We start from the raw sequence: 105,000 nt of genomic DNA on the forward strand, positions 1-105,000 counted from the left end.
GGCCCTGGCCTGGCCTGGCCTGGCCTGGCCTGGCCTGGCCTGGCCTGGCCTGGCCTGGCCTGGCCTGGCCTGGCCTGGCCTGGCCTGGCCTGGCCTGGCCTGGCCTGGCCTGGCCTGGCCTGGCCTGGCCTGGCCTGGCCTGGCCTGGCCTGGCCTGGCCTGGCCTGGCCTGGCCTGGCCTGGCCTGGCCTGGCCTGGCCTGGCCTGGCCTGGCCTGGCCTGGCCTGGCCTGCCTGGCCTGGCCTGGCCTGGCCTGGCCTGGCCTGGCCTGGCCTGGCCTGGCCTGGCCTGGCCTGGCCTGGCCTGGCCTGGCCTGGCCTGGCCTGGCCTGGCCTGGCCTGGCCTGGCCTGGCCTGGCCTGGCCTGGCCTGGCCTGGCCTGGCCTGGCCTGGCCTGGCCTGGCCTGGCCTGGCCTGGCCTGGCCTGGCCTGGCCTGGCCTGGCCTGGCCTGGCCTGGCCTGGCCTGGCCTGGCCTGGCCTGGCCTGGCCTGGCCTGGCCTGGCCTGGCCTGGCCTGGCCTGGCCTGGCCTGGCCTGGCCTGGCCTGGCCTGGCCTGGCCTGGCCTGGCCTGGCCTGGCCTGGCCTGGCCTGGCCTGGCCTGGCCTGGCCTGGCCTGGCCTGGCCTGGCCTGGCCTGGCCTGGCCTGGCCTGGCCTGGCCTGGCCTGGCCTGGCCTGGCCTGGCCTGGCCTGGCCTGGCCTGGCCTGGCCTGGCCTGGCCTGGCCTGGCCTGGCCTGGCCTGGCCTGGCCTGGCCTGGCCTGGCCTGGCCTGGCCTGGCCTGGCCTGGCCTGGCCTGGCCTGGCCTGGCCTGGCCTGGCCTGGCCTGGCCTGGCCTGGCCTGGCCTGGCCTGGCCTGGCCTGGCCTGGCCTGGCCTGGCCTGGCCTGGCCTGGCCTGGCCTGGCCTGGCCTGGCCTGGCCTGGCCTGGCCTGGCCTGGCCTGGCCTGGCCTGGCCTGGCCTGGCCTGGCCTGGCCTGGCCTGGCCTGGCCTGGCCTGGCCTGGCCTGGCCTGGCCTGGCCTGGCCTGGCCTGGCCTGGCCTGGCCTGGCCTGGCCTGGCCTGGCCTGGCCTGGCCTGGCCTGGCCTGGCCTGGCCTGGCCTGGCCTGGCCCTGGCCTGGCCTGGCCTGGCCTGGCCTGGCCTGGCCTGGCCTGGCCTGGCCTGGCCTGGCCTGGCCTGGCCTGGCCTGGCCTGGCCTGGCCTGGCCTGGCCTGGCCTGGCCTGGCCTGGCCTGGCCTGGCCTGGCCTGGCCTGGCCTGGCCTGGCCTGGCCTGGCCTGGCCTGGCCTGGCCTGGCCTGGCCTGGCCTGGCCTGGCCTGGCCTGGCCTGGCCTGGCCTGGCCTGGCCTGGCCTGGCCTGGCCTGGCCTGGCCTGGCCTGGCCTGGCCTGGCCTGGCCTGGCCTGGCCTGGCCTGGCCTGGCCTGGCCTGGCCTGGCCTGGCCTGGCCTGGCCTGGCCTGGCCTGGCCTGGCCTGGCCTGGCCTGGCCTGGCCTGGCCTGGCCTGGCCTGGCCTGGCCTGGCCTGGCCTGGCCTGGCCTGGCCTGGCCTGGCCTGGCCTGGCCCTGGCCTGGCCTGGCCTGGCCTGGCCTGGCCTGGCCTGGCCTGGCCTGGCCTGGCCTGGCCTGGCCTGGCCTGGCCTGGCCTGGCCTGGCCTGGCCTGGCCTGGCCTGGCCTGGCCTGGCCTGGCCTGGCCTGGCCTGGCCTGGCCTGGCCTGGCCTGGCCTGGCCTGGCCTGGCCTGGCCTGGCCTGGCCTGGCCTGGCCTGGCCTGGCCTGGCCTGGCCTGGCCTGGCCTGGCCTGGCCTGGCCTGGCCTGGCCTGGCCTGGCCTGGCCTGGCCTGGCCTGGCCTGGCCTGGCCTGGCCTGGCCTGGCCTGGCCTGGCCTGGCCTGGCCTGGCCTGGCCTGGCCTGGCCTGGCCTGGCCTGGCCTGGCCTGGCCTGGCCTGGCCTGGCCTGGCCTGGCCTGGCCTGGCCTGGCCTGGCCTGGCCTGGCCTGGCCTGGCCTGGCCTGGCCTGGCCTGGCCTGGCCTGGCCTGGCCTGGCCTGGCCTGGCCTGGCCTGGCCTGGCCTGGCCTGGCCTGGCCTGGCCTGGCCTGGCCTGGCCTGGCCTGGCCTGGCCTGGCCTGGCCTGGCCTGGCCTGGCCTGGCCTGGCCTGGCCTGGCCTGGCCTGGCCTGGCCTGGCCTGGCCTGGCCTGGCCTGGCCTGGCCTGGCCTGGCCTGGCCTGGCCTGGCCTGGCCTGGCCTGGCCTGGCCTGGCCTGGCCTGGCCTGGCCTGGCCTGGCCTGGCCTGGCCTGGCCTGGCCTGGCCTGGCCTGGCCTGGCCTGGCCTGGCCTGGCCTGGCCTGGCCTGGCCTGGCCTGGCCTGGCCTGGCCTGGCCTGGCCTGGCCTGGCCTGGCCTGGCCTGGCCTGGCCTGGCCTGGCCTGGCCTGGCCTGGCCTGGCCTGGCCTAACCTAACCTAACCAACACTATTGAGAAAAAGTCGGTACAAAGCTGGAAAGCATTCCTGTCACGCCAAGGACGAGACGATGTATGGAGTACAGTATACAGGACACTCAGAGATGCACCTACTCAGAAACCAACTATGACCATAAAATATGACGGGATGTATACAAATAGTGCGGAACAGACGGCCTCATACTTTTTAAATCACTTTTACCCCGATGACGATAGAAATGACACTCAGATTCAGGCAGAAGAGCGTATTGAATCAGAAAGAATTCCTAACACACAAAACGATTCAAAGTTTACCATTGGTGAGATATTTGAAGCTATAAATAACATGAACCCAAACAAAGCCCCGGGTCATGATCATCTTACAGCTGATATAGTAAAGAAAGTTATAGAATATTTTCCCGAAATCATGTTGAAACTTATGAACAAGTGCCTAGAAGCGGGTGTATTTCCTGACTTATGGAAAGAGGCAAAAGTCAAACTGATTCCCAAAGCAGGCAAATCTGATGGAGATATTAAATCGTATAGACCCATAGGATTATTACCAATTATGGGCAAAGTATTAGAAACATTGATCATTAAGCGTATTAACTACAAATTTCGAAAAACTAATCAACTATCGTTAAATCAATTTGGCTTCACACCACAGACATCATCAGTTGATGCGGTATTACAAGCTGTAAACAGTGTGAAAAAATATAAAAAATCAAGAAATCACGTACTAATAGTCTCATTGGATATCAAAGCGGCCTTTGATAATGCACACTGGCCACTGATTCTAAATGGTTTAAAAAAGAGAGGAATCAGCGCGAATTCATTCAAATTAATACAATCATACTTCAATGGAAGGAAAGTCGAATTAACTTACGGGAACGTCACGGTGACGAAAAAACTAACCAAATGTTGCGTACAAGGTTCGGTGTGTGGGCCATCGTTTTGGAACGTTATAATGGATGATTTGTTAAAAATACAATTGCCGCCTGGATGTGAACTTCAAGCCTTCGCTGATGATGTACTATTAATAACTCACAACAAAAACACAAATGAATTAAAAGTAAACACAGAGACTGCTTTAAAGCGCATTGAAGAATGAGGAAGAAATGCTAAACTTGTATTTGGACCAGAAAAGACACAGTTAATGGCAATGACACGAAAAGCTGAAAAACTAACGATATGCATGTGTGGTAATCAATTGAATCGTAGTGATGAAATAAAATACTTAGGTATTATAATCGATAAGATGCTAAGATTCACTAAACACGTAATGTACATCACTGAGAGAGCAATGAAAATATACAGAATGTTGAGTAGAGCGGCCCGACCCACGTGGGGATTATCATCGGAAATTGTGGAAATAATCTATAAAAGAGCAATTGAACCAATAATTTGCTACGGGAGTATCGTATGGGAATCAGCGTTAAACTATAAATATATTAGGAAAAAACTACTACGTTTCCAAAGAGCTTTTGCATTGAAAGCAGCAAAATGTTTTCGAACAGTTTCACTCACTTCGGCCTTAGCGCTGGCGAACTTCGAACCTATTGATTTGAAACTGGAAGAGATCAATGAAATAGAGAAAGCGAAGCGAACTCAAAAATTTATAGTAAATGGAGAGGAAAAAGTAACTCAAAGCAGGATTGCTTTCATAAATCTTCCTGATCCTGAAAAAAGATTAGGAATCAAGTACAGTAAAATTGAAAATAATTATAGTGAAAATGACGGGTATATACAAATATTCACGGATGGAAGTAAATCCCGAAGAGGTGTAGGAGGAGCCGTATATGTAAATGAATACGGACATGATGTTAAGATAAAGTTGGCCGACTTCTGTTCAGTATTTCAAGCTGAACTGATTGCAATGAGGGAATCAATAAGAATCGTAAATGAAATGGATTCAACGAGATTCAAAGTAATGTCTGATTCGCAATCAGTGTTTAATGCACTCTCACAGAGAAACAATACAAATGCATTGGTCCAGGAAATCAAAGATTTGGTAAAAATTGCAGAAGTCGCCGGGAAGATTATAATATTCATATGGATAAAGGGCCACTCAGGTATAAGAGGCAATGAAATAGCCGATAGTCTTGCGAAAGAGGCAGCTGTGCTTCCAAACGAGGAGGTCAGTTATGATCAAGTCCCACTTGGATTCATAAAGAATCAATTGAAAAATGTAACCATAAGGAAGTGGAACGAAAGATATACAGAGGCTATCACGGGAAGTACTACAAAGTTATTTTTACCAACAATACATCATTGTATTGAACTACATAAAAGAGTCACGATGAGTTACGAACTGTCACAGGCGTTATCAGGTCATGCCTTCACAATGAAATATCTAAAACGGTTTAAATTTAAAGATTCAGATAGATGCCCATGTGATGGTCAAGCAGTTCAAACAATTAAACATTTGATTGAGGAGTGCATTCTGGTAAAGGAAATATTAGGCGAATCAATGGGAAGCGGAAATGAGATGAAAATTGATTTTCTCAGAAATAATATAGGAGACAAAGACATCTGTAATAGAATTGCAAAAATTTATGAAACTATAATTAAAAATTTGAAAAACTTAAATGAATTAGATTAAGATTGTATAAACAATCTTGAATTATCATATAACCACTAATGTAATTCACTGGACCCCACTTACCATTGTGGGGCAATATTTTATTCGACATATAAAATCAATAAGCCATAAGAAAATAAAGTCACGTATAAAGCTTAAGAAAACATAAGTCAATAAATTAATAATCGCTTGTATGAAAATAATCAAAATCACTTGTAGTGGTGAAAACTACATGATTATTGTTTTACTATTCTAAATATTATTATTAATTAATTAATTTCTTTATTTATGATATGCATTATTATTTCAATTGTATATTACATGAATATCATAAAATATTTGGATAACAAATGGAGAAAAACTCGAATGATAAGGACTGAGAAAGGAAATCACGACGACTCACCACTGCACTGTGACGTAAACAGACAACATATCATACACGCATCGAAACGAATCCTGTATTATCTTTATTCTGTCAGTATTATTGTTTATATAGCGTTAATTCGCAAATCATTTATAATTTTCATATTATTTAAGAATTATTACCATTATTAACATTTTTACTATTGGGGTTAACTTATTAACTAATACATATTAGTTTATTGAAAAATTATAAAAGTCCTTGTAATTAAATGTTGTTGTAATTAAGAGTCGTTGAGATTCCGAAGTTCAGACATAGTGTTATTATCAGAAATAGTATATCATTAAATGATTATAATAACGTCAAATCACTGTGATTCCTTAGAAAAAAGATCTGAAACAGAATCACAATGACTCTCTAAAGGATTTTATATATAAAAAATTTAAATTATTTTTGTTATTATAAAATTATATAAACAATTCATATGACATGTAAAATCATAGTGAAGTATATCACGATGATTATTTAATAAGTATTGTTTTAAATAGTATATAACTAAATGTCAAATCACTGTGATTCCTTAAAAAGAAATTAAAAAAAAAAAAAAAAAAATATAGTTAATAACTCCATTAAAACAGGATAAATTATAAGGAAATCATAAAATCAAAATGACCCCACAAAATGGGAATCATGTTGATTTAGAATCACAGTGATTATTATCTATTTGATCAAAGTAATTAAATCACTTTGACTGTACGAAACAAATAACTTGTAAAAAATTTGTTGTATTTTATTACTAGTTTATTGTATATAATTGATGTATATTATGTGAAATCACTGTGATTCCCTAAGAAGAAATTAAGAGAACATAGTTAATAACTCAATTATATGAGGATAAATTACAAAGAAATTATAAAATACTAACGATTCCATAAAATAGGGAAATAATTGATTGCGAATCACAGTGATTAATATCTATTTGTTCAAAGTAATTGAATCACATTGACTGTACGAGACAAAAAACTTGTAAAAATTTATTATATTCTATTATTATTATTTATATAATTACATTGTAATATGTGTCGAAAATAAGAATAAACGTTTTAATGCAAAGGAAAAAAAAAAAAACCTAACCTAACCTAACCTAACCTAACCTAACCTAACCTAACCTAACCTAACCTAACCTAACCTAACCTAACCTAACCTAACCTAACCTAACCTAACCTAGCCTAACCTAACCTAACCTAACCTAACCTAACCTAACCTAACCTAACCTAACCTAACCTAACCTAACCTAAATTCAGATCTGACACCGCAGTCACATCTGACACCCAATTCACATCTGACACCCAATTCAGATCTGACACCCAATTCAGATCTGACACCGCAGTCACATCTGACACCCAATTCAGATCTGACACCGAATTCAGATCTGACACCGCAGTCACATCTGACACCCAATTCACATCTGACACCCAATTCACATCTGACACCCAATTCAGATCTGACACCCAATTCAGATCTGACACCGCAGTCACATCTGACACCCAATTCAGATCTGACACCGCAGTCACATCTGACACCCAATTCAGATCTGACACCAAATTCAGATCTGACACCCAATTCAGATCTGACACCGCAGTCACATCTGACACCCAATTCAGATCTGACACCCAATTCAGATCTGACACCGCAGTCACATCTGACACCCAATTCACATCTGACACCCAATTCAGATCTGACACCGCAGTCACATCTGACACCCAATTCAGATCTGACACCGCAGTCACATCTGACACCCAATTCACATCTGACACCCAATTCAGATCTGACACCCAATTCACATCTGACACCGAATTCAGATCTGACACCCAATTCAGATCTGACACCGCAGTCACATCTGACACCCAATTCAGATCTGACATCCAATTCAGATCTGACACCGCAGTCACATCTGACACCCAATTCACATCTGACACCGCAGTCACATCTGACACCCAATTCAGATCTGACACCCAATTCAGATCTGACACCGCAGTCACATCTGACACCCAATTCACATCTGACACCCAATTTACATCTGACACCCAATTCAAATCTGACACCCAATTCAGATCTGACACCGAATTCAGATCTGACACCGCAGTCACATCTGACACCCAATTCACATCTGACACCCAATTCAGATCTGACACCCAATTCAGATCTGACACCCAATTCAGATCTGACACCGCAGTCACATCTGACACCCAATTCAGATCTGACACCGCAGTCACATCTGACACCGCAGTCACATCTGACACCCAATTCAGATCTGACACCGCAGTCACATCTGACACCCAATTCACATCTGACACCCAATTCAAATCTGACACCCAATTCAGATCTGACACCCAATTCAGATCTGACACCGCAGTCACATCTGACACCCAATTCACATCTGACACCCAATTCAGATCTGACACCCAATTCAGATCTGACACCGCAGTCACATCTGACACCCAATTCAGATCTGACACCGCAGTCACATCTGACACCCAATTCAGATCTGACACCCAATTCAGATCTGACACCCAATTCAGATCTGACACTCAATTCAGATCTGACATCTAATTCATATCTGACTCCGCAGTCACATCTGACACCCAATTCAGATCTGACACCCAATTCATATCTGACACCCAATTCAGATCTGATATTTATTCAGATCTGACATTTATTCAGATCTGACATTTATTACTATTGCATTACATGTTCTTTCAGTTGTATTTCATCCAATGCTTCATACATTTCATCGTCGTTGTGATCTTCAAATGGATCCAAATTCTTACGAACCGATCCAGTGAACAGAACTGTTTCTTGAGGTATAATTGATATCTTTCTCCTCAAGTCATGAAAACCAATAGTTATTATATCGATATCATCGATGAGTATCTGACCGGTCGGTTCATTCATAAAAAACATTTCCTATGACTTTCCGGCTCCAGTTCGGCCAACGACTCGTATTTTTTTCGTCGCCTTTAAAACAAACGTTAATATTCTTGAGAACCGGTTTCGGCGATTCGTTATATAGAAACTCATATCTTTGAAAACAATTTGTCCACTCTGTGACCAATCGGTCGATGGTTTCTTATCGCCCGACCATTTAAGTTCGGCTTCGGGTTTGATATTCGAATACTCTAACATACGTTCAACTCATGTCATATATGATTCGAGATCTTTCCTTTTGATAATTCTTATGATATTTCCGGTCATATCATAACTCGTATGAAATCTAAAGCACTGGTCGTTCATAATGTTTGACTCCCGACCGATACCACAGTCAATGAGTGTTACATTGGGATAGTATTTGATGGATGAATGTATGCCTTCAATAGGCAAACAGTTTAGACATACTATCAATACTATGAATCAATTAAAATATTTATGATATTTATAATTAATTATAATATAGACATTTCGTTATTGCATAGATTATGCAAACTTACACATTAATACTTGAATTATATACATAAGATTTTTCATTAAATATTTTATTAATTAACAATCAATTATATTTTATTTAATAATAGTTTTTTTGTAAAATTATATAAAATTGTATTAAAACATTATTATTTATAAAATATTATACTATTTATAAAAAAAACATAAAATATCAAATTACATTTCTTAGTTAACTAATTAAAAATATTAATAATTTCTAATCAATAATTTGTACAAAAAAATATATTTTTTATTTTAGTATTTAATACTGTTTTATAAAATTTGATAATAAATTGTATTGTTTTTTTGTAATTTAATATATTATAACAATCATAAGATTTAATAGAAATTTAATATATTAATATATATTTTGTATAAATACTAACTAAAAGATATATATTTAAACAAATGATATAAATGTTTCCGAAAAATTAATATACTGTTCATTATATTGCAGACTATATTAAGTTATTAATACTTTTAAAAAAAATCACAAAATACATGAAATGTTAACTTTATGTTTGTATATTTATTTACTTAACTTTAAGTCAAATAAAATTATTTGAAAACATTTTTATTATTTAAATAAAATATATTTATAATTATTTTTTGTAGTAATAATAGTATTGTTGTCATCAGTATTGGTGTCGTTCAGTGTTTGCATTCACTCACAGATCAAACACTATCCGAACGTAACGCTCGACACGTGTGGTATCGGACGGCAGTCACTGTTGACTACAAAAAACTGTTTCAAGTGGTCATCAAATGTGACTACAAGTGTACAAAACGGACGGTTAGCTCAACCGGGAGAGTGGCCATGGATTGTATATATTGTGGGAAAGAAATATTATTTAGGATTTATACCAATTATTAAGTAATTTTGATTTATTGAAAAAATTATAAATTTATTATTTAAAAATATTTTGCAAACAATATTTAATATAATAATAATAAATTGATTTAAAATATTGAAATATTTAGATCCCGATGCTCTGGTGTTATACTAAACAACAATTGGATATTAACTGTTGCACATTGTGTTCAGTAAGTATTGTATATCACTTTACATACCATTTGTTATGAGAATAAGTATTAAATAAAAAAAAATTTAAATAAAAATCCATTACAAAGCATACATCAAGTGCTATAATAAAATTTGATCAAGCTCAAATAAATTGCCAATATTTATTTATTATTATTATTTAATAATATTATAAATTTTATTAAATGTACGGATTGTATAATTTTTTGATGAGTGCTAATAGAAAATACATAATATATTTTCAAATAGAATTTATTTATAAATAATATATGATTTCCAATACAGTATTAATCAATCAAATATAATAAATTTATGTTTGATTTATTATTTTTAATTTTCTAAATAATTTTATAATACTATTAAAACTTTTCGTTTAGTCGAATAAAACATAGATTGTAATACAATTTGACTAAATATTTTAATTTTGTAATACAATCATTGTATTATACAATTAAAATAGTTAGTCAGATAACTCTAAGATTAAACTCTAATTATTCGTAAATAATACTATATATAATATTTATAAAGTTATTTACTTGAATTAAATTAGTCATAATCATAGAGATGTTAATTTAATTAATTGTTTTTTATCAAAAAATATAACTACAATTAAAAACTCCAGTTTTGAATACATTACAACTGTGCACACGATTTACGATTTGAGACATTTAGAGTCATTTAGGACATCATATGGTGTATACAAACGGATTGTTCACTACAATTATAATACATTTGATGAAATTGACGCCAGATATGACATTACATTACTTAAATTAGATTCACATTTACCGATACAAACCAACAAAAGTTGTCGATATATAGCGCAGACAAATGGCATTTGTTTGCCCGACACAGACATTGTTAATACAGATGAAGAGTTGGCATTAACTGCTGGTTTTGGTTATATTGATTACGGTATTGCCAATTATGGACCACTGATAATGGGTTGGATAATAATTGACAAACCTTTTAATAATAGTTTGGATCTATGGTCTGATAGAATCATTGCTCACAGATATCCTATCAATTCAGGTGCTGCTACGTGTGCGGCAAATATTATAAATATAAATATTATATATACTCTATTCATCTAATTGTTAACATACTATAACATACTATAAACATTATATGTAAATTATAATAATAACTAAAATACTGTAATTACTATAAATTATTATTATTATTATTATTATTATCGGCAATATATTGTATTATAGGGTGATTCTGGTGGACCACTCGTTCAGTATGTCGGGAGTCGTGCCGTACTTATTGGTTTAGTCAGAGGTCTGACAGCGTTTGAAAATATGATTGAAACTGATTGTATAGATTATAACACAATCAATAAAATGGATTTTATCAGAATATCACGATTTGTTAATTGGATTATCGATACTATTAAATATAATTAAATATTATTATATTATTAAATAATAATAATGTAGAGATAGTTCTTAATCTTTAGAGTTTATAAGTTAAGTACAATATATAATATTAATTATTAAATATGTATTATTTTTTAAAATAGCAAATTATATATATATTGATATTTTATATTAAATATATCCCAACTATAATATATATGCTGACATGAAATTATTAAATTAAACTGAAATCAAATTTAAATACTAAAAATCAAATTATAATTATATACTTTTATAACTAATAATTTTCACCAATTTATTGATTTAATATATTTTTGTTTTGTTTTCAACACTTGTTTGTAATAAATCGGTTCTTTGTTCTCAAGTCTTGCAATATATTCATCAGATTCTTGTTGTAGTTGTTATGTGTATTAAAGTTCTTATAACTGTTTAAATAAATTTAATTTTAAGTAATAATAATAACAATAAATATGTTTATTTTAAACAATATCTTTATTCAATATTAAATAAATTTGCTAAAAATTTTTTCAACTACAAGTTAAAACAATTGATAAAATTGATTAATAAAATAAATTTTATTATTATTATACAGTATTAATAAAATTAATAAATCATATGAATTAATGAATGATTGTATAGTTTATTGTTAATGATTGTATGATTAGATAGACAATTGAATTCAACTCAATTACTATCAAATATATCATTTGGTATTATATTGTACTTAACATTTGATTAGTTAATAGTCTTTTTTTTAAATACATAACATTTAGACGGATGTGTTGATCCCTTAACACGTGTGTTAGTTGCCATCAATAGATATGAACCACAAAAATGACATATTTAATGCCAAAAACAATTATATTAATAAAACTTAATATAATTGATAGCTTAATAATAATACTGTAATTTTCAACAATCTATTAGAAATTATATATATATATATATATAGAAATTTATATATTATATTATATATATATATATATATAATATAATATATAAACTATGGTTTTCAGTAATTTATTGTTCAATTGAATGAAACCATTAATTAATTAATTCCGAAACATTTGGTTTTTTATCCCACATTCAGAATATGTATTAATGGAGGCTTAATATATCACATACCGTTACTACAATAATTGATAAATATTTAAATAATAATAATAATAATATTTCAAAAATAACTGTTAGTTAGTTTGTTTTTTTGTTAATAATAATACCCCTCTATTTGACAAATTTAATATCGTATGCATTGATTTGCATTTCGGGTATATCTATAGTACTTAAATCAGTCACCGGTTTAAGTGTTTTGAATGCCGTAAGTGAACACTCATTAATCGATTGTATTCTTAGATTTGCAAAACTTTTTGGCCGATTCTTAGAGTTTAAACATAACATTGATTTCGGTGTTATCTGTTGTCGGATACGACAAGTGTTGCCTCTGTTGTGAAGTAGTAGTAGACTTGATTGTGACGGCAATTCAAAGTTATCGGCTTCGGGAAGGGTTCGCAAATTGACTAGAAATAGATTGCAATCAAACGATTCGCTTAGAAACTTCATCGTTGAATGTGTCGGCCGATTGTGCTGTCCATCTGAAGCCAAGACAATCGGTTCGTACAGAAGTGTCGATAATAAAGAGTACATTAGTTGCGATAAATTGGGAACAATTGGCTGGTTATCGGAACCGTAATCAGTGTCTGTGCGCTCGATTGCGATCCAAAATCGCGAAATCGTTAGCTTATTGTCAGCAACACCTTCGCCAACGCCTCTGTTGTCATCAAATCGTAATTTTCTTTCTAACATCACTTCAATTGTTCCATTCAAAGGACTGGACACTCCGTGAGAATGTGAGGCCAAGAGTGTTAGTCGGGAGTTATTGTCCTCAATATACATGCTTGAGGTCATGGGATAGTAATTGCCATCAATGCCCAAACTGTCCACATATTTCCTTTCAATCATTTGAAAGCCATTTGAATCGACATAAAACCGTTTGCGACCATCTCTTGAATCAATTGTGTTGATATCAGTTTCGACTCTCATAATCAGTTCCCAATCCATTAGATCTTCACGTTTTGATAGATCAAACTTACAGTACATTTGTACAGCACTTGCAATTGAACTATAAGTGTTATACACTTTAAAGTTTACTTCAATAAAATTAGGATAAATGACAGTCAATTCAGAGCTAACATCTCCTCTAATGAGTCGCATAATAGGAAACCGTTCAGTGATATTGTGAATGGGATCAAACTGTGATGGTTTGAACAGATAGGCGCCGCTGTTATATTCAGCCGATTTGTAGGCTCTCAATGATAAATGTACTTTTTGGACAAAATTGCTCTTTTTATCGATAATATGGGTTATAAAACCGGTTCGCCTATCGAACCGTACCTTAATATACGGTGTTTCCAATTCAAACTCCTTGTTGTCCATAGGAGTGTCAAATTTAAATACTTTCGGATGAATTACGTTACCATCAGATTTATGAAGATCTTCGTCTTCGTCGGCATCGCTCAAAAACAATGAGACTTTTGGCAGATGATGTGATCGATGTCTTCGTTCAAATGTCTGTATGACAAATGTGGTCAACGATAGTGGCGAAAGTGAAACTATAAATTGCAATTCATATCCATTGGTCGCTATTCCGGCGGTTGAATTGAAAATCGGATTTATTTGCGATTGTATTTCATTGCCGTTTTGGCCATCAATTACTCTGACAGATGGTGTCCGTACATAAACTCGGATCACTTCAATTCGCGTCTGAAGATGCGAATTAAAGACCACTAGTTTCCTGCCGTCGACCGGCGGCACAAATAACACCGACTTTTGGGACAACTGATCCCAAGAGGTTCGCTCAATATCTGGAAACAGGTAAGCCGTCATAGGGTGGGCGGCATTCATATCTGTTGGTAATACAGTATTGTCTTTGGCTAAAATGAATTGTACTGAATGTGAGATAACACCCAACACTAAACTGATAGCAATATTCAATTTCTTTCCGTAATCTTCCATAACGTGCTCTTTAGAGGTACCGGTGATTGCGTCGTGATGTTGGAAAAGAGCTAAGTTTTGTCGGACTGTCGATAAGTATTCGTAATCTTTGTCCAAACGGTCTAACATTTGCTGATTACTACCACTTTGACGGATCTGGTTTCGAGTCAACGAATATAATATTTCGGCACTTCTTAATAGATGTTGTAATTGACGGGACAATGACTTCCAATAGGGACGAGTAGTGTAATAACCGGACCAATAGTGAGGTTTACCGTCAACGTAGACGTCGGCGTATGGCATAAAATCTCCATAAAGTGTCGGAAATTTGTTTTCATTCATTTTTTCCATTCTTTGATGAACTTCTTGGAAATAGTCGTTAAGTGTTCCGAACTTAATCTCAGTTTTATTATAAAGTAATGGATTAGATCTAATATATTGCATTAGTTTATTATAATTATCGTATTGTTGATCCCATTCAGTGTCGTAGTTGAACCGAAAGTCGTCACCCAACGGCACCAGTGCTATGTTGTGCGGGAAAAGTGAGGCCAATCGGCCGTATTGACTGACCATTAGATTTGCTCGTTCTTCAACATTGTCTTCAGTAATCTTTACGGATGTCGACTCAGAGGATTCGCCAGCAATTCGTCGAAAATCAAATTGAAGACAAATATCGGTATTGGGTCCACACGTGAACTTAATTGAGTACAAATCAAAGGCAGACATTTGACAGAACAGATCCCATGAACTGCTTGTATCGAAAACCTGTTTCCATATGAACTCCAACTGTTGTTTGGCCGCAAAATGAGTTTTCCATCCGAAGTGTGTCCTCTCAATTAACGTATTATTAATGCCCGACTTTTTTAATATATACGGAAAAGTCATTCCGTGACCAAACGGATCGATAGACCACCCATTAATGGGTGATTCAGTCAAACCAATGCTTGTCCTCAGGAATTGATGTCCTTCTATTAGCTGATCAATCATATCCCAGTAATGTGCCGGTCCTTCATCGGTCATAACCCATCCGCCGGTCACAATCTCAAGCTGACCGCTTTTAATCAGATATTTAACTGACTCTCGCATTTGGGGCCGATTTTTAAGACTAACAAAAATATATGATATATAAAAAACATTAGATTAAATAAATAACATAATAAAATACAACTACCTTTCCCACCAACGGGACATAAATGACATCTCAGCCCATATGAAAGTCATATTGTGATATCGGGTTAACTTATCGACCATATTATTGAGTATAAGTGCTGTATAGTCATAGTAATATTGTTCAAATGTTTTCAGCCAACCCGGGTCATTGTGAGAGTGCGGCAATATTATCACCTGAAATATAAAATATCATTTCAAATTATAATAATTAATTAATACTATGTATAATATTACTAACAATTATTGTAAGTACTAACCACTAAAATTAATAATCATACAACTAATCAAAACTGTACTTTAACTATAATAATTATTAATTATTTTAATATAAATTAATACAATGTAAATGATTTATGTTTATTTGTATTTTAAAAGAAAAGAGTTATGCTTTTAGAGAGATTTAAAAAAATAATAATACATAATATTAATAATTAAATTGTTATTTTTTATATATTATGCAAATATTTAAGCAGTTATATCCTTAGGGCAATCTTTCAGAAATCTAAACAAAAAAGTTTTAAAAGTAAACTAAACAAACAAACAATATTTCAATTTCCGCAAACTATGCTCTTTTGCCTAATTATATATGAAAAAATACAGTATAAAACATTATTATTATTATAGCAATTGTTATATAATAGTCAGCGTGAGTCCGCACCACACAATCGCTCAATGGTTTTCACACCCAATAAGTTTGTATTAATAATAATATTGTATATGACCTCTAAAACAGATAAGTTTTATTTGTATTTGGATTCAAAAAAACTACCTGTAATTGTCAGTTCCGTCCCATTTATATGACACCAACAACTTTAGGTCACATCATTAGGAGTCAAGCATTTAATTGATAACAATATTTAATATATTATTTTCTATAAAAATATTTTATTTGTTATAATAAACAATATACTGTATAATTGTCTGCAAATGTTAATTGCGATCAAATTTATTTTTTTGTTTATAATTATATATATTTATTGTATGGTATTGTAAAATATAAATAGTATAGTTAAAAAACACAAAATATTGTTAGTATTTACTTGTAATATACCTGTATATATTTATTTATCGTATTATTAAAAACAAATTTCTAAAAAAATTCATAACAATCATTTAGTATTAAACTTATTAAACTATAATATTTTATATTTTCAATTTCGATTGACTTCAAACAATAATTTTAATTATTAAAAGTAATAATTTTCAACTTAAATGAAAGTTAAAATTAATATAATATAAATAAATTTAGTATAATTAGAATAATAAATAATAAAATATAGTAGAAATATAAATCTAATTTCCTCTTAAGTGATGTTATTAATAAAACATAATAGTGTTTAATAAATTAAAAATTATTTATTACTAATTAATTGATCAAATAATAATTATTATAATTATCAATTAACTAAATATTCAGCTAATAAAACTAATGTATTAAGTATTTTAAGGTATTATATAAATGGGTAAAAAGTTGATCAAACAAATCGTATTAACTACAAATAATAATATATATCTCTATTGATGCATTTATTTATTTAATTATAATTATTATAAATTGTTTATTTTCACTGCAAATGTTATTATAATTTGTTAGTCATTAAAGTAACTGTTTTTAATTGTTATAAATAATATTAGAATATTAAATCATATATATATATATATACGGCTCGGTTTGGATAAACAGGTAATAAATAGTTTTACGGTTTTACTTAATTTAAATAAACGGTTCGGGTTATAAAAAAATGCTTAGTTTGTGATATCATAATTATATTATTAAATATATATCAAATACAAAACATAATACTGTAATAAAATACAGTATAAACATTATATTGATAACTTTAACTTTGTTTAGATTATAACTATAAATATTTACATTTACTGTATATTTAAACAAAATTGTTAATGTTAAAGAAATATTAGAAATTATGTTTTAGAAAATATCTAATTTACTGAATATTTATTATTATTAACAAAATAATATTTCAAGTTTTATTTGATAGACTTTAAACTTTTCCATTAAAATAAGTTTTTTAAACAATGGATATAAAAGCTAACCATTATTTGTTTGTTGAAAAAACAAAATATATAATTATATAAAATAACGTTTAAAAATCAATTAAAATTATATTTTATAAAAAAAAACTAAATATAATTTAAATATTTAATTTTACATAATAGCTTTATTGAAAAATATTACAAACTATAAACGAACAATAATTATTAAATATTATAATATTATTCAAATAAAAAAACAATATTTATATTAAATGATTATATATCCATATATAAAATAATTGTAGGAAATTTATACAAATTTGTATATACTTGTATATAATAGTACCCGGTATAATAATACTATTAAATAATAAATAAAATAATAAAAAAACTACAAATGTAATCTTTTAAAATACGATATATGCAAAAAATATATTATATGATATATTATAGAATATATATATTATATATCATAAAAACTTGTTTATAATAAGTTACTATTAGTTAGTATACATTATATTTAATATTATATAATAAATCTTAAACCTTATTAGTAAAAAATCCTTGGAAAATATCTGTTAACTACAACAACAAAAATAACAAATTGTAAATACAATAGAGCCATGAAGTTAATCAATATACATATAAAAAATTTAAAAACCTACAGTATATAAATAATTAAATACTACATTATATAAATTTATTTAAGTTTTTATTTATTAATCACATTTTTTTAAAAATCACTAAATATTTAATGTTTAGGATATATATAAGACTAGCTTAGTCAATAAAAAGATAATTATATTTATAAAATATAAATAACACAATAGAAAATCAAATAAAATAAATGAAAAATTTATTTTTTCAAAACAATAATAAATTTATATTCACTGACCATAACATAACCAAAATTCTCATATTAATGACATATTTATAATAATATTTTTGTATATATAAAAATACAATACAATATTTTAACAAACATTCATATATTATATAAACAATAATAATTTTGACTTTAATAATGTTATTGTTATTCAAAACCAGTTGTTTTCCATAAATATAATTGTTTTGATACTTTATAATAAAAGCCCACAAAAATTATTATTATTATTATTATTATTATTATTATTATTATCATTAGAGTATTATTAAAATAAGTAATCAAAGATTTTTTGGGGTAAAAAACGTGAAATCATAGAAAACACGATTTTTTCATAACATATAAAATAAATAAATCGATTTATATCTCAAAATATATTTATAAATTTGTTTTAAATAGTGTATTTAAAAAAATAAATAACAGGCACACACAAAATAAATTGATTGTAATAATAATAATTTTAAAATATATTTAATACCTCCCCCCCCCCAAAAAAAAGTTATACCTAAAGAAGTTATCAACTTTTGGTTAGTTTGTTGAGGTCATCATCAGAGAGAGAAAAAAACTAATAAATTGTTTTCTTTTAGAAATAAAATCCTCAGAAAATATTTTGAGAAAACAGTAAATCAATTGTTTTGTGTTTTTTTAACAATCAATGTTAGCGGTCATCGTATCAGGAAATCAATCAATTGATTGAATGAACAGTTTTTTATCTCATTTATTATTTAACATCTAAACTATTGGATGATATTAAACAAAAACATTACAGTATATTGTCAATTGACTAAAAAACTACCGTAAAATAGTTAGGTTAAAATGCAATGTTGTAATGGTTTATACAGTAATTTACAGGTAAAGTGTGTTAGGACTGTAGTTATATAAACATCCAGTGCTATTGAATATAACACACTTGACTGCAAAAAACAAGGGTTCGTTTACCTGTATTTTTGCACATTTATATCATTTTATTGTATTATATTATATATCATTAAAAAAAATGTTTAGACATTATTAGTCCAAAAACAAACCAATACTTAAAAACAATGCATTAATGTTTTGTATGATAATAATAATTCATAAACTTTGTGCCAAACCATATATTTAGACAACTAAAAGACATATTTTGAAAAATAAGTAAATAAAAAACTTTAAATTTTTACTTTTTTTGCTCGTATTTAGATTAAATGGGAAAATACTTATCTTAATTCTTATGAGAAATTTATTTTTATTTTTTTGTTTAACTACTTAATATCCCGTATATAATATACTGTATATAATATATATACTATCATATACTGTATATCATTGATAATAATAATGAATTACAATTAGATTATATTTTATAGTCAAAAGCCTGATTACCTAATAATTTAATAGTAATAATAATTTTTTTTTTAACATCTCTCCCATGAAATATGACATCAAATTTTTAAAAAATAAATATTAATTAGGTTTTTAAAAAAAGAATATTCTCATTCAAACATTCAAATAAAACACACATTTTTGTAGTTTATAACAAAAAAAACTAAAATTATCAAATATACAGTATATACAGTATATACATATACACTTTAATTAAATTAAAATTGATTTGATTAAAAATATAATTAAAGCATTTTTATATGTGATAAGTACTGTATTATATATTTTTAAAACAGCATTAAACTGTTTATTAGCAAAAAAAATGTTTGCTGCTTACAGGGGGTAAAAAATAATTAACAATATAGCTAATAAAAAAATTAGTACTGTCAATGCTATCAAATTAATCATCAATGAATAATACTATTTAAAAAATATATAAATCTATATTATATATATAATAATAGTACAGTAATAAAATCAATAATTTTTAACTATAATGTCAAATATGGTTTAAAAAGTTAATTTTCTTTGAAAGATATTATAATAACATTGAAAGACTGAATCAACAAAAAAAAAGGTATCTTAAAGGCCATACCTTTAGTGGCAATTCGTGCCAATTATCTCTTGTTTGTTCATATTTTCGCTCAAAAGTATAGTTCCAATAACTCTTAAACTTGGGATTAAATTCGAGATCTTTGTAACCATCAATAGTGTTGATATCGACCGACAAATTAGATGCAAATGGCAAACATTTGCCATTATGTATATCATTTGATAACAAGTCCTCCTCATGAGTAATGGGTTTGGCAAACGTTACGATATTCTTGTCATAATGTCTTTCATTGTCAAAATTATGATCATTAGTATCGCTATTATGATTGTCATCATCATTGTTGTTGATATCATTGATGACACTATCACTATCTTTACCATTCAAGCGATTATCGTTATTATCATCTAATCGATAATAGTTTGGTACGAAATCATTAATTTTTAGATCATTAGTCGTATATATTATAAGAAATATTAAGACAATAATCGGCACTAAAAAGCAAAGGAAGAGCCGAAGTCTTCCTTTTTTTGCCATTAATCGAGGCATTGATTCCTCAAAAAATATAGTCTTCAGATGTCTTAATCGGAGACAATCATTTGATTCATATTATTATTATTATATTAAATGCTAAATCAATTTAAATGATTAATTTAATTTATCAATTAATAATTAAATATTGATATTAATAATAATAATAATAATGTTTTCAATCAATCAATACAAACCAAATCTATCCCATTATCTTGTTATATGTGTTTATGTGGTATCAGTTCATAGATATTAATATTATATATTAATTTTAAATAACCATTAATTGTCTTCAAATACAAAGTTGTTATCACCATTTGTTATAATTATATTAATTTATATATAATAAATAATAAAAATAAATACTATATATTATAATCACATTAAACAAATGTCAATCAAATGTTAAAATTTAATCAATTATTATAAATATTATTAAGTGTATGTGTAAAATATTTTTGACGTAAAATTTATATATAATTTTTATTTATTTAAATAAATATTAATAAAATATTATTTTACAATAAATATTAAAACTTAAAAGTCAATAAATAAATAAATGCATTGTTTATATAATAAATTAAAAAACATTGAAATGTTTTGCGCGAAACATTTCATTCAAATGGATATTACATTCACTAAAACATATGATATATTATTTGCAATTCAAATGAATTTTTAGAGTAAAAAATTATTTATAAGTATATAAACAATTAAATCATTATATGTATAGTCAAACCAAATGATGATAAAATTAATATTTTTTAAATAAAATGATATTTTTTGATGATTAAGTTAAACAACACATACAATGTTTACTATAATAATTGGTTTACAGCACTGTTGTTGTTGTTGTTGTTGTACTACTAGTCCTCATGAGTTGCCTCTCAATGCAAAAGTGAAACACTGTTTCCAATGGCTTAACGCATAACACATAACACAAGCCCTTAAATGAGATGAAACATAACATACTATACTATACTTAAAGACAGCGCACAACACAACACAACAACTCAATTGAATAGCACTTTTCCAATGCAATGCCAAATCTAATTGAGAAACAATACTAAAAACATTACATTTTGGATACTTTTCAAATGCTAACAACACATACTCTACAATGTTTTATCACTAATCAAACACACATTATGTGTTTTTTAGATAATAATATAACTTAACAACAGGGTCTACGTGTATAGTACTATAGTAACATACAATATGCAATGACTGCCACTTTTATAAATAATTTAAACAACTATTTTTGTATGTAATTTAGTTAAACATATGTACATTATACCTATGTATAGTTATAGTTCAATTTGATTATATTATATATATATATAATTTGCTGTATATATATATATACCTGTATTAAACTATACTATTATTACTCTATATTTTAGTTGACTCTTTTTTAAGGTATCTCTCAATGTTTGCGTTTTATGGTTGAATTGTTTTTAATAGATATTATATTTGAATTATTTTGATTATATGATACTAATAAAATATTACTAACAGTATATAAATTTATATATAAAAAGGTATATCAAATAATAATAACTAATGGATAGTTGATTAAATGAGGTCAAATTGGGAAAACATGATGTTTTTTAAAATTTTAATTACAATTAATCGATTGTTTTGCTTTTCAATAATAATACAGTAATGTTTGTTAAAGTTTCAAAATTTATTTAAAATACTGTATATTAAAAGTTGTAATTTTATTACAACCCGATGTTAAAAATACTTTATTTTTCCACTTATCAAAATTATATAGATTTTAATTTGAATTTTTATTAATACAGATAATTCAAGTTATCATAACTTAATAACTAAGTATATAAAGATAATAATAATAACTTAAAATGATAGCAATATGTTGCACACAATTAGGCAGAATCTACAGTAATTGAGAACAAGAGGTGTATCTAAATATTATTATTATTATTATTACAAAATATAATTGTAATAATCATAATATGGGCTTTACTTGACTTCATTTTATTATTCATTGTATAGTTATTTAGAAATCAACTTTAAATCAGATTTTAATTATTATATTTAAAACTTGTATTTTTTCAGTAATTTGAATGAAATAATTATATATTCAAATAGATATATACATACTGTTTATTAATCTAATGTTTAACAGGCTTATTCAAATTTATTAAATTTTTGAAAATATAATAGATTGAATTATTGTTACAAAAAAATACATTAATAATTTAGCAGAATTTTTTATAAAGTTATAAATTAATTTTGGTAAAATTAATATTGACACACATTTTGTTGATTGCTAATTAAAATTATTTTTTTCAAATGAGCTAGTTCATTAGCATTACGCTAAAAATTATAATTGTTAAAAAATTAATTAATTTAATAAAAAATTATCATTTTCTTAATTAGTAACTAATTATTATTTAGATAATACTGTCTATAATAATAATAATAATAATACTAACAATAATGCTTATCATATCACGGTTGACTAACAATAATTATAATCGTATTTAAGATGTCATAGAAATGATGTGTGATTATATACAATTCACCAAGGTTATTATTTGATAATTTTTGAAAACTATCATAACTAGACAAGTAATTTACTTATTATTTTTATTTTTCTAATATAATAATAATAATTGATTTTTGTTAAATATTTGTTTTATTTTTTTGTGATAAATAACATTAAGTATTATAAAAAACAATGTTTGATTAAAACTAAACTATAAAATATTATTAATTAATTAAAATATATATATGATACATTGTATAAATAATTAAATTTATATTAACTTAAAATATTTTTTAAAATATTATATTTGAGTTTTTATTATATTTAACAAATAATATTTAATAATTTTTATGTAAGTTTGCCTAAAATAAATATTTAAAAACCTCATAGACATTAACAATATTTAATTATACAGTAGTAATAGCAAAATTTAAATTGATTAAAATAACAATTAAAAAATAGAAACTATTAGTTTAATTAAAAATTATATTAAGTTATACTTAATCATAGGAACTTATTTAACATAAAAAAATAATTCAAATAAGTAATGTTTTTAAACTTAAATATTATGTATTCTAGCAAATCTAATATTTTATATACAATATATGATAAATTATTCATTAAATTTATATTTAATACTACCATACAATAAAAATCTTTAACATAAGACTAACAAAATATATGCTACAATTTGCCAACACCTTTGTAATGATATATTAATAATAAACTTAACAAATATTTAAATATAAGCAGTGATATCGCAAACTAATTACAGTTATATCGCACACACATACATGTGTTCACACAATAATTTGATGACAAAATTGCATGATTTTTCGTTGTCTTCATATTATATAATAATAATAATAATTTCACATCCGTTGGCTAACATTTCCTATAAAAAAACCAGTGATAAAACATATGAATTCAATTTAATATTATTTCATAAATCAATATCTAAAATTAATTTCATAGTTCATGAATTGTAATCTACAACTCAAATAATATATTATTATTTTTTATTATTTTGCTATTTTAAATTTCTATATGACAATTGTATACAATATATATATATTGCATATATTGTATATAACAATCAATATAATGTTGTCAAACAAATCTTATTTCATGATAAGTCAATAAAATTGACAAATTTGAAATTACATTTGTAATATTTAATATATAATAATAATAATACAATAATTTCTATCAGTATATTATTTGTGACATATATCATTAAGTTTTTTTATTCAATTGTATAATAAAATCTACCGAAAATATAAAGATATCAATTTTATCAACAAAAAAATAATTGTGTCATCAATTTTTTCACAAATCATTGACCTATTGTGTGTGTGTGTGTGTGTGTGTGTGTGTGTGTGTGTGTGTGTGTCTATGTATGTGTGTGTGTGTGTGTGTGTGTGTCTATGTGTGTGTGTGTGTGTGTGTGTGTGTGTGTGTGTGTCTATGTATGTGTATGTGTGTGTGTGTGTGTGTGTGTGTGTGTGTCTATGTATGTGTGTGTGTGTGTGTGTGTGTGTGTTTGTGTGTGGTAAGCAATCATTGAAAACTATCTCAAGTTTTTTTTTATAATAAAACAATTGTTTTTGTAAATCAATTTATTATTATTGTCGACCAGATGTCGACTGTATCACTCACATACAGACAGTCACACCGAATATAGAGACATCACATCCCTTTCCACCCTTTAGTAACGTTTTGTCCCTCAACACAATCACTACATGTAATCGTTATTTCAATCAAACCATCATATCATCTAATTGTCGGCCTCTTGGCTGACATTATTGGCGCAGTCGGTAGGATAACGCATAACTGTAGTTGATTTCATCGACAAAAACCTTGAATCGTCCAAAATGCCGTACAGATACAGTACGAGGTGCCCAACACGTGCTGAGCGCATACGGGCCTCACTTCGTAGCAAACGTGTCAACCGCAACGTTATCAATACGACAAACACCGAAGACAGCGCGGACGAAGACGTAAGCGGCCACCACAATGAGACCGTCGCCGCACGGGTCTCACGGTTTCGCACAACCGACGGTCCAGTTTTACCGCACAATTTGGTAGCTCGTAATAACGACATGACACTCAAACGCATACCATCCACGGCATCGATTCCTTATGCGGCCAAAGACTCAACAAAGGAGTGGCATCGCATATTCACGTTACTCACCATCGGAGCCATCGAAAAGGAGCGTCTCATCGCTTCGGCTCTTCAATACCACACTGACGGCGACGCCGGTCAACCAACAGACACTATCACCGAAAGCTGGTCATCGGACAGCTCAACGAACAAAGACATCACGATTCGCGTTCAAATCGTATCACAAATCGATTCACACATCGATAAGGATATCGCTATCACTGAAGACTTACAAGCGATTCAGTCGACACCATTAACCGAAACATATCGTCCTATTGTGACACCGACTGTCCTTGACATCCATCGGGCGACAGACACTATCACTATTGGACGAGAAATCATCGACACCACCTCTCAAGACGTAGACAACGATGTAAACGTCGTAACAAATATCGTTTCGCTATCACCACCGATATATACGTTGTATATGAATAACACACGCAGTCGACGACAACATTCGTATTCATATACAAGAAATCGTATAATACAGACGACGCATCAGAAAGCGTCACACCATTCACGTGTGACTCCCGATAGTAGACGTAACGACATGTCGTTCACGTCATCATATCGTGTCACATATCGCCATCAATCACGACAACACCGAAGCCATCGTATTATGAACCGATTCTCAACGCCGCCCATCAATCCATCAGCGGATGGATTCGTTTCACGCGTTCATAGACTGTCCATTTGGCCGTACAAGTTGTCAAACGTTCACCCGATTCGTCCGCGCCGTATAGACGCTGGTCTTCGCGGTCGGGGAATTGTCGACCAGATGTCGACTGTATCACTCACATACAGACAGTCACACCGAATATAGAGACATCACATCCCTTTCCACCCTTTAGTAACGTTTTGTCCCTCAACACAATCACTACATGTAATCGTTATTTCAATCAAACCATCATATCATCTAATTGTCGGCCTCTTGGCTGACATTATATAAAACAATATACACTATATATAAATAATATTTGATTTTTTATATGGCACAATCATAACTACAGTATTTGTGACACAATTATCAGTACAATAACTTAATCGACTAAAATATCAATTTTTCAAAACTTATTTTTGTTTTTGAAAAACAATTCAAGTGTAAAACAAATAAATTATTTGAAATGATAAGTATTTACCAAATGATTTAGGATATAAACACAAATTAATAAACATTTATATCATGATTTGCAATACATCTAAAACTATCATTTTAAAAATATTTAGGTGACTATTGTATTATTGTCATTAGCAATTTATTTATTAAAAAACAGGAGTGTTATGTACTTATTATTTCAACAGTATTATAAAACTCATTTACTATTTATTTTAAATTAAATCATGCATTAAAATTTTTAGTAAAGATTTTATTGGTATACAATAGTATTAATTGATTTAATTAAATTTTATATAATTGCATTGCATGTAATTAATTAATTAAATTAGATAAAAATCATTAAAATATTAAAATTTACAATAATATTCGTATATAACAATTTACAATCAATTAATATAATATTTTCAATAATAATATTAGCATTACATTTCAAAATTCAATTGATAAGTGTAGTACCTGTACATCAACAATGGACTAAAGCATAGGTCACACATGTTATACTATTATTATAATTTAATGATTACAATCACAAAAAGTTTTATTTCAAAACATAATTATAATAAACTATTTTAGATAAAAATACTAGATATGAATAATACGAACAATTTATACAATATTTATCATATGTATCTAATTTTAGTGATTTATATTATACGAATATTTATGAAATATTAATATTAATACTTAAAGATAGACAACTAAATATAACAATTTATTATTTATATAATATACATTATATGAAAATACACTATAGTTTACTATATTATACTGAACATACTATCTATTATTCAATATTACAGTATTATATAATAATATATAATAAATTATAACATGTATATATTAATAATATTAATAATACATGAATTTATTATACTTTAAATGAAAGTACTGTATTATACACCTTATTTTGTTCACTTATTTCCATAAATTATATACTATTTTTGAAAGAGAGAGAGAAAAAAAATCTTTAGATCTATGGATCATATGTTACACTTTAACTGATAATTTATTATTCATATTAACCCACAAATATAAAGAAGTCCATAAATAGAAGTCCAGCACTCAATATGACGGTAAAAAAACTATAGAAAATAATTAGAAAATATTGCATTAAATAAGTACAATAAACATATTATTATAAGCAAAAAGAAAGCTATCTGTAAACTTTTAAAACAAAATATATAAATAAAGTCAATTAATCTCAAAAACTTAATAGAGTTATACAATAATATGTAAACATTTAATGCATTTTAAAACAAAAAATAAAAGTGATTACAATTACAACCGGTACTACAATTTTCCTAAAATTACAATTAAAAATAGACTTATTATAATTTTCACAATTTAAATATTTCAGCAATATTTTTAAATTACTAAAAAATTTAGTAAATTTAATAAACAATGCATAATACAGGTATATTAAAAAAATAATAAATAGAAAAAACTTATTATCACAATAAATAATAGCATTATACACTTTTTATCTTGATTCATTTCAATAGCTTAATGTAAAATATAATATTAAATTAATATAAATTTATTTTAGGTCAATACAAAAAATAGATAACAAGTACAAAATAAGTTACAATTATATTTAAAATTACTAGGAATTTTAAAACATAATTAATAATCTAAATTTAATTAAGTTAATTTAGTTGCATTAAACTAAATACAAAAAAAAATCATATAAATTATCATGTTACCGGTAATTAAATATTTTAATTTTAATAATTTTAAAAGCATTTACATAAATAAATAAAATTATTTTTATATAAACATAAATTAAAATAATGTTTATACGCTGTTTAATTTTAATTACCGGTATATACAGTAGTAATACTGTATTAAATTAAATTAGCATTTTTTCTACAGTACCGTAAATTTATTTTTTTTCGTATTTATACTATTGATGTAAATATAATACAATATAATAAAATATGGTTTGTTTTGGGATAAATGTGTGAAACAAACAAACAAAAAACAGTTATCTTAAAGAGTTATTTTGATTTTGATATTATTTTCGGTAAAATAAATCCTATGCCTTCTTCTAAGTCTTTTTCTATACTCATTCTTCACTTTATCAAACTGTTTCCAATAGACTAACATTTCTTTGGTCAGTCGTCGAGCTCTGGGGTATTGGTGGCGACCTAACTGTTTCTGATGGATAAGCGTTCGCTTTAGTTGTTCCCGTTGACACCAATTGGCAATCGTCTGGCAGTTCATCAACGCTTCCTTTCGCAACATTTGTTTTTGTTTATAAACTTTGGGTATCTCTTTGCGGGCAATCGTAATCCATAAACTTTTTCGGCGGGCATTCATAGTGGACTCGTCACTCATCAGCGAAGTAGTCGTCGATGTTTTTTTCTTTGTCGATCGTTTCGATGGTAATATTGGTGATGTCAATGGACTTAAACAAGTCGGGGTTGTCGGAACTGTAGCGTACTTTGGTATCGAAAAGTTAGTCATCGTCGGGTGTGTCGGTGTTTGCTGTGATAATGTCTGAGATAGTACTGAACCAAAAGACTCTTCAGTGTCAAAGATATCTTCGGGTAATAGATTAGTTACATTTGATGACTGAGTATAGCTAGAAGTGACCGATAGTTCCACAAATGGCGATGTATTTGAACATTTTGTTTCAAGTATTTCTTTTGGCAAATGTGTATCGTATGTGATGTCATCCAATCCAATCTTTTTCACTTTTATCGGTTTGTCCAGCAGTGTCAGCGGATCAGTAATTGTGGATAAACAAGTGTTTGTGTCTTCAGTTTTCACTTCTATTGCCCCATTGGTCGTAACGCTTGAGATGACACCAACTACTGGTGTTGTTGTTTTAGATTTCTTAGACTTAGACACAGAAACTTTGGTCGATTTTGATCGACTGTTTGGAGTCTTATTAGTATTGATTGACACTATAAACTGTTCTTGAATTGGATTCAATAGACTTGTACTGTAGTGTTGATATTGCATGAGTTGTTGTTGCGGATCAGTTTGAAGGCTACACTCTTTGCGAACTTTCTTATCGAGTCTATGAAAGCGAAGCATTTCGCGAATACAATCGTCGTCTTTCAGATCAGATTCAATGTCCAAATTATCAGACGAGTCGTCGTCTGTTTTGTCCAAAAGTATATTTTTAAGCCATTTCTTGTTTTTCTTGACTTTCGACAAATTATAGATTCGTGTCTTCACTGCTTTCGACTGCTGTTTAGAGACCGTTGTGTTTATCTCTTTATCCAAACTTTATAATCAAAATATTTATAAAATAAATAAATATTCAAATTTCGATACAGATATTAAAATATTAGATAAACATAATTGTGACCAAAAATACGTGGGTCTCGTCATTACCTCTTATCGTTGAGTGTCCTCTCGAGCTGTGCTACTAAACCGTCCAAACGAAGTGCCCGTTCGAGTCTCTGCAGACACAATGGTTTGGCCAGCGGTGCATATCGTGGTTCGACTACCATTGCAAAGCCGCCGCCGCCGCTGATGGCCGTATCAATCATTGTCTATATATCGGACTTATTATTATTTAGAGATCACATCAAATCTTATTAATATTTGTTTGTCAATCACATTGCCTTTTAATCAAACAATTACCGGTAATATTGGATTCAATCATATATCACAACTTTGATGAACTACTAATAATAATAAAATAATACAACAATTAATTCAATAGTTGTTTTCATTATTATTAGTTTTAACACATTTATTGTAATCACAAAATTGTTGAAACAAACCTAACAATTGATAATATAGTGTCAAATCAATGGCAAACACAATGTATGGACATTTCAAGTTAAACTCACTTTTTATATAAATATTTAATAAATAAATTATTATTAATATTATTTTTATTTAAAAACTATTAATTAAATAAATTACTGAATCAAAATATTATATGTTTTTATAATTTATAACAAATTTAAATACAAATATTTATTAATGTTATAATAAATTTAAATTTTTAATATTCTGTAAAACACTATTAAACAGCAATAACTTACGTCAAAACAAATGTAAAACAAGTTATACATTAAATACAGTACAATATAATAGACTTATAATTCAATGTGAATATCAATGATATGTTACAAATTTAATTTGTTATTTATTTATTTTTTTAAATAATTATTTATATTTTCTCATTAATTTATTAATTAATTAATTTTTTCATATTTATTTTCCACTAAAAACATATATGATAATTGATAACAACAACAAAAATGTTTAAAACTCTATTAATTAATAGGTTTTATATAAGTCTCAAACATTTTAGTGTATAAATTAAAAAATATATCTAATAATATCATTTATTTAATCACAATTTGATGATAACTTATTATTTATAAAACTTTGATTTTTTTAAAAAATAATTAATTTTTATTATTGTTAATGATTTGAAAAAGCAAATATCAAAACTATTAAGAATACATATGAATAGTAATAATGTAATAATAATAATAATAATGATATAAATAATCTAAATAGCTTTCTATAGTTTTTTTTCACTATAATTGAGTTAATATATGAATTAATATATAAATTAATTGAATATTTACTGTATTTTTAAAAATATTTAAAATAATTAAAAAATATATTTTTGACATTAATTATTGAAGAAAGACAAAACGTATTTAATGTTTGGCCCAATATTTGTGACACACATATAATATTAATAGTGTTGTGGTGTCAACAGTACAGTACAGTACAGTACTATACATAACACTAAAATACATACAACACTATAGTGACTGCAATACACTGTACATTATAAACGCCATATTATTTGTATAGCAATCCAATGGTTTGCTTATTATTATTAAACATTTGACTCACACTTAATATTATTTAAGTATAATATCATATAATAATTATATGATATTATTATTATTATTATTATAATCATATAATTGTAGTTAAAATTTTTGAAACAATTATTGATTTAATTAATTAATTAGTTAAATAAAAATAACTAATATTAGTAAACCCCAACTAAAAAGCCGTCAACAATAACAACACTCAATAGTGTCCACAAAAGAGATGCATCGGTCGGCGCGTAACACATCAACTGGCGGTGGCCACAGTCACGGCCACAGCGGTGGTGGCGGCGGCGGTGGTGGTGGACGTCCACCTAAGGATAGGGCACAGACTCCAGAGGGTGTCTATCATAACGGCCGGCTCATGCATTGTACGACATCGCTGGTCGGCTGTCTCGTCCATATCGAGTGCAAAGACGGCACCAAATATGAGGGCGTTTTGCGTACCTTTTCGCCCGATGTTAGTAACCGTTGTCTTATTTATTATTTGACGATAAAATGTGACCATTTGTGTGACCACTACCTAATTGTTTTTTTAATCACAAAAAAATGCAGTTTGAATTGGTCATCGACTATGTAACCAAAGTTGACGCCAACACTCCAGCAATTATCGGTTCAAATATTGGCACACTGTTGGCCAGTCTGGAGGCCAACTACGAGGTTTCGCCGCGAGTTATCTTCCAGTTTGCAGATGTGGTTAAATTGCATGCAATTAATGTCGACTTGAATTTTGCCACAAATAAAGGTATTATTGATATTTATTTTTTTAATTTTTGGCTGACATTTGTTTTTTAAAATGACGTTTAAATTATTAGGCCATATGTTGACCGACACAGAGATCAGTCGATTCGACGCTAAACAGTTGAATCGCGACCGAGAACTGGTACCCTGGGATGGGGGAGCCGGTGATAGTGGCGATGACCTCGACCTCGAATGCGACCACAATGGCAGCACTCAGAATGGTTGGGATCCGGACGATATGTTTCGTACTAATGAAACCAAATTTCAGGTCAAAAGCAATTTTAATCCAAATCTGGATCAATACACGTATGTATCCATAACTTTTCAATTGATATCATATATATATCGAGGTATTAATGGTATTAATTACCTGTAATTAATAAATTTATTTATTTAATGATTAGCTGTGCACTGCCTACGGGAGAGGGCGAAGAGTTTGCTAAAAAAGAGCGTATGGCTCAGGATGTGGCCAATGATATAGAGTCGGAACCGATACGAACCGATAGATATGCAAAAGAAGACGCCGACGATGAAGACAAATACAGTTCAGTCATCCGGACAACTGATAATAATAATCAGCAAAAAATGAACCGAAATAATAATCAAATGGCAAATCCTCGGCGTCCTAATAGTAGTGGTGTTGGAACCGGTGGTGGAGGTGGTGGTCGCGGTGGTGGTAGTGGTGGTCGTAATAATCGTAGTGTTAACTCAAATGCTTCTATGGGTTCCTCTCCAGCATTCCATTCCCCTAAATCTCCAAACTATCCAAATAGTAAACAATTTTCAAATAATAGTAACAATGCAAACATGACGTCTTCATATAAATCACAAGAGCCTTCATCTGTGTCCACCACCACAGCTCACATCTATTCTAAGAGCGAAGTGGATGATCACTCGTCGTCAACCACTTCCCAAACAAATTCAATTACTCAACGAAACACTACTATTGATGGTCGAAGACCTGCTAATAATAGATATAATAAAAAGGATGACATGAATAGTGGTGACATGAAATTGAATAATGATTTCAAATTAAGTCCAAATAATGCAGAACTTCATAAAGATACTCAATTAAGTAGGAATAATGAGTCTCAATCCAAACATACTAATGCCAGCGTTAATAGTGGTAACAACACCGCTAATACCAGTGCTGCTCAAAGTGTCAAAAATAAATTACCGGTGAATATAGTTAATAGTAGTAGTAGTAGTAGTAATGATGTGACGACAACACATGTAAAAGATAAACCAATTGACACTCAACAGACACATCATAAAGTGAATGAACAAACACCGGTTAAAGAGGATAAACAAGAAAAATCAGATTCAAGTGGTGGTGACTCTGGTGGTGGTGGTACAGAAGTTGCCAAAAAGTCGACACTTAATCCGAATGCTAAGACGTTTACGCCTCGTTCACCGATGTCATCAATTAATCCATCGGCGACTCCACCATCAGTTGCATCGACACCGTCATCGACGGTGTCTATACCGCCGCAGCACCAAACGCTAACAGCACCGGTTCATACAATGCAACAACAACAGACAATACCCGTTAGTGGTGTAGCACATGGAGCCCAGCGCTTCCAAAGTTCTTTAGTGCAACTTCCACCGCAATATAATGTACTACAACCGGGAATTACACTACCGCTTGGACACAACCAATACTTGATGACAAATATACCGCCTTCTATGACACCCACATATAGTCAACAGCCTAACGCCAATCAGTCAAGAAATTATCGGTCGAAAGGTCCCCAACAGTACACGCATGGCGTGCGTCACGATTTTACACAACAATCGGCGCACGTTGCCGCCGCTGTTACTGGTCATCCTGTATTGGCTACCGCTCCCATTTCTGCACCGCAACAGATCCCCGTTACGTACGGTCATCAGCAACAAACAACTATGGTGGCACAGCAAGCGCCACCTCAGCACATGTATCAACACATGTATCAACAATTTCATCCCCGTATGAGTATGAATGTGATGCCTCAACACACGGCTCAGATGACAATGGGTGTGCCGCAAGCCGTCCAATACGATGCCACACAATTGCAACATCTATACGCAGGTAAAGCAAACTTTAAGCCATAATTTATATAATATCTATTTTATTATCGGTAATTAAATAACTATATTATTATTATTAGCCGGTGCTGTCCAATTGCAACACATGGTTCAACAACAACAGCCACATCAACATAAATCGCATCAACATATGGGCAACAGTGGTGGCCATTCAGGACACAGTACCCCACAGTCGGCTACACCGACTACACCGCTTCACGGTAATGCGCCGACGCCATCACCGGTTCATCATCAGCCTAACCAACCACCTACTCCTACACCACAACAAACTGTTATGTATGCAAACGTGGCGCAGGGACACAACCCGAACAATCAAACGATAGCACATCACTCGGGTGCTGGCGCTACCTATCATAATATAGTTTTGTTGCCAACATCACATCATTCAGGTCCTCATGGAGGACCTCATTCTTTAGTTCATAGCTCTTCAGCTAACCATCACAATGCTGCCGGTCCCGGAACCACTATACTACCCGTACAGCTTATTACCAACTCTCAAGCCCAGCAGCAAAACAGTTACAATACCAATACTGGTATGCATATTAATGGTTAAAATCATTGTAATTAATTAATAAATAAATAATAATAATAATAACTATTAATTTCATTTTTTACGATTGAATTTAGGTGTATAAGTAAAATGTTTTTAGTCATCACTAATAAATAATTGAATAAAAAAATTATCGATAATTTTGTTTAGGATTTGGTTAGCATTTTAATTCAATCAAAATTACGCTCTAATTATAATGCTTTTGTAAATTAAATTAAAATGTCTAAATAAATTTAAACATTTTCAATAAAAAAAATTATATTAGCGTAAATGTTTGTTTCTGATTTTGATTATATTTGTATAAATAGATTCACACAAACAGATTACAGTATATAAAATATAAGTTGAAATTTAATTTGAAAAATAAATTTTATCAATTACTGTAAAATTAATTAATTTTTTATAAAGATTTTTGAATTTTCATCGAGTAATCAACTGTTGGGTAGCCCTGAACTAAGCAACTCATTGATATAATATCTATCCATTGATTGGCAAATTTGTGGACATTATCCGGATTGATACCACCGCTGGCCTCAATCAAGCAATCTTTGTGTTGGCTTTTTATATGTTGCGCTGTCTGTAGTAGTAATTGGTCGTCAAAGTTGTCTAACATAATGATATCGGCGCCTAATTGTGCCGCTTCTTCGGCTTCTTCCGGGTTGCGACACTCGACTTCAATTTTCGGTACAAAATCACCGACACTTCTGACTGCACTTATGGCCGCCTTCACTGAACCACTGATGACAATATGATTGTCTTTGAGCATAACCATTGTCGACAAGTCGTATCTGTGCGGCGATACTCCTCCGATCAAAAGTCCATATTTTTCGACTGTACGAAATCCGGGTGTTGTTTTCCGTGTGCCCGCAATCATACCTTTCCAACCGATTGTTTGCAATGATTGTCTCAGTTGTCTAGCCTGAGTGGCCACACCCGAACATCTGGACAATACGTTAAGTACGACACGTTCGGCCAATAGTACAGATCGCGCTTTGCCGTCAACGTAGGCTATCTGAACTGATCCCGATTTTTGACCATTTAACGATATGTTATCGCCCTCTTTAGTTAGCCAATTGACACGACAGTCCAGTTCATTGAATATAGCGTTAGCAAAGGGAACGCCAGCTAAAACACCGTCACTCTTGCATAGTATCACTGCCCGAACCTCTTTGTCATCGCAGACCAGTGCCTGCATATCAAAACTTATCCATAAAATTAAGTGATAAGTTTTTATATGAATTTATCAAATTTATTTGCAAACCTCGACAAGTCCTCATTGATCCAACTTTTAGCCAACTCTTTTAATTGTATTGGATTTAAAATGTTTTGATATGACATTTTTCGATATAATTGTTCAAACAAACAATAATTATTTATTAACTACAACAGTAGTATATGTTTTTAAATACAACTTTTTTAAAAGTATTTATTTTTTAAAAATTAATTAAATGTTATTTCTCACTTAAATAAAATTGAAATATTTAAGTATTAAATGTTATACAAAAGTTTCATCTGAAGTATATTTTTATACAATTAATACTTTTTTTGTATTTTTCTAAACATATATATAATCTAATCTTAATTGAAAAAATATATTTGATACTAATATTTATTTTAAGGATATAATTAAATAAATCCGATTTAATCAATACACTATCTAAATATAAAGTACAGTACAAATGTTCATACAGTGTACAGTATAGTATAGTATACACTGTAGATTACGGTTTATATTAAATAAAAATTATGATTTATTACTAAAAAATAATACAATTATTAATAATTGTAACATAAGTTATAATATTAACAAATTTAATTAATTACATCAGATTAATGACAACTATTGTACTAAAAAAAAATTAACATTTGACTCAATTTATATAATATTAATATTATTGTTAGTAAATACACTGTAAATACTATGACATGCAATACATATGGATATGTTTAGAAAGTTTGTGTAAATGTTTTAGAAATTGATAGTCTAGTCAAACAATTGACAATTTCTATAGACATATAAATATAATAGACATGTCATTCAATGGTTAGTACTAATCATATAATTAATTATACATTTAATTGAATGAATGATAAATTGATTTTTTATAGATATCATCAACTCGTGTACAGATATGCGGACAATAGAGCACGTGTTGTCTCGATTGGATAACACGTGTGGTGACAGCAAACATCAAACAACGGTTCAAAACAACGACAACAACAATCAGCAGACAGTGTTTCAAGTGATTTATGGCAATCACAAGCCGTACAAGAAGTATCAACAGTACTCGGATGACGGCTTTCTGTCTATCAATTTGACCACCAATTGGTGTCAATTGTATGCCATCGATGGCAAATGGTATCCATATATATATATATCTTATATATGATAATCATATGTTTTTAACCATTAATTTCATAATCTTATTAATAATATTATACTCTATTTTTTAAAGTATTTGTGAGACTAAACCATTGAAGACATCTAATACTATTGGCGATCAACTGGTCTATGAAGAGGATAATGAGCTAATTGTTGGCAACAAATGTGTTCAACTAAGCTGTCAGGTGTCACCCAAACAGTTCAAAAGTGGCCAATATTTTGCTACCGATTCAACCGATTAGTTGTCCAATTTATTTATTACTATTTATTTATTGAATAATTTTTTTATTGATTATTACAATTTTTAAAACTTCAAACTATTTGTTTCATATGTTTCAAAATATTTATTAAATACAGTTAAATTACCCGGTAATTGTATATTAAATTTTTTATTTATATAAATAACAATAAAAATAAAAAATGTTTTATTAATTAAAAGTGTATATAAATATTGTATATATACTGTATATAAATGTATAAATAATTAATAAAAAATATCTAATTTACTTAATGATAATTTATTTAATACCATATTGAATATTAATTAACATGAGCATCTCTAATTTTATTATTATTATTATTATTATTATTATTACCGTACTTTAATTTATTTACATATAAATAATGTATGAGTACTATACAGTACTACAGTATATCAGTAATAATATTACATTGAAGTTTACATATACGCTATGATATTGTATTACAATTGATAGCAATACATTGGGTATTTTAAAATTTCAATGTTCAGTATACTGTACTGTACTGTATAATCAATGTATTAATACAATACAGTCACACAAACACACAGTGTATGCATTAGTATAATACAAGTGATAGGACATTACATTTAATTGCTATCACATTACTGTGTATATAATGTCATTACTATTGCTGTCAATCAATTGAGATAGTTTGAAAAATTTTATGACATTGGTCATATTAATATGATTAATATATTATATTAAATTTAGCATAAATTTATTAAACATTAAAACATATTAACATTAAATTGTTTTTTATCACATATATTATTATATCTGAGAGAATCGGTTCTATAAATGGATGAGGAATTATCAGCACTGGTATGTCATTATTTGCTAAACTAATTGACTGACTGACTGTCCTTTTTTTTTTGTTCACTATTTAAATAGGAATTGGAGTTTGAATGGCTTCTCAACAAAGAAGTCAATACTATATTATCTCAATTGCATTCACTGATTGTGGTATTTATAATAATAATAATAATAATAATATAAGACAATAAAATATTTCAACAATCAATTGATACAATAATTGTTAATTATTTTCACCCCAATTATAGGAGTGTTGTCGCCGTTTCGCTGTCCATAATATGCCCGGATTGGACTCATTGGTCAAAACAGAGAAACTACAGCTTAATTGGAGTTCACATTTGGATCAGATCAAGATTTTGGCCACTCTTTCGGCCGATAATATATGCTATGCTGTAAGCAATTTGTTGTTTAATAATTATTATTATTCAAGACTAGTAAATCAATTAGTAGTTTTTTTTAAAGAAATAGTTATTTATTTAGTTATTTATTATTCATAACTAATAATAGGATATAAGTCTTCGTCTTCATAAACACGCCATTCCTAATCAGCGGACAATTGTTCAAAATGATTGTCAATGGAAACTACATCAGGTATTTGATATATATATATATAAATGTCAGAAATTTATGACATCTTTTATTATATATCAATTGATTTACTACTTTGAATGGATCCCAGATTCAAGACGCCTCCAATCATCTCATATCTGCTCTTAATTTATTGACTTCGCCACCACTCAGATACGATTCAAATGATAATAAATATGACTTCCGATCGGCTCAGGAGGTGATCGAGGTTTGTGTGTATGATTTTATGAACTAACTAATAGTTTTTTGATTGTTGAATGATTGATCTGATCCATAGATGATTAACAATGTTATGGGTTGTCTGCAAAGGGGTCGCAACAGTTTGATTGTGCCGAAGAAGCGTACGATTGAAGAGTTGCAGAGCAGCAGAAATATGGTATTTATTTAATTATTGAATTGAATCAGTAATTGATTTATGAATTAATTGAATTGGTTTTTGTTGTCATCTAATCATTCATAAAAAAAGCATTCACTTCAGCCACCCCTACCTAATGACTTGGCCGTCAGTTTCTACATCCAGTCCCACAAATTGGTTTGCGCTGTCTATCATATGCTGCGCGACCACTCCGGACAACTAAAGTTTGATATCTTTCAAGTAATGATGAAATATTTACGGTAATTGATATTATTATTATTATTAATATAATTTGTTGGTTGGTTTAGGCCGAGACATCAGTCGGTTGGTTAAGTGAAGCACTCGTACTCTTTACCGTTTCTCTTCAATTTTGTCAACAACTCAAAGATAAGGTCTCAGTGTTTACCCAATACAATGACATGAAGTGCAACAACAAACCATAAAACTATGGATAACTTCTCTCTTCAAAAATAATGAATCCTATTCTCTACACAACACTCATCTCAAGAAGTGGTTCAACAATTAGTGTTCAAAAAAACAAATTGGCAAACAATTATTAAATGAATTTATTTACTAAATATAACAATAATAGCATAATTAGTCACATTTTTGTTAAAAAAAAGTATTACGTATAAAAAGTACTCAAATTTATTTGTTTTTTAAAAGTTTATGAGTTTTGTATCTCACACTAATCGGGTTTTTAAATTTAATTGAAATGATTTTTTTTTTAAATATGAGAACTAATAATACATATATTTTTATAATTTATTTAAACTTTATAATCTCTAGGCTTAGATTTGTGATAAGAAAAAATATTTTAATTATTTTGTTTGTTTGTTTGTTTATATAACACATTCCGTATACTTCATAGACATTGTCATAATTGTTACAAATATTAAGTTTATTTATATAAAAAGTTATTAAAATCTATTTAATTTTTATTTTGTTTGAGGGATTGTTTTGGGGTTTTATTTGATGGATCAAAAGTTATGAATTTTTTAGCCATAGCTCTCAAAAAATTGTTTTAAACTGACACCTAATTATAAATTTATATATATATATTATCATCTAATTTGAATGAGACTACTGATCCATATTCACATACAATCAATATATCAAAACCCAACAGCAAAATAAAAACAAATAAAACTATTGAGTACTTTAATTAATGAAAAAATTAGTACAATTAGCTCAAATTGCTTATTATATATATTTATAGATAAATAAAATATATAAGTATTGTACAGAGTCTACCAGGTTAAAAATTAATTATTTAAATTTAATTAGCACCATTTTTTGACTAAATAATTATTTATAATTAAAAGTAATTTATACCAGAAAAATAATAGCAAATAATTTATTTAAATGCCTTTTTAAATATTTTAGGAATAAAAAACTTATTAATAAATAAAATTATAAAATATCGTAATATTAATTAATTAATTTTTTTTTGTAAAAAGTGGCCTATAGTTTGAAGCAATAAAAATGTTTGTTTTTTCAAAGATTTAATTGCAGATCAATTAATTGTGTCAAAGTTTTAAACTTATTTTTAATTATTATTTTTAATTAATTAATTAAATAGCTATTGAATACAACAACAAAATGTAGAATATTTAGAGCTGTATATACAGTATATAAGTAATCATATTTTATTCACTGAATTATTTTATAACTTATCTTATTTAACCATGGATAGATAGTAAAGTAACAAAAAAATTTTAATTAAAAAATATATATAATAATTTTATATTTTTACCGTATGACCTTAAAATAATATACAGTATATAAATGGTATAAATACTGTATATTTAAAATTATGTATAATATTCCGATAAACAATATTCCGTTTCGACCTCTAATACATATATATATATCAGTTGAACACATATACAGTACTGTTTAAAAAATACAGTACAGTATTAATGTATAATAATATTAATAAAAATACTGTAAATACCTTATGTATAGTGCATTTGATTGCATAATTGTTTTGCATTACATTAATAATAAACAACTACTACTGTACTAATTTATTACTAAATTATAATGTGCTAAATATTTGTACAATTTTTATACAATATATATAGTTATAGACAGTAAAGTATATTGAGATAAGGATATATACATTTTATTTGAATTGAAACTATTACTAGTCTAAAAAATGTTGCTAGCTGATTATTATATTAATATTTATTTAATTTGTTTGATATCACGTCATTATACATGTTGTCAAATAAGTAATACAAATCATTAATTTATTTTATTATTTTAGTGATTATTATTATTGTTGAATGAAATTAATGATAAAACTTGTTAATATTAATTATATACACATAATAACTATCGATAAAATAAATGTGTTAATGTGTTAAGTGTGTATGTTTTTTCTAATCAATAAATACTTCAATTTTTAATTGTTAATTAAAATAAAAAAAAGTATCAATGTACATTTTTTTGTATTGTACATTGATACATCATTTTTAATTAAATAGTAGTTAATTTTATTTAGTCAAATATACAAATATTTAGATTATTATATGTGTTTTAGTAGTAAATAACACATCAATTGATTGATTAGTTAATCCATAAGAATAAAACATTCAAATGGCTTACAGAATGTGTTTCATTACCACAACAACAACTATCGCCAAGAATCGGATGTCTTGTTGTTGTTTAGTCAATAGATTAGTTACAATCAATAGTTCAGTCAATAATAATAAAAGTAGACGACATGTGTCGACTACCACCACAACCAACAGCACTGGGAGGTCGTCACACCAATCGGCGACCACTGGCCTTAACTTTGACAACACTCGCGAGGCATTCAAAAGCAAGACAACCAGTCAATTGTTACGGGCATTGATTGTATTAAAACTGTGTCAGTACGATGTCCTCGTTAATAATCATACTAAGGTATGGTATATATATATATATTCCTATATGAATAATAGCACCTGTATCAATTATAGAGCACCTGGATCATTTAGTATTTATACATTAATTATATTCTGTATTTTAATCAGTTAAAAAATATGTTAGTTTATTATACAGTATATGTACTGTAGTTTAGTATATATATATGATATTGCTAATTTCATACGATTAAAAAAATTTCATTGTCTGGAAATTTAATCAAGGTCAATTGAATATTAACAGCAAAAAATATGGCAATGTTTTTATTTTTTAAATATTTATATATATATATATATATCAATATATAGGCCAAACACAAATGCCTTCAATATATTTACATTATAATACAATTAAAAAATACATAAACATACTGTATATATATATACAGTATAATCACTATACACTTACAGAATATTCTCTATTAATACTGTTATTATTGTAATATTTTATAAAATATATTTTTTTCAAACTACACATTATTTTTTTTTTAATCAGAATCGGTATAGTTTTAGAATATACAATATTATTAACGATTAATGTCCAATAATTAATTAATTATAATTAATTATTTAGTTTTAAATATCAATAAAAATGTTTAGTAAAAAACTAATTCTACTTTATATACATGTATTATATCATACTATTTATTGAATACTATTTAAAAAAAATAAGTTATATTTGCTGTGATTCTTATGGGTTACATATGATTATTATTCAATTTTTTTACTATTTATACTAATCTAATTAATTAAAAATTAATTATTGATGATTAACCCATAAAGCCGATGCATTTTATACAGTAGTATTCAAGTGTAGAAAATAAAATAAAAAATTTAGTACAATATATTAAATATTAGCTAATAAAAATATTTTAATTACATTATATTATATAATTAATTATATTATTATTATTTGAATTAGATATTTTTTATTAGACAAATAAAATTTATATTATATTTTTTGTTTGTTAAATTATTTTGTAAAAATTATAAATTATGGCACTTATAATACTAATTAATACTTTTTCTAGGTATTAAAATATAAGGCTCTGTATTATTAAAAATATATAACAAATTTTCATTGATTTACAATAAATATTAGAAAAACATATTATAATTTATTTTTTATTAAAAAAAATTGAATTTAATTGAAATTATTACACAATTTATGAATCAATCAAATAGTTTTGATGATAAATTTGTTGTTAAACATTTAGCTAATAAAAATTGGTCGAAAAGTTTTAGGCGATTCGCTATTTAAATGGTTGTTAAAAAATTCATTTTATGGCCACTTTGTCGCCGGCGAAGATGAACAGACAATCCGACCGACTTTGGATCACTTGCGCTCGTTTGGTGTCAAATCAATACTCGATTACAGCGCTGAAGAAGATATTACCGAAGAGGAAGCCATTCACCATGAGATGCCGTAATTGTTTAAAACCATTTTTTATTAATTAATATTTAATTAAACAATTTTTTTCAATTAATTGTATAATTTTATGCAGAGATCAAACAACTAATTCAAACCACCAACAGAGCAAAGACGGTTAGGAAAATATGGTTTATATTTGAAATAAATAATTCAATTGAATTGAATTGAATAACAAATTTTTGTTAATAATAATAATAACAAAAATTTTTTTTTATAATTATTCAGAAAGTTTAAAACAATTTTCGCCGCAAAAAGAGTTTGCCGACCGACGCAAATACCGACCAGTGGCCCGAACCTATTTCTATATGAACGAAGCCAATTGCGAGAAAAATATGACCACTTTTCTCAGATGTATTGATGCAGTGGCCGGCGCCACACACGGCACCGGTTTTGCTGCGATCAAACTGACAGCATTGGGTCGTCCCGTACTGTTGTCGCAACTATCGGAAGTGATTGTCAGAACGCGAAAGTATTTTACAGAGATTACTGGCGTCGAAAAGATGGTCAGAGGACACATATCACCGGAACAGTTCCAACATGATTTGGACCATAGATTCAATATTGATACGGACAATGAAGAGATCAAGAGTTGGCTAAAACAAATGGATTACGACCGACGAGGACTAATGAATCTGTTTTCATGGAACGGACTCATAGATATGCAACACCTGATTAGCGATCTGTTTCGTGTACCGAATCTGACCACTGGTCTCGTAGAGCCAATTATCCGGGCGCTGACAGCCGAGGAGGAAGAAATGTTTAGAAATATGATGCGCAGAATTCATACGATTGCCAGCACTGCCCGCGATCGGGACGTTCGGGTACTGATCGACGCCGAACAGACATACTTTCAGCCGGCCATCAATCGGATTACTATGGAATTAATGAGAAAATATAATAAACAAAAAGCTATTATTTTTAATACCTATCAGTGCTATCTAAAGGTTTGTTGTTAACGATATATCTTGATTAAGATTTTTACCATTAATTTCATCTAATAGAGTGCTCACGAGTGCTGTGTCGTTGATCTAGAGTTGGCTCAGAGACAGAACTTTTATTTTGGGGCCAAACTTGTTAGGGGAGCCTATTTGGAACAGGAGAGACATAGGGCACAGGTTATCGGCTACGATGACCCCATCAACGATACCTATCAACTAACCACTGATATGTATCACAAGAATCTCGAATTTTTTATGAATAAAATTATCGAAACGGGAATCGATAACAAAAAGATTGCTATAATGGTTGCCACACATAATGAAGATACTGTTAGATATACTTTAAAAAAGTATTGATTATTATTATTATTAATACCATATATTTATTTACTGATTATATAATTAATGTTTTTTTTAATTACCGGTAATTATTGTATATACCGTAACATTTTATTTTTAAATTTTTAATTTTATTAGAATGAAAGAGTTGGAAATTGAACCAAATCATAGAGTCATATGTTTTGGACAGTTATATGGGATGTGCGATCAAATAAGCTTTTCATTAGGTATGTCCTATTATTGTTACCCTAATTTAATTCAATTATTTTTTATAAAATACAAAAATTAATTACCGGCAATAAAAATGTATTTTTGTTTTTCTATATTTATAGGACAATCAGGTTATTCAGTGTATAAATATGTTCCGTACGGTCCCGTAGATGAAGTAATACCATACCTGTCCCGTCGGGCCATTGAAAATCACGGAATCATTAAAAATGCTAAAAAAGAGAGACAATTGTTGGCCAGAGAGTTAGTTCGGCGCTTAAAATGTGGTCATTTATTTTACAAACCAATTGGAAATTATACACCCATTTGAGCGCATCATTATTAAACCAAAGATTAACAAAAATAATAATCAATTGATTCATTATTAACAAAAAAAATATTTTAGTCAAATCATTCACAAAAAAAAGTTTTAATGATCATATTTTTTTAGTGATACTAATGATTGTTTTTTTTTAGTAATTTGATTTTATTGTATTAAAATTTTATTCACAAATTTGTTGTTAATTGTTAATATTTAATTAATAAAAATGTTATTATATTTTTTTCAAGTATTATTATTATTATATTGCTAACTATTAATATAAATTTATATATTTTATATATAATTATAACTATTGTCTATCATTATATTGTATTACATTAGAGATAGGAAAAACAAAAATTTATCAATTGTTACTTGATAATTTACTAATTAGTTAACATTATCACATTAGATAAAATTTACAAATATGCAATATTGGATAATAAAATTAATTTTTTTATATCCATATATAATCTATACAAAATATATAGTATTAAAATATACAAAAATTTAATCTAAATTTATAAATAGATTTATTGTATATGTAAAATAATTATTTAACTTACACTGTAAACTATAAATATTTATAATATTGTTTGTATTAAAGTTTATTCTGATTTAAGTTATTTAAACTATAATATAAATACAGTTTGATTAAATTTATTTATTTAAAAATTATGCGAATCAATATTAGAAATATATATATTTTTAAAGTAAAAATATTACTTATCGGTAAATTAAAATTGTTAATGGTATTTGAAATTGAATATTGCATTTTTTAAAAATGTGTTATTTTTACAAAATCCATGTTTATATTACATATAAATAAATATTTAAATGCAAATTATTAAATTATAGACTATTTATAGAATTTATCTAACATAAGCATTTTAAAAATTATTTAATATTTATAAACTTATTTTCAAATTTATATATATACAGTATATGTATATATATTATAGTCTAATAAGGCTACAATAAAAACAATTTTATTAAAATTAATAAATTGTTTAAAATATCAGATTAATAAAAATTCTAGAAATTTATTAATTCTATTTTTTAATTTTAGTATTTCAAATAATTAATTTTTTTATTTATAATTTTAAATTATTATAACTTAATATTATTAAATATTTTAATTATAAACAATCTTACCAAATGTTAATGTTGTCAATACAGATGAAAGATAATAAATAAATAAAAAATTAATAGATGAAATATTTATTATATAATAATTAAATAAAAATTTATAATAGCTGTGGTCTAATATGTTACAATAATCACTTTAACAATATAAAAGTAATAAATAATTAAATCAACAAAACATTTTAAACAAATAAATATTGTATATATAAAGTTTAAGTAACTAATCTGTAACAAAATTAATAATTAGTTATCATTATATATATATAATTGATTTGATTGACAAATTTACAATAATATAAGCAAACAATGTATAAAATATTCCAAAGTTAGTAATATTAAACTGATTTGAATTTTGATTTTTTTTAAAGAAAATAAAATGAAATTGAAATCTAATACAAAAACAATTTGTCACTTAAAACTCTCTCTCTCTCTCTCTTAAAACTTGTTGCCCTTGAGTTCAAGTTTTTATGGATATCTTTACCCTTACTTTACACTTGTATTATGACTTTTATAATAATTTTGTACGCATTTTAACAGTCAATTATATTTGCGACTACTACTGGGCAGTATCATAATCATTAAGCAAGTTTATTATATAAATAACTTATTATAAAGGTATATATTATACATATATATTGATATATATCATGGTGTATGATAATACAGTATTTTACATTATGTAAGCTAACATTTGTTTTTTTTTGTTGAAGTTTTGTTGTCATCATATCCTTTATGAGATAATATCATTATACTGTATTTATATACACTGTATAACTAATTAAATGAAAAACAATAGTTATCATGTATTGAAATCATAATTTCCTCATAAGTCTACCTAGTTTTTTTAGTGGTAAAATAAATGGCAAAATAAACAAATAATACTAAATAAGTAATCGTTATAATAATAATAATAAATATTTTAAAACCACCACCAAATATGATACAACATTATGTGATTGTCAAATTAGTTTTGTGGCTATTAATTAATAATATAAATATTATTTGTCGGCAATCATTGTTTACTGTAAACGCTATCACTATTAAGGATGATATGCGGGATGAGAAACACGGCATACAAATGGGTAAAGTGTTTGAAGGATGCGATGATGGCATTGTATGTATTAATTATATATACTATGATATTATACAATATATAATATATTGTATATTAGTTGTATTGATGTTATTGAAAAAAAAATTAATTATGATTAAGCATATATTTTATATACTATATTAAATAATAAAATAAAAATTTATGAGATAATAAAATATATATATATATATATACATATATATATTTGAATACCAGAATAACTTGTCGGTAGACTGGGACGGATCACCCGTAAACTACACGTGCTTTAGTGGCCACCCATTACCAGTTGATCCAAGTATAAAAAGTGTTGAGCACTGCGACAATATTGCAGCCAATTATTATGTATGTATTAAATATTATGTGTTTAGTTTATAACTACTGTATTAATAATTAACAATAAAAAATTTTATCACCCGTTATGATGATCCTAACCATTAATTTTCATCATAACTATCAGCCTCAACACCATTGTATGGATGAGCCTATAGTCTATAACACAAGTTTGCCTACTTTTGGCGATCACCGACCACTTTGGCCAGTGTTTGGAGAGTACAAGTTTGTGCCCATTCAGAGATGGCTTCACAACATTGAGGTTTTAAATTAGATTTAATTTTATAATATAAAAAAATTAATTATTAAAGATCTAATTAATGATTAATAATTGATTGATTGCATGTATGAATATTTCATATAATACAAATAGTTATAAAATTTTATAAGTTATGAAACTTAATTATGCTAAATTAATTGATATAAAATAAATAGTTGATTATTTTTACCATAAAATTTAGCATGGTGCTGTAATAATGTTATACCATCCCTGTGCCAATAAAATAATGGTTAGCCGACTACGAGCACTGGTAACCGCTTGTATTGGCAAACATATCATTACACCGTACAACCAGTTAGCAGAGGACAGGCCATTGGCACTCATCACTTGGGGCTGTCGGCTAACTATGAATCAAGTGGTCATCGATACAGTTGTCGACTTTATTCAAGTAATTTTCCAATATCTTTATATAAATAAAAATTTAATTTTAAATTTTTTTTATATAAATGTTTTCATAACCAGAAAAACTCAATGAAAGGACCGGAAGGTAATTATACCAAACAGGGTCAATATGGACAACATTTAATCAAACGGTCACAGTTACCACTTACGGGAACCATCACTAACGGTACCACCAAAACAACTATATGCCCTAATTTTCATTAATAATAATAATAAGTTTTTTAAATAACTTATTTAATAATTTGATACTCATTATATTACTGTGTATTATAATTTATATTTTGTTTTGTTGATAATTATGATATACAGTATTAGTAATCATTAGGAGATAATTTTTTGTTATATTATAAAATGTATGATATATTATAAATTTAAATGTTTTTTGTTTGTTAAATTTTAATTTGTTTTTTAAGCTATTTATTATTAATTAATTAATGAAATTGAAAATTATTAAAAAAATTTATTAAATATACAAAGTTTTTTAATGTTTAATAATATTTTATTTATTAAAATGATTATATTAATTATATTTAATAACATTTAGTAAAAATTAGCTAGGTCATTGATACATTTTTTTTAATACAGTCATTGTTAAGGTACAGTATAATAGTTTATGAAATATCAATTACATTAGCGATTATTTTAATAAAATTAAAATTTTGAAAAAATTGTATAAACTTTTTTTTAAAAAAATATATTATTTAAAAACTATAAATTTATAGTAATATTACTAATAATATTTAAAGTAAATTATTATTATTATTATTAAAACAATTGGTAATCATTTATAAAATTAAAATAGTAATCAACTAAAAAATAGGGGCGTATTGTTAATGATAACCCCGCGTCACGTGATATATGAATTAATACATACATTATATTACAGTAAAATCATTGCCATTGAATATAAATATCATACTTCACGATCACATTACAACAGTCAAAGGGATTCAAGTGTTATGCAGACAAGTGAATGCATTCAATAAAAACAATAAACTTAAACATAATGTTTTTAAAAAAAACTATTTATACATATATTTATAAATTAAAAAATACAATAAATTTATTAAAATACTAACTTTAGACTATGTTTATTAATTAACTTGAATTTATCTGATAATTGAATACAATATATATTATAGTAAACCCTATTATATAGACTTATTTGTATAACAATTATCTATTAGATTTGTCTTACACTACAATATAAAGTATGAAATGCATGATTGCATTGAACGCTAGTCAGCTATGTTTGCGCCACAACTGTTTAGACCTCTATAATGGACAGCAATACAGTAGTAATAGTAGAGTAGAGACTATTACAGTAGTATTTACTGTACTATTAATCGTATGATATAATGGAATAGTCGTTACATTTGTGTTGCAATTGAATTGAATAGTGAATAGCATTGCAGTCATTGGCAGACAAAGCGTGCGCTCATTGAAGGCATTATTGAAGACATTCAAAGACTTTAATCAAAAAACCAATTGATCACCAATTAGTTGATCCATAGATCTGTCAGATATAGACACTATCATCATAAAGGTATGTATGGATACCAACTACAACAACAACAAAAATGTGTTGCCATTATAATGTGTGTATGAATTGATTTGCAGATCACCACAAACACACCGCGACATCACTGACACATACATCACAAGACATGCAGACAGCGGGTGTTACTGAAGGCGATGGTATGCCTACATTCAAAGTATGTCTAACCATAGGCTAGGAACTGATCCATCAAACTGAATGTCTTAATCAATTAACAATCAATTTTTTTTTGTTATTTGTAGTGTGTTTTGGTGGGCGATGGCGGCACTGGAAAGACAACATTCGTTAAAAGACATTTAACCGGAGAGTTTGAGAAGAAATATGTCGGTTAGTATAGTAAAGTCAAGACTGTTGTTGTTGTTGTCGATGATAGTAATCTGATAATTGAATCTAATTTGATATCATTATTATTTGTTTGTTTGTTTCAATAGCTACTCTTGGAGTAGAAGTACATCCCCTGGTATTCCACACAAATCGCGGACCCATTCGGTTCAACGTCTGGGACACCGCAGGTCAGGAAAAGTTTGGCGGTCTTCGCGATGGTTATTATATTCAGGGTATGACATGACATGACATGACATACTGTTGTCTATCTATCTATTGAACAGTTGTTAACCTGAATTGCTTTCTTCTACTACTACTACTAATTGTTAGGTCAGTGCGCTATAATCATGTTTGATGTAACCTCTCGGGTGACCTACAAGAATGTTCCCAATTGGCACCGGGATTTGATTCGGGTTTGCGAAAACATACCCATTGTTTTGTGCGGAAACAAAGTCGACATCAAAGACAGGAAAGTGAAGGCAAAGTCTATTGTTTTTCACAGAAAGAAGAATTTACAAGTAATTAATTAATTGATTGATTGATTGACACAATTATGAAAACAAACCATTTTATTGATGTCTTTGTTGTTGTTCTTCATTAGTACTACGATATTAGCGCCAAAAGTAACTACAACTTCGAGAAGCCTTTCCTCTGGTTGGCCCGTAAGCTGATCGGCGATCCCAACCTTGAGTTTGTGGCAATGCCAGCGTTGGCGCCGCCGGAGGTGACCATGGATCCGGCCTGGCAGAAGAAACTGGAAGAGGACATGATTCAGGCACAGAATACATCGCTTCCCGATGACGACGACGAAGATCTTTAATGTGATGACAGAAATTGTAATAATAATTATCACTAATTTCTTAAAATGCGTTAATTAATTAAATAATCTGTTAGTCTTTTAATTACGATAAATATGTCCTCAAATACCAACCAAAACAAACAACAAAAAAAACAAAATTATTTTTATTTTTCAAACAAAAAAAACAAATGATTTACTTTTTTCTTCTCTTTGCGTTTGAATTGTCAATTCAATTGCCAATTCTCATGAGTCGTCGTTTTATTTTCAATTAAAAAATGAATGAATGTTTTTATTTACATTAAATTATATTTAATTTGTAATTTCATCGATAATTAATATACAGTTGATATCAAAATACGTTTTTTAATTAAAGAAAAAATAATTCACACAAAAAATGTTAACCAATAGATAGATTGATTGATTGTTTAAAATCTGGAACTCCTTTTCCGAGCCGTATATTTACTATCGGGTCTGACATTCTTTCCCTGTCGTCGGTGACGCTCTTTCTTATCGAGAACCCATTGACGCGACTTTTTTGGAGCTTTCGAGGGTTTCGATGATCTATATGTCTGTCGGTTGGCGTTGTAATCAACGGTCGAGTCGTTGCCATCGCTCAGACCTTTAGGCAATTGATTGGCAGATCCGCCGGTAAAGAGAACTAAAAACATTTTCTTGGCTTTAGTACTGTTGGGATAGTCAACAACCAGACCGCCAGTGAAGCCGGCTTTCATGGCCTGAGCAGTGATTAACTCGATTTGCGAAGTGTTTTCCGGATAAAATTGAAACACTGCCCGAGTATTGCGGGCCAAACATGAGTAGAGCGTCGAAAAAAATCGGTAGAGACGTTGGACGGGTGAATGTGTGGATTTGTCTGCATTGCACAGCCATTGGATACACGATATACTGATTGCACCGTCAAACAGACCGGCTCTCAGCGGCAGTCCTTCGCCCAAATCGGCTAACAGTGTGTCACCGGATTGCAGTTCACGACTTCGACAGACATTGAGCATAGCTTCGCTAATATCTAAGCCGATCCACATGTGCCCCATCTCTTCGACCACTTGACCACTCAGTCCCGAACCACATCTACGGATTAGATGAACAATCAAAATAAATAGATAGATCCAAATCAAACTCTTAACGCTAACCCTAAATCCAGTATAAGACGCGGGTAGTCGTCAGCATCGGGAAGTGCCAACAGTTCCAGTGCCCGACCGCTCATCTGTGCCTGTATTGCGATCATCCGCGAGCTTTAAGACACCAATTGATTGAAGAAACAGAAAAATAAGTTTTTTTTTTAAATATAAATATCATCTCAACTAATAAAACATCAATAAATCAATCATTACTTTGAAGTGTATTTAATAGCCTCCGACTCGTTGTAAAACTATATATAAAGTTTAAACACAAAACAAAAATTAAATTAAAAATATCATTAAATATAACCAGAAAAAAAACAAAACAAATTAAATATATGTAAATATATTTCATTATCACTTCAGAGACTAACCATCTCTGGAGGAGCCGTGTGTTCGGGTCTTCGGCCGGAAGAGGCCATCGTTTAAACCGAAAATTTAATTAATTTTTCCGATATTACGGTTAGTATATATATATATATATATATAATATAAACACGTGTTTTATAGCGATATATTATGTCAACACAAACATTGCGATCATTCAATAATACAGTACTTTTAAAAACATTAATATACAGTACAGCATATCATTTAACATTGAGTTTAGTATTTAAAACTTTTTTTTGTTAATTAATGACAGTCCTATTAAATAATAAATCATTTAAAAAACAACATTTAATTAATTATTCAAATTTATTTAAACAAACAATTTAATATAATATTTAAGTAAAATGTAGATTATTTTTTTTGTTTCATATAAATTATTATAAATTATTTAGTTTTTAATGATTAGGAAACATATCATATATATATATTGCTAAATATTAAATAATGAAATTTGATAATTGATAAATTTGAACTATTGATTAAAAAAAACATTCATTGGTATCTAAAACATAATTATTATCATTTTTTATCGACAAACAAAAATGTATGACAGAAAACATTAAAAGCTTATTATATATAGATATTGATATACAAATCTTAATATACTATATATATGTATAAATGTTTTGTTTTTTTCAAATGTGATTAAAATATAAAGTGTATTATTTAATTAAAAAATATTTAATTAATTGTTGATTTGTTTTTTTTGTTGGATAAGACTTCAGTAATTTTAACGTTTAATTAATTAATTCCATTCGTCGACTAACGGGGTTTGGTCTCCACCTCCTCGGGCAGTGTTAGGAGTATTAGTGTTGGGACTGATTGACATTTGAGACGATGCTCCCGGTGTGGCGTAATGCGGTGTTCGTTGTTGCTGTTGTTGGCCACCACTGCGACCCCTATCGGCTGCCAAATTGGCCCATTGGGAACCGGAACGCGAACCGGGTCGCTGGTGTGACGACGTCGGTATGTGCTGTGGCGGAGGCATAGAGCCCGGTGTTGTCGGCTGATAATTGCGTGGTGTCGACATTGTCGGCGTCATCATGTTTTGCATTGATGTGCCTTGACCATAATAGTTACGTCCTCCGCCGCCTCCCTGGCCAAATGGTGTGCCCATTGAATGACCAGGTGGTGGACCACCACCAAAAGCTGCTGCCGCGCCTCCAAACGACGGTGTCTGGCCGGCCACTTGCGACAGTGCATTGAATACTTGATTGGACATCGAGGCCGCTGCTCGTTGAATAGCTTGAGGATCAATGTTCGGTGTGGCAATCGAGCCGTGCGACGACTGGCCGGCTGGTGTCCTCATGACTGGTGTGGCCACTGGCGTTCGCTGAGGAAATGTTGACCTGTCGTTGAAATGGATTTTGAACCATTTGAACAGTGAGGGTACCGATCGAAATGTTGTGTTTCGATAGCGAAAACCATCGGGAGTTACGCTAATGAATTCGTGAAAAGACTTGAGATTTGGTTGGTATGAGAGTAGAAATTTTCCGGGAAATTCTGGGAAATACCGCAAAAAAAATTTAATATTTAAGCTAAACATATGGTAACATAATATACGGTAAAACTATTGGCTAACCTTTAGAAACGGACACAAAGTATGGTATTCTTGACGGAGCCTTCTTCTTCTCTTCCTTAAGAATGCGATCCATGTCTTCACGTTTGATGTCTCCGTCTTTGAAATACTTATAATTAATTATATCTCTGGCGTATGAGGCCATTGGCTGTACATAACGGGCTAATATTTCGTCCAAATCTTCGTAGGATTCGTTGTTAATGTATAGTTCGTGACCTAAGCTGAAGGCGTTGTCTTTGCCTTCTTCGCGGATGTCGATGTGATGATGGACACCGTTGTGTACTTTCCAGGTAAGTGTTAGGTGATCGTTGGCTTTGCTGGACGGCCTAATGATGGCCTCACCCTGATCCATTGTCGACAATAGCTTTTCCGCTTGTCTGAAGTCGATGTTATGGAAGGCCGGATGAACTATAATACGTTTGACATACGATTGTCTTCCCTGACGTTTCTTATGTTGTTCCTCTTGACGAACATCTTTGTCTTCGGCTTCGTAATAGAAATCTTTATCTCTGGGCGGTCGCCACTGAAAGTTACTATCGGTCAGATCCGATGTACGACATGTAAGGTCGACACTAAATTTTTCGACTTGAATCTTAACAATTCGACAATGAATTGTCATACCGATGGTAACCCGACTGAGCGGATCAGTTACTTCTTTGTCGCTAATCAGTTTGGTGGTAACCAAACCCATCAAACCGTTGTCTAGTCGGACCATTATGCCGACTGCCTGACCCAGACAATTGCCGGCATCGAAATGATTCCAGACGTCGCTGAGTTCGGGAAAGTCGCTTTTGCTACAAAACGGACACATCCAGAGACCAGTTTCATCGTTACGTACGGGATTGGCCTGATCTAACTGATCGCTCTTAGGCTTTCTACGGGCCACACGCAACACTCGACCCATTACCAACTTTCCCGTATAGAACGAGTCGTGTGTTTCTCCGGTTAGCATTTTGAAGATCTCTTCGGCATTTGGTGGTCGATAAGGAATTCTATGGTCTTTATATCGGTTACTTAATTCCGAACGAATATCATAGAGTGTAATCGTTTTGAGACCCATTCCCTGACGATTTAGTTCTTCGGCAAAGGCGTCCAAATCGAGATCTTTGAGTTTTTCCGGATTTTCAATAATCTCTTCCAAAGCTTGTGCCGGATTAGTATCGTTGTCTTCGTCGTATTCGAGTGCGTCGACAGCCATTTTACGGGCCCATTCGTAGGCTTCGGGATGCACTCGAGTACTGTCAAGTACTTCAATGTAGGTATCGGTACCCGAATCGGACAGCGAGGCCGTGTCTATTTTGATAAATCCGGCACAATTGATGAACACTACTTTACCGATATTGCAATTCTGGACCAATTGGGTACGATTTTCCAATAGCGGTGTCTGCTGTTTCTTTAGTGTACGAATCAAATAGGCACCCTTTCGCGGTCCTAGTCCGCCGATAAACTGGACCAATTGACTGGTGTGCGGGTGTACTATCGATCGGTTAATATCGACGCCCAATTCGTTCACCTGATTGACAAACTCCAGATAGAGACTGTTGAGTAGTTCATCGCGTGGTAAATGTTCTTGTAATGGATGATATTTGATGCATAGAATCTCTTCATCGGCTGTACATAACTGTGAATATTCGATAAGTGGATCCTGTAGTCGACGGGCCAATGATATGGCTTGACGTAGATGTGGCGGATAGTTATGAAAGTCGATTAACGCTTTCTTACTGTTCATATAGACTGTTGATAACTCGTTGTCCACATATTCGACAGCTATTTGCGGAAACTGATCGCTTTCGTTAAGTTCGGCAACGATTGCTTTGATATCGTCGATAACATAACGTGTGATAATGGTATCGCATCCGACACCGATTACGTGCGGCTTCTTATTCAATATGAATTTCTTGAGTTTATCGACATCTTTCTCACGCAAAGCCTTTTCATTATCGCTAACCCATTCAGCCTTCCGGAGCATAAAGTACTCCAACTTGACGTAATCGGTAACCTCGCCGTCACCGTCGACAACGGCAGCGAACGATGCGTTTTCATTGTTGGCTACAAATGCCAAACCCATTACCCGAATGCCGTCTCTGGTGTCAAATTCTTCGTCCTCTTCGATCTGCGCTTCGGGACTCAACTGATACGGAGCCACTCTTATCCAGGATGACAGCCGATGGACACATTGCTGTTTACAATTATATATACGATAATTGATTATCGATTAGTATAATAATATCAGACAATAATTGCTAAAAAACATCAACTATTTTCAAATATCAACCAAAATGCATGTTTGTATATAACTCCCGGAATAATCATTCAAAGAATCAAAGAAAATAATAATAATAATAAACAACTATCACATGTATTAGATCCCAAAATTATTATGAAATTAGTAGTAGTAGTAGTAATAATAATAATAATAATAATAATGATAATTACATTGATAATGGCTTCTTGTGCTTCAATCATTAGTTTGGTTTTCAATTCTTTCTCAAAACTTGGATACAAAAACTTATCCAAAGCTATCTCCAAAGCTGTAGCTCTTTGATGGTTCCATTGCTGAACATTTATACTGAACTCATCCTAAAGATTATTTAAACGGTAATAATAATAAAAAAACAAATAATAGATAATTATTATCAACAAATAAAATACTGCATTTCCATACTCTATGGTAAAGTTGTTTAATTTCATCGTAATATTTGTGTTTAGTTGCCGGCTGTTGTTGTTGACCAGTCATGGCATTCATGTCCAGCTTATCGATTGTGATTTCAAATTCAATTAAGCCATCGGTTTTGGCGATCATAATCTGAAGAAATTGGTCACCACCAAAATCGATAATCGGTTTGTTCAACAGATACTTAAACTGATAACACGGATGATTTTCATCGATTTCTTTGATACCTTTACGGGTTGGCCGGGCGTGCAGGTGAGCCCTTTCGAAATAAGTCGATCGCATATTTTTGCGGACTATAGGATCGCTACTGATTTGTTTGGCGACCATAAAAGTGGCCGCTTGTAGTACTTTGTCGGATGTGGGAAACCGATGACATATATAATCGTGTGCCGCTTCGTGCGGATCAACTGGATATTGTTCAACTTCGTGACGCTGATAGTTGTCCCGTAGATTTTCGCCAAACTGTTCGGGTGTCAGACCAAATTTGGCGACCAATCCGATAATATTTGCCTCTTTGCATATGGTATACGTATCTTTGCGTTGGGCCAACTTCATCGACGACATCTTCGAGTTCATCAACAGTTCATCGTCTTCTACCACTGTATTATTTCCGCCGCCATCTTCGCCATCAGTTTGTGTTTCATTCAGTTTTCTTTGGCGTTCTTTTCGTAAAATTTCTTTCTTCATATTGGGTACGTCTGACGAATAATACAATTGAAAATGAAGCCAACAGTCCCGTAACTCTTCAAATGTTTTCACTGATATAAGACGCTCGATGTCGACATCGTTGATAAGTCTCATGCCTTCTGGAAGCGGTGCGTCCGGATCTTTCATTATCTGTTCCGTTTGATAGGCTTGCATATTGCGATACAATTGCGATAAATTGGATTTACGTGTCTGCAGTTGACACCATTTCTCGTCAAACTTATAGATCAGCCACAAGTCGCTGACGGTTAGCTCGGGTTCGACATATTCTTTGCGATAGTGTATAATGAATGGTACTTCGAGTAACTCGTTTCGTATGAACCGAAGCGCTTCGCGAATCTTGGGTACGGCGTGACTGGATTTGCGGCCACCAATCGGTTCGTGTTTACCCTCACCTGATTCGTCCTGAACCGAAATGGTGTTCTGTTGGAATACATTATCGTAAACCCAATCGGCTTCGTCGGTCAACTCTTGTTCGTCGCACGGAGTGACCGGTACCGAACGCAATTGGAATCGTTCGGGTATATCGGCGTTACGGATATCGTTGTCAAATCTGGTCAAATGACTTCTTTCCAATTCCGACGGCTCGTAGATTTCAAATATACTTTTCCGGGCAGACCTTCTCTTACTCTTACGTTTCGACCGTTCGGATCGTTGCGTGTCATCCAATTGATCGCCGCCTTCTTCGTAGTCGTCATCTTCCTCTTCATCGTCATAGTCAGCGCCAGTTTCATCAAAGTTTTGAATTTCATCGAAATCAAAGTCAACTCCGAAGATATCCTGTGCCTGTTGTAGGGCTTCGTCGGTAAATCGTTGCGACTTAGGTTTGCGAACGCGCGGCTGTATCGGTCGGTCGTCATCGTCGACAATAAAGTTGTCTTCATCGGAATCGTCTGAACGGCCCGAATCTGATAATTCAGCGAAACGGTCATCAATTGCTTCGCGATCGCTTCGGTCGCGTCTAACATTTGACGGCTGTTGACCAGTATCTTCATCGTCGTTAAACAATTCATTAGCTATGGCTTCTCTATCGTCCTGTCCATCGTTTTTGTCTTCATCTTCGTCGTCGTCTTCAAGACGACGAATACGTCTGAACTTTTTCTTGCGTTCAATACGTCGGCCTAAGTTTTCTTCAATCAAATCATAGTCTTCGTCGTCAAGATTTTCTTCGAGATCGTCCTCTCGTTGTCTCTTCCGTCCGGTAACCTGTTCTTCATCTGAATCTTCGGCCGGTTCTTCTTCTTCATCGTTGATCAGATCGTGCATAACCTCTCGTAGTTGATCCTCATCTTAAAACAGCCAAACAAAACATTCGTTGCAATCAAAATACAAAACAACAACAACAACAACATCACAAATATCTTCACACATACCTTCTTCCTCTTCTTCTTCTGAGTCTTCAAATTTCGATCTCCTTTTTGACGACTTTGACGTCTCTTTTCTTACTTCTTCGTCTTCGCTTCCATCGGACACTTCGGCTTCTCTATCGAAGAACTGATCGGCCATTTCTGGTTAATCAACCGATGATTTTGTCTGTCGTTATCGTCACGCAAATGGTGTGTCCTCTTTATTATAGTCTTGTTGTTTGACCGCTATTTTCAATCGGCGGCGAAACGCACACACAAGCGGTCAACAACAACAACAACAACAACAAAATTAGCGGATAATTATTTTAACGGTTAAAATACAATGTATTTTATAAATAATATTAACATTTCATTTGACAATCAATTAATTAAAATATGTCGACAATTATTATGTCGATTATTATTATTATTATTATTATTACAATTAAATACAATTAACTGATCGGTAAAAATCAGTTATACATTATATTACAGTAAATATTATGGCAAACGAAACGCAATGTTGACATCAATATACAGTAGTATTACTATTATTATTACTACTACTTAGGGTTAGAGCAAAATTTGATAAAAAAAACGTTCCCTATGTTTCCCAGCTCAATGGTGAAAATTCCCAGGGAATATATATTTCCATTGTGTGCCTACCATCTATTGAATCAATCAATAAACAATAAAATTATATTATAACATATTTGAATACAACAAATATTGCATTAAACTAAATAGTTGCTATTTACTAAATTTATTGAATTCAAATTAGATTTTATAAATATTTTCAATGAAATTTTATGCAAACAATTTTTTTTAGTTTTTTTGTTGGTATTATTTTATTTCATAAAAATATTAGATATATATTTTTGCTTTGTAATAGGTTAGAGGAAGAAATAATAAAATATTTTTCCAAATATTTTCCCGGAATGATTGAACGGGATATTATTAGGGAACTTCCCGCTAACTGTCCCGAGGGAACTCCTCTCTTGGGAAAGTTGTCCGAACTCTACTACTACTACTACTGTATTGTATGTATGCATGAAATACACACAAATAAAAATCATATATTGATTGACCACTTGATGTCACTATCAATGTATAAATGGTTAGACAATGTTGTTGTCGATTGCCATCCAGTGGTCGATCGTATTAATCAAAAACACATTGAAATCACTAAATAATAATAATAAAAAAACTGTTGGATTATATTCAAAACCAAAACAATTAGGGCCGCTAAATGCAATAATGCACTAACAAAGCTTATGGCTTATTAAAATATATTTGATCTAGCTCAAATAGACTGTTACAAATTTATTTTAATTAAGTACTACAGTATATTTAATTTAATATTATATAAAAATGGTTATTTAATTTATGTATTATAAACTTTTTATTTTTTATCTTGATCATTACGTTTTTAAAATAAGGGACCGTATAATCATCTGATAACGCCTGGCATAGACTATATGTTACATAGTTATTATACAAACTATTTTATTTATATGTATATATATATATATTAAGTGTAATCTATGATAAATCTATGTGCTTGTGTGGTGAGTCTCAGACATGGTTAAAATAGGAGAGTTAATCCCTTAAATAAACATAAGTATTACTACAAACAAATACAAATCTTACAACAAGTAAGTGAACTAATTTTTATATAGAGTCATAAGTTATAAAAATCATATGAAACATCACATTTATTATTGAAAATTTTAATTTATTGATTATAATATATTAATAAGTGATAGATATTAGATTTGTTAGACACACAATTATATATTTTTAGTACTACTAGAGTATCGAAAATATACTTAAAATTTAATGTAAACTTAGTTATTTTATAGGTGTATATTTTATAATAATATTTTTTTATATAACTTTTCCTATTTCTACCATGTCTATATAATATATTGCCTACCTGCGTCTACTATTGTTTTGGTTTTGAATATAAGCAAACAGTTTTTTTTTTAATACGGTAATAGAAATTACTGTTATTTTTATTTATATACAAATACTGTATTTTGTATTACAATTTGCCGGACAATCTTGTTGTCGGCTAACTTTCGGTACGGACGACTAACTGACCAGACTATTCATTCGTTGTCCACATCCGATGACCGATGTTTTGAAATCAATTGTATTGATTAAGTGATGTATTGTTTTAGTTAATTAATTGGTTAATTAAACCGTTTTTTTTTTTTTGGAGGCGTATTCAGACACGGCTATAGGGATATCGGTTAATGTGTGGCCACACATACGTCAACCAGATATTCAATAACAACTGCGGTGGTTGTGGTGTCTTAACAATCATATATCCTATATGTGGTCATCACATGTCCAATGCTTATACATCGACGTCAATATCACAATCTTATGGCCGAACCGATACGTTTAGACATTTATCGGTTCACAAACTGTTGCCAATTAGTGGTGAGTCGGAGTCAATCGCGTATAGATGTGGTCCTATTGTTTGGACTGTTGGTCCTAACGATGGCCATTGTTTCGTCGTCGTATAATATCAACAAATTGGTAGCACATCTCTGAAAGATAATAATAGTATTGTTTAACCTACTCTTCTCTATCTTCTATTTATTTGAACAGTTGGACCGTTTGGTGATGACATCGATATCGTCGGTATTGGTCATCGCACTAGTCTATTGGCGGACTCCTGTCTATAGAGGTATACAGATAATAGTGGATGTAGTTATAGTTTACCAATTGATACTTATTGTTGTTGTTGTCGATGATAATGATAGAGTCGCTGTTGGTATTGGACAATATGTCTGGTCTGGAAGTGACACAGTATTATTCATTATTAGGCCTATTGACGATCAAAAGGTCACAGTTTATACTGAGCGCTGCCATTATCATCAATGAAGCCATTACTATGGTTCGGTTAATAACTTATTATTATAAACTATTTATTTTACCGATAATTGTTAATCTTATTTGATTTGATTTGATTAAATAGCATCGAGTTATCTATTATTTGGTATCAATTCCACTATCGTTAAGCAATACATTGTTAATGGATTCATCAACAGTGGATCCATTGTTACAACAATCATCTGATGATTTTCGCCGAAGACGATTATTTACTCATCAAACATCAAATCATATTAAAAGCAATACGTCTACTAATAATAATATGAAACACAATTGTACTAATGGTTTGATACCATTGTTTAGTCATACCTGTCCACGGATTGATTGCCTAAAAGTAATGTACAAACATATTAATGATTTCAAGACAAACACAACAACAAACCGTTTACTACTCTATAAACCAAATGATACATTATTATCGGTAATTAAGCCATTATTTAAAACAATTAGTTATAATAATAATCATAGAAACGGATTAAAAATGTGATTATATATATTATTATTATTATTATTATCAATAATCATCATATTTTAATATATATATATTATTTAATTAACCAAAAAAATTAATTATTATTATTAATACAGTAATACAAACTAACAAAGAGTAATTTACCGGTTTTTTTTTGAGTTACCGTACGGTAATAGTAATGTTAAATATAGTGATATAAAACTTTATTTTAGTCAAATCATACATTTATCGACTATTGTCACAAACACCCCCCACATACACAACTACAAACTGTGCCTCTATTTTGTTGATTAAAAAATTTATTAATTTTTTTATTATACTGTATTACCGTAATTATTATTGTCTAATGTTTTTTTTTATTAATTATTTTATATGCATTTTATAAATGTTACACTTTTATATCAAAAAACAATTATACAGTAAAATCATATCTATTATTATTTAATATAATTTAATAAAATGTTATATATATATATATATATACTGTATATTAATGAATTTAATTTTGTTAAAGTAATGTCTCATTTAATAATTTATTTTACAATTAATATTTACATTAACAGTGTTTTTGTAAAATAGTTTTTTATTATTTATTTTTAACACTTTTGTTATTTAAGCCCAATATTGGTGTTATTGGAGACTCAAATGTCGCTGATCTGGATGTCGAGTAACGACCACTACTACTACTACCACCACCACTGGTCGGTGTACGCAACGGAGTCCTATTGGGACTATTTCTGGCCGGCGAATAGCTGGCCATTAGTGTTGAATCGACATTCTTGTGAAGACCTAATTTATTGGTGGCTAATCTTTGGGCCGCCGCTGACATATTGGATAACTTTTCAAACGATGTCTTCGACGACGACGACGACGCAACACTCGTCAACGATGATTGAACCCGTTTGATGGCCGACTTTTTACTATCTCTATGCTGTTGAGCCGCTTTTGTGGCCAATGATAAGCCAAGTTTTTCCCGGTGCCGTAAATCGGGTATTTTAAAATGAGATCTACCCGGTGTTAGGGGCGCCGCCGCATCGTGTGATAAATGCAACGGTGTATTGCCAGCCGATGATAGTATGAATGGTGTCGTCTCGATCTCACCCCAAGTCATTAGCGGTGATTCGCTGCACAAATCGGGATTCGGTGTCGGAGTTGACGGAACAAAATTGAAGCCATTTATTTGCGGCGTCGCTTTGGCCATCATTTCTTTGCCGTCGATACCGACTTTGCCAGTGCGTTGTCGGTGATTGATTTGTGCGGCCAATGCTATTGTCATTTGATTGACCGATTCGTTGAACGGCAATCTAGTGAAACGTGTGTTCAAATGATTTACTTCCTGGCGCTTAGTGTTGGCCAACAATATATCGTCACGTTTAACTGGTGCGTGACCCGGATTATACATAACACTGTTACGGTTCGAGTAGATCCATGTTATCACTTCACTGGACGACTTTTTGTCTTCAATTGCTTGCTTTTCAATCGATGGCAATTGTAATAGTTCTTTGACTCGTTCATTATGTTCGGCATTGTCTTTGTAAAGCCATTCATATTTAAGACGATGTCTTCGGGCCGCATGTTCTTGGATTGTCTCGAACGATGCATTGTCTTCGGAGGTATACTTATTGAGAAACTCATCCAAACCATACTTTCCTTCACTTTTTCGTTGTTCTTCTACAGACATCTCATCTCCAAACATATCTTTATTATTATCATTGACGTCCCGTATCGGCGTCTCAAATGTCGATGGAGTTTGTGTTATGGGCGCCGCCACCGCTGCTGCGGCCATCTTCGCTGCCGCTGCTGCCGCCGTAGCTTTGGTGGCTAATTCATTGCGTGCACTTATAGCCGCCGCCGCAGCCGCGGCATCGGTGCCACCAATTACCAACTGTTGTCTCATTTGTGGTAAATCTGGGAAAAAATCTCTTTCAATAATATCGTCAATCTGTTGGACATATTGTTCTTCGCTGAGGACATGTTTGCGTCGCTTAACGCCTTTGCATCGGAGTTTGACTTCCGAGCCGACAGTGGTCACCAAATGACAGTCGCAATCGCTATCATCGCAATCACTCATAATTTTATTTTTTTTTTGGACACTAATTATATTAATCGGTAATTAAATTAATTAATTAAATAAAATCAAGTATTCATATGATATGAATGTAACAAAACATTAATTATAATTAAAAAATAAAAGACATTTCAATGTCTGGTATTAACATAACGTCATAAAAACATTTTCAATACTGTATTACAGTACATTCAATGTGTTGTGTGCAGGGTTTTAAAAATGGCAGGCATAAACAATAGATGCCAATTTTGCCAAATGCCTGCCCTGCCTCTGCCATGCCCTGGGCATCTATTTTCAGGTGGTGACACCTATTATTTAAATTTTATATTATTAATTAATTTATAAGACATTGTTTTTATAATATATTTGCTTGTATTTTTGTTTTGTATACCTTTAATTAAAAGGTAATATAATTGGAAATAAGTAAAATAATTGTAAATTTAATTAACACGTTAAAACACTAAATTACATTATTTTTATAAATACAGTTGCTTTTAGCAATTTAAATTGGCAGGCAAATAAAATAGATGCCCAAAATGCCAGGCATTTATGGCATCTATTTGGGCATTGCCAGGGCAGGCACTTATTTTCTTAAAACCCTGGTTGTGTGTTTACAAACATTACAATACAATCCATACATTACTTTACAGTTGCGTATTGTTGTTATAGTTGTAAAGTATAATTTAAAGTAAGTTTTTATTATAATTATTAATACAGTAGTGGTTCCCAATAATTTTGTCCAAAAAAAATAAATAATAATAATTCACGCATACTATCGTTTAAAGCAACTAAACATTTAATTGTTTTTAAAAAATTTAGTTTAGTTTTTTTTAAATAAATAATAATTTTTAATCTATTTAATATAACTTGGATTTATTTTTATAATGATATAATTTTTTTCAAAAATTTACTAATTTTAACTTGACTAAAAATTATAATTATTATTTGTTGTTGTCATTGGTTGGTAATCTGGTCACCGTAGCCGTAGTCCGATGTCAACCCTAAATTAAAAATAAAAAATAATTTAATATTATTTCGCAATAAATACATCTATAGTATACATGTATAATATGACGCAAAAAAAACATTATACCTGTAATAATAATAATTATTATTATTATTATAAGTACTGGATTTAACCTGTAATTTAATAAAGTTTATCTCGTTTATGATAATATACGTTAATATAAATTAACTATAATTGATATACATTATAGTATATCATAAGGTATTCAAATATAACAATTTTTCTAAAGTGTGTTAACCTTGATGTTTGTCACAATGTCTATTGATTAGTAATTAATGATAATTAGGTATTAGTTTATTTATATTTATTAATTTATAAAATTTAATTATTTTTTAAATATATTTATATAAAACATTTCACATCAATCATATGATGCCAAATAATAATTGTATTTACGGTACAGTAAATGTTATCAAATGTAAAACCACTTACCTTAATTATATTTAAACAAATTTAATCAAAAACTTTACCCCCTATTAAAATAACTATGAAAAATAAATTATTAAATTTAAATGACATAAATTTATTATTATTTTTTTTATTATTTAAACCTATACTACGGTATAAGCATACAAAATATTTTTATAAAAAAAATTATTTACATCAAAAAAATATATATTTTTAAAAGTATTTAATAACATTTTATAAGCAATGATATGATTTTTTTATGAAAAACATTTTTAAAATAAAGCTATGTATGTAAATAAATTAAATATATTAATACTTATTTTTTCTCAAATTTAATTTTGTAATTAAGTATTATATACTGTTTTAGTAAATATGTAATGATGATATATTTATATGGTTTATTTATAAATTAAAAAAAACTTAAATATTAAATTAGACTGTACAACATATATATATATATATACGGTAATTTAAACAAATAACCCCCTCCCCAACGGTGGGGTCGTTAAAAATTAAATCGATGTCTATTACGGGCAATACGTTTGCACTCTTGGACGGCAATCCTTGCCAGCGATATCAGTGCCAATAAGTCGGCCATCATTACCATATAGAAGACATTATTCCAGCCGGTTTGAGATACCCAACCAGCAAACAATGGCCCGATAGCGGCACCTAAATTAATGCAGGTATAATATTACAGGTAAACATCATTAAAAACATTGCACATATAAAAATGATGATTATAAATATATATATATATACCAATAGATCCGGTGCCATCAATAATTGCGGTAACGGTAGCCAATGAGTGACTATTGGCCAACTTTGTACCCAATTCAGCCGATACGGCGGTCGTAATGAGAGCGTAAGGCCCGTTAACAAACGTACCGGTTATGAACTGTAGTATTATATTATGCCAATAGGAAACACTGCCATATAATTGGTATAGGAATAACTATATATATCGGTAATCAAATAATATAAACAATCATTTTATTAAATCGGTAATCAATTATTTAAACAATTTGTACGGTATATATATATTTTTAAAAAAAATTATACAAACCAGGGGAATGGCCCAAATCAACATAACCACACATATGAGAGCACTGGCGCCGGTAACATCGACTAAAACTCCAGCTACTATAGCACCTATTATACCTCCTAAATCAAATGGTGTGGACAAGTATGCCGAATCAGATGATGATGAATCAGCTAATTATTATCAATAAAAAACAGATATAAATTATTATTATTATTATTACTAATAATTTATTATTAACTAATTATAATAATAATAATAATAATATAATACTTGACGATCCAATATATTTTGGCAGCCAATAGAGGAAGGTATAGCTGACCAGTTTGGCAAAGAACAGGCACAGAGAAAACTCAATGACTCCCTAAATATGATATATAATTTGTGATACAATTACAAAAAAATAAAAATAAATCAAATATTAAATACTTACAGGAATTTTCAGTGCAGTCATAAAAGAGACGGCCTTTTTATCTGTACTTTCCATTGGTGTCTCATTTGTTAGCAATGGATGCTCTTCATCCAACTAATAGATATACAACAATAAAAAATTATTTACCGGTAATAACACAAAAATTTCAATCATTATTATAAATACTAACAACTATGGTATCGGTGTTGTTGTCATCGACGGCAGTCATTCCTCCAATTGGTCTCAATTTGCGGCGATGTTGTTGTTGCTGCTGCTGGTGTTGTTGTTGTGTCGATAGGGTTTCCAATTGTGATGTCGATGAACAAGTACTCGAAACACTTTCGTTATTATCACCGTAACCAGTATTTTCAGTTGTATTATTCATTGATACCTATTTTAAAATCACAACAACAACAAAAATAATAATCTTATTTTACTATCAAATTCAATACTATATATTTATAAACTAATACTTACTCTAATAATACGATTATTGCATTGAATATCAACTGATGAGATACCAACTTCTTCGGGATCTATTTGGATAAGATAAACAATTATTATCATCAATAAAACATAATCAATGGTCCATATATAGTATATATATCTTACACGGCGTGAAAAACAGGAACATAATGAACCCGGCGATGGCAATGATAATGGCGGGTACAATGAAACTGAGACCCCAATTGTATTCGACATAATAGCCGGCAATTAGTGCGCCTAAGATATTGCCGACGTTTGTATGCGAATTCCAAATGCCGAAGATTAGACCGCGCGAAGACTTGCCAAACCAATTGCCAACCGATGATACCACTGCTGGCCAACCACTTGTCTGGAGTGCACCTATTAATTTGTGGTTACCGGTAAGTCATCAAAATGTCTGATAGGACTACTACTACTACTACTTACCACAGATTATCTGAATGAATATAAAATAATAGATCGAATGGATCTGATAGTAGAAGGCAATACCGAAAGCGTAGGTCAATAGACCGCTTAACAACATTCCCAGCGATAGGAAGTACCGTAAATGACATCTTTCGGCAATAAATCCCGAAAAGAACATACATATGGCGTACGAAAATAGAAAACTCGAGTCTAGAAGACCTAAAATAATAATAATGAAGACATTGTGAACAACTCGGTTTACATCAAAATGATTGAGACAATCATGAGTTGGGGTTTACGGTAACTATACCTAAGAGAGTGTTGGCATCTTCACCATTGAATGGCTGCCAATCGCACCAATTATTTTCGGTAGTATTCGTTACGATTACATCTGATGGTACAATCACTTGGGAACAGTTACGACTCAAGACATTCTTGACCACACTTATCGGACGTCTGGACATATGATAGCAGGTGTAGGCTATGAATGTCAGTATCAAAACCATCAGCCGATGAGTGGACAGTGGCAGGCGTTGGTGTAAACCAAATATCCGTAGACCTATTGGCACACCGTATGGCCTGACCGTCGATGACGATGATGTCCAGCCAGGCATTGCTAAAATACAGGACACGGTTTATAATTATAATTTCATTAATTAATTAATTATAATATTTATCAAGTTTACTACATGTGTATATAATATATACTATACTATACTATATATATCTTATAGGATATAAATTATTAATATTATATAATGGTAACTTTATAATAATAATTTATGATGTTAAATTTCTAGTATTATAATTATAATTTATTATTATTATTATTATTATTATTATTATTATTGACGATCATGCTCAAATTAAAAATAAAAATAAAATAAAAATTGTTTTTAAAACATATAAAATAATTTTTATATATAAAATTTTATGACATCATAAATACTACAGTATATGACACATACCTTTTTTTTTAAAAAATGTGTGATTAGTTTAATAATAATAATACAGCAAAAACTTATTATTGGTTATTGAAATACACAATAATAATAAAATAATAAGTTATTGTTGTCACATAAAAATTGTCACCAATTGATTCCCAAAAAAAAAAAATTATAGTCGTCACCACTCATGTCACCTAAATATTAAAAAAAAATTATTGTTATTAAAATGTGACCTTACTCAATCTACTCAACAAAAAAAAAATTCATACATGTTAAATGGCATATATCTTACACTATAAGTCAAATAGGCATATATATTAAACAACTAAAATCATTGATTAAATTATTAATACTGTAAATTACCAGTTAATTGATAATTGATTTAATTATAATTATAGCAACAATTATACAGTACTGGTATATACATTATAGTTAGTGATATATATATATATACTGTATATATTTAGATATACTTATGTCACTAACTCATTGCATGATAAATATGATATTAAATTTTATTTATCAAATTTTCAAGTAAATATCTGCTGATTACAAATAATTATATATATATAAAACTATAGACTTGTATCTCACTTGTATCTCATACTATGAGATAAAGTATATGTAAAAAACAATTTTTATTTTTTTGTTGTTGTTGTTGATATGATTATAAATAGTGTACACAATATTGTATACTTGTATTATACCGTAAAATGCAATGTATTATTATAAACACATTCAAATAAATATGTATTATATATCCGATAGATGCCATTGTATTGTACTCTAAAGTACACAAAAGTATATAAAAGTTATCAAAAATAAAAGGGTATTCAATATATTTAATTGCTATCTGTATTATTATTAATAAATAATTTTTGTTGTTGATAAAACTTTAATCAATTAACAAAATAAATGTTTATCAAAAATACTGATAAATATAAATAATATCATAATCTAAACTTTTAATAACTTTATTATCAGTTAACAGTTACCGTATATTTAATCATTTACTTAACATACATTTAATTAATAACATCAACAAAAAAAAGTTAAAAAATAATTTTAATAGCTCTAAATAAATTTTTATTTATAATTTAACATTTTTTATATAATGGTACAAACAAATTGATTTAAAAAATAAAAAATAGATAAATAAATAATTAATTTCATAATGATAAAATAATAATTATTATTGTTTTTTAAAAGTTACAATAATTAATAATTAGTTTTTTAAGTATGAATATTTAATTAATATTTCAATAAATTTAACAAAAAAATATATAATGTTAAAACTAATAATAATAACAATATACTTGATTATATAGGTCTATATAAAAAATACAATTGATCTACAAATCAATAAATATAACAAATAATTATTATTGTAATTAATTAATTTAAAAAAAACAAAATTAAAATAAATCATAAAATTATTTTTTTATATCACATTATTGATGTGTTTTTTCTCTACTATACAGTACAGTAATATACAGTAAATTTATATTAATATATGACACGTGAGATCATCAGTGTATAAGTGGCGCCAATAGTCAACTCAAATACATATACATTGAATGAAAACTGTTTTATTAATACATTTCATATGAATTTCATATTGTTTTGAAAAACAATTGATTCAATCAATCAATCAGTTAGTTGTGTTCATATGTATGACAGCAACTGCTTTGTGGACTAACTGTTAGCATCACTACCGTCATCATCACAACCACCACCAACAACAACAACAATGTCTGCATCAATGGATCAACTGTTAAAACGGCGACAATTGTTGACCCAATCGCGTCAATCGTTTTGGTGGGCAATAATCAATGGCACGTTTGCGGCAATTGTGGCCATCGACTAGTATGTTGTGACATCCATCCATCCATAATAGCTGATCCCATTATTATTAATTACTCTTTTTTGTTTATCCATAAATAGTAAATATCATATCGTTGGCCAAATGTTGTTGGCACCAGATCTAGTGATGTTCAACTCGTTGATCCAATTGATCGGTTAGTGACCACCGATTTTTTTGAATTATCATTATTATAATACCATCTGTATTGTTGATTATCATCTATTAATTTTTTAGATATATTCTTAATGATCATATTAATGGTGAATACTGTATACGAAATCTATGTCTGTATTTGGCGCAAGTATTTGATGAAAGAACTGGAGTTTAGTCCATCGCAGTTACGGGCGTTTGCCATTAGATCCGATGAAATCGGTTTCAAACCTATTAAGCCGGTGGATGACAACAATCAGAAAACAACAAAAGCCACTGCCAATAATAATAATACTACCATCGATGACAGTATCGCTAAACCAATCTTCGAGATGAGCGCCTTATCCGATATATCACTGGACAGACATTCGTCGCTAAATTCAATTCAATTGTCCGACTCATTGAATTGTACACAATTTGATTCGTCAGTCGATGTCAGCTCCAAGTCGTGGCAATGGATGCGTCCGTCATCGCGATCATCGACGATGTCTAGCAGTCAACTGCTGTCGCCGCGCCAGTCGTTGATCAACAATGAGAAGCGATTGTCAACGTATTTGACTGAATTTGAACAACAAGAACGACGATTGGACGAACTGGCCGAGTGTCTGGCGTCGTCTAAAAACAATAACAATGGTTCACAACAACAATCGTACAACTGGTCACTGGTCGGCGACGATAATAGCGGATCATCTGTCTATCAACTGGCCGTAGCATCGCCTTTGCATCTAAACGATGACCACTTGGAAGACAATGATCAGTCAGGAAGCGCTTCCAAGCTTATGGATTCAGTGAGACTTTTTATATTTATTATATTGTTAATTGATTTAGCATTTTATTTACCGCTTAACTAAAAAATCCATTTTTTGGTGTTTTCATTACTATTTTTTAGATTTTAATCAAATTTAAAATCGATGAAACAATTATGAATCAATGGATTGAAAATCTTCGCAAATGGATTAGTTTGACAATACTTAGCCGAGTTGTCCAACAAATTGATAAATTAAATGACTTGTTAGCCAAAAATGGACACTCGGATACTGTTATTGGACGTATGTTTTGTTTTTAAATAAAAAAAATACATTATTTAAATAATTTTTAATTTTTTTATACTTTAAATTTAATAAATAATTTTGTTTTTTTTTGGTCTTCAATTAGAGTCAAATATTCAGGTTCTTAAACGGATAATTAGTTTAAAGAATTCAAAACTTTATTCATTGGAAACATTTCTACCATTTCTTGAGTTGAATACTAATCAACAATATTTGGTTCAACGAATTAAAGGTTGGTTTTGTTATTTGAACGGCAGTTACGATAATATAATTTAATAAATTTTTCTTTGTGATGATTATTAAATTTATTATTTCAATTATATTATAACAATTTATCGGTAAATTACTGAATTATAATTTCCGGTTATATAAACATTTTATTTGTTTTGTTGTTATTGAAATACATCATTACATGTAGTTTTATATACCTGTATATAAATAGTTGTAGTATTTTATCGACAATTTTTTTATAAATGAATATTTTATAGTCTTTTTTTTAAATAATAAATTATATATTATATTACAAAATCAAGTATATTATCGCTAATAAAGTGTTTAAAATTTATTATTATTATAATAGAGTTATCTCGAGGCGGATCTATTAACCAATTCAAGTGGAACTCTGGCGGCTATTTTAATCTTAAGCTATGGAATGATGAATTGGTTACCGATTCAGCGGTAAATTTTTGTGAATACTATTATAATAGTTATAATTAATTTATATATATTTAAAAAAAAAATATATTTTGTTTCCTCCCCCCTCCCCCCGAAAAAAGATAATAATGCATTTATTTTGCACTTATATGGATATGAGACTACCATCGAATCCTAACTGTCCCGATGGTAAAACATTTACTAATGTCTATTTCAAGTCATTAAATGGTTAGTCAAATATATATTTATTAAAATTGTTATTATTATTAAATTTCAATTAATATCAATTTTTTAAGGAAATGCACCCAACAGTCCTATCTATATTGTTGAATGCAAATCAAAACCACCGCATTATAAGCTGTTTACTAAAAATGATGATCTGTGGGAACTACCTGTCGGACGAAACAATTTATTTCATAGTATTATATCATTTATTTATAGCATCAAAACACAACATTTTGGACATTTAGGGTATATTTTTTTAAAATTAGTACTAAATAATTGTTTTTTGTTGTTGTTTGTTATTGAAATTATAAATACATTAATTATTATTATTATTATTACGGTATTATTAGACGCGTCAATTTGGGCTCATCGGGTATCAACATCTTATGGGTTATTGACCAATAAATCAATTATTGTTTGAACACTTATCTACTAAATAGAAAACTATTATTTTTTTTAACAAATTGTTTTTAAAGTGACTTAATTTTTATTGAAAAAAAACTATACTAAATAAATGACATTGAATTAAAAATAAATAAATAGTTTCAACAATTTTTTATTTATTGCAATTAATTACTGAGTCTATTAAAATAAGTTTGTTTGTTTGACGCCAATTAAATTTGTATTATAAAAAAATACTAGCAATTTGTGAAATACACATATTTGTAAATTACTGTATATAATGTGTGTGTGTGTATGTGTGTGTATGTATATATATGTGTGTATATATATATATATGTGTGTGTGTGTGTGTGTGTGTTATACTGTATTAAGTGTTAATAACATTTAATAGAAATAGAGCGAAACCATTACTGTATATACAGTATATAATATGCTATTTTAATCTACAATTTAATTTTTAAGGTCTATAAAATTGCTATCTATTTATACACAATAAATAAATTTCTAATTATTATCATTATAATAGTTTACTGTATTTTTATACAAAGATAATAATGAAAGATGAATTGAAAATTTTTTTTTTCATATAAAATTATGCAAACATTATTTTTTTATATTATTGAATATATATTTATTAAATTAATTATAATACTTGTAGTACTAAAATTTTATTACCAAAAAATGTATAATAATAATAATAATAAGTTTATTAATATTTAATATTAAATGTATAAATATTTCATATACATGTATATTATAGTTAGTTTATAATATAAACTAACTATAAATTTAATATATATATAAACTTTATAGAGAGTATATTTTGTTGAATATATTAAATATAATATTTAATAAATTGAATACTTATATTATAAGCTTAAATAATGAAATATATAGTTTTTTTAATACATATGATATACAATATATAATAAATAATATACTAATAATTATAATTATAGATTGGTTTCGGCCACAGAATCTCTTGTAATAGTTGTAATCTGATTGAAGCCATTGTGATAGTTATGGCCGCCAGTTGTTGCTGATGTTGTGGATGTTGGTAGAGGTCCCAGCAGATCACTACCATCGCCATCATCACCACCACCACCACCACCATTAGCTATATCATAGTTACCACCAAATCTAGTTTGAAACTCGTTGGACAATAGTCTCCAATTGTTATTGTCTCCCCCACCACTACCACCACCACTACCACCACCACTACCACCAACATTGTAATCTTCTATATCCGATAGTTTAGAATCGGTATCATCGTAGATGGTATTGGGCCTATAATGAGATGATGATGATGCTGATGGTTGATGTTGGTGATGATTATGGTGATGGTTATGATGATGATGATGATGACCTGTTGCTGTTGTTACTGTCAAATCTGAATGTTGTTTTGCAATTGTTTTGTCCAATGTTGATGAATTACCACCATTTGGTGGTCCAATAGTATAGACATTTACGGTGCTTAGCTGGCCGTTTTTCAAGTCCCGAAAACTGGGATATCTAAGCTGCTTACTAATATCATCATCATCAGCAGCAGCAGCATCTTTATCTTCAGCTTCTTCAACGGTATTGGGCAACGGTTTGCGATAGCAAGTGGGCAACAGTAAGGATAGTCCGCCGGCAACTACTAGTAGTGAACCACATAAGCCCATCGGTATGAACGGTGCAATCAGATCCGACTGTGTTTGTTGTTGTATACAGTTTATAAAATTTAATTTAATTTAATAATGATTAATAAATTTAATATATCTAACCAGCACTAGTAGATGCGGTGCTGACATTTGTCCCAATTGGCTCCAAGTAAAACATGCAGCCAAACCAATAGCCCTATAATAATAAATTAATTATTTTTATTAAATCTTATTATTGAAATTACCTATTTTTGGTTAATCTTATTATTGAAATTAATATATAGTTAAAAAAATAAATAAGATTAATACCAAAAAATTTTGAAATCATTTAAATTTCATAATATTATTATTATATTTTTTTTTAAAATCGTTATTTATAATTAAATAATTAATTTATATATATATATAGGTATATTATTAGCATTGCGAAATTTTTAATAGTGTTTGCAATTTAGTATTTAAAAAAAATAAAAAACTTAAAAAAAGTCAATTATAAGGAAAAGTTATTTTTGAAGTAAAAGTAAATTTTTTTTTAAAGGATAATTGGTTCATTTGATTATTGAAATTGGCTTATATTTGGCATTTATATATATATATACAGTATATCTACGGTAAAGTTTAGATAATAATAATAATAAATATTATTATTTTGTAAATTACACTATAATTATCGTTAGTATATAATTTAGCATAACATATAAACAATATTAAAACAATTATTTTTTTGGTTGAAAATATATATATATATATATAAACTATTTTCTTATATTAGTAAATGCTTCAATGCATTGTCTTTTTTTATAAAAAAAAATAAATATCTAAATATTTAACAAACAAACAAACAAAAAATAGCTTTTTATTAGTTTCCTCGAAATTTTTAGAAAATCAATTTTTGAAAATCAATTTTTTGTTGTTGAAAAATTTCAAAGTTTCATACACTTAGAAACATTTTATATATAATTTATATGATATTTATTTTCGTATGTTTTTTAGTAAATTGATTTTTTAAATTTTTAATTTCAAAAAGATAACTTTAAATACTATATATAGTGACAAATATCTACAGTATATATATATATATGTGACAAACCTAATGCCAGTGGGCATTGTCTTAATTGCGTGAAACCATGTGAGGGCCGGCAAACAGATAGTCAGCGTCCGTGACATTAGTATCAAACCAGAGGGTAATAGTAGTAAACGGAAGTCAAAATCAGTGGGAACTGTAATTATAAGGAAATTTTTTAGTTAGTTTGTTGTTGTTGTTATTGTTGTAAATTATATATCAACAAAATATAACTAATTTGTTGTTTTTATCTTTTAAAAAAGTTATTATTTACACAATTTAGTAAAATATATAAAATGTTTTTAAAAAACATAATATTGTTTGTTTTGTTTGTTTTGTTTAGTTGTAGAAATTACTTTTAAATATACTGAATATATTTTTGAAAATAATTTTTAATTTTTTTAAAAAAAATACCGTTTATATCAAGTTTTTTAGGAAGCATTTCTTGTAATGTTATCGATGTCATCAATAGGATACCAGCTATTATGAATATGAATGATTGAATGAATCTAGGTCCAATTCTAAATTTATATATATATATATATATATATATTATAAATACAAAAATATAATTAACATTATTAATTTACAAACTATTATAGCGTATGTTTATTAGTTTTATATAATTGTTGATAATGCATTAATAGTATATATTCAGGTATATTAAATACATACTAATTTATTTTTTCTATGTTTTAAAGATTATATATAGAAAATTGAATTAAATATAAAATTTATAATAATAATAAAAAATATACTATACTATACTTACAATACTAAAATTATTAATTATTTAATTATTAAATAAATTTATATAAATTTATTTCTAATTGTTTATACTTTTTAATAATTATATTGTTAGATACAAAACATATAATTTTATTGATTGGTAAAAATTATTTATATACATATCAATAATATTTTAAAAAGTTATATATATATAATAATAATAATAAAAATAGTGGATAATTTTACCTAGTTGCAAAATGATAGAGTAGCATAACGGTGCCCAAATCCATTAGCGAGCTATAAAATTGATGTATATATTTGTTTTCATTCAATCTAAATGTTTGCGGTTGTGTAACATGAGTGGTCAGATCGACTACGAAAAACAGATAGAAATGGACAAACAGATACCATCGCAGGCCATGCGATGATAGCTTCGGTAGTATCCGATGTCTCAGCGATTGACTCATTGAACTACTTTGAATGGATGCCAACATATTTTGCAGATGTATACGATAGGTCGGTGCAAGTGTTTTGCCATTTTGTTGGGCCAACTGTTCGATGAGTTGTTCGGCCCGATCGACCCGACCTTCGACTACCAGCCAGAGTACCGATTGCGGCAATAGCCAGATGTAGGTAAAAAATGCAATACACGGTACCGAAATGGCCAGTTGTGTGTAACGCCAGTTACGTATAGTCCACATGAGCATCGGTACCATTAGTGAGGCAATGATTTGAAAGCATACCCAGTAAAGGGATACTCGTAATTGATAGGGTGTCGCAAATAATTCAATTAGCAATACAAATGCTACTATTTGTAAGCCCTTAAACAATAAACAATTTAAAAAAAAGAAATTATTGTAAATTATTAGTTCAATAAAAGTTAGATATAATACTTAATCTAAAATATAATTAATTTTTAGTTATTTAAAAATTTAAAAATCAATTTTGAATGTAAAGTAATGTAAAAATTTATAGTCAATTAATTTAATTAACTTTTATAGATTTGCTTATATATTAATTATTTAAACAATTACCTGTACTCTATTATATTACTATTTAGTTTATTGTTATATTAATAATAATAATAAACTTATAAAAATAGTTTTTTAAAAACAAATTTTGAACAATAATTATCAAACAATTGTAAGTATCAAGTAATACATTAAAATGCTTATTAATAAACACTGGTATTAATTAACTTTTTTTTTTAAAAAATGCCAATTTTTTCAACAACAAAAAATTATACTAATTTTTATAACGTTGAACTAATATCAATAGATAATTAATACTAAATTAAAAATAATTATTTTTTTTAATAAAAAAAATTAGTGATTACTTACGGATGAGAAGAATATCTGCAATGAATATAATAGCGAAAACTGAAGAAAGTCGGCCACAAAATGCAGTGAAACAGCGGCCGAAACAAACAGATAAAGCGATACCAATACAGCATTTTTAGGGCCACATCGGTCACCGATTATGGCTATAATAATTGCCCCCAAAATGGCTGATATATGGCTTAAATAAAACAGTGAATTTAGGAGATATCGACGATCGCATACTAAATCATATTCAATAACTACATTGTGTTCATTATTTTCGGGCCTATATTGCCAGCCGTGCGGACACATTTGGGTACCTTTCCAGTGATTAAATGGATCCAAATATATAGCACAGGAGTCAAGTGTCCGCAACTTATTATTATTATTATTACTATCACTTCGGATGACAACTGATGGAAACCATTCACTATCGCTGACTACTGTTGAATTGGTAAACAATGATTGTTTTAATAGACATCGATGTGGCGGTTCTTCCGTATAATAGATCCAAATGTTTGGCAACAATGAGACTGCAAATTGTAGACAACATATGAGAAATGCCAGAAATATATGATATCTTCCAGGACTTCCCAAATGAAGTAACACATAATCCAATGGTGACAACATTTTCTAGTGGTAGTAGTAGTAGTAGTAGTAGTAGTAGTTTTTTTGATGAATAAAATTTTAACTATAAATCCATTGAATTTCAAATAAATAAATATATTTTTAAATAATATATAGATTAGTTAAATCCATATATCTATCTCACCAGCAACATATTTAAAAAAAACATATTTTACTGGTAACACACATATATACTATACTAAAACAATTAGTTATTGTAGTTGTTGTGACCAAAAAAAATAATAATAATAAATTTTACGTTAAAATTAAAATCTTAAATAAAATATTCAAAAAACTTTTGGCACACATTTGGAGTCATTAAATTAATTTTTATTTCTCTCTCTATCTCTGGTGTAGTAAAATAATGTAATTTACTGTATATTTGAGATAATTATTTATTATGATATATATATATATATATAATATAAGTTATACAGTATATAAAGTTGTGGTCACACATAGTTTTTTACACACACAAAAACACATAAAAAACAGGTATATATAAATTTTTTGATGATTATAGCTATTATTATTATTATTGTTAATGCTTACACAATATTACATTACGGTATATCATATATATACCTGTATAGTAACTGTACATTATGGTTTTATAATATATACACACAATTAATATATCATATTATAGTTTATATGAAAACTTTGTGTACAGGTCATTATTTCTAGATTGCAATTGAGAAAAAAACAAAATTAACTATACATTTAATAATAATTAAATGGTAAAAAACAAATATATATATATATATATACATAAAAATTTGCAATCAAAAATACATTAGTGTTTAATAGATCGATAAAATATTTCAATTTATTTTGACTAAATAACACTATAAGACACATAAAAGTGTTTTGAAAAGTAGTTTTTTTTGGTGAGATATATAAACAGATAGAGAGAGAGAGAAAGAGAGACTACTGTTTACTGTTTTTTTCGGTGAAATGATTTGTATTGAACTGTATGTGCGATTCAAGTGAAACAACAACATAAACCCCACCTTTTTTTAAAAAAGAAAATAATAATAATAATAATTCAAGTAAATTATAATTAAGGCATATATATGTAGTACTGTAATTGTATGCTCACCTACCGTATCCACAATTATTTTTTTTTAAGTATACACACACACACCATACCGTTCCCCCGCAATAGCGTGTCTATTACTGTATATAACTTATTTTTTAATCAAATTTATGCCCATGTGCATTTTATAAAAAAAGATATTCAACTAAATATATCTATATATATGATTACCACAATTACCACAATTACCACAAAATTAGCATAAAATATAATTGTTATCTTAAATTTTATTTTATTTTATTTTTAGGTTATATACTAATCAATATTTAATTGATATGACCGACATTTTTTTTGGTGTCTGCAATGTTGACCAGTGGTCACATTAATTATAGACTATTTTGTATAATAATTATATCCATATCATAGTTATTTAGATTAATTATATAATATAATATTATCACGATTTTACTTAATTTATTTATTACTAGATATATATTAAAATCATTTTAATCGTATATAGTTAATAGAAAATTGCTTAATAATTGTATACTAACGTTAGTATATATAAAATGTAACCGTATTTTTATATTACTATAAATTTTCGCATATATCTTATATATAAAAAAATATTTCTCATAATATCTAACAAAAATTCATAGATAGTTAACTATTATAAAAAAAACCAAAAAGTCAAAAACATATTTGCTATAGCATTCAAACTATCAAAAATTTTAGTTTTATTTTTTATATTGCATATCTCTATTTAATAAACATAAAAAAATTGTATGCTTGAATAATAAAATATATCATATATTCAAATAATAAAATTTATTTTATTTTAAAAAATGTCTTAATATTATAATATTCAAATAGCTTATACAAACTATAAGTTTTTTATTATCATTATTATAAGGACATCAAATATAATAATAATAATAATAACAATATAATAGTCAGTGATGTGAAAATTTTGACATTTCTAAATGATAGGTGGATCACACAGTTTTATAATTTTAATGGACTGTTTGCACTGTTTATATATAATAATAATAATAATAAATAATAATAAACTAAAAGTTTAAGATATTTTGTATAACAAATACAACAAATCAGTATATATATAAAATGCTAATACAGTATTGAATTGGATAAAACAATAATAAAATAACATAAAGTAATAATCAAACTTTTTTTCAATGCTAGGCTTAACATTTAATTGTTAGATTTTTTTACATTTGTTTAGTTTATAGTTTAACATTATTTAACATTATTACAAAAAAAATTTTTTTTGAAGTTATAGAATATATATGATAATAGTTTTATAATAAAAAAAATTAGTGTTTCATTAAATCACAAAAAAATTTCAATATTAAAAACAATATATTCAATATATTTTTTAACAACAAATAATTCTTTAAATTTTAAATTACAATTGAATTTAATTGTTATTTCTATAATATATATATATATTTAAATTGTCAGTACAGTATATGTAAACTATGAAAATTATTAGACAATACAATTAAACTATAAATTTGTGTAATAAGTTTCAATGTACTACTTTATCCATATAATAATATAATAATAATAATTTCATTATAAATGATAAAATATACCTGTTTTATTATAAATGATTTATTTTATGTATGTGTGTATATATATTAAATTTGTACTTAATATCGACAAATAATAATGAATTATTGAATATAATGTTAACAATTATTTAGGACATTATATATATAAATTATAATCATATTAAACACACAATATGATATATGATATCATTAAATTATATTTAACTTATTAAATCATGATTATACAGTATGTTTATTATAATCGTATGATTAATTGCAATGTAAATATAATATAAATATTATAACAATAACAAAAATTATTATATTAAATAATACAGTACAAATTAATTAGTATTTAAACAAAAAAAATTTACTTAAAAGAAATAATAAAATAAAAATATTATAATAATAAGAAAAATTTATAAAAATTTATACAAATAATTATAATATAAATATATTGAAACTATATGTAAACATTATTACTTTATGTATTATTTGATATTATGTTACCAGTATTATTTAAAAAAAATTAAATATTTAAGTTATATACAACAAAAAAAAGTTATAATATTAATAATTTAGTATATTAAAAATATTTGTGTAACATTTACAAATAGGCATTGTATATAATTTTATATATTAATATAATAATATATTGTGCAATCAAAAAAACTTAAAAATATTTATGTATTATTATACTAAAAAAAATAAAATTAAAAAATGATATATTTATTTTTTACAATATACAGTATATAAATTACTAACAAAAAAATAATAATAATTTTCTAGACATTTCAATTTAATTTTAATATTTAATATTTATCCCCAATTATTAGTCCAACCATTTAGTCTATTGGATAGATTGTTGAATAAGTTAGAAAACGGTACGGCACCGGCAGCTGGTTGTTGTTGTTGTTGTCCCTGAACAGCACCTGTATTACCCACACGGGTTGGCCAACCGGGCCAAGTATACTGGTGCGGAGCCAATGAATCGGATAGGTTGGGCGGCGGCGAGTGATTGTTGTTGCTAATGCTTAGGTAGGAGTTTTGCGACGGTAGGCTATTATCGGTAAACTGAAGCTTAGATGGCTTTATGGGTGACGTGACTGATGAGGTTGAGATCAATAGTCCATTGTTGTTGTTATTGTTGTTGTTATTGTTGTTGGTTGCAGTGGTAGCGGTACTACTAAATTGAGGTGGTCTTAAACTACCGGTTCGTTGATTATGATGCTATATATATATATGATATGATAATTATGGATAATATGTTTGGATCAGTATAATTGGTATTATTATGGTTCAACAACAAAAATATTAGACCCATTTTAAACCGACACCACAAAATAAAATTAAACATGCAACAATTTGTTAGTTGTAGATGGGGGGGTAGGGGGTTAGTTTTTATAATGTACATTAAAATAATAATTATTATTATTACGATATATACAGTTTATGACACTGATGAAAATTTTTAATTTATGATAAATTGATTCAATGATTTTTTTGAGCAATATTTTTTTGGATACCACAAAATGATTTTTTTTTTGATTTTTTTCCAAATTTCACATTAGATTTGTATTTTTTAATAATAAATCAATAATAAAATCAATGACGAAATTAAGCAATTGATTAATTGTGATGATTGTTGATTTGAATTATGGCTGTTTGATATTAGATTATGTGGCGGATCATAGTTATAGTGTCTAATAATGTTTTCATTAGTTAATTCATTGTCAATTGTGTTCAATAAAAATTGTTTATCATTAACGGGATGTCCTGTTGTTGTTGCTGTGGATGTTGTCCTAGTAGTAGATGGTGTGGCTCTGGCAGCTCTTATATGACCAACTGTTTCGTTAGTCTTATTAACAATCATTTTACAAATTTGAGTTTAGATTAGATTAATAATAATAATAATAAAAATTATTATTTTTGAATGCAAAAATGTTAGTTAAAATTAACAAAAACAAAACAAATAGAAAAATCTACTTGATACAATCATCATCTGAATCTACTTACAAATGCAATAGTAGAAGAACCAGTAGTAGCAGTAGTGGGGGTCAGTTGTATATTGAGGACAGTTATGCGACCATCTTCAACGGTAAACTGTTGTTCTAAGGACTGGTAGCCATCAGCTGATACTTGCAAAGTGTAAACACCCGGCAATAATATGCGCCAAAATTCGCCGCGTTTTGATGACTTAAAACTAATGTCTCGGCCCTTGATTTTCAGTACAGCTTTGGTAACCGCCGACTGGGAATTGGACCGATCGGTAATCAAACCTTTGACACCGCGATGAGCTTCGCCTAAATACAGAAGCAATGATCGCTTATTTTCGCGCCAGTATCGGCTCAGTTCCTGACGGGCCGGGTATTTACAACACGATAGCTCCAGTGTTATCTCCATACATGAACCCCATATGTAATTATAGTCTTGCATTCCTCCTAATATATTACAGTATTATTGAGTTTAATAATCATATTTTTTTTATACATACATGTGTGTGACACATATTTGATAACACATAATACCTGTCAATGGATACCATTGAGCACCGTTGGTGGTGCCGTTAACAAATCCAGTATTGCTACCATCTGGACAGGGCTGACCCAAATGCATAGTCAAATGATTCAATGAATAAGTGAGAGCCAAATGATTGAAAACATCATTATCTGGTGTCCGACTTTCACTTGACTGTAGCGTAAATTGTGATAATACTGTTGAGGAAAAAAAGTTTTTTTTATTAAAAACTGAGTTTTTAGGTTTTTTAAAAAAATTTCTTAATTATTAAACCAAAATAAAACAAAAAATCATAGTTAAAAAATTAGTCTGACTTGAATTGGGTGTATTGTCGTAGGGATAGGAGGCTACCAGTGCACCGCCATGAAGATTAGCCGACAGTATGAACGGTACCGAATCGATCCATTGGCGTACGGCCTGTGTTTCCGGCTGCTGGGCCTTACTGTTGGACTTGAAATTATCGGGAAAGTTGCGGTTCAGGTCAAAGCCACGTATATTATATCTAATAAATGATTGATACAATTAATCAATCGATCAAATAAAATCATCTTTTTTGTGTGATAGTTAATATCCCTAATAATGCTAATAATATATAATATGACTGATTGATTGGTACCTTCCCTGTCCACCAGTACACTGTCCTTCAATGGCATTTTCAAAGCCATCCGGGTTCATCGATGGCATTATATGCAGCCGTGTATTATCCAGCAATGATCTAATATATGTATCGGTTTCGTAATTGTTTAGCAGATATGGTATCAAATTTAGCATTAGCTCTCTGCCTACTGCCTAAAACATTTTTTAATTGTGGCAAAAAATTTAAACAAAAAAATATATTAATTTATAAATTAAAACTATATTTATAATTATATAGTTTATTATTAAATAAATATATTTAAAAATACTTCATTTCCGTGCATATTGGCTACATATTTAACATTTGGCTTTAATAACGGTTCCTCCGTTGGATTTTTAGACAACAATAATACCCATAATTCTCTGCCTAAATATTTTATGGGGGGTAAAAAAATTTTTTCAATACACAAAAAATAAGTGTATAATTATAATAACAATATTTATTATATTTATCGTTTAACAAGCAATTAGATTTAAAAAAATTATATTTCTATATATTTTTTTGCACATTTTAATTCCCCAACAAATTCATGTATTACTATTGATAATAATATTATATATTAATTAATATATAAGGGATGTTATCTGATTTCCGCAAATGAATTGTTGTTATCAAATAAAATTGCTGAGCGTTTCCTTTATTATAATTTATTTTTTGTTGATAATAATAATAATAATAAGCAATTTTATCATTAATACTATATATATATATATACAAAATATATACTAATACTGTATAATAAATAATTGCAATTTGAATAATACTGATTAAGCTTTACTAAATCTAAACTAAATTCAAAATAAATAATATAACTTTTAGGAAATTTTAGGATATTAATATTTTTTCTAAAAAAAAATTAATAGTTTATTAAAAATTTTCAAGAATTTATTTATAAAATTTATAAGTAATAATAAATTTATGTTAAAGTTTTTTTAAAAAAAACTAATTAATTGCTAAAACTGTTGTCAATTTAACGATTATAAATATATATACTATATTGTATTTGATTATTAATAATTATTTTGATCAATAGCTCAACAAAAAAAAACTTTATAAAACTTTCACAAATAACTAAAGGAAAAACTTTGATATTAAAACAAATCTATACAACATATACTGTATACAAGATTATTGAAAAAAAATTGATTATTAAACTAAATTTCTAAAGTTTTACAAATATATTAAAAAATTATATTACATTATAAACAAAACTAAATTATTAAATTAAATCAAATTATTCATACCTTGTATGGACTTTCCAATAGTATAGAGATGTGTTAGATGTGGATATGTTTGGCTGTATGTCTTAAGAAGATCAGTCATCGCAGTATAATCATGATATGTATTGTCAATCTCTTGACCGCGGATCAGCTTAATTGCCGTTAAATAGATGAACAATAGGGTGACAAACATGACTGACATACACCAGTAGGCCGGTCTCATTTGGGGATAGTTTACTTGAAATTGATTGAAATTATTTAACTAACTGTCCAATTGATTATTGAAACTTTTATATGACAATAAAAAAAGTTACAATAAGTTTTTACTGTTATATATACAGTAAGTTATAGTTTATATATGAGCGAGGATTTTAAAACATTTTTTTTGCAGACAATATATATAACAGTATTAATATAGTTTAATATAATAATCATTGAATGGCAATAAAACTAATGTTAATAATATGGAGAAGCGCGACGACAAAAATCAAAATCATCACTACATCTGACGTATCAACCATTTGGTTTAGAGGCCGACCTCTCATTGGTCGCACCGTTATATTTCAGAGGAGTTGTTTATCAGAGAGAGAGAGAGAGAGAGAGCTCTTCCAGATATATATATTAAATCGCAGCTTCTGTTGAATTATTGTTTATTATTAACTGTAAAGAAAAGACATACCGTTTCAGTATTTAGAGAGAGAGAGAGAGAGAGAGAGAGAGAGAGAGAGAAAGAGAGAGATTCAGGTTTTTGGCTATGCTTTGCTAAAAGTTCAAGTGACCTAAATGTGAGGGCACAGCACATACATATCAATACATACACATACATACATATCATACATGCATACAGACATACACCATATCGTAGAGTGCCTTCAAAATTAATAAAATGCGGATTTCCTTGATTTTCATCGACGATACGATGCCATACCATTACAGTGCAAACTTTTATCGCACACAACAAACACATCAAATAAGTTTTAATATATATATATATTGAATATATTAATATATATCATATTCACACCAAATCATTATTATTATCTTATGTTAACATCTTATGTCTCTCTCTCTCTCTCTCTCTCTCTCTGGGTTCACAACGACATCCCCCCATAAAACTACTTATTATACACCCATTTGTTTAAGCCATTGATTACTTATATATATTAATACATTAAATCTTTATATTAGTTATGCATTTTTTGTTGTTGTGTCTAAATTATACATTATTATTATTTTTTTAAAATAAAATAAATTATTATAAAAATCTTTTCATGTCAATTTGTTACAATACAATGTTTTCATAATTTATTTTTTTTACCGTATTGTATTATATAAAACTTTATATATATATACTATTATTTCTATTATATTATAAAACAAAATTATCATTGTTGTCAATATAATAATAATAATATATGTAAAGTTCATGAAACTATTTAGCCAAAAAAATATAAGTCGTTTTCCAGTAAATTAATTAGTTTTTTTTAAATTCAAAATATGTTAAATACATTTTACTCAAAAAAATATCGATAAATTATTTGATATATTATTTAGCATTTAATAAAATTATAAATATTATATCAATCAAATGCACCAAAAAATTGTTGATAATTTTTACTTTTTTTAAACAAAAAAAATTACATTTAATATACTAATCCTAATATAATCTCAATTATTATTACTATTATATAAAGTACTAATAAAATTACTAGGTTTATATCATACAATAAGTAATTATGTTAACATTTTTTTAAAAAATAAATTTTTTTAAAAAAAAACTTATTAAAATATAAACACCCTGTCTATGGGTGTATCATAATCTCACGCTAACTACTACTACAAGTTATCGTTGACTACAATATTATTTAAATAATTAAATAAAAAATTATATTTTTTGTATTAAATTTTTTTCAAAAAAAATCTATGTAATTGTTAAATAATAATAATAATAACTTAATGACGACAATAATTGTTTAAAAGATTATATTGTATTAATTTTTATTGTATATATATATTACAACTATTACAGTATATAATAAAAATTAATATAAAATTAATTTTATATTTATTTAACATTAAATGCTCACATAAAGAGATTTTGTATTAAAAATTTATAGTAACAAAAATTATTGATATTCATATTGAATACTATTACTATCCCATAGTATGACCTTAAACTATATTATAACTATATATATATAATAGACCTGGGGCATATCTCGACATTGACCTACAATTATTATTAAATTATTATTATTATTATTATTATAGTTATAATAAATTAATACTACAGTCATTGTTCTTAGTTTTATATAAAAAATAAAATAAAATAAAATTTAAAGTAAATTCCTTAAAAAACCCTTTACTATGAAATATTTTGTGACTTTATATACAAATTTATATCATAGTTACTATTTTTTTTTTTTAAAAATTCAATTAATTTTTCTCAATAAAATTATATTACAGTATTAGTTATTAATAATGTATAGTAAAATTTTGTAAAACAGTTTTGTAAAAAAAAAATTATAAAATTTATAATAATTAATCATGATTTTATTTTTTTTTTGTTTGTGATTAGATAGTTAATACCACATGTTGACTTTATAAATAATTTGAACTATAGCATATTTATTTATTAGTTAGCAAGCAGCTATTGAACCAGTTTAATTTGTTTAAATTTTTAAAAAATATATAAATTTTAAAACACCATTACCATCACCACAATATTTTTATTTTTAAAAATAGTATAATATACCAATATTTCAAAAGTTATAAAACTTTTTTTTTTTGTTTTTTTTTTTGATTAATTAAACTATAATTTATGTTTCAAATTGGCATTTATTTCTATCACTCAAAGTTTAAATTAAATCTAAATAATATTTATAAATTCAAAACAACAACAACAACAACAAAACTAACTATAGATTTAACTTTTAATTCATTAATTCAAAATAGTATTTTTTTAAAATAAAACTAAAACATTTATTAGTTATATAATTATTAATAAAATAAAATAAAGTTAATTAGGATTATATATTATAAATATACAAAAAATTGTCAAAATATTTATTGATAACATATTGTAGCAAATAATTAATTAACTATTTATAATATTATAACATTTTGTTTGTTTTGTATGATTTTTCAAAAAAAACCAGATGCTATAATATTTATAAGTATAACTTTTTTTAATTAATTATTTATTTATAAATAATAATTAGCTAAAAATAGTATAATTTATAATTAGTTAGTTTAATAAATATATCTATATATATATTTAATTGGTGGTCAATAACTAATTAATTTAACTTAAAAATCTTTTTAAATAATATAATTTATTTTGAAATTATATTAAATAAATTTAATTAATTTTAATTTATATTTTTATTGTTATTTATGATAATTTACCTAGCTTAATAATAATAATTATTATTAATTGTTTGAGAGATAAACTTTTTTTTAAATTTTGTAAATGTTATTTATTTCATTAGATGGCATTATAGTATCCATTATATTAAAGTACAATATGTATTAAAATATTACTACATTATATTGAATACAATATTATTATAAAATACTGTTTAAAAGTTTTTTTTTTAAATATCAATACTTTATTTAATTAAATGATTTACTATATTTTATTAGTTATTTATTTTTGTAATTAATTTTTGTTTAAAAATAGAAATTATAAACAAACAAAACAAAACTTATAAAAAAATAAATATCATATTTATTGTGACTAACTATAAAATTAATGATTAAGTAATTATATTAGTTTTTTGAAAACTAGTTTCTATATACAGTGTATATATTAAATAATTAACCATATTTTTTGTAAATTATAAATTATATAATACTATATAATCCAATAATATTATTAATTTATTTTAATTGGTAACAAATTTTTTTTAATACTGTATATTATATTGTATTAAATTTAATATATTTGTTGCCTTAATCATTAACTAAAAATTTTATTTTGATAACATATAATCTAGATAAAATAAATTGAGCGTTACACTAAAAAAAACCCCATTGAAATTATTGACCCATGTTTAAATTAAACCAAACCATTAGTCTTTATATAATATATATATATATACATAACAATTTATAAGGTTATACTGTATAATATATAACTTAAATTTATATAATATGTATATAAGTTTGGTTGAGTAGAGAGAGAAAGAGAGAGAGAGAGAGAGAGAGAGAGAGAGAAATCATTTAAAGGCGATGTCCTTATCAGGCAAAAGCTTAATCTGAATGAATGCAATGCAAAAAAAATGTGATATAAAGAGTGCACAACAACTAAGGGGAGAGTAAAGAGAGAGAGAGAGAGAGAGAGAGAGAGAGAGAGAGAGAGAGAGAAATTATGAAAACAACAAAAAATAAAACCAACAAAAAAAACGTTGGGATGAGAGAGAGAGAGAGAGAGAGAGAGAGAGAGAGAGAGAGAGAGAGAGAGAGAGATAATATAAGAGAAAATTTTCGCTTAAAACAGATAATCATTAAAGCAGTGAATTATTCAAAACACGAACTCAAAGCTCCATATCTTTTATATATTCAATACTTATAGATATCTTATATAACTTTTAGATACTGTATATATATATATATGTCTGCATATCTTCTTTGCTCAGAAAAACGGATTTTTATCACTACTTTATGGCCCAACAGTCAGTCAGTCCGGGATTTTTTTTGTAGAAGATATATATATATACAGTATATATAATACTTTACTTTAATAATAAAATTGTTTAGCAATGCTAGAAATGTATTTAATTTATAATAGTATTTTATGTTATTTGACCAAAAAAATAAAAATAAAATAAAATATTATGAGTCTAACCATACTTTATATTATTATAAAGTTTATACAATATATTCAATACATGACTATAGTATTATATTTTTTGGATATAGATTTGTATTTCAAAAAAATATATTTTTTCATATTTTTGTTGTTGTATTACACATTCAGTTTTAGTTTCAATAATATGTATATACAATATATTTCAAATATAATAATAGTATTAAAGATATAATTATAATATATATTATATATATCAACGACAATAACAATTTATAATTGTCAAAAAATTTTCATAAAATAAATTCACATTTTTATCTAGTCTACGATAATACTATTAAATATAATGATAATAATAATAATAATGATGATAATTATAATTAAGCAATTTGTTAGATCTAAAAATTTGATAAAATTTGACAATAACTAGCAGCTTAACAATAAAAATTAGTATTTATTTTATTTTGTTTGCTATAGTTTAATTAGCATAAAATAATTTTTTTTAAAAAAAAAGTCTAGTAATATATCTCTATAATATTATCAATATAATAAGTTTAAAATTATATTAGATTTTATTTTTTAAATTTTTTTGCCAAAAAAATATACAGTAATTTTTTTTTGTATTTCATATAAATTATTTATCCAACAGTTGCCCAAAAAAAACATTTATTATGGCACGACTATCAGTGTATCATAAATCTATCTTGATGATCATTCAACTTTGTTGGTGGCTTACTTTATAAATATATATATATATAATTTTATATATAATATATATATATATATACAGTATATATACTGTATATTCAATATATAACTAAAGTATTTTATGTGGATTTTATTGGTTTATAAAAAATTAGATAAAATAATAAAATGTTATTAAAAATTCTTTTTTAGTGAAATAAAAATTTTATATCTATTATAAATATATGCCTTTCACACAAACACACACACACATACATACATACACACACACACACACACACATACATACACACACACATACATACATACATACATACATACATACATACACACACACACACACACACACACACACACAGAGAGAGAGAGAGAGAGACACACACATACGCACGATATAAACTAAATTTAAAATTCAAAATCATAGAAATTACTATTATAAAGATATATATACATAGTACATATATATAGTAGGATAATTTTAAATATAATTATAATTAACTATTAGATTATATGATTAATTATTAAATTATATTTATACAGTATATTTTTTTAAAAAATACAGTAAACTATGCACAATAAATTTACTGAAATTATATATACATATATATATATATATAATTTATATAAGATAATAAAATTAAAATAAATATTTTTAATTGCAATCCTTAATTCAGATGATAGTAAATTGTATAATATTAGTAGTAGTGATATAATCTTTTTTTAACAAAAAAAATTATATGTTATATAATTTTGTGTATAGTATACACTTAAAAAAACCCTTTTTTTAAAAAAACACATAATAGCTATATCATAATATTATACTGTATTATACAAATTTTTTATCATATAAACCAGTTTGCATTTACATACATAATAACTTATGTGATTTATATGTGATTTTTTTGGGTGTCTTTTTTAACCGGTAATCAATTGCTGCACAATTAGACAGATATTTGATATGACATTTGAATGTTTAATATATATATATATATATATATTTATATATATATATATATATATATATTTATATATATACAGTATATATATATTTATATATATACAGTATATATATAATATATAATAAATAATCAGTATGCATTCATAATATTATTATTATCTATATTACTTATCTTTTAGTTTTGTTGCAAATTTAATTAATTCTTAAAAAGTAAAACAAAACAAAATGAAAAAAAAAATATTTTTTATGTTAATTTTTAATTATCAACTATTTTTATTTTGTTTGTTTGTTAATGATAAGTAATTTTTGCACAAATTTTGTTTTATTTTACATAAACCCTAACAATCAAGTTTTACAATTGACAACATTTTTTTTTAGAAGTTAATAATGTTTTTTTTAGTGGAATTTTATGTATATTCATATACTATGTTTGTTACACTGACTGTATAGTTTGGAAAAAAATCGTCAAATCTTATTATTAGTAAATTTTTTGCTATAAATACTTTTTTTTTAAATTTTTTTTGTTTTGTTTGTTTTTTAAATAATAATAATAATAACCCGTTGTAACATTATACTGATTTTATTTTATGGTAATATTATGATATTACTTATTAAAAAAATTTAGTATTATAATCGCATTCAATAAATTTTTTAAAAAAAAATTATCACCACAAAATATATATCTACAAATGATTAGTTTTTAAAATCAAAATGAGATTAAATCAATAAATTAAACTTTAAGTCAAATACAATTGACTTATATATTAATATTTATGTATATATATATATATACAGTACTACAGTATAATGTTTCACATTATAATTCCTAAATATATTAAAGGGTTTGGCATTATATTTATACTGTATATATAAATTGCCTGAATATTATTAAATCAATACTAAATACTGTATAAACTGTATTATAAATGATTGTAAAAATTTGATATTTTATAGCGCTTATGGTGTGTGTGTGTGTGTATCATATTATTAGTTTAATAACTAGTCTTTTATATAAATTATATTATAATTTATAATTTGATTTTTTATATATGTATATAAAACAGTTTTTATTATTAATGATATTTATTAAAGCAATGAACCACAAGAGTGTTTGTGAACTTACAAAAAAAAATTAAATACTAATAATAATAATCATATAATACATAAATTAATTGTTTAAATTAAATGATTATTATATATATGAGAGATATATATATATTGATGGATCAGATACTGTAGATATCATACGATTCATTCAGTCATTTCCTTCTTGTCTTTCGCGAACCGCTTCCTATAAAATAAAATGACAACAATTTAATAGAGAAAAATAAAATCAATAATTTGATTATCAATTTAGAGGTTTTATAAAATATGTAAAACAAAACAAAAATCAAATCTATCGGGAAATTGATCGGCAATTACGGTATACTAACTCGGAATCGTTCCTCGAGTAGCGACAGTTCACTGATCAGATCGGTAATGGCGTTCAGCAGTGCCTCTTGCGGTGAATAATCGGCCGATGTCTGGACCCGTAGTACAAACTCGTGGGTCAACGGATGGGGAACCTTATAGCCGGCGAACAATACTTGCGGATCTTTCAGGAGTTGCCTGAAATAAATCAAGATATATATTTAACTGATAAACAATAACTGATCCCCAAACTAATGTCATACATGCGGATCATATTTCCAAGAGTGTGATCCTCTTTCTGGACGGTAAAGATGGCCGCATTGGGTACTTTGGTGTCCTTCTCGATGCCGATCCTAAACGGGGGGAAAGAGAGAGAGAGAGAGAGAGACAGATAGAGAGAGAAAGTGATCAACAAATTAATCTTCAAACAAAAAAATGACATATCAATTCTGTTGCAACCAATCTGATCCATCTGTCCATCGATGGACACCAAGACAAACAACAACAACATATGATAATCACTTACTTCTTCTCGCCCTCGAACAGGAGGAATGACTCGAAAGCCGGCGGAGCATTCATTATAACAAAATAATAAATTAATGGACAATCAAATGGTTTGATCAGTTCAATCAGTGATATTACAGTCACTATAATCACACAATTATATTACAACTAAATTATATTTGACTATTAGATCAACAAAAACAATACAAAACACATGTTTATTATTATTGTTGTATTAAACTCTATATGGAGTCCATCAACAATAATAACAGTTAGTAGAGATGAATTCAGTTAATACATAGTACTGTATTAGTAGAGATGTGCACCAGTATGTTATGTATTATATATGGTTCCGCCACTTGTTATACAAACTATTGCATAATCATTACATTGCATCGATTTTTTTGATGCTATGTATGCAATAGTATTACTCTCTATATATATACTGGTATATACCGGTATATAATGTTTAATACCGGTATATTATTATTGTGATTATACCTACCGGTGCTGATGATCAGTCATACTTAAATAGTGACCATCACTACTACTACTATTCCTCCCGAGAAGCACCGGTAGTCCTATAATCATATAAACTGATTTAAATTTTGTTAGTGTATGTTTCCAATGGCTTATCCTGTCTGTAAAATTTTTGTAAAAAGTTTGTCTATACTCTATGTATGCACTGTATGTATGTATGTATGTATGTATGTATGTATGTATGTATGTGTACTGTAATGTATCAAATCATTTGTATGCAATGTATATAACTCTTTATGTAATGTAATGTATTGTACATATCATTAAGCACAGCACAGACAGCCTAACCCAGACTCTAACCCTTAAAACATTATACACACACATAGTTATGCCCATCCGAATAGTATGTGTGTGTCCCCACCCGCGAAGCTGCTAAATATTAAGAGCACACACAAACACATACATACACTGGTAGTAGTAGTTTAAAATAAATGGTTATACAGTGTTTGGTTGTATAATACAGTGTATAATATGTAATGTTGAATAAGAGTGGACCGATTGAGAGAAAGAGAGAGAGAGAGAGAGAGAGTTGTATGCACTGGCAGTCAGAGTCAGACAGACATCTCATACATGAATTACAGACAGACTCAGACAGAGCACTGTCTATGGGTATACCAAGTGTTATATCATATAACTTATATATGTATGTACTGTATGTATGTATGTGTAAGTGTGTGCACACATACACACAGACAGGAGAGTGTTAGACAGTGTAGAGCCGGTCATAAGCTTATATAATATATACAGACAGAGCTTTTAAAGCACTGTTGGCTGTCGTTTCTCTCTCTCTCTCTCTCTCGTATAATATATAAAAAAATTTCTTTTAACTCTTTAACTGCCAGTGCTTTTCTGAGGCAATAGCTTATCATTGGTTATCTGGTTATCTGCCTGTTCTCTCTCTCTCTCTCTCTCTCTCTCTCTCTCTCTCTCTCTCTCTCTCTGACTGTCTATCTCTCCCAAACCCTAACACAAAACTACTAGCAATTTATTATGCTTTACACATGCATTCAGTCAGTCAGTTAGTTATTTAGTTAGTTAGTTAGTTAGTGCTGGCGCTTGTATTTTATGCAACAGTGCCTAAAACATTGTTGGAGAGACACTTTGTGGCGCACAAAGCCATCAAACTATTAAAAAAACTAGAGAGACATTCATTGAATTGCATTGCATTGCATTGCATACAAACCCAACCATCACTACTACTACTACTACCACTACCATCACAACCGACACAACAACATCTACATCACTTTGTCCTTCAAGACCAATACCATACCATTACTACTACTACTACTACTACTACTACTACTACTATTACCACTACGACTGTACACTACACTACCAGCGCTGTATAGTATATATATATATATAATATTATACTAGCGTTTCTGTATGTGTATGTGTTTGGCATATAACCAGTGCCGCCGCCAACCCAGCGATGGCTGAGCTGCTGCTGCTGTTAGTGTCTCACACCACCACCACTCAGCCTCTAATGCCAGACGACGACCCATCATCACCAGGAGCTGCATCAGACAACAACAACAACAATAATAACAACAACACTATTACTATTAGACACTCAGCGCACCGACACCAACAACAACACTGTTCATTATCATCATCGACGACAACTACAACAACGACTACGACATCATCCTCCACATGACCAACAAGTGATGAGTAAAGAGATATAGACAGTCAAACCGAAATTATTTATTTACGATAAAAAAAAACCAACCAAACAATCGATGTCAACCATATAGACCAACCAAAATTTTTTTAAGGTATGTGTCCACACATATTATTTTTTATGACACACACACCAAAAAAATCAATCAATTTATATATACATACAATATATCTATCTATCAATTACTATACTATTAATATGTAATGAATTGTAATGTTCATCATATATCGTCTCTCTCTCTCTCTCTCTCTCTCTCTCTCTCTCTCTCTCTCTCTCTCTCTCTCTCTCTCTCTCTCTCTCTCTCTCTCTCTCTGTGTGTGTGTGTGTGTGTGTGAGTGTCTGTGCTCTACATTGGCATCAATTTGATGATAGACACACACACACACACACACACACACTAACTAACCAATTGATAGTCCTATTAGTATACATAATAGGGCTATTACTGTGTATATGTATTAATATATATAGATATGACTAATACTCTTTTTTAAAAAAACAATTTGTTTTTATTTATTTTTCTATTTTTTTATTTTTAAAAAATAAAATACAATACACATTCACAAACATATATACAGTAATAAATACATGAGTGAATGTACACTATGTATGATAGTAGAGATATACCGTACTGTATATATGATATGATAATTTGTTGTTGAAATATATGTAGGTATGACTGGTTTGACCTACAAATGTGATGCCGTTTTTTTTCTCAACACACAAAAAAATATAATAGAGTGGTTGTTGATGTGTTGATCGTATAGTTATTTTGTTTGGGTGTTTGGTCTGTCTGTCTATACTTTTTCCTATCCTATCCTTTCGTTTTGATTGTTGATTGTAGTGTCAGTCAGTCAGTCAGTCATTCATTCAGACCCCAACCACTCTATACTGTATACTGTATTATCTGTATATTTCTTGTTAGTGTTGTTGTTGTTGTTGTTGTTGTTGAATAAGTAGTAGACTAGTAGTAGTGTATTGTATTATAGTTAGTTGTATTAGTAGTATAGTTGCCCTACCGTTACATCACTTGTCGGTAAAACTCTCTCTCTCTCTCTCTCTCTCTCTCTCTCTTTCTTTCTCTCATAAATACATCTCAATCTTTATGTTTAACATAACATCTCATTCACTTTCATTCCTCTACTCTCACCTAAAGAGAGAGAGAGAGAGAGAGAGAGAGAGAGAGAGACAGTCAGTCAGTCCGGCCTATTGTAGACATACAATGATTGTGTGATACAATGCGTTTAGTGAATAAAAAGCGCTGTTATATATAATATATATATACTGAGAGATAGATATCAAGTGCACTGTTGGCTCATTGTAAATGTCAATGATTTTGTTAGCCGTCACAACAAATCAATATATATATACAGAATATATATATATATATATATATATATATATATATATATATATTATATACAGAATATACGGTACTGTATATATAAAGTACTTCTATATTATTTCTATAGCCATAGCTATATAACTACATATTGTTTAATATTATATATAGTATATAAATACAGTATAAAATTAATATATATAAATCTCTCTTTCTCTGTATTTATATATATATATACGGTATATATTAATAATATCAATTTTCCGTATGTTATGTTATATATTTATTTATTTTTCTATTGGCAACGAAAAATTCAATAATGTGTAATAGTATTTATACAGTATATATATATATATATATATATATAATATAATAGTATAAATATATACAGTATTTGATTTATAATTAACATTTACCGTTAGATTATATATATATATAAAAAAGAGACAAAATAAAAGAGAAAGAGAGAAAGTGTGTGTATATATGAAAATAAAATAAAATGAAAATAAATAAATTAAATAGCTTTTGGTTTTGTTAGTTTTTTTTTAAAAAAAACTTTTCATTTTTGTCATTAATTTAATAAATAAATATATATATATATACTGTATATATATAAGCAAACTTTTGTTTGTTGTTTTTTTAATCGCTACTCACACAGTAGTTATTGTTTTTATTGTTTCTTTCATAAAAATATAAATATATATATATAAATAAATATAGACTATATTAGTAGTAGTAGTAGTAGTAGTGATCCTCTTTTTTTATTATTATTTATTTGACTATATAAATATATACGTTATAAAAAATAATTTTAACATTTTTATTTATATATATATTTATTTATTTTTTATATTTTCTACAAATATTTATACTATGAATTTCATGGTTACTTAAAAATGTAACATTTTTTTGTTGTTGATTTTTATTATTTTATATATATATAATGTTTCGGATATTATTATTATTAAATATATTTTTTTCACCAAATATTTGAATATTTTCTTATTTATTATATATATATATATATATATATATATTTAATAAAAACTTTTAAAACAAAATTTTAGATATAAAAAAATTATAAATTAAATGTTTTTAAATAATCAACTTAATAAACTGTAATTTATATAAACATATTTTCAACTAGTATTTAGTTATTTATTAATTTATTAAAAATTTATAAAAAAAAAATAAATAAATGATAAAGCTAATTTTTCTACTTATATATATATATAATGAGAACCCTCCTAATTGTTAATATATATATATATTTTTTTTGAAGGCCCACTCCTTTTGAAAGAGAGAGAGAGAGAGAGAGAGAGAGAGAGAGGCATAGTATGTTGTGGGGGACACTCCTATTAGGATTTTTGTGGTCTCCAAGTTTTTTGACTCTAAACTAATAGTTTTTTATAATAATAATAATAATAATAAATATTTTGTATTTAATTTTCCTTAACTAAAATTTTATAACATCGATAAAATATAATTTAATGTTAAATGTACTTTAATAATAATAATAAATAATAATATAAAAAAAACTAGATTTGCTAACCGATTGTTGTTGTGTTGTTATACAGTACAGTGTTTTAATACTCTATATAACTTATATATATATATATAATGTTATATTATGTAATTTTAAAAGTGATAAAATTTATATTTTGATTTTGAACAATAAAAATATATAGTAATTACTTTTGATTATAAATATATATATTATTATTATTATAAAATGATTATGATCATATATATATATATATATATATATATATATATACACAATTGATGTGTGTGTGTGTGTGTACAGCCCATTTTTCTATGTTTATATTTAATTCAAACATTATAAATTATATAGTAAATTATATACGGTAATAATAATAATAATAATAATATAAAATCATATATTATTTAAAAAAGCTATATAATTAATAATTAGGAAAAATTTATTATTTGAATTTAATTAGTATTTGCCTATTAGTAGAAATAATTGAAAAATAAAAAAAAATTATATAGTTTTTAATAAACGTGAATATATATATATAATTTATATACATTATAACTATTATTTACATTGCGCTTATAAATACTATATATACTGTATATAAATTTACATTATTATATTTGCTATTTATATATATATATAGATATAAAAGATTTATGCCTATTAGTTAGTTAGTTGTTTTTTTTGTTAGTGTTATTGTATAGTACTATGAATAGGTGATAATTAATATTCAAATAATAATAATAATAATAATAGTGATGAGTTATCATCCCTATTAACAACAAAAAAATTTTTTTGTACACTTTGTTTGTTTGTTAGTATTTTAAAAAATAAAATAAATTTTTTTTGGTCATACATTCACGCTTATATGACATGAGATGATGAGATAAACAATAATATTGAAAACAAAAAATAAATAAAATATTGATTTGTAATGTTTATAATATTTATAATATGTATGTATTGATTGTAATGCATTGCACTTTTGGTTTTTTTTATTTAAATAAATAAATATTATTAATATTAATACAGTAATAATAATAATAATAATAATGATACTAATATTCTAATATTTTAACTTAAAATATTATAATAATAGACACACACACACACACACACACACAAAACATTGTACAATATTTAAATATATAACTATTATAAATATAATTATTTTTTTCGACAAAAATAACTTCAATGATGACAAAGTAGTTAATATAAAATACAGTACAATAAACTCGATTATATATTATAGGAGTCTATATTACAGAGAAAGAGAGAGAGAGAGAGAGAGAGAGACTGACTGCTAAATGTTTTTTAGTAACAATTTTTTTAGCAAAAATAATCTGCTATTACATACATACAGTGTATATATATATGCGGTATAAAAGGGGTACTGTCTGTAATACACAATTATGATACTACTACAAGAAATATACTATATATATATATCAATTAAATAAATAAATAAAAGATACAAGTTTATTAAAATAATTTTAATAATATTTATTTTTTTTAGTGGAAAAACTAAATAAATACATTATTTTATTATATTACCAGAAATTTAAATAATTGAGAAAAAATGCTTGTTTTGTGTGTGATTTGAACACAAAGAGAGAGAGAGAGAGAGAGAGAGAGAGAGAAGAGAGAGAGAGAGAGAGACTGACTGCTAAATGTTTTTTAGTAACAATTTTTTTTAGCAAAAATAATCTGCTATTACATGCATACAGTGTATATATATATATACGGTATAAAAGGGTTACTGTCTGTAATAGACAATTATGATACTAGAAATATACTATAAATAATATATATATATATATTTCAATAAAATAAATAAATAAAAGATACAAGTTTATTAAAATAATTAAAATAATATTTATTTTTTTTAGTGGAAAAAACTAAATAAATACATTATTATATTAGCAGAAATTTAAATAATTGAGAAAAAAATGCTTGTTTTTTGTCTGTTTGTGTGATTTGAACACAAAGAGAGAGAGAGAGAGAGAGAGAGAAACATTAATATGATATTATAATATTATATATTTTAAAAAAAAAGTGTTTAAATGTATGCTTAAAAATGGCAGTACACACACACACACATACACACATTTTTTGGCTAATAATAAAAAGTAGTCAAATAAAAGCAATTAAACAGGTTTTGTCTGAAAAACACGATTCCTGTGCCAACCATTTGCTGTGAAAATGGTATTTAAACTCTTTTTTTAAAAAACTGATAAACAGCTGCCGCAACACACTATATATATATATTTATATAATATAATATTTAGTTAACTATAGTATTAAAATTTTATATACCATATCATATATGAAAAAACACTATAGCATTATACCATTGGCACTACAAATATAGACAAATTAGCCCTTTTTATAATTTTTTAATTAAAGAGAAAGAGAGAGAGAGAGAGAGAAATTATGTGTGTCTGTCTATGTATGATATTTTTGTTGTTAATAAATTTTTTTTATATACTAATAAATATTATATATATATTAAAAATAACATATAGTAAGTGTTAATACCTGTATCTATAAATATATACTTTATATACTATGATAGTATATATTGATTTTGCTAAATACTACTATTGCTATTAAATTGACACACTGTTGGCTTCAACAACAAAAATTAGTAGTAGTTTTGATTTTTATTTGCAATTTTATTTTAGTTGATTTTTTGTTGTTGTTATTTGTTTTATGTTTACGTTTCTCTTGGTTTTTATTTTCTACTATAAAAAAATAATAATAATAATAAACTAAACGATTCAGTAGATGCTTATATAAAAAAATAAATAATAATAATAATAACAACAAAATCATTCACTTGTCTAATATATTTTATCAAATTATTACTATTATATACTGTATATATATGTATACTGTATTACTCTACATCCCTATTAATTGAATTAATTTTATTACTATTATTATTATTATTATTATTATAACTTAGCAAACATTGAGATTTTCATTTTAATTTTTCCGCAAATAAACAAACAGTTAAAATTATTATTATTATTATACAAAATTTATTTTTGAAAAAAAATTACATATACATTGTTGAGTTGTTGAGAACTTTATACGATTTATTATTTTATTATATTAATTAATAAATCAATAATAAATTACATAATAAAATGTATATACAATATACAGTATAGTGATAATTATTATTATAGAAATACAATATTGTATTTTAATTTATACACAGTTTATTATTTTTTTTTGTTTTTAAAAATTTTTATGCTATATTAAAATTATTATTTTATTAATATATATATATATAGTATAGTACGTTGTGTTTAATATGCCAATGTTGTAAATATAATAATAATTTTATTACTATTTTAAGTCAATTTACAATTATTTGATTATTACTATACACAGTATTAATATTAATACAGTATTATTATTATTAGGGCTTTTTTTGGTGTTTAGTTAGTCCGGTTTGTAATGTATGTCGAGGACAACTAACTCTACAAATAAATTAAAAACTTTTATATATATATATATTATTGCATTAGTTATTTAAATTAGTAAATATGATAAAAAAATAAATAATTTCTGATTGAGCATAATTTTATGTTTGATTTGCTTAAAGTCTCAATTACGGTATAAACCAAATATATATATATTATATATACAGTATATACTGTATATTTGTTTGTTAAAACACTTTTATATATAATCAAAAATCAAATTATATATATCGTATATATATACTGTATATAATTTATATACGTATAATACAGTATAATACTATGTTTTTATCTATTTTTTTTTGTTTTGTTAATAAATTATAGAGTTTGCTGGTATATATAAACGGTATATATATATATATATATATTATTTTATTCTACAATGTGTATGATTACTATTATTATCATCAATGGAAAAAATAAACTAAATAAATGATTTTATTAAACTATCCTAGTACCAATTTAACTTTTTATGTTAGTTATAAAAAATTATTATTATTATTAGTTTTTCTCTATTGGGGTTTCTAACACCAACGCAATTGAATTTATTAGTAATTTATTGTTTTATGTGTTTTTTTTGGTGACTTACTATATATATATACGGTATATACAGTATAATATTTTCTCCAACAAATTGATTATATAACTTATATATATATATATATATATATATAGCTTATTAGCCAGAGAAAGATAGATTGCAATAATCTTATTAATGAATTATATATATATAAATTATATATCAATATATATATATATATATATCACTCTATATGTTACTACCACTACTACTACTAGTAGTAATACTTTATGATGATAATGATGATGATATATGTTTTAAATTATTGCACCAATGTCTGTGTCTGGGTGTATGAGCCAGCACTGGTAGTAGTATTCAAGTGAGATAGCATTCAATGATAGAGAGAGAGAGAGAGAGAGAGAGAGAGAGAGAGAGAGAGAGAGAGAGAGAGAGAGAGAGAGATGATTGTCCTCAACAGTATTTTCAGACGTCTTTAAGATTTGTCTCATGTGTTGTATGTTATATTGATTGCCTTTCATATATGTTATGTTATTTGGTGTGTGTGTGTGTGTGTGTGTGTGTGTGTGTGTGTGTGTGTGTGTGTGTGTGTGTGTGTGTGTGTCTGAATGTATGTATGTATGTATGTATAGACATCCAAGGGTTGACATCTAAGTTCAACGATCGCATCACTATCACCATAGGGATGGCATCATTTGCGATGCTGTCCACAGTTCACACGCCTAACATAAATACTTTTATATATATATATATATATATAAATATAAATATATATATATTTTTCATCATTTATTACGAGATAAACTTAAAAACATATATTTATTTAATTTAATAATTTTTTCCGAGCATTACTTTATTTATATAGTGTAAAGATTGTCCACAAAAATTTTTAAAAAAATTGATTAAATGGCAACATTGTTATTATTATTATTATTATTATTACAATAAATTTTTTAGTGTGAAGTTATTTTTTATTATTAAATTTTTATTTCTCATAACTGTTATATATCTTTTTTTTTTAAAAAAAACAATTTTTTTAAAGAATAATTCAATATATTCTATACACACACATATAATACACTATGTTATACATATACACACTATGTTTATTGATATTTAATGACAATGTGTTTTATTAATAATAATAATAATATTATTTTTTTTTGTTTCCTCAAAAATAGATATATTGTGTGCTATACTACTACTACTACAACTACTACTACTACTAATACATAGTAGTATGACTGTGCTAAACAAGTAAAAGATAAAACGCGAAAACTAAAAACTAAAAAGTCGTCAATAAACCGTTAGATATATATATATAAATATATACTTTACAGTACAATACCTAACCACCCATTTATCTACAACAACAAAAAAGTGTCACCACCACCACCACCAACAACAATAACAATATTCAAGTGTGTGACTTTAAAGTACACTAGTTTTTTTTAATTGCTGGGGACTACCCTTTCTAGTTAGTTAGTGTGTGTATGTAAGTGTGAGGGCAACTGCCGGTGCCGTGCACTCGGACCCAGTCCATCGGTGCCATCGG

The 105,000-nt window shown here is 28.8% G+C and overlaps 19 protein-coding genes across 23 annotated transcripts; 9 read left to right on the forward strand and 10 right to left on the reverse strand.

The window, feature by feature from the left end:
• Nucleotides 1-8,670: 8,670 nt before the first annotated feature.
• On the forward strand, nucleotides 8,671-11,309 carry LOC128953450 (chymotrypsin-like protease CTRL-1). Its single transcript, XM_054298933.1, has 3 exons — nucleotides 8,671-8,720; nucleotides 10,523-10,949; nucleotides 11,118-11,309. Exons 1-3 carry the CDS (start codon nucleotides 8,671-8,673, stop codon nucleotides 11,307-11,309), a joined length of 669 nt encoding a protein of 222 aa, XP_054154908.1.
• Nucleotides 11,310-12,434: 1,125 nt separating this feature from the next.
• Nucleotides 12,435-20,796, reverse strand: LOC128953564 (alpha-mannosidase 2-like). The gene is made up of 3 exons (XM_054299054.1): nucleotides 20,282-20,796; nucleotides 15,445-15,617; nucleotides 12,435-15,378 (listed from the first exon to the last, which is right to left on the reverse strand). The coding sequence occupies exons 1-3, from the start codon at nucleotides 20,783-20,785 to the stop codon at nucleotides 12,507-12,509; spliced, it is 3,549 nt and encodes a 1,182-aa protein (XP_054155029.1). The 5' UTR covers nucleotides 20,786-20,796; the 3' UTR covers nucleotides 12,435-12,506.
• A 7,719-nt stretch (nucleotides 20,797-28,515) lies between these two features.
• Nucleotides 28,516-30,341, reverse strand: LOC128953539 (chromatin-remodeling ATPase INO80-like). Its single transcript, XM_054299027.1, has 4 exons — nucleotides 30,304-30,341; nucleotides 30,161-30,201; nucleotides 29,909-30,081; nucleotides 28,516-29,798 (listed from the first exon to the last, which is right to left on the reverse strand). Exons 3-4 carry the CDS (start codon nucleotides 30,064-30,066, stop codon nucleotides 28,553-28,555), a joined length of 1,404 nt encoding a protein of 467 aa, XP_054155002.1. The 5' UTR covers nucleotides 30,067-30,081; nucleotides 30,161-30,201; nucleotides 30,304-30,341; the 3' UTR covers nucleotides 28,516-28,552.
• Nucleotides 30,342-31,504: 1,163 nt separating this feature from the next.
• On the forward strand, nucleotides 31,505-34,866 carry LOC128953511 (ataxin-2-like protein). 2 transcript variants are annotated; one of them, XM_054298995.1, is made up of 6 exons: nucleotides 31,505-31,843; nucleotides 31,939-32,128; nucleotides 32,199-32,430; nucleotides 32,529-34,192; nucleotides 34,272-34,742; nucleotides 34,837-34,866. In XM_054298995.1, exons 1-6 carry the CDS (start codon nucleotides 31,607-31,609, stop codon nucleotides 34,842-34,844), a joined length of 2,802 nt encoding a protein of 933 aa, XP_054154970.1. In that variant the 5' UTR covers nucleotides 31,505-31,606; the 3' UTR covers nucleotides 34,845-34,866. The 2 variants fall into 2 exon arrangements, with proteins under 2 accessions (XP_054154970.1, XP_054154969.1); XM_054298994.1 differs by lacking the exon at nucleotides 34,837-34,866 and having other exon boundaries at nucleotides 34,272-34,801.
• A 293-nt stretch (nucleotides 34,867-35,159) lies between these two features.
• LOC128953452 (nicotinate-nucleotide pyrophosphorylase [carboxylating]-like) lies at nucleotides 35,160-36,243 on the reverse strand. The gene is made up of 2 exons (XM_054298934.1): nucleotides 36,021-36,243; nucleotides 35,160-35,961 (listed from the first exon to the last, which is right to left on the reverse strand). Exons 1-2 carry the CDS (start codon nucleotides 36,095-36,097, stop codon nucleotides 35,160-35,162), a joined length of 879 nt encoding a protein of 292 aa, XP_054154909.1. The 5' UTR covers nucleotides 36,098-36,243.
• A 422-nt stretch (nucleotides 36,244-36,665) lies between these two features.
• LOC128953577 (uncharacterized) lies at nucleotides 36,666-37,507 on the forward strand. The gene is made up of 3 exons (XM_054299068.1): nucleotides 36,666-36,803; nucleotides 36,869-37,118; nucleotides 37,216-37,507. The coding sequence occupies exons 1-3, from the start codon at nucleotides 36,791-36,793 to the stop codon at nucleotides 37,382-37,384; spliced, it is 432 nt and encodes a 143-aa protein (XP_054155043.1). The 5' UTR covers nucleotides 36,666-36,790; the 3' UTR covers nucleotides 37,385-37,507.
• A 659-nt stretch (nucleotides 37,508-38,166) lies between these two features.
• Nucleotides 38,167-39,908, forward strand: LOC128953575 (protein rogdi-like). 2 transcript variants are annotated; one of them, XM_054299067.1, is made up of 8 exons: nucleotides 38,167-38,227; nucleotides 38,297-38,368; nucleotides 38,467-38,610; nucleotides 38,726-38,809; nucleotides 38,898-39,005; nucleotides 39,084-39,182; nucleotides 39,273-39,401; nucleotides 39,470-39,908. In XM_054299067.1, exons 1-8 carry the CDS (start codon nucleotides 38,204-38,206, stop codon nucleotides 39,602-39,604), a joined length of 795 nt encoding a protein of 264 aa, XP_054155042.1. In that variant the 5' UTR covers nucleotides 38,167-38,203; the 3' UTR covers nucleotides 39,605-39,908. The 2 variants fall into 2 exon arrangements, with proteins under 2 accessions (XP_054155042.1, XP_054155041.1); XM_054299066.1 differs by having other exon boundaries at nucleotides 38,898-39,014; nucleotides 39,470-39,907.
• A 1,849-nt stretch (nucleotides 39,909-41,757) lies between these two features.
• On the forward strand, nucleotides 41,758-45,389 carry LOC128953583 (proline dehydrogenase 1, mitochondrial-like). Its single transcript, XM_054299075.1, has 7 exons — nucleotides 41,758-42,074; nucleotides 43,291-43,499; nucleotides 43,579-43,619; nucleotides 43,731-44,449; nucleotides 44,507-44,793; nucleotides 44,921-45,009; nucleotides 45,115-45,389. Exons 1-7 carry the CDS (start codon nucleotides 41,766-41,768, stop codon nucleotides 45,318-45,320), a joined length of 1,860 nt encoding a protein of 619 aa, XP_054155050.1. The 5' UTR covers nucleotides 41,758-41,765; the 3' UTR covers nucleotides 45,321-45,389.
• A 2,006-nt stretch (nucleotides 45,390-47,395) lies between these two features.
• LOC128953543 (uncharacterized) lies at nucleotides 47,396-48,794 on the forward strand. Its single transcript, XM_054299031.1, has 5 exons — nucleotides 47,396-47,571; nucleotides 47,767-47,892; nucleotides 48,008-48,142; nucleotides 48,342-48,548; nucleotides 48,623-48,794. Exons 1-5 carry the CDS (start codon nucleotides 47,509-47,511, stop codon nucleotides 48,764-48,766), a joined length of 675 nt encoding a protein of 224 aa, XP_054155006.1. The 5' UTR covers nucleotides 47,396-47,508; the 3' UTR covers nucleotides 48,767-48,794.
• Nucleotides 48,795-49,873: 1,079 nt separating this feature from the next.
• Nucleotides 49,874-51,386, forward strand: LOC128953549 (GTP-binding nuclear protein Ran). Its single transcript, XM_054299038.1, has 6 exons — nucleotides 49,874-50,108; nucleotides 50,183-50,277; nucleotides 50,363-50,447; nucleotides 50,552-50,677; nucleotides 50,775-50,962; nucleotides 51,046-51,386. The coding sequence occupies exons 2-6, from the start codon at nucleotides 50,230-50,232 to the stop codon at nucleotides 51,262-51,264; spliced, it is 666 nt and encodes a 221-aa protein (XP_054155013.1). The 5' UTR covers nucleotides 49,874-50,108; nucleotides 50,183-50,229; the 3' UTR covers nucleotides 51,265-51,386.
• A 182-nt stretch (nucleotides 51,387-51,568) lies between these two features.
• Nucleotides 51,569-52,879, reverse strand: LOC128953548 (probable 18S rRNA (guanine-N(7))-methyltransferase). Its single transcript, XM_054299037.1, has 4 exons — nucleotides 52,754-52,879; nucleotides 52,593-52,630; nucleotides 52,392-52,493; nucleotides 51,569-52,329 (listed from the first exon to the last, which is right to left on the reverse strand). Exons 1-4 carry the CDS (start codon nucleotides 52,799-52,801, stop codon nucleotides 51,669-51,671), a joined length of 849 nt encoding a protein of 282 aa, XP_054155012.1. The 5' UTR covers nucleotides 52,802-52,879; the 3' UTR covers nucleotides 51,569-51,668.
• Nucleotides 52,880-53,421: 542 nt separating this feature from the next.
• LOC128953582 (transcription elongation factor SPT6-like) lies at nucleotides 53,422-59,431 on the reverse strand. The gene is made up of 5 exons (XM_054299074.1): nucleotides 59,101-59,431; nucleotides 57,014-59,016; nucleotides 56,785-56,928; nucleotides 54,352-56,527; nucleotides 53,422-54,272 (listed from the first exon to the last, which is right to left on the reverse strand). The coding sequence occupies exons 1-5, from the start codon at nucleotides 59,231-59,233 to the stop codon at nucleotides 53,515-53,517; spliced, it is 5,214 nt and encodes a 1,737-aa protein (XP_054155049.1). The 5' UTR covers nucleotides 59,234-59,431; the 3' UTR covers nucleotides 53,422-53,514.
• A 1,619-nt stretch (nucleotides 59,432-61,050) lies between these two features.
• On the forward strand, nucleotides 61,051-62,479 carry LOC128953436 (uncharacterized). Its single transcript, XM_054298919.1, has 5 exons — nucleotides 61,051-61,228; nucleotides 61,298-61,620; nucleotides 61,693-61,771; nucleotides 61,848-61,981; nucleotides 62,063-62,479. Exons 2-5 carry the CDS (start codon nucleotides 61,432-61,434, stop codon nucleotides 62,462-62,464), a joined length of 804 nt encoding a protein of 267 aa, XP_054154894.1. The 5' UTR covers nucleotides 61,051-61,228; nucleotides 61,298-61,431; the 3' UTR covers nucleotides 62,465-62,479.
• Nucleotides 62,480-63,035: 556 nt separating this feature from the next.
• LOC128953453 (splicing factor ESS-2 homolog) lies at nucleotides 63,036-64,676 on the reverse strand. Its single transcript, XM_054298935.1, has one exon. The coding sequence runs from the start codon at nucleotides 64,518-64,520 to the stop codon at nucleotides 63,036-63,038; it is 1,485 nt and encodes a 494-aa protein (XP_054154910.1). The 5' UTR covers nucleotides 64,521-64,676.
• A 1,717-nt stretch (nucleotides 64,677-66,393) lies between these two features.
• Nucleotides 66,394-69,592, reverse strand: LOC128953516 (glucose-6-phosphate exchanger SLC37A2-like). 2 transcript variants are annotated; one of them, XM_054299000.1, is made up of 12 exons: nucleotides 69,537-69,592; nucleotides 69,266-69,438; nucleotides 68,608-68,913; nucleotides 68,319-68,516; nucleotides 68,019-68,252; nucleotides 67,884-67,942; nucleotides 67,597-67,797; nucleotides 67,428-67,520; nucleotides 67,268-67,358; nucleotides 67,019-67,167; nucleotides 66,715-66,907; nucleotides 66,394-66,624 (listed from the first exon to the last, which is right to left on the reverse strand). In XM_054299000.1, the coding sequence occupies exons 3-12, from the start codon at nucleotides 68,909-68,911 to the stop codon at nucleotides 66,458-66,460; spliced, it is 1,689 nt and encodes a 562-aa protein (XP_054154975.1). In that variant the 5' UTR covers nucleotides 68,912-68,913; nucleotides 69,266-69,438; nucleotides 69,537-69,592; the 3' UTR covers nucleotides 66,394-66,457. The 2 variants fall into 2 exon arrangements, with proteins under 2 accessions (XP_054154975.1, XP_054154974.1); XM_054298999.1 differs by having other exon boundaries at nucleotides 69,514-69,578.
• Nucleotides 69,593-70,802: 1,210 nt separating this feature from the next.
• Nucleotides 70,803-73,591, forward strand: LOC128953454 (transmembrane protein 209-like). Its single transcript, XM_054298936.1, has 9 exons — nucleotides 70,803-71,110; nucleotides 71,189-71,262; nucleotides 71,343-72,046; nucleotides 72,148-72,307; nucleotides 72,414-72,539; nucleotides 72,888-72,985; nucleotides 73,084-73,189; nucleotides 73,258-73,432; nucleotides 73,537-73,591. The coding sequence occupies exons 1-9, from the start codon at nucleotides 70,995-70,997 to the stop codon at nucleotides 73,589-73,591; spliced, it is 1,614 nt and encodes a 537-aa protein (XP_054154911.1). The 5' UTR covers nucleotides 70,803-70,994.
• A 950-nt stretch (nucleotides 73,592-74,541) lies between these two features.
• On the reverse strand, nucleotides 74,542-78,972 carry LOC128953455 (organic cation transporter protein-like). Its single transcript, XM_054298938.1, has 6 exons — nucleotides 78,364-78,972; nucleotides 77,270-77,844; nucleotides 76,709-76,815; nucleotides 76,322-76,451; nucleotides 75,355-75,427; nucleotides 74,542-75,279 (listed from the first exon to the last, which is right to left on the reverse strand). Exons 1-6 carry the CDS (start codon nucleotides 78,970-78,972, stop codon nucleotides 74,542-74,544), a joined length of 2,232 nt encoding a protein of 743 aa, XP_054154913.1.
• A 3,429-nt stretch (nucleotides 78,973-82,401) lies between these two features.
• Nucleotides 82,402-86,334, reverse strand: LOC128953457 (carboxypeptidase M-like). Its single transcript, XM_054298939.1, has 8 exons — nucleotides 85,981-86,334; nucleotides 85,005-85,102; nucleotides 84,716-84,888; nucleotides 84,414-84,601; nucleotides 84,111-84,296; nucleotides 83,599-84,023; nucleotides 83,196-83,440; nucleotides 82,402-82,789 (listed from the first exon to the last, which is right to left on the reverse strand). Exons 1-8 carry the CDS (start codon nucleotides 86,177-86,179, stop codon nucleotides 82,402-82,404), a joined length of 1,902 nt encoding a protein of 633 aa, XP_054154914.1. The 5' UTR covers nucleotides 86,180-86,334.
• A 7,265-nt stretch (nucleotides 86,335-93,599) lies between these two features.
• Nucleotides 93,600-94,598, reverse strand: LOC128953584 (DNA-directed RNA polymerase II subunit RPB11-a-like). Of its 2 annotated transcripts, XM_054299077.1 has the most exons (4): nucleotides 94,366-94,598; nucleotides 94,103-94,192; nucleotides 93,863-94,037; nucleotides 93,600-93,720 (listed from the first exon to the last, which is right to left on the reverse strand). In XM_054299077.1, the coding sequence occupies exons 1-4, from the start codon at nucleotides 94,416-94,418 to the stop codon at nucleotides 93,685-93,687; spliced, it is 354 nt and encodes a 117-aa protein (XP_054155052.1). In that variant the 5' UTR covers nucleotides 94,419-94,598; the 3' UTR covers nucleotides 93,600-93,684. The 2 variants fall into 2 exon arrangements, with proteins under 2 accessions (XP_054155052.1, XP_054155051.1); XM_054299076.1 differs by lacking the exon at nucleotides 94,366-94,598 and having other exon boundaries at nucleotides 94,103-94,299.
• Nucleotides 94,599-105,000: the final 10,402 nt, after the last annotated feature.

The sequence above is a fragment of the Oppia nitens genome, unplaced genomic scaffold (assembly GCF_028296485.1).
Source record: "Oppia nitens isolate AA-2021 unplaced genomic scaffold, nextdenovo-longstitch-racon4-pilon3 scaffold22_pilon_pilon_pilon, whole genome shotgun sequence".
NCBI lineage: Eukaryota > Metazoa > Arthropoda > Arachnida > Sarcoptiformes > Oppiidae > Oppia > Oppia nitens.

Excerpts from the sequence above, each read along its gene's own strand:
- LOC128953575 (XM_054299066.1), top strand. The coding sequence starts at position 38,204 with ATGGATGAGGAATTATCAGCACTG. Across the intron at positions 38,810-38,897 it reads GTCAATGGAAACTACATCAG|ATTCAAGACGCCTCCAATCA; the intron begins GTATTTGATATA and ends AATGGATCCCAG. Across the intron at positions 39,015-39,083 it reads CGGCTCAGGAGGTGATCGAG|ATGATTAACAATGTTATGGG; the intron begins GTTTGTGTGTAT and ends TCTGATCCATAG.
- LOC128953583 (XM_054299075.1), top strand. The coding sequence starts at position 41,766 with ATGGCTTACAGAATGTGTTTCATTACCACAACAACAACTATCGCCAAG. Across the intron at positions 43,620-43,730 it reads CCACCAACAGAGCAAAGACG|AAAGTTTAAAACAATTTTCG; the intron begins GTTAGGAAAATA and ends ATAATTATTCAG. Across the intron at positions 44,794-44,920 it reads GTTAGATATACTTTAAAAAA|AATGAAAGAGTTGGAAATTG; the intron begins GTATTGATTATT and ends TAATTTTATTAG.
- LOC128953455 (XM_054298938.1), bottom strand. The coding sequence starts at position 78,972 with ATGTTGTCACCATTGGATTATGTGTTACTTCATTTGGGAAGTCCTGGA. Across the intron at positions 77,845-78,363 it reads TGCAGATATTCTTCTCATCC|GGCTTACAAATAGTAGCATT; the intron begins GTAAGTAATCAC and ends TTATTGTTTAAG. Across the intron at positions 76,452-76,708 it reads TAAAAAACTTGATATAAACG|TTCCCACTGATTTTGACTTC; the intron begins GTATTTTTTTTA and ends TTATAATTACAG.
- LOC128953549 (XM_054299038.1), top strand. The coding sequence starts at position 50,230 with ATGCAGACAGCGGGTGTTACTGAAGGCGATGGTATGCCTACATTCAAA. Across the intron at positions 50,678-50,774 it reads CGATGGTTATTATATTCAGG|GTCAGTGCGCTATAATCATG; the intron begins GTATGACATGAC and ends ACTAATTGTTAG. Across the intron at positions 50,963-51,045 it reads ACAGAAAGAAGAATTTACAA|TACTACGATATTAGCGCCAA; the intron begins GTAATTAATTAA and ends GTTCTTCATTAG.
- LOC128953457 (XM_054298939.1), bottom strand. The coding sequence starts at position 86,179 with ATGAGACCGGCCTACTGGTGTATGTCAGTCATGTTTGTCACCCTATTG. Across the intron at positions 85,103-85,980 it reads TATTGGAAAGTCCATACAAG|GCAGAGAATTATGGGTATTA; the intron begins GTATGAATAATT and ends TAAAATATTTAG. Across the intron at positions 84,602-84,715 it reads TGTACTGGTGGACAGGGAAG|ATATAATATACGTGGCTTTG; the intron begins GTACCAATCAAT and ends ATCATTTATTAG.
- LOC128953577 (XM_054299068.1), top strand. Across the intron at positions 37,119-37,215 it reads TATGCCATCGATGGCAAATG|TATTTGTGAGACTAAACCAT; the intron begins GTATCCATATAT and ends TATTTTTTAAAG.
- LOC128953511 (XM_054298994.1), top strand. The coding sequence starts at position 31,607 with ATGCATCGGTCGGCGCGTAACACATCAACTGGCGGTGGCCACAGTCAC. Across the intron at positions 32,129-32,198 it reads GAATTTTGCCACAAATAAAG|GCCATATGTTGACCGACACA; the intron begins GTATTATTGATA and ends TTAAATTATTAG. Across the intron at positions 34,193-34,271 it reads ATTGCAACATCTATACGCAG|CCGGTGCTGTCCAATTGCAA; the intron begins GTAAAGCAAACT and ends TATTATTATTAG.
- LOC128953564 (XM_054299054.1), bottom strand. The coding sequence starts at position 20,785 with ATGCCTCGATTAATGGCAAAAAAAGGAAGACTTCGGCTCTTCCTTTGC. Across the intron at positions 15,618-20,281 it reads GGCACGAATTGCCACTAAAG|GTGATAATATTGCCGCACTC; the intron begins GTATGGCCTTTA and ends TTTATATTTCAG. Across the intron at positions 15,379-15,444 it reads ATGTCCCGTTGGTGGGAAAG|TCTTAAAAATCGGCCCCAAA; the intron begins GTAGTTGTATTT and ends TATTTTTGTTAG.
- LOC128953539 (XM_054299027.1), bottom strand. The coding sequence starts at position 30,066 with ATGATTGATACGGCCATCAGCGGCGGCGGCGGCTTTGCAATGGTAGTC. Across the intron at positions 29,799-29,908 it reads AGGACACTCAACGATAAGAG|TTTGGATAAAGAGATAAACA; the intron begins GTAATGACGAGA and ends TTGATTATAAAG.
- LOC128953450 (XM_054298933.1), top strand. The coding sequence starts at position 8,671 with ATGTTTGACTCCCGACCGATACCACAGTCAATGAGTGTTACATTGGGA. Across the intron at positions 8,721-10,522 it reads ATGAGTGTTACATTGGGATA|TTTTGAATACATTACAACTG; the intron begins GTATTTGATGGA and ends TAAAAACTCCAG. Across the intron at positions 10,950-11,117 it reads CAGGTGCTGCTACGTGTGCG|GGTGATTCTGGTGGACCACT; the intron begins GCAAATATTATA and ends ATTGTATTATAG.
- LOC128953452 (XM_054298934.1), bottom strand. The coding sequence starts at position 36,097 with ATGTCATATCAAAACATTTTAAATCCAATACAATTAAAAGAGTTGGCT. Across the intron at positions 35,962-36,020 it reads ATCAATGAGGACTTGTCGAG|TTTTGATATGCAGGCACTGG; the intron begins GTTTGCAAATAA and ends TTTATGGATAAG.
- LOC128953584 (XM_054299076.1), bottom strand. The coding sequence starts at position 94,281 with ATGTCATTTTTTTGTTTGAAGATTAATTTGTTGATCACTTTCTCTCTC. Across the intron at positions 94,038-94,102 it reads CTTGGAAATATGATCCGCAT|GCAACTCCTGAAAGATCCGC; the intron begins GTATGACATTAG and ends GATTTATTTCAG. Across the intron at positions 93,721-93,862 it reads TACTCGAGGAACGATTCCGA|GAAGCGGTTCGCGAAAGACA; the intron begins GTTAGTATACCG and ends TTTATTTTATAG.
- LOC128953453 (XM_054298935.1), bottom strand. The coding sequence starts at position 64,520 with ATGAGTGATTGCGATGATAGCGATTGCGACTGTCATTTGGTGACCACT.
- LOC128953516 (XM_054299000.1), bottom strand. The coding sequence starts at position 68,911 with ATGCCTGGCTGGACATCATCGTCATCGACGGTCAGGCCATACGGTGTG. Across the intron at positions 67,943-68,018 it reads GTTCCTGTTTTTCACGCCGT|ATCCCGAAGAAGTTGGTATC; the intron begins GTAAGATATATA and ends TTATCCAAATAG. Across the intron at positions 67,168-67,267 it reads AAAATATATTGGATCGTCAA|CTGATTCATCATCATCTGAT; the intron begins GTATTATATTAT and ends GATAATAATTAG.
- LOC128953582 (XM_054299074.1), bottom strand. The coding sequence starts at position 59,233 with ATGGCCGATCAGTTCTTCGATAGAGAAGCCGAAGTGTCCGATGGAAGC. Across the intron at positions 59,017-59,100 it reads AGAAGAAGAAGAGGAAGAAG|ATGAGGATCAACTACGAGAG; the intron begins GTATGTGTGAAG and ends GGCTGTTTTAAG. Across the intron at positions 54,273-54,351 it reads CTTTGTGTCCGTTTCTAAAG|AATTTCCCGGAAAATTTCTA; the intron begins GTTAGCCAATAG and ends GGTATTTCCCAG.
- LOC128953454 (XM_054298936.1), top strand. The coding sequence starts at position 70,995 with ATGTCTGCATCAATGGATCAACTGTTAAAACGGCGACAATTGTTGACC. Across the intron at positions 71,263-71,342 it reads CTCGTTGATCCAATTGATCG|ATATATTCTTAATGATCATA; the intron begins GTTAGTGACCAC and ends TTAATTTTTTAG. Across the intron at positions 73,433-73,536 it reads CAACATTTTGGACATTTAGG|ACGCGTCAATTTGGGCTCAT; the intron begins GTATATTTTTTT and ends CGGTATTATTAG.
- LOC128953436 (XM_054298919.1), top strand. The coding sequence starts at position 61,432 with ATGCTTATACATCGACGTCAATATCACAATCTTATGGCCGAACCGATA. Across the intron at positions 61,772-61,847 it reads GCGGACTCCTGTCTATAGAG|AGTCGCTGTTGGTATTGGAC; the intron begins GTATACAGATAA and ends TGATAATGATAG. Across the intron at positions 61,982-62,062 it reads TCAATGAAGCCATTACTATG|CATCGAGTTATCTATTATTT; the intron begins GTTCGGTTAATA and ends TTGATTAAATAG.
- LOC128953543 (XM_054299031.1), top strand. The coding sequence starts at position 47,509 with ATGCGGGATGAGAAACACGGCATACAAATGGGTAAAGTGTTTGAAGGA. Across the intron at positions 47,572-47,766 it reads AAGGATGCGATGATGGCATT|AATAACTTGTCGGTAGACTG; the intron begins GTATGTATTAAT and ends TTTGAATACCAG. Across the intron at positions 47,893-48,007 it reads ATATTGCAGCCAATTATTAT|CCTCAACACCATTGTATGGA; the intron begins GTATGTATTAAA and ends CATAACTATCAG.
- LOC128953548 (XM_054299037.1), bottom strand. The coding sequence starts at position 52,801 with ATGGCCTCTTCCGGCCGAAGACCCGAACACACGGCTCCTCCAGAGATG. Across the intron at positions 52,631-52,753 it reads ACACGGCTCCTCCAGAGATG|TTTTACAACGAGTCGGAGGC; the intron begins GTTAGTCTCTGA and ends CTTTATATATAG. Across the intron at positions 52,494-52,592 it reads GCTATTAAATACACTTCAAA|CTCGCGGATGATCGCAATAC; the intron begins GTAATGATTGAT and ends GGTGTCTTAAAG.